A 143064-nucleotide genomic window follows, 5' to 3' on the forward strand; every position below is an offset into this window, starting at 1 on the left:
GTTTTACTTCTGCGCTTGTAATTAATAAACGTTTTTACAGCTAAACTTGTACTTTTATCTTTAAACTGTGGTAGTATTACTTCAGTAGCCTCAATTGATGTATTGAATACTTCTTCTACTCGTCTACATGCCATATATTATTCTGTAATAACATGGTGCACAGAAAGTCCCCATTCAGCCACTGTAGGAATATAATGAATACAGTGCTTCCAATGGAGATACTATTAATCATAAAATAACTCTTATATATAAATAATTAGTATATTTTATTGTGCCTCAGAGGGCTTTTCAATCGGCACAACAGACGACCTCTTCTATCCTGTGACATGTTTCTGTTTTTTTTTTTCGTGTGCAATGAGCCAAAATGGCCGCCGCCGGCGCTGTGGAGACATGTTTCCCTCCCGCTGCCGTTTGGTTTCCCTCCTTTTGCAAATTAACATATGAGGCGTTCAAGTGATCCTCAAAATAATCGAACTTTACAGGGCACGAGCAGCAAAATATGACTTTTTTTGCGCGAAATAAAGCATACATGTTATTAATGTGGTATTAAAATCCACCAAATGACGTATGTTTCTTTCTTGGATGTGTATTGTTCTTTATAAGTGGAAATTCAGCGTGTTGGAGGAGTGAAGAGGCGGAATTTGTATTTGCTTAAAAGAAAATGTGATGAAAAAAAATAAGTTTTAACATGTTTTGTAACAGCTGCATATATTATTACTTCCTGTTGAATCCAGCGCGATGTATTGTGTAAAATAATAACTCGCTTTATTAATTTTTTGGGAGGTCAGCGGGAAATGTATACATTTTCGAGGACAATTAAAAGCAGCAAACGGCTTGACCCACTTTTCACACACGCCACGGGAACGTTTCACACGCTTGGTCAAGCTCGACCGGAACGACAGAGTACACCGGAAGTGCAATAGTGTACCTTCAAAATAAAACATATAATTAAACAACTTGATACGCACAACACAAATATGTATCATACTAAGAACTTAAAACGCGTATGTAACGTATCAGTTACATCATGGGCGTTATATAAATATTATATTCATTACATTCACAGAAAAAGGCCACATTGCATTTCCGCCGACACGATGAGAACTTTATTTTCCAAGTCTCGCCCGGAAGTCGTTACGTGTTCACTCTAGCTAGCTTCACGCAGGTTTCCGCGTGTTGATACTGAAGAGAGAGGTTCGAGGAGAAACAAGTTTTCGCATCTCAGAGACCCAAATTCAGGCCGAAACCAGAGGAAAATGGACATGAAGAAGAGGGTCTCCTTAGAGCTGAGGCACCGGTCACCGACAGAAGTAAGTAGCCGCCTTTAAGTTGTTGTTTATCGGCGTAACGTTACATCTAACTTGACCTGCGGGAGAAGCAGTGATGGCGAGCACATGGCAGGACGTCTGCAGCTGCAGGGGAAAAGTGCTCAAATGTACCGTTCACTGTTCCGCGTCCGACGCAAAGCATCAACCCGATGTAAAGTTTAGAAACGGCTCTCCTCGGATACTAAAAAAACCTTTCCGTTACAACCGTAGCGTCCTCTAGTGCGTAGCAGATTACCGCCTCGTTTCCGTGTTTTACGGCCACACTTATTCATCTTATTTAACCACAAACTGCACCGAACAACGTGTATTTATCGTGCTTGAACGGCTCGTGTGGAGACGAAAGTTCCACGCGCCTCCTGCTCGCGCTCCGAAATACACACACACACACACATATCCGTGACTCCCGGGCCCGGCTAATGTCTGGAGTTGCAGTATTTGTAAACTTGTGTGTATATAAATATTTATACACATCTACACCCAAAGCGGTAGCGTCACACGTACAAATGCAACGTACTGTGTGTGTTCGCTTCGTTAACGTGAACGTAATCGTGTAAAATGAAGCTAAACAACGTTCGTACGTTTAAAAAACGACTCGTCACGATTTCTCTTTAACGCTCGTGCGACGCAGGAAATGCGTCATTGTTTTTTATTTTTTATTCCTCGCGTGTTTTTTTTATTATTCGTTTAAAAATACATCCACCATCTTAATTTAGCTTTCTAACGTGACTCTTTTAAAATAAAAAAATATATATATTTCAAAAAGAAAACAATTGCCGTTGTTGATATCGTCGCCGCTCCGGGGATTAGCCGGATCCCCCAAGGCGCGCAGCCAGCGGCGTGCCCGCGTGCTAAAGTGGCTACTTCGCCGATTCGCTTGTTGTGCTCTCGTTGCGTCCATTTATACAAAAAACAACAACACCGCGTTGCTTCCCTGCGCACTCGTTTATACGCTAATCAGTTACAATACGAAGGATTTCGTGAGTGAAAGTAGCGGAGCGGCGTCACACGTGTCGAGGGTTTATAAACAGTCTCGGCCGGGTTCCGTTCCAACATGAAGACTCCTCCGCGCTGGTGCGCGTCCACGTGGGAGGATGCGCGCGGGTTGTGCAGCTAAATAGCGTGTTGGGTTGGTGCCATTAAAATATGTATAAATACTATTATTTTATGGACCAAACACTTAATAATGAGAATTATTTGTGTTAACACTGTTACTGAAATATATATATATATATATATATATATATATATATATATATATATATATATATATATTTTTATTTATTTTATCCTATTGTTTCCATATTTAATATGGCTTTACCTGTATCTGTACATTTTGCTGCAGCGAACACATAATCTTACTTTCTTTCTTTTTAATGAGTTTGGGTCGTTTCAATATCTTAAAAATAATTATGAGAGAATGTTTTGGGGGGGAAACACATTATGGGACGACACATTAAAATTAGCATTATTGCATTATAATTCCATTAATATCTTTTTAAAGAATGAGTCATTGGGTTTTAAATGACTGTTGGCACAAACAATCATTCATATATATATATATATATATATATATATATATATATATATATATATATATATCACTATCTCTGTTTCCCCCTTCGTGTACCAACGGACGATTTAAAAAAAGTATTCGTCAATAAAACCATCTTCTTCTTCAGGTGCAGGAGCTGGTTCTGGACAACTGTCGCTCTGGCGAAGGAAAGATCGAAGGAATCACAGAAGAGTTCTCCAACCTGGAGCTGCTCAGCCTCATCAACGTCGGCCTGACCAGCGTAGCGGACATCCCCAAGCTGGACAAACTCAAAAAGGTGAGCAACACAACCACAACCTGGTGTGCACGACCGATAGAGCGCAGGCATTGTTTATTATATTAAAGATGCTTGCATCTCATCAAACCATCATTCATGTATGTGTTGTTGGGGAAACTGCTTATTTGCTTATTTATAATACTTGTTTTGAGCTTGTTTCCACGTGTGACGTAAAGATGGATTGTTGCTCGTATAAAACAAGCAATTAAAAGATTCTTGCATTAATTCAAAACTTTTCTGGCTGTATAATATTTTGACTGTTTCTATTTTATTGCTTATTTATAATACTTGTTTTGATCTGGTTTCTTCTTCACTAACTCTTGTTTGCACTATACTCCCTGTACATTTCCTCGCTGCGGACTAATAAAGGATTATTTGATCAGATTTAAACATTTTGACTGTTTTAAAGTAATTGTGGTAAAAATGGAAACTCTTTGATCCCCAGTTATTGTGACTATAAATCCCTTAAATGTGGCTGCAGCTGCCCTTTCGCTTTGATAAATTATGAATCAGCTGTTTCATCTCCTCCAGGAAGTAAAATAAGTCTCTTCTTCTTCTCCTCCTCCTCAGTTGGAGCTGAGTGACAACAGGATATCGGGTGGTCTGGAGGTCCTGGCCGAGCGGCTGGTGAACCTAACGCACCTCAACCTCAGCGGGAACAAGTTCAAAGACATCAGCACCCTGGAGCCGCTGGTGGGTCCCAAATATTGAGAACATGTTTTTGAAATGCTCTGAACTTTCACCACGGGAAACGGCCGAAAAGTTCTTATTTAAAAGAAGTTGTTTTGTGTGATATTTGAGATTCATCTTTGTTAAATTTAAGTAGAAACACTGGTTTAACGTCGCTCTCTCCCCTCCCCAGAAAAAGCTTCCCCAGCTGAAGAGCCTGGACCTGTTCAACTGCGAGGTGACCAACCTGGCCGACTACAGGGAGTCCATCTTCAAGCTCCTCCCACAGCTCACCTACCTGGACGGCTACGACATCGACGACTGCGAGGCGTCCGACTCCGACGGGGAGGGAGACGGCGTCGAGGACGAGGACGACGAGGGTCTGGGTAAAAAAACCAACGCTTCAGGGTTCTTGCGCTCGTGGAAAACCTGGAAACGGTCATTTCAAAATGGTTATTTCCAGGCCTGGAAAAGTCCTTGAAAAAAATAAAACCCCAAAAGTTTAGTACGAGTCATGTAAATGCCACACAATTGTGAAGTACAAAGAAAATTATACATGTTTAAAAAAAAAACCGGAAAAGTGCAGTGTGCAAAATTATTCAGCCCCCCTGAGTCAATACTTTGTGGAACCGCCTTTTGCTGCAAGTCTTTTGGTGTTTGTCTACCAGCTTGGTCTGAAATCTCTCTCTCTCTCTTTTGCGTTCCAGAGGGCGAGTCGGAGGACTTTGAGGAAGAAGAGGAAGAGGACGAGGAAGACGTAGTGGCCGAAGAGGAAGACGATGATGACGACAGCAACGACGAGGAGGTGAGTCCAGAGATGAAGAGTTTCAGTTTGTTTTGAACGACTCCTTCGTGATTTAAAGGGCCAGCGTGGAGGATCTAATGTATCATTATTTATATATATATATATATATATATATATATTAGTCTGGAGCCTTTTTGGCAAATATAGTTGTACAAATGTTTTTATTTTAGTCATGTAAAATATTTGCATTCGTCTTTTTCTCTTTTGTGTTTATTTGCATTAAAAAAACGCACAAGAATCAATTCAATGTGAAGAAATTAATTGTATTTCAGTGAAACGGCTCATATTTATACCTTAATAATAATCTAATTGTCTTCATGTTGAAACATCTGGATCTAATCCAAGTTTCTCGGCCCAAAAACTACATTTTTACCAGATTAAATTGAACGCATCGCTCAGTACAGGTTTTTACAGAGTCGAGCCTGAAGGCACCACGGTCAGCATCAGTGTCTGATTGAAGTCTTCTCTCTGCTCGCCGCGATACATATTTACATCGTTTAACGGCCGTGGTCTTCTCTCCGCAGGAGGGCGAGGTGAACGGAGACGTGGACAGCGAGGATGACGACGAGGAAGATGACGATGATGACGGTCAGTAACGGAGTGGCTCCTTTACTTCAGTGTCCTGTGGATTTAAAATAACTCTTTTTGAGAGGAATTTGTCTCTTTAAATACATAAAAACAGTATTATAATAATAATAATAATAACTCGGTGTTGTTTTCTCCTGCAGACGAAGACTCGTCTCCAGCTAAAGGAGAGAAGAGGAAGAGGGAGCCTGAAAACGAGGAAGAGGACGATGACGACGATGAAGATGATGATTAAGGACCCTCCCCCCCTCTGACCTCTCATCCGTTGACCCCTCCCCCAACCAACGCTCGCCCTCCTGCCCTGCCGCTCGACTCCTGGGCTGCGTTCCATTTCTGAAACCGGTCTCCTCCCACCGAGCCCTCGTCTCCTCCCGCAGACCCAAAACACATTTTTTTCTTTCTTTAATATAAATGTCGTTATCAAATATTCCAAAGACACAATTACGCCCCAGAAAACCTCCGACTGCTCTCTGGCGCGTTTCTGTGACTCTAAACTCCGCCCGGCGACCGCTCCTCGTCCCGTTGTCGGACGATTGTCGTCTATAAAATGTTTTTTCTCGGAGCAGAAAGTGATCGGATGTTTTGTTTTTCAGCACGCACACACAAAAAACTAAAGAGAATCAACAAATTCACATTTTAGAAGCAGGTACCGGTGAATTTTTCGTATTTTTGGTTTAGAGAACCGATGTATTGTTGACTTTATTATCGCAATAATTGCCCATAAGTATTCAGCCGAGGCTCCAGCGTGCACGGCCTCCTGGGACATTAACAGGTTTTTATATTATTTTTTTGATTAACTGATTTGCGATTAAAAAAAAGTTTAATTTCGCAAAAACCTCTTAAACACTTAATGTTTAAAATTGTGGATTTCGACGATCCTGTCTCTCAAAATTCCTACTCAAACGGGTAACAAGTGAATGCATCTCCGGTCGAGAAGCTTGAAAAGAGGCGGGACGACCTTCACCTTGAGTTAATTTTTTCACAAATATCTGCAAAATTCATCAATTTCATGCCGATAACATGAATACTTTTCCGTGAACACGGAGCGTAAAAAAAAACATGAGACGGTTTGAGTCTGCGGGAGGAAACTCAAAAAAACTCTTTTTGGAAACTCAAAAGCCAGAAACCAAATCCCCCTCCCCCTTTTTTTTCCAAATTCTTTTTTTCAAGCCACCCTCCTCTGACATCACAGCTCTGAGACGAAGCCAGCAGCTGTGACATCATGACGGGATCTGTGATGTCATCAATGGACAGTCAAGCGTAGTCGGAAAGTAAGCCCCGCCCCCTTCCCGCCCCCCCACCCCTTTCCAAGGCCGAGCGCTCAGGGCAAACTGTGTTCTCTCTTTTTTGCCAACAGAGCTTTTTAAAAGAAATATTTTTTCAGAGAAATTGTTTTTGTTTAATTTTGTATGGTTGTCCGGGGAATCTCTTATCTCTTATCTCTCTCTCTTCACCTCTCTCTCTCTCTCTCTCTCTCTCTCGTCTCTTTCTGCTCAGAGAGATCCAGTCGATCCTCCACACTCACACTGACTAGTTGACGTTGTTTTCTTTTCTTTCTTTTCTTTTTTACTTTCTGTAAGTTAAAGGAAAAACAAACAAAAAAAACACACACACACAAAAAGGACTTTGTAAATAAAATCTTAACATTTTGCTCCCGGCGTCTCTCCTCTGGCTTTTTGTCTGTTCGTGTTACTACTGACCGGATTTAACGATATACACATCTGTCAAATAACAAGCTGTAGAAGAGAAATATATAATTATATAAGTGTTTTATCACATTAATGACTGAATCTTCTCATTAAGGAGGACGTATCTTTAATGGGGTTTTAGAGTTTGTCATTTCTTGGGAAACGATTACAAATGAATAGATAATCATACTGTCTTTAATCAATATGTATTAATTTAAAGAAACGTGCAATACATAAAGAACAAAGACAAATAATTGTGCAGCGCTGGAGTCTTTTGGCTCTCGCCTCCATGTGCTTTAAAAGATGGACATGAGGTCACCTAACAGCTATAAAAAGTTGTCATTTACACCTTTTTAGTAACCTTTTAATTTAACGTTCTCACAACCACATTATTTATATTTGTGAATAAATGTATTCATGCCGAAGCGTTTTGAAAGACATTTCAGTGACTAATAATTTAAGAAACAAAAGATTAAGGAGCTGTTGACTCCAATAAAAAGATGTCCAACCCCCTCCGATTGGTTGGTAAAGATCTGCTGGCGCAGATGACCGTGAACGCCTCTCGAGCTCCGCAACGAGTCGAGGTTTCTACAGGAAAACATGATGTGTGGAGTCAAAAGTTTAGGACGCCGTGTTGCAGTGGCGTAGTTTGTCCACCGGATGGCGACAGGCGGCCACATGCAGACATGAGGCTCGTTCATAAGAGCTCCAGACAAGAGCAGCAGGAGGCGGAGAGCTGAGAGCTCCGTGGAGAGCTACTGCGGCACCTGACCCCGAAATCGACGGCCGCCTTGATCTCGTGAGAGTATCGTTGATCACGCGCCATGACGTCGGAGCACAAATCTACCCAGCATGCATTGCGCTCCGATCTCCGCCAATCTATTCTGCCCAGAACTGGCTCGTCTACTAATAATAACACCGACACAAATACAAGAAACAAATACAAAGAAATTTGTATATACATACAAATCAAGTGATCAAGCTCTTTATAAATGAAATATGTTTGAGCCTAACTACACTTCTAAACTACGAAACAGAAAATAAAGCAAATGAATGGAATAAAAAATTAATACGATTACGAGTCCAATGAATAACAATGAACCAAAAATAAATAGGATGGCATGTGACCTGGTTGAACGAGTAACTAACGTCGATGATTGATTATCAATTAGTTTTGATGTTTATACTTTAAATTTAGTCAAAAATGTATATGCACTGTTCAGCACTTGAGAGTTTGAGAAGCAATATGTTCTATCAATGTAAGATTATTTTATTATCTGCCTAGAAACATCAAACATGTTTATATCTGCAAAGTGTTTTTGTTTCATCTGAAGTGGAGGCGGGAGGTGAAGTCGTATGAAGCTGCTCCTCTGTGCATCTCAGCATCTTGTTGGATGGCAGTAGTTTCTTGTTGGAACACATTATGGAACATTTGTCAGTTTTATCTTTAAAAAACATTTATTCAAAGTATGTGGTTACAAAAAAGGATTTTCCACAGTTTTGTGCAATTTATTTATTTCATATTCAAATGCATTCTCAATTTCCAGCTGAAGTGACGTGAAGCACAATTTTTCCACCAAGTAAAATCCTGGAATATGGGTTTAGATTAAAATCTTGCAATCAAACAACAATTTGGCATTGGATTGAATCCATATTCTCCTTGAGGAGCACTTTGAGACACATATGTGATATTATTTAAATTGACAATTACCAGCTATATTATGATTGATTTGATTATTTACTGCAAAGCAATTTGGGAATACAAAAAATATTCAATCACAATCACAGCCCAAATGTTTAAATACATTATTAATGCATTCTCAACATTTGGCACAGAATACAACTATTGTCATGATTTAGCAACTTAAACTCCTTGGTTAAGGTTGAACATTGTCATCATAGTTACATTTTCATTAAAAAGCCACATAAAATGTATGCAGACCTTCTTCTACTGGCACAAGACATTGGCATCATCCAGTATGATGAATCAGGCAAAACAATACCCAAAATAAGTATGAACATAAAAGGTTAGAGGTTAAAGAACAAGCTGTAGAAGACAGGGACCTATTGGAGACGTTTAGGTGTTGAGTTGAAATGTAGGTTTGGGGCTCAAAAGTTGAAGGAAATTGTTTTGTTGATGTCTGGTTGGTTGTGTTGGTTTGGGGCTCAAAAGTTGAAGGAAATTGTTTTGTTGATGTCTGGTTGGTTGTGTTGGTTTGGGGCTCAGACGTTGGTGGAATGAAGGTTGTTGATGTCTGGTTGTTTGTGTTGGTTTGGGGCTCTGAAGTTGGTGGAATGAAGGTTGTTGATGTCTGGTTGTTTGTGTTGGTTTGGGGCTCAGAAGTTGGTGGAATGAAGGTTGTTGATGTCTGGTTGGTTGTGTTGGTTTGGGGCTCTGAAGTTGGTGGAATGAAGGTTGTTGATGTCTGGTTGGTTGTGTTGGTTTGGGGCTCAGACGTTGGTGGAATGAAGGTTGTTGATGTCTGGTTGGTTGTGTTGGTTTGGGGCTCTGGAGTTGCAGGAATCAAGGTCGTTGATATTTGGTTGGTTGTGTTGGTTTGGGGCTCAGAAGTTGGTGGAATGAAGGTCGTTGATGTCTGGTTGGTTGTGTTGGTTTGGGGCTCAGAAGTTGGTGGAATGAAGGTCGTTGATATTTGGTTGGTTGTGTTGGTTTGGGGCTCAGAAGTTGGTGGAATGAAGGTTGTTGATGTCTGGTTGTTTGTGTTGGTTTGGGGCTCTGAAGTTGGTGGAATGAAGGTTGTTGATGTCTGGTTGTTTGTGTTGGTTTGGGGCTCAGAAGTTGGTGGAATGAAGGTTGTTGATGTCTGGTTGGTTGTGTTGGTTTGGGGCTCTGAAGTTGGTGGAATGAAGGTTGTTGATGTCTGGTTGGTTGTGTTGGTTTGGGGCTCAGACGTTGGTGGAATGAAGGTTGTTGATGTCTGGTTGTTTGTGTTGGTTTGGGGCTCTGAAGTTGGTGGAATGAAGGTTGTTGATGTCTGGTTGGTTGTGTTGGTTTGGGGCTCAGACGTTGGTGGAATGAAGGTTGTTGATGTCTGGTTGGTTGTGTTGGTTTGGGGCTCAGAAGTTGGTGGAATGAAGGTCGTTGATGTCTGGTTGGTTGTGTTGGTTTGGGGCTCAGAAGTTGGTGGAATGAAGGTCGTTGATATTTGGTTGGTTGTGTTGGTTTGGGGCTCAGAAGTTGGTGGAATGAAGGTCGTTGATGTCTGGTTGGTTGTGTTGGTTTGGGGCTCTGAAGTTGGTGGAATGAAGGTTGTTGATGTCTGGTTGGTTGTGTTGGTTTGGGGCTCAGAAGTTGGTGGAATGAAGGTTGTTGATGTCTGGTTGTTTGTGTTGGTTTGGGGCTCTGAAGTTGGTGGAATGAAGGTTGTTGATGTCTGGTTGGTTGTGTTGGTTTGGGGCTCAAAAGTTGGTGGAATGAAGGTTGTTGATGTCTGGTTGTTTGTGTTGGTTTGGGGCTCTGAAGTTGGTGGAATGAAGGTTGTTGATGTCTGGTTGGTTGTGTTGGTTTGGGGCTCAGACGTTGGTGGAATGAAGGTTGTTGATGTCTGGTTGGTTGTGTTGGTTTGGGGCTCTGAAGTTGGTGGAATGAAGGTTGTTGATGTCTGGTTGTTTGTGTTGGTTTGGGGCTCTGAAGTTGGTGGAATGAAGGTTGTTGATGTCTGGTTGGTTGTGTTGGTTTGGGGCTCAGACGTTGGTGGAATGAAGGTTGTTGATGTCTGGTTGTTTGTGTTGGTTTGGGGCTCAGAAGTTGGTGGAATGAAGGTTGTTGATGTCTGGTTGTTTGTGTTGGTTTGGGGCTCTGAAGTTGGTGGAATGAAGGTTGTTGATGTCTGGTTGGTTGTGTTGGTTTGGGGCTGTGGAGTTGCAGGAATCAAGGTCGTTGATATTTGGTTGGTTGTGTTGGTTTGGGGCTCAGAAGTTGGTGGAATGAAGGTCGTTGATGTCTGGTTGTTTGTGTTGGTTTGGGGCTCTGAAGTTGGTGGAATGAAGGTTGTTGATGTCTGGTTGGTTGTGTTGGTTTGGGGCTCAGACGTTGGTGGAATGAAGGTTGTTGATGTCTGGTTGGTTGTGTTGGTTTGGGGCTCTGAAGTTGGTGGAATGAAGGTTGTTGATGTCTGGTTGTTTGTGTTGGTTTGGGGCTCTGAAGTTGGTGGAATGAAGGTTGTTGATGTCTGGTTGGTTGTGTTGGTTTGGGGCTCAGAAGTTGGTGGAATGAAGGTCGTTGATGTCTGGTTGGTTGTGTTGGTTTGGGGCTCTGAAGTTGGTGGAATGAAGGTTGTTGATGTCTGGTTGGTTGTGTTGGTTTGGGGCTCAGAAGTTGGTGGAATGAAGGTCGTTGATGTCTGGTTGTTTGTGTTGGTTTGGGGCTCAGAAGTTGGTGGAATCAAGGTCGTTGATGTCTGGTTGTTTGTGTTGGTTTGGGGCTCAGAAGTTGGTGGAATGAAGGTCGTTGATGTCTGGTTGGTTGTGTTGGTTTGGGGCTCTGAAGTTGGTGGAATGAAGGTTGTTGATGTCTGGTTGGTTGTGTTGGTTTGGGGCTCTGAAGTTGGTGGAATGAAGGTTGTTGATGTCTGGTTGGTTGTGTTGGTTTGGGGCTTAGACGTTGGTGGAATGAAGGTTGTTGATGTCTGGTTGGTTGTGTTGGTTTGGGGCTCTGGAGTTGCAGGAATCAAGGTCGTTGATATTTGGTTGGTTGTGTTGGTTTGGGGCTCAGAAGGTGGTGGAATGAAGGTCGTTGATGTCTGGTTGTTTGTGTTGGTTTGGGGCTCTGAAGTTGGTGGAATGAAGGTTGTTGATGTCTGGTTGGTTGTGTTGGTTTGGGGCTCTGAAGTTGGTGGAATGAAGGTCGTTGATGTCTGGTTGTTTGTGTTGGTTTGGGGCTCTGAAGTTGGTGGAATGAAGGTTGTTGATGTCTGGTTGGTTGTGTTGGTTTGGGGCTCAGACGTTGGTGGAATGAAGGTTGTTGATGTCTGGTTGGTTGTGTTGGTTTGGGGCTCTGGAGTTGCAGGAATCAAGGTCGTTGATATTTGGTTGGTTGTGTTGGTTTGGGGCTCAGAAGGTGGTGGAATGAAGGTCGTTGATGTCTGGTTGTTTGTGTTGGTTTGGGGCTCTGAAGTTGGTGGAATGAAGGTTGTTGATGTCTGGTTGGTTGTGTTGGTTTGGGGCTCTGAAGTTGGTGGAATGAAGGTCGTTGATGTCTGGTTGTTTGTGTTGGTTTGGGGCTCTGAAGTTGGTGGAATGAAGGTTGTTGATGTCTGGTTGGTTGTGTTGGTTTGGGGCTGTGGAGTTGCAGGAATCAAGGTCGTTGATATTTGGTTGGTTGTGTTGGTTTGGGGCTCAGAAGTTGGTGGAATGAAGGTTGTTGATGTCTGGTTGGTTGTGTTGGTTTGGGGCTCTGAAGTTGGTGGAATGAAGGTTGTTGATGTCTGGTTGGCTGTGTTGGTTTGGGGCTCAAAAGTTGGTGGAATGAAGGTTGTTGATGTCTGGTTGGCTGTGTTGGTTTGGGGCTCAAAAGTTGGTGGAATGATGGTCGTTGATGTCTGGTTGGTTGTGTTGGTTTGGGGCTGAGAAGTTGGTGGAATGAAGGTTGTTGATGTCTGGTTGGTTGTGTTGGTTTGGGGCTGAGAAGTTGCAGGAATGAAGGTTGTTGATATCTGGTTGGTTGTGTTGGTTTGGGGCTCTGAAGTTGGAGGAATGAAGGTCGTGGATGTCTGGTTGGTTGTGTTGGTGCCTGCTGCACCACCTCCCGCTGCACCACCTCCTGCTGCACCACCTCCCGCTGCACCACCTCCCGCTGCACCACCTCCCGCTGCACCACCTCCCGCTACACCACCTCCCGCTGCACCACCTCCTGCTGCACCACCTCCTGCTGCACCACCTCCTGCTGCACCGCCTCCTTGATTGTTTCCTCCTTGGTTATTGTTCTCATTATCTGAATCGTTCTTCTTTCTCGTGGTAGTTTTGGTGGTGGTTGTAGTAGTGGTAGTAGTAACTCTTGTAGTAGACGTAGTAGTGGTTGTAGGGACTGTGGTTGTTGGTGAAATAGTAGTTGTCTTGTCTATACTTGTATGTACAGTGGTGCTTGAGGTGGGAGTAGCAGCGGTGGTACTGGGAGGGGCAGATGTGGTTGAATCTTGCGGTGGGCATTCGCAATCTTTATCTGCTTTCATTTCAGCGTAAAACTTGGGAGCAGTTGCGTGGAGAGGACACTGTGATCCGGGAAACGTCTCAAATCTTGAGTTCACTGTGCTTAGTTGTTGATAGAGTTCAGCCAAAGTCTTTGTCTGCAGATATTTAGATTTAGGTTCTGCAACATTGTTGCCCCAGTGTGCACTTGCCAGCCACATTTTCCTTTTGTTACTGTAACAGCAGAGTGCTGACCATAAAGTGGAAGGGATATTAACCCTTCCATTTAGTTTGTTGTTGTTGCTGGGCTGCGCTCCAGTCACAACAAAGCCTTCAGCGACATTATTATTGTTGATGCAGTGCTTGTTCATGAAGCATTTGATGCATTTCTCCATGGTTTCCCAGCTGCCACCGTTGAAAGTCACTGCTTGTGGAACGGCGTTTGTCAGGGTGAATGTTGAGTTTTTATCATCCGTATCAAATGCATGAGAAGATGGAAATAAATGTCCCCTATTATAGCCTCTGTTGTTGTTTGCATAGTCACTGTTACAGGCCTGATGGCGGTATCCTTCATCCATCATGTTGTTGGTGTTTCTTTCTTCAAGCTGCAAAGGTTAGAGGGCTCAGTCAGTGAAACTCATATTTTATCTGAAAGTTTAATTTATGATAAAATAAACTTCCAGATTTGAATGATTTCAAATAACCCAAACTAATTTGATTTAATCTGAATGTTCCGATTTCTTTTATTACAGTCATTTAAAAATAAACCATTTGTAAATGGTGAAAACAACATTGAGAGGTTATCTTCGTGATCAGTATATTAACGTACAAGATGCAACGACTTCCGAAGGTCAATTGATATTTACTAATAGTCTGTTGACCATTAGATTAAAGGCACATCTCTCTTTTTAACAGAGAAAGAGACACTTTTCTTGAGACCATTCACATTTAAAAAAGGTTGTTGTCTCCCTCTTGAAGTGGGAATTTGCTGAAGAGATGAAAAAACAAACCCTAACTCCAGCCTGATGGTAATATAAATATATCTAATTAATAAATATAATTATTATAAATATAAGTAAATATATATGCAGATTAAAGTACACTGAGAGTGTACGTTGTGGTTGATTGTCATGGTCTTCAGATCTTTCAACCAATCAGATCTTTAGTTTGAGAAGCTAGGCGGATTCTTTGACGTGCAGCGCCTGCAAAATGGCGTAGACGTGTGATTGGTCAGTGGCCCAGCGTGACCATTAACATGCACTGTGATTGGTCAGTAGGGCAAATACGAAAGAAGGAGAAGAAGCTAGAATCTCGAACCTAGAACCTAGAATCTCAGGACTTGCTGGTGGATTTACTGATGACGCCTTTCGCACAGAGGGTTACGGAGGGTTATGTGCATCTGGTAAAAGAAATGCTGGTTGTTTTTTTACACCTGCAGTCGTATTTAATCATAAACAAGCCACAGCGCTGAGTTTCAGTGCTGCGGTTTTGTTGGATTGTTTTGTTATGACTAAATGTGACTTGTGCTTGATTTGGACAACATGCATTGTCCGACGCAGCAACGGCGAGGCTGGAGGCTGAGTTTCTGCTCGTCAAAGGACTCAGAAATGTCCGCTGAAAAAAGAAAGAAAAAAACTTGGGCCGTTTTGTGACTTTGCAGGTACTAATAGGGGGAAATGGTGTTTGTATATACAACATGTCTCTTCTCACAAGGGTTACGGTATAGTAGCAATTTAGATGAAGTTAAACAACCATGTGGTTGCGGAGATAATTAAAGAAACGTTTAAAAAAACGTTTCTTTTTTTTTTAGAATAAATTGCTTATACGGTTAAAATAGCTCCGCAGGTCGGTCCACACACCCAGTGTGACCTCCATGCCCGTAATAGTGCAAATAAATCGTCTGTATAGCAGAGTGACAGTCTGTATGAACGCTGTGTAGTGAGCAATACCCGCGCGGGTCGTTTTTTTTTTGTGGACACACGTCACTGAAGGCCTCGGTCTCAAACGCACGGCCCGCCACTACTTTACATCGATCATAGTTGTTTGCTGCTAAATTAATGCTCTGCATATCATATAGAGATTTTAATTCAAGGATTGTTAAGAAGTTAAAAAAAGAAAAACATACCTGTATCTCTATTCTAAACGTGGGTCTTCTGGACAGAGACTTGACTCCTCCCCCTCTGTACTTGTACGCAGAAAACACTGGGATCCTGTTCTCGGTGTCGTAGAGCGTCACAAACCGCGGCTTGTTCTTGAAAGTCTGGCAAATGGGTTTGTATCGCTTCGGGTCCAGGATGATCCCACCCTCCAATATGCCTGGGACGTGTGGCGAGTTCCCTCCCAGAAGAAACTGGTCGCAGTCGGACATCGAGTCCACCACTTCAGCTACAGTGGGAATGACGGACAGGAAGAGGAAGGCGGCGAGGGGCATGAGCGTCCATCTCTTTAGTGAAATCACCTGTGTGTTTGTTGTGCAGAGGACAGAACAAAGAATGTCAAACATTACAGTGAGCACCAGAGTTTGTGCAACCTGTTAAAACCATAGCCCTCGCAGCGGGGGTGGTGTTATGCTGCGTTCACACTTGGTATTAACTTCTTCATATGCGTTCATGATCATCTCCTGCTGCTCAGCGGAGAAAAAAAGAGGCTCTTTCTCTGGTCTTATTTGAAAATAATAGTTTTAGTGATCGACTTTTTCCCCTTTTGAACTAAGACGGGCAAACGCAATTATCCTGATGACTGACGTCTGGTTCAAGACTGTTTGAGCGCGGATCAGCCTTTGAGAAACCGAGAAAACCTGACGTCAATCATCGGGGTAATTAAAGCTGGATAGTAGGACATTTGATCGACATAGTTGAACCGGGTACGAGGAACCGGGCCCATCAGAAATGACCATTGCTTGGCTACATTCCACCCCTGGTTACCTGTATGTCTTCCACACGCTACATGAACACAGCTGATTTAGTTCAGTTTAATTTAATTTAATTCAGTTTATTTGACATATTTGGGTATCTTAATGTTCTGCCGTCCCGCGGGCGTCTTTTACTGTACATTCTAGTGTACACTGTACCCCCTATTTATAGTTCGGTACGAGTGCCATAAGTGTATGGAAACCTATGATTCTTGTGATTCCAGCTGTGTAGCCCGTTTCAAGATCAGACCACCACAGCAGCTACAAAGGAGACTTTTGTCAGACAACAACAAACAAACAAACGATAGCAAAATCCAGGCAACTCACCGATGACGCCTCATATTGATCCATAAATCCATAACATTCCAACAAAAACGGCGTTGTTACGTCGTAAAGGTCCAATAAAAATAAATCCCATAAAAGATTTAGACCAAAACATGTGATTACATCCATAAATATCCACCAACTGGCGTTGCATCATTTGATATCAGCTGGAAGATATGAAAGAAAAACGGGAAAAAAGCACCTTTGCACAGCGCACAGCTACAAACTCGGCACCAAACATGTCCGCGGAAATCTAACGTTTCTAATGAGACCCCACTTGAACCAATAGGAGCTTCATGTCCTGACTGACAAGCTACATTACCCAACCAGAAGCTACGTTGAAGTTCAGGCTCAGCCTCTATTTTCTTACGTGGCTCAAGCCTGTCACGTCATACAGCTCAGATGACAGGCGTTTCGGACAGCCAATGAAATTCCTTAAACAACGAGTAGCGGGAAGAGGGGGGGCAAATAATCCCAACAGCCTTCAATTTGATGAGAAGAGACAGTTGCTGATAAAGCTTCAGTCTGTCATTGAATTAGCATAAACATGCATTCATACTTCATTTTCTCTGTGTCAGCAATACTGGTTGTATATATGAATAGTACCTCTATAAGTTTGCAAGACTACAAGCCTTTTTAATAGGTATATAGTATGTATATCAGGAATATTTTCAGTCTTGAAATGAAAAAACGCCTAGACATTTCATTAGAAAAACATGTGTAAAATATTAATTTTCTGTGATATTGTTATCAACTTTTTACTTAGACTAGAAAAGGCTTCAGGCTATGGTCCCATTGTGTTTTCCAGTCCATAAGTCCCATTTATAGTCATCTACAGGCATCTATTTACAAAGAAATGTTCAGGCGGAAATAAAAACCTTATACTTTAGTGTGTTCAAACTCATATAACTCAGTGTCAGCAGCACTTAAAGTGATTCTGACTATTGAGGGAAAAAAGCTTCAGATTGTTACCTTTCAAAAGAGACCAAGACCATGCATTTACTCCACATAGTTCAAGTACAGCTTGCAATTTACTTTGGGTATACCTGGATAGGCGTTTTTCGTTAAATTTTACAGGAATATAAAGCTGAATTAATAACAGATTTTTTTTCGTATTCTATTGCAAATTTTCTTATTTTTTATGATGTCTTTATTCTTTTGCACTGTTTATTGTCAAATTGCTTGCATGTGCAAACGTCCTTGGTCATAAGCTGTTGCTGCAGTTTCTATTTTTTTCGGGGGGCGGATATAAAGGTTTCACCTTGTTGTTAATTATTGCCAACCCACCAGCGGTCAAGTTCTGCGGGGCTTTCCCAAGTTCACTCTACTCTGCTGTTCCTGGAAGGAAACGAAGAAGGCGTCACAAAGGAAACCAGATCGTCCTTTCCTGGAGCGACACACCTGGGAACAACTTTCTTCAAGGAAGTGCTTCTATGAATATGCCGATTCATTTAGAATGGACGCAGATATATTCGTATTTTTACAGCATCTTGAAGCAATACGTGTTGTATAGATGTATACAAATATTGTTTAGTTGCGGAAATTAAAGAAAAACACCTGCCGTACACTGATTATGTCTGTCACTGAATAATAAAAAACATGAAAAAGTAATGTTAATGGACACACACACACACGCACACATGCACACACACACATGCACACACACACACACACACATGCACACACACACACACACATGCACACACACACACACTCTGTCACTTGGGTGGATTAGTTTTAGTTTTGTTGTGATTCTAAATATACAATTGAGTCCAGCATCACAGGGCATTGGCTCAATTAGATAGTTTAATCAAAGTATTTCATGTTTAATGTCAATTTGAGCTAGAGTTGTATCTTTAATGTTATTAATCTTATTATTTGATGCATCAATCGTTCCACCTGATGAGCAGATTTTACACATTAAGAAATATATTTGGTTGTTTGTAATGTATTAAGAAGTTATACATTTTTTAGGGTTGATCCAAAGAATGGTAATTTGTTTTATTCGGATGCATGTTCACAAGCTTTGGGGTTAATACAACTCCCTTCACAAATCAAAAACTATCATAAGTTTTGAAAAGAACATATTTTAAATGATTTGAGTTGTTTTTTCATGCAAAAATGCTCCAAATCAGTTTGTTCCTGTTCCTCAAATGTGAGGATTTGATTGATGATTACGAACTAAATATCCTTTTTAGTGTTTGGTCTTTCATTTACCAAAAGAAAAGACTATTATAATAATTGTGATTTGCAGCAGCCATTGAAAATAAACCAGGAAAAACTCACCATCTTAGATCAGAGCTTCACGAAAGCTGCCAAAACAGAATCTGAGTGATAACTGAAGCTTTGAAAGAAGTTTGCCTATAAATGTCCGTGGAGGTGTGGCCTCAGCTAGATTTGTCTTTAATCTTTACATCCTGGTGCTTACCAGGTCAGACAAGTCCTGATTGCAGATGTTTACTGGAGACTTTCCCTCACTGACTTTCACAGGTGCAGCAGCAGCAAACAACCAGGGTCTCATCATATTTTTCATTGTGACTGAAATTGTATTAATGTCCCACAACTGTGTCTCACATGTACTTCATGGGAGGAAACAGCACTTTTGGGATGGAAAAGTCAGGAACCAAACCAACTGCAGTGTCCAAAGACATGCAGCTCAGGTAAATTGGAGAATCTAAAGTGGCCCGTAGGTGTGAATGTGAGCCTGAATGGTTGTCTCTATATGAGCCCTGAGATAAACTGGACATCTCTCCAGGTGAAACGTTTAGGAAGCTGTGTTGCCGGGGCGTAGTTTGTCCACCAGAGGGCGACAGGCGGCCACAGACAGGCAATTTCTGTCCTTCATCCTCCAACATCCAAAGAAAGTTTTTTTTTTTTTTACCTGCACATGAAACGTTGTATACCTGTATTCGCGAGAAATTATTATTATACATGCAAATGATTTATGAATGTCAATTAAACCCAGAACCTTTCGTTTCTGAAGATGACTTCATCAATGACTCTTTTGAACTCTGAAGGTTCCATAAAGAACCCTCTTCACCCAAATATTCCTCTCTGGGAGAAAAGAGCTCTGAGTTTGTTTGATTGTTCTCGGTAGAGCTGCCAGAACCGGGATGGGGCGACTGAGAGAAGTTATTAATCATGGTTGTAAGATATTAGAACCGAGTGAAAGAAGAGGCTCCTTCAGGTTCTTGCTCCTCAAGTCGGCTGGATGTCCTTTCAGCCTGTGGAGAGTATTAAACAGTTTAGGCTGGTGGGCTCTTTATCACTGCAGTGTTAGTCCTGCACGTTAACCGTTTATTTATTTATATATAAATAACTGAACAGTAAAATAAGTCACCAAGCAACACGAGATCCGACCGTCACCACCAAAGTATCGCTACCTCTGATCACCTAACTCGCTCAAACGCAACTCCCCAAAATGTATTATTCTGTTCCAAATTTCAACTCGGACATCCCTTAATCTGAGGGGCTGAAGCCCTGGGCGTTCTTGAACCTCCGCTCTTTCCTGTGTTACTTCTCCTTTTTTACCCTGCAGTCTTATCAGCCTCGTTTCCGCTCATCCTCTCAGTCCTCACACACACACATGGTACAAATCAACCTTTTATCATCACTTTAATACAAAGGTCATTGAAGAGTCACCATAGTTTAATTTTTCTAAATTCATATTTAACACTTGCCAAGCATTGATTATTTGTCAAGAGTATCTCCAGTGTACCGTACTCTTATGCAAAAGTGGGTCACGGTCTCACTCAGACCCGTTCTCGTCGACCCGGAGCATCACTAGATTATATCATTATAGATCATATTAAGGAAAATAAAACACGCACCCATCGTTTTTACTCTGTAAAGAGAACAAACCTTCCTGTGACCCGGAAGAACCCTCAACCTAACAGTCTAATTCATGGCCCCCTGACCCCTGAGAGGATCCGGTAGGTCAGCTTCTCAGCCGCCTGATTCACTAAAGGATCTAATCTGTTCTGCACATCTCAACGGCCTGCTTCCTCCTCCCTCTCTTGCTCCTACATCTCCTCTTCGTTAAGGAAGACAGGAGCTGTGCAATGAGAAATAAGCTAATAGGGGAAAATAATTATAATACATGTATTGGTGAAACAAAATTTAATTATAAAATAGTTATAACTTTGTGGTTCTGTTTAGGCCAGCAGTGAAGGCTTAGCTGGCCCTGACGGCCCTCCACTGGTAGAACTGGATCTAACTGGATCTTCACGGTGTAAAAATTCACATTTTGGTGTGAACGCATAAGAAAATACCACGTCTAGATGATGAGATATGAATCTATCAGATGGGCCAGTGGGGTCCGACTATCTGGGCTGAGTTCAGCACCATGGACAGAGACAGTTGACGACCACCTCAGCTACGGTATCTACTCTATATGGGTTATTCATACAGTCAATTTGTATGTTTCCAAATAAACTTTTTTCATGTAACTCAATGACGGCTTCCACATGTAACGCTTTTTACAGAATCTGATTCAAGAAAAGCTTTTATTTTGGGTGAGATTTTAAAGAAGAATTAGATGAAAAATCCAATTTATAAGCTTAGTTTTGGTTGTTTTTTTTTCATCACAGAAGCGCACTGTGTTTAAGGGCGGTCGTAAAGTTGAACGATCTAACAATAGTGGCATTGTTTGCACCATCTGGCTTTGATGAACCGCATAGTTTTGGAGATTATTTAAAGAAAACATGCTTCTCAATCCCGCCGGCGGGTTTTGGGGAACTATTTATGGAGCTTTCCACATTCTTGTAGAGGCCTCTATTGACACAATGAATAGCTTGCATTCAGTAAATATTTATTGGAAATCAATGAATTGGATATTTGTGTTTTCATACAATGTTTTGATTGAAAGACTACATTATTATACTTACCCTTTAAATAGGTTAGTGCACACAGAATGCTTTCATCATGCAACCTTCAACAGTGGTTTTGCATTGGTGACGTGAAAAAGAAATGCATCTGAAGGAACTTGATTACCACTTATAAAGCTAAATGCCAACAAATGAAACAAGACCCTGGAACATGAATGCTGAAGCGTTTATTACTGCAGTAAATGTCAGAGCTTGTGTTTGCAGGTGTAACGACCCGATAATCCAAGGACCCAAAAGCACAACTCAGGAAGGCGGAGGTACGGAATATGATTCGTTTACTAAACAGGTCACTACAGGTTACACACAAGGAATGCTGGAGAGCTAGGTTCAAGAACACAAAACAATCTGGCAGGGGACAAGTGCAAGTGAGGGGACCTAAGTAGTGAAAGACTAATGAGGGGATGTGCAACAGGTGAGACAGGGATGGGCCAGGTGCAAGAAATGAGGACTGACGAGGAGGGAGTGGCTGATGAAGGGGGCGTGCAGCAGGATCTGTGACAGAATCCCCCCTCTAAGGGACGGCTCCTGACGTCCCAAAGCGATCGCCACGCTGGCGAAGAGGATCTGAGGGAGGCCTAATACTCCTCCGACATCTCCGCCCTCTCCTCATCGGCGGGTGGATTGTCCTGGTCGGAGGACGGCTCCTCCTCGATGTCTGACTCTGCCGACGGAAGAGAGGGGGCAGAGTTCGGCTGGGTAGCCCTCGTGGGCACAGGCCCCTTGGAGGGCTGGTCAGGGTGGCTGCAGTGAAACTCTCTTATGAGAGGGGCATCCAGAATGTGTCGGGCCGGGACCCAGCATCTCTCCTCTGGGCCGTAGCCCTCCCAGTCTACCAGGTATTGTAACCCTCTCCCACGACGGCGGGAACGAAGTAAGCGACGAACCGTGTAGGTAAGACCTCCATCGATGAACCGCGGTGGCGGTGGAGGCTGTACTGCAGGGACCAGTGGACATTCCCGCACCGGCTTGACTCTGGAGATGTGGAATGACGGATGGACCCGCATGGCCCGGGGCAGCTTGAGCCTCACCGCTGCAGGATTGATGACCTTCAGGACCTCGAATGGTCCGATGAACCTGGGTGCCAACTTCTTTGCCTCCACTCGCAAGGGTAGGTCCCTGGTCGACAGCCACACCTTCTGACCAACCTGGTAGGTGGGGGCCTTGGAGCGGCGCCGATTGGCCGCTGCGGAGTACCGGTTGGCTGAGCTGAGGAGCGCAACTCTGGCCTTGGCCCAGGTACGGTGGCAGCGGCGGACGAAAGCCTGGACCGAGGGGCAGGAAACCTCCTTCTCCAAGGCCGAGAACAATGGAGGTTGAAACCCGTAGGCACACTGGAACGGGGACATTCCAGTGGCAGAGCTGGTCAAGGTGTTGTGAGCATACTCCACCCACAGGAGCTGCTGGGACCAGGATGCTGGAGTTTCGGAGACCAAGCACCGTAGAGCTGTCTCCATCTCCTGGTTCTTGCGCTCCGTCTGGCCATTAGACTGTGGGTGGAATCCCGATGACAGGCTGGCTGTGGCCCCGATTAGTGTGCAGAACTCCCTCCAGAAGACTGAAGTGAACTGAGGACCCCGGTCGGAGACTACATCCGTGGGAAGCCCGTGAAGCCGGAAGACATGCAGCAGAACCAGCTCAGCAGTCTCCTTGGCCGAGGGGAGCTTGGGCAGGGGGACAAAGTGGGCCATCTTGCTGAACCGATCTACCACCGTTAGGATGGTGGTATGCTTGTTGGACAGCGGGAGACCGGTCACAAAGTCCAGGGAGATGTGAGACCAGGGCCGATGCGGCACAGACAGAGGTTGCAGGAAACCAGCGGGAGCCTGGTGGGAAGGTTTGTGCCGGTTGCAGACAGGGCAGGCGTTGACGAATTCCCGGGTATCCTTCTCCAGAGTAGCCCACCAGAACCTCTGCTGCAAGGCATCCTTAGTACGCTGGCTCCCAGGATGGCACGTGAGCTTGGAGCTATGGGCCCACTGGAGGACCTCGGACCTCAGGGTCTGGGGAACGAACAGGCGGTCAGGGGGACAGGAGCTCGGCCCGGGCTGGACCTCCAGGGCAGCCTTGACTCGCTCCTCTACCTCCCAGGTGATAGAGGCAACCAGAACAGGGGCAGACAGGATCTTGTCAGTGCAAGGGGTGGAACCCCCCTTGTCCACAAACTGACGTGACAGGGCGTCCGGCTTGACGTTACGGGTTCCGGGCCGGTAACAGAGGGAAAAGTTAAACCGGGTAAAAAACAGAGACCATCTGGCTTGCCGAGAGTTCAGTCTCCTAGCGGACTGAATGTACTCAAGGTTCTTGTGATCAGTCCAACACAGAAATGGCAGACTGGTCCCCTCAAGCCAGTGACGCCACTCCTCAAGGGCCATCTTAACGGCAAGCAGCTCTCGGTTCCCCACGTCATAGTTGCTCTCTGCCGGTGAGAGCCGCCTGGAAAAGAAGGCGCATGGGTGGAGCTTCTGGTCGCTGGCAGACCGCTGGGACAGGATGGCCCCCACCCCTACATCGGAGGCGTCCACCTCCACCACAAACTGTCTCTCTGGGTCGGGGACTTGCAGGATGGGAGCCGACGTAAACCGGGCCTTCAGGTTCTGGAAGGCCTCCTCAGCTGAAGGTGACCACCGAAACTGCACTCTAGATGAGGTAAGTGCCGTGAGTGGGGCAGCCACAGTGCTCTAGCTGCGGATAAACCGCCGATAGAAATTGGCGAATCCCAGGAATCGTTGCAGCTGCTTACGCGAGTCAGGGATGGGCCAGGACGTCACCGCTGACACCTTGGCAGGGTCCATCTGCACAATCCCCTGTCCCACGATGTAGCCCAGAAAGGAGACAGAAGAGACGTGAAACTCGCACTTCTCTGCCTTCACAAACAGGGAATTCCTCAGGAGGCGTTGGAGGACCGATTGAACATGGTGGATGTGCTCCTCTCGGGACCTCGAGAAGATGAGAATGTCATCAAGGTAGACAAATACCTGCTTGTTCAGCATGTCTCTCAGCACATCGTTCACCAGTGCCTGGAAGACGGCTGGGGCATTAGTCAGACCGAAGGGCATCACCAGGTACTCATAATGTCCAGTGGGGGTGTTGAAAGCTGTCTTCCACTCGTCCCCCTCTCGGATCCGGACCAAATGATAGGCGTTACGTAGGTCTAACTTGGTGAAGATGGTCGCCCCTCGCAGCAACTCAAAGGCAGAAGAGATGAGTGGGAGTGGGTAGCGGTTCTTGATGGTAATGTTATTGAGGCCCCTGTAGTCAATGCATGGCCTAAGTGACTTGTCCTTCTTCCCTACGAAGAAGAACCCCGCACCTGCAGGTGAAGAAGAGGGACGGATGATCCCAGCCGCTAGGGAGGAACTGATGTACGCCTCCATGGCCTCTCTCTCAGGTGCCGATAAGGAGTAGAGACGGCCCCTGGGGGGGGTGGTGCCTGGTTGCAGGTTAATGCAGCAGTCGTAGGGACGATGTGGGGGCAGGGATGCGGCCTTGACTTTACTGAATACCTCCCGAAAGTCATGGTACTCAGTAGGAACTCCTGACAGATCCGACGCAGAGCTGGGGCCAGCTGACTGCGGAACTGCAGCAGCTTGTTTCAGGCAGATCAGATGGCATGATGCACTCCACTCCCTGATGGCCCCTGTGGCCCAGTCGATGTGGGGGTTATGGCGACGGAGCCAGGGGTGTCCCAGGTTTAGTGGATGCTGGGGTGACCGCAGGATAAGAAACCGAATGGTCTCCAGGTGGTTACCCGACAGGAGCATACGAACTGGTGCGGTCTGGTGAGTCACAGTCCCCAGTAGGTGGCCGTCCAGAGCGTTAGCAGGAACAGGGCATGGCAGCAGTACCCGCTCGATACCCAGCTGACGGACTAGGTCCTCGTCAATGAAGCTGTCATCAGCACCAGAGTCAATGAACGTAGCTAGGGTCTGTGATCCGTTCACGAGTAGCAGCTGAGCGTGGAAAAGGGGTCTTTGGTTGGGAGAGAGTCTTGTGGTTCGGCTCACCAGTACCTCCCCTGTTACGGGCTCAACCTCCACTGGTTGAGAGGCCAAGGTGAAGCTGGTGGCTGCCGGAGGAGCTCGACGCTGGTTGAAAGCGCGGCGATCTGTCTCCCCCTTGCGTCGCTCCTGTCGCCTTGCCTGGATGCGTCTGTCCACTCGGGAAGTCAATTCTATTAAGCCATCCAAACTGGCAGGCAAATCAAAAGAGATCAGTTCATCTTTAACATACTCCGCTAGCCCAGTCAAGAACACCTCGCACTGTGCTGCCTCGTTCCAGTCGCTAAGGCGTGCTCTTGTTCGAAACTCCAAGGCATAATCTACCACAGTCCGGTCTCCCTGACGCAGCTCCGCTAGTCCCCCGCTTGGATCTGGGCCCTTGGAAACTGCCCCGAAAACCTTGCGAAGCTCTGCCGAAAACAGGAACGAAGAGCAGGCCGGCGTGCGTCTCTCCCATTCAGCGGTACCCCACAGTCGCGCTCTGTCAGTCAGGTGGTTGATGGTGAAGGCTACCTTAGCCTCCTCCGAGGCGAAGGTGTGGGGCTGCAGAGAGAACAGGATGGAGCAGTTCGTGATGTATGGGTTGCAGCCCTCAGGTTCTCCAGCGTAGCGCTCCGGGGTACCCACACGAGGCTCGTGTGTTGGCACAGGCGCTGGTGAGACCGGAGGTGGAGAGGCCGGACGTGGAGAGGCAGGAGACAGCGCAGCGGCTGCCAGCTGGGTCAGGACCGTCGTCAGTTGTAGCATCTGGGCGGTCATCGCCGTCATAGCCTGCTCCTGGACTGCTGCAGACTGCCGTGTCTCCGCAGCGAAGCGGACCATCTGCGCCTCGTGCTGCTGGAGGGCATTCTCGATCCTCTCGAACCGGCTTGCTGCAGAAGGTTGTGCTGGGTCCATAATTGGCCAGATTGTAATGTAACGACCCGATAATCCAAGGACCCAAAAGCACAACTCAGGAAGGCGGAGGTACGGAATATGATTCGTTTACTAAACAGGTCACTACAGGTTACACACAAGGAATGCTGGAGAGCTAGGTTCAAGAACACAAAACAATCTGGCAGGGGACAAGTGCAAGTGAGGGGACCTAAGTAGTGAAAGACTAATGAGGGGATGTGCAACAGGTGAGACAGGGATGGGCCAGGTGCAAGAAATGAGGACTGACGAGGAGGGAGTGGCTGATGAAGGGGCGTGCAGCAGGATCCGTGACAGCAGGTTGTCATGAAGCAGACTGGTCAGCTGTTGATGTCGACACCGAAAGCAAACATCAGCTGTTGATGATCACTTTTTTTTCATGCATGCAAATTCCCTCTTCTGGAATAAATAAAACATAGATCATATATGTACATTTCCTCTTGTGAGCAGACAGATAATGGACCTCATGAAGGAACATGTATGTGTTAAAGTGATCGTTTCAACTTGATGAAAGTCACATGATCAGGAGTTGGTGCACGTTCATGATGAACGATCATCTGTGTCACAGTGAGGATGTGTGAGGGTTGTCTTGTCTTGGGTTTTTGTCTCGTAACTTCCTGTTTCATTTTGAAGCCTGACTCTCCTCTCGTTTCAGGTCACTTGCCCTTCCTCATGTGTCACCGGTCTGATCGTCTCCCCTGATCCCTGATTGGTTCCACCTGTTCCCCATTACCCTCATGCGCTTTAGTAAGTATAGTATAGTAGTAGTAAGTGTAATCCTACCTCGAAAGAGCGATTTTTGTTGTAACTTTCCTAGTCCAGCTTTTTGTTTCTTAGTACTTTGTTTAGCCTCCACCTCTTAGGAGGGTTTTTGTTTTCATTGATAAAGTCTGCTCACTGACACCTCAGCTTTTGAGTCCTGATTGGAATCCCGGCCTGGCAATCTGTGTAATCATCGCCCCAAAATTACTTTATAAGGCCAAATGTTTTATTGTTTTTTTGTTTATTAAGTATCTTCCATACTTAATAAACTTAATATTTTATGTTCATGTTCCACTCTGTTTTTGGGCAACTTTCATTCACAATAATGTCCCAACAGTAAAAAGAAGAATTTCACATCATGAAAATCGGCAAACAAATTTAGAATCAGTAGCATGATAACTTCTCTTAAATCTCCCTTAAATGTTTTCATATTCAAAACGTATATCCATATAATCCGTGTTCCCTTACCCGGATAATTTTCCTCGACGCAGCCCTCTCGTCCGAGATAATTGTCTGGTTGGTTAGGAGCCCAATTAGTGAACTTGAATTCGGTTCCATCCGTGAACTTGAACCCATCCTGAAGAACTCAAGGTGAGGATCAGTGATGACATGAGACACATTCGGCTCCATGTATCGTCCATCAGGGTCTTTGAGTTCACTGACCAATCTGTCTGATCTCTGACCACAATGAGGCGTTCAATGCTTACCCCGGATCTTTGGGCTCCAATCCAAAAAGGTATGGGAACAGGGACCGCTTGAAACAAGCTCAGACACATCGCATGGTTCTTCTCATCTTCATTGTGTATTGACAACAGTTCACTACCCAAAGAGAGGCAGTGAGCCTGAAACCAACAGAAATGTGAAAGAGTGTTAGTCTTCACCAGAACTTTATCAGAACATATAAGACAAGAAAAGGATGAATTGATCTTCTTTTTTCATGTGCATGTGTGTGTGTGTGTGTGTGTGTGTGTGTGTGTGTGTGTGTGTGTGTGTGTGTGTGTGTGAGAGTGTGTGTTCACCTGGGCCTCCTGAAAAGTTTTGGGAATCTTAAAGTATTGCATACAGTGACCCTGATTATATTTGATCCATGCAATATGATCATCACACAAATCAACACTCCGGCACAGATCCTCAAACTCATCTGTAAAAACACTAGTACTTCAATGACCAAGTTTCTTGGGTTTTAGTTTGATAATATTGTGCTGATGGTCGTGTACTTACCGGGGCTTATTGCTGTCACAGTGTTGATGATGCCCACCAACAGCAGGACAGCAGTGACCACAGATGGACGCATGACTCAGACCTCGATAACTCTTAGTGCTCCTCAGCTGGAATACGACCTGGACATGCGACAGTTTGAATGTAGAAAAGAATGAACGCTTAATGTGGTGAAGATAACATAATCACTGGATTGTATTATTATAAATCATCTCTTTAAGTAGCATTAAAGGGTTCACTCCGATGTTTAGAAGTGAGGTGGATCTTCTTCTCTCTTATACTCAACTCTCATGCCCTGTGGACATGTGTATGTTCTGCCAGTGTCGTCAAAGTTGAAGGGTGTGTGTGTGTGTGTGTGTGTCAAAAAGACCCCAGAGCACAAAGTGGTGCAATGGGGCAACTTGTCACCCCATATGCTTTCTAAAACATCTTTGATCTTGGATGTGTGATGTGTGGGGTCACGCAATGGTTACGACAACAACAAAAAACAGGTCTTTTCTCACAGGTGTTGGGTCTTTCCCATTTGAGAGAGAGACAGACAGCACCATGAGGAGGCAGAAGCGCTTTACTGCACAGGAGGCTTGTGAGCCCATTTTGAACTATGTTGTGGAAAAGAATGAGCAGGAGGACAATGCTGAGCATCATGAGGAGGAATCAACAGATGAGGAGGATTCAGGGTCAGAAGAGAAGGAAAAGAATGATGAGGTGATAGATCCAACATACAGACAACATGCTACTTCTTCTTCTTTCATGCTGGCGTGTACCGATCCAGTAAAGAAGCTACAGCTAGTTAATGGCATGCCGAGTGCTACCATGACACTCAAGATGCTTCATGAAATCTCAAGAGTGATTCGATTCGATAATAAAGACACAAGAGAAGATCGCGGTGCACAAGACAAACTTGCTCCCACTGGAGACGTTCGGGACAAGTGGGTGCCTCTCCTGCCGTGGATGTTCGATCCAGCACTGATGTGACTGTGGATGAGCAGCTGGTCCCCTTCAGAGGTCACCGCAGGGAAATATGGGATGAAGAATATGGGCAACATGCGATGCCAGGTCCAGCTTTGCTTGGAACATGCAAGTATACACCGGCAAACCTGCTGGTGCGCAGTCAGAAAACCATCAGACAGAAGGTTTCCAGGGGAAAACGATCACCTGTGACAACTTCTTCACTTCACATGCCCTCGGCCTGCAGCTGCTGAAAAGACAGCTGTACATGGTGGGGACAGTACGGAGGACTGAGCTGAGCTTCCCCCTGCACTGGTGTCCAAAAAGGACAGGCTCGGTTCTCATCCAAGTTTGCCTTCACCGAGACCCATGCTCTGGTGCCCCATCACCCCAAAAAACTGAAGTGTTCTTCTGATGATTGCCATATTGGTTCTGGAGATCCAGCAGTTCTGCTCCAGCTCTACTTCTGCTGCAGCAGCTATGCTTTATAAAGCGCCAAACCAGACGGGGTCAGTTTTGAGCGGTGTGATTATTTGCTGCCAATAAAAAAATTGCATCCTCACTAAAGTTTGACATATACCAGTCTGTGATGATCTACACACAAGACTCTGATCGTTAACTATTGTCAGAATAATTGATCATTTTATTTATTTTTAAATCAAAAACAAGGTAAAGGTTAATGTAAATGAGGTATTAATGGCCTGACATTTAAAATAGAATAAAGAAAGGCTGTGAATGTGTTTGAATGAAGTTGTTATTAAGGTGTAATCCAGAATTGGGGGAAGTTTCCACTTTAAATTCTTTAAATAACAGTCAAACCAGGCGAGGTCATTTTTGACCCCAGAGGGAAGCTGATAACATACAACACGTAGGGGTTGGGCTGGTCAGGTGCCTCAGTCAGGACGCGTCCCACCGAGAGGCGCTGCGTAGCTGTGCGTTGCTGGGCGGGGGTGTCTGCTGGTGGCTGAAGCTAGTGGGTCGGTCCACGCGCCCCGTGTGAGCGCTCCCCGAGCCCAGAATGGCGCTCCGTAAAAGCGCATTGCTGAACGGGAGCGTCTTTTTCTCTCCAAGTGGGGGAGCTGCGCGGGTCGGTCCCCCCGCCCTGTTGATGTGGACTATTTGCCGTTTTGAGCTCAGTGCAGGTGAGTGACTTCGCCTCTGTTCTAGAAACTGATCAAATATTTAAAGAACATTAAAATTCTCTCCCTTAATATATTAGGAGGACATTCAGAGCTAGAAGGCAGTTGATGATGATGAGAACCACCAAAGATAGTTTGCTTTGGCTGCACTACATATTTAAAGTTGAAGGGTGTGGATGGAAAATATGGTCCCTAAATTAACGTTTGAATGCTCCGTTGGTTCATGTCGTCTCTGGGCCGACTGGAGCAGTGTTCGTGGGTCTGGTGGACCCGCTGCATTTTTGGGGGTTTTTAATTCCAGAAAAATTATACGATTAACAGTTTTTTCAAACTCAGACTCATAGTCCTTGGCTATTTTTTGTAAAGAGCATATATCAGAACACATTTCCAATGACGTCACACTGTACACCTGTACACTGTACTGTGTGTTGAACTGTAAACATTAGTTCAATATGCCTCTTTGTTGAAGAGTGGGATAAGTTTCAAATGTTTTATTTATTTATTTCTGCTTTTGTTAATTTATCAACCTATCCTTGTGGAATAGTGGAATATGTTTTGTTAACTTCTCATCTTAAGTGGATTATTATTGTTGTATTTAACCTTTACATTATTTGTTGGACCATGGTATTAATACAAAAAAACTACAGGATAGTAAGACCTGAACTGTTGCTTCATTTATCCAATTTCCACTACTATGGAAAAAGTGGGCCGTCTTGAGCCGGAAATTCCCACTCCGGCCCTGATAGTGGGGACATTGTATGTCCTGTGTAGCTTCACTCTGTCCTCCTGTCTGGGCCTGCTCTTAGTGTGTTGATCAAGATGGCCATTACATTGTAACATTTTTACATCCATATTTCTTCACTTGCTAGCCAATGACGGGCTGTTCCTGGCGCTGGCTGGAATCTTTTGGCCATCTTGATCAATTGGGATAAGGAACCACACGGGCAAAGATATATTTATTGTGTCCTGCACCCAATCTGCAGCTGGGATGGAGTTTGAGCAAATAAAGACTGGTTCAACAAGACAGAGTAAAAGGAGCAGGAAAGTGAGAGCAGACAGGTGTCGGTGCTTTAATTTATCAACAATGGATAAAACCTTGTGCGGGAACGGCACACACACACTATAGCCGGCCGGAGGACAGAGTGAAGCTACACAGGACCTAGAATGTCCACACTATGTAATATAAATGTGTAGCGGGGTGTACAGTGTGAGGTCATTGAAAATGTGACCTGACAAGACATGACATATGATCTCACAAGGGTTTCTGTTTCTGGGCTGTTAACTATTGGTTAAACATTAAAAAAGTTTCTAGGCCCGTGGCGATGTCACTGAACCCAATACACCCTTCAACTATACATATTTAGTGTGCCCAAAGCAAACTATCTTTGGTGGTTCTCATCATCATGAACTGCCTTCTAGCTCTGAATGTCCTAATATTTTAAGGGAGTGAATTTAAATGGTCATTAAACATTTTAACAGTTTCCAGGCCAGAGGCAAAGTAACTCACCTGAAGTGAACTCGTTACAGACTTCATCGTCTTAACAGAGAGAGAGACTCTGTTAGGGACGGTATTAAAACTAAAAAGGGTCACTTCTGGGTCAGGGAGTTGGAAAAGACCCAAACTGGGCTGAGCTGAGTTTAGACTGAATTAGGTCTGAAATATACAAACAAGCAAAGAAACTAAACAAACGCATTTACATTGCTTATTTATTTTATGCTACCAGTGTAATCAGAGAATGTTGTTGCTGAAAACACACTGAAAGTGACAGTTTGGATATTTTGACATCAGTCACTGGGGATACAACAGAACCTCAACTCAGCTGAAGAGAGTTTCAGCTGAATGTTGTTCTCACGCCTTAAACAAGAGTCTGTCTCTCAGAGACATGGGAATACTTTATTACTGTTTGTTCTGATAATCACATGGTAATGATCCATTTGGGCACATTGGCAGAACATACACAGGGCATGAGAGTTGAGTATAAGAGAGAAGAAGATCCACCTGACAGTCAGACAGACGAGCAGCAGAAACCAGAACACATCTGTGGTGAGTACACTTTACAGAATACAGGAGCTGCTGGTCTGACGCTGCCTCCATCAGTCACTTAGTTTGTCACTGTTATTATTAACGGATAGAGGCAGCGGGAAACCAGCAACTCTGTGTTCTGATGGGGAGAATTACTGTTTCTGTTCTTGGAGAGCTTAGATAAGCTTAGATAGAGGGGGCGGCTGTAGCTCATGGAGAGAGTGATCGTCCCGTAACCACAAGGTAGCCGATTCCATACCCGGTCTCCCCATAGCTCGCATGCCTCAGTGTCCTTGAGCAAGACACTGAACCCAGTTGCTCCCCGGTCTCCTCACAGAGCAGCACACTGCTCCTTAATTCTATCGATCGGTTAAATGTAGAGACAAATTTACACAAGGGGATAAATATAGGATTGTTTCTTCTTGCGCTTCAGTTCCAGAGTGTGTAATGACACACTGACCAATCACAGCGCACGTTAATGGTCAAGCGGGCCCTGTGGCAAAACACATGCTAGCAGGCCTTCTCATATAGTTTAATCAGCTCTCGAGTTCATAGAGAAACAGAAGTGAAATGTGATTGGATGAGCGCTGTTAACCAGATCATTAAACAGCGGCCATGCAGGAGCTCAAGCTGAAGGCAACAGAGGACCACAGGAGCTGTGCAATGAGAAAATAAGCTAATAGGGAAAATATATTATAATACATGTAGTGCATTTTGAAAAACAATTAAACTATAAAGTAAATATTACTTTTAATTATATTAAAAAAAAGTTTTATAAAAAGTTTACATTGAAATTGAAACTTTGTGATTCTGTTTAGGCCAGCAGAGAAGGCTTAGCAGGCCCTGACAGCCCACCACTGAATTACAATAATACAATCCAGTGATTATGTTATCTTGACCACATTTTTGAAGCATTTATTCTTTTCTACATTCAAACTGTCGCATGTCCAGGTCGTATTCCAGCTGAGGAGCACTAAGAGTTATCGAGGTCTGAGTCATGCGTCCATCTGTGGTCACTGCTGTCCTGCTGTTGGTGGGCATCATCAACACTGTGACAGCAATAAGCCCCGGTAAGTACACGACCATCAGCACAATATTATCAAACTAAAACCCAAGAAACTTGGTCCTTAAAGCACTTGTGTCCCCACAGTTCCTCCCTGGGGAATGTGTGTAAAGTATGTTGCTTCGAAATGTGCCGAAGCAGGATGGTTCCGCTTTGATGGGAAGCGCTGTATGAAATACGTCGTTCTTCAAAAGACCTTCCAGGATGCACAGGTGATAAAACACACACACACACACACACACACACACACACACACACACACACACACACACACACACACAGGACGCGGGAAAGAAATAAAATAAATTCATTGTTTTTCTGTCTTATATGTTCTGATAAAGTTCTGGTGAAGACTAACACTCTTTCACATTTCTGTTGGTTTCAGGCTCACTGCCTCTCTTTGGGTAGTGAACTGTTGTCAATACACAATGAAGATGAGAAGAACCATGCGATGTGTCTGAGCTTGTTTCAAGCGGTCCCTGTTCCCATACCTTTTTGGATTGGAGCCCAAAGATCCGGGGTAAGCATTGAACGCCTCATTGTGGTCAGAGATCAGACAGATTGGTCAGTGAACTCAAAGACCCTGATGGACGATACATGGAGCCGAATGTGTCTCATGTCATCACTGATCCTCACCTTGAGTTCTTCAGGATGGGTTCAAGTTCACGGATGGAACCGAATTCAAGTTCACTAATTGGGCTCCTAACCAACCAGACAATTATCTCGGACGAGAGGGCTGCGTCGAGGAAAATTATCCGGGTAAGGGAACACGGATTATATAAAAGTAACTTTTGAAAATGAAAAACTGTCTTTAAACGTGAATAATTCAGAAGGGCTGAAGAACACCGGGCCTCAGAAAAAAAGAGGAAAACAACACAGCAGACAAACAAACATAACAAAACTAATACAGTCACCCTTTATTATCTTTTACCTGTAGATTTGCATACACAGCCCTGCATTTATACCTGAACACATACATACGAGTACTTGAGCACTCCTCCAATTTGTGTACCAGACGCCATTGTTTGACTTCTGACTGGTCATGAGCTGCACTCATCTGATTGGCTACGGATAGGTCCATATTGAAAAAAATGCATTTGCGAATACAAGCACGGCAGGGGAGTCTCAAACAAGCCCCAAACAAATGCAATGCGATCCACAAATAAATCCATACAAATCCACAAAGAAATAGAAAAATCAACGCACAAATACATACAAATGTAGAAATATATTTGTGATTTTTTTTTTTACATTTATATAAATCATTAGAATGTATTTGTAAACCCTTCTGTGTGCATTTGTAAATCAAATATATTTGTGAATCTTTCTGTGCTCGTTTGTCATTAATGAGACTGAACTGACCCCATGTTTAATTATGAGTGCTTTCAACACATCCATAAGTTGTGGCCAGCTTATCCAGTGAATTTCAGTTAGCCTGCGCTGGAGCAGGTTTACATTTTTGGGAAGTGTTGCTATGGGGATTTTTCTAAACTTGCTTTGAGGAACCGAAAAGCCTGACCTACGTGATCTTATCCTGAAAACTACCCATAATTAGCCAGGTATGAAGAATAGGGCCTAGAACCGTTCAACAATAAACACATGGGAGAGATTTAAGAGAAGTTGTCAAAATAATGATACTAAATGTGTTATGATTTATTTTCATGATGTGGAATTATGCTTCTTTTTTTTTACTGTTGGGACATTATTGTGAATGAAAGTTGGTAAAAAACTGAGTGAAACATAGAAGACAAATCATGAATAAAAACATTTGTTCTAATAAAGTCATTTTGGGGCATTGATTACACAGATGATCATTTATCATGAACGTGCACCTATTCCTGATCATGTGACTTTCATCCAGTTGAAACGATCACTTTAACACATAGTTGTTCCTTCATGAGGTCCATTATCTGTCTGCTCACAAGCATAAATGTAAATATATAATCTGTTTTCTTTCTTCCAGGCTGGGGAATGTGGAACGATAACCGCTGCTCAGAGAAGAAGACCTTTGTGTGCGCGAAGAAAAAGTGATCATCAACAGCGGATGTTTGCTTTCATGTTTTCAGTGTGTTTTTCGGTGTGGACATGGACAGCTGATCAGCTGAGCTGCAGGAGGACCAGTCTGCTTCATGACAACCTGCAAACACAAGCTCTTACATTTACTGCAGTAATAAACGCTTCAGCATTCATGTTCCAGGGTCTTGTTTCATTTGTTCAGGTTGAGCAATATGAGTTTTGAAATCTTGTCCTAGTTCTTCCACATGCATTTCTTTTCAACATAAATGTGTCTCTTCCAATCAATAATCCAATGAACACATATAATCCAACAATTACTTAATGTGTATATATATATATATATATATATATATATATATATATATATATATATATATATATATATATGTCTGTTGTATGTGTCCACACAACCACACAAGAGCTAAACATCCCACCTGTCCTCAGCATGAGTTCTCAGTTCGACCACAAGGGGGCACAACAGACTTTCAGACAGACTTTGAATACTACTGTTTATTTACTTAGTCCCTGTTATGACTGGTGAACCAAAGGGGAAAAAACACAGGACTCAAACGCACGACCCAGACAGCAGCATTAGGTGGAAGATATATACTAATATACTGTATATTGATAATGTATACATGAAAAACTTGAAAGTTCATGACCTGGAGATTGCCCCACCTCTCAGGGACAACCCTTCATATTCAGTCACATGTGACGTTGAAGACCGTTCCATAAAAATAGGAAATTACACTTCCAAGTCAAATCCACACGCAAAGAAAAAAAAAAGTCACGCAAAATTTTAAAGAGACTTCAGTTGATTTGTCCATATTGTTATAAATAATGTTTTCTAAGATGGTTTGTTTTTGCCCTTTTTGTAATTTTATTAAAAGTGTTACTTACTGTGTTAACAAAGCGAATACCTACAACTGTATTCAGGATGACAATAACTCTTCATGTGCGAACTGTATTTGTTTTATGTTTTGTCCTAACTTTTCCCGGTGGTCCTGAATGCAACACCCAAATGGGAAGTGCACTCTCAGTGAAGGAGGATCTCCACGGGGCGTCTGTCTGAGGATCCGGATCACGTTTCTGAAGTGTTCACGTCCACTCCGATGAGAAGGAAACATCCGTTCCGTGTGTTCCGGTGATGAATCCTCGCGTTTATCTGGTCGCCACTCTGCTGATTTGTTGTTCAGGTAATGCGTGTATGAGTTACTTTGTCTTTAACATGCTCAAAATAAATGTATTATTAACAGAGGTGTCAAGTAACGAAGTATAAATACTTCGTTACCTTACTTAAGTAGAAATTTTGGGTATCTATACTTTACTGGAGTATTTATTTTTCAGACGACTTTTTACTTCTACTCCTTACATTTTCACGCAAATATCTGTACTTTCTACTCCCTACATTTTAAAAATAGCCTCGTTACTATTTCATTTTGGTTTGTTTTCACTCCGGCTCGTCATCGTTCTAAAACACACACACACAAAAAACCTCTCCGCCCCGTTGCCCACAGATACGTGCGCGCGCACACAGGTGAGCGCTGAGCACACACACACACACACACACACACACACACAGGTGAGCGCTGAGCACACAGCAGCGGACAGAGAGCGTCGAACAATATGTCGCGTGAAAAGCAGACCTCTATATCTGTGTTTTAAACGCTCCCAGGGTGAAGATGCAACAGAAGCTCTCATGTGAGGAGCAACCGGAGCAGCTCTCTGAACCCAGAGCAGCTCTCTGAACCCAGAGCAGCTCTCTGAACCCAGAGCAGCTCTCTGAACCCAGAGCAGCTCTCTGAACCCGGAGCAGCTCTCTGAACCCAGAGCAGCTCTCTGAACCCAGAGCAGCTCTCTGAACCCGGAGCAGCTCTCTGAACCCAGAGCAGCTCTCTGAACCCGGAGCAGCTCTCTGAACCCGGAGCAGCTCTCCTGCTCCAGGTGAAACGAGCCACGGTGCTCGTGTCTTCTACCAACAATGAGCTGCTGGCTTCACATATTACAAAAGTACAAAGTACACGGATATAAAACTAGGTCATTAATAAATACATGGACAAATGCCTGTACTTTCGGGTAAATGTTACGGTACGCCGTTAACAGGTTACGTTGCGCATGCGCGATTTGACGCGACGCCGTGATCTCCGTGAGCTCGTCTTTTCTTGCTGTTGCGTTTCTCAAAAAAACAAAACAGATGTAAGCTCAATATTGAGCATGAATTGAGAGAAGCTACAACCCTACCAATCTACAAGCCCGTTTATAACATATGTGTCGAGGAAAGCAGCTCACTGCTCCACTAATACTGATACAACCTGATGGCTCACATATCTGCACTCATTCTGTTTTGTTTGGCAAAAAAAATAAAAGCTTATTGTTTTCCACAATGAGCTATTTAGTAGTAACTAAATATGAGTAATTTTTTGCACAGATAGAACTTACACAAAACATTGTCTGATGGGGCAATCTGATTTACTTAAAAGTGATTGCAATTTTCTTTATTCTGTTATTTATAAAAGCACAGATGAGTCACACAATTATGTTATTTACAGAAACAGTTTGAGAACCACAGCTTTAAGTGTTTGTGTCGGAGTCGACGCCTATTTTGCACTATTACAATACTTATAGGCAACTAGTTATCATGTCTTCCGCTCCATGAAACACATGTTAATGCTCAGTACACATATGGTACTTTAATGTATTTGCATTGTAATAAAATGTGATCATTTTAAATGGGCATATATGCAGCTGAAACGGGTAGCCTAGTGCATCCCACATTTTTAACATAACATTTAAAAACAGTATGGCCTTTATAAAAATGATTGTTTTGGGGAGGTGGGGTAGTGCACTATAGGTCCCTGAGACGCTTAAGAGTTTGTCCTTAATGGAAAAAAAACATTCCCTTTACATTACTTTTACTTTTATACTTTTAAGTAGTTTTTAAACCAGTACTTTTACACTTTTACTTAAGTAAAAAGCTTGAGTTGATACTTCAACTTTTACAGAAGTATTTTTAAACCCTAGTATCTATACTTCTACTTGAGTAATGAATGTGAATACTTTTGACACCTCTGATTATTAATAAGAGGCGATTAAATCAGTCGAGCAATGTACCTCAGTACTTGTACTTGAGTCTGCTGGTTGGACTAAACAAACATTGTGACGATGTCACTTTGGGCTCTGAGTGTAATGAGTAATTAATCTAATGATATTAATCTAACAATAGAATAATATGAAGGTATAACACACGTTGAGTACTCTAACTGTATTTTACTGATTACGCTCACATACTTTTACTGAAGGAACTTTTGACGGCAGCTTGAACATTTTTTACAGTGTGGCATTAGTACTTTTACTAAAGTAAAGTATCTAAATACTTCTTCCAGATATTTAAAGTCCGGAAATGAGCCTAATGAGCTCCAACATATAGTAAAGTAGTTGAAAACCTTCCATCAAAACACGTCCTTTATTTAGAAGCAGAGTTACGTAACAGGTCAGACTTGAACCCTCAATCCCTCAGAAATCAGTTTGTGTCACACTTTGGTTTTACTTTGGTTTTAAATATGCAATGTTTGAATTTAATTTACAAGTACTGTGCTTCAGTACAATTTTTAATTACCTGTACTTAACTTGATAAGCGGGCCGGATCTGTACGCTTGACACCCCTGTCTTGGAGTCAACCAGTGACCCTTTGGAGGGGCTCGACCCCTAGGTTGGGACCCACTGGACTGAAATAACTTCATATAAAGTAGTTAAAAAGGGCTCCACCTGCGGCAGCTACAACAGTATCTCTCTAACATCGATGCATCCAGATGCAACAATCTCCATTTCTGTCATTTTTCTGCAGAACAAGTGTTTTTACTTCAGATACATTAAGTATATTTCGCTACTAATACTTCTCCTGAAGTAGGATTTTACTCCCATGATTTTTACGAGTTGTATTAGTAATCCAAAATCCAAATTCCACGACTGTAAATGCCTATTCTCTGACTGCATAATACCTTTTTAATGACTTCCTGTCAAGCAGACAACTGCGGCCTCTCATGCGAAACTTGCGCAAGTTTCCAGGTTTCCAGTTGGTGGAGATTCCTCTCTTCACTCCCGATCAACTGCCTTCATGAAAAAACTTAAACCTGTTGTTTTCAGAGTCTGCAGGTCGTTACTTACCACGGGTACATTGACCAAAAGAAAACGTCTGAGTCATCATTTCTCACTTTCAGCTGCAGACCTGTTCACACAGGCGAAGGTTGAGAAACCGTTGAAGGCGCTCTCGCAATCCCGTCCGCCCGGTTCAGAGCAGGGAAAGTACTTTAAACCCAGGGAGTGTTTAGAGAGGAGGTGTGTCTTGAATAGTTGGTTGGAAACATTGAACAATAGATGTAAACCTGGAAAGCTCTCAGGAGGCTCACCGCCCTACCGTTTAATAGTGTGTGTGTGTGTGTGTGTGTGTGTGTGTGTGTGTGTGTGTGTGTGTGTGTGTGTGTGTGTGTGTGTGTGGTTACTGTAATGAATTTCTGAACCAGTGTAGTCCTGGTCCTCTATAGACCTCAGTCTAGTCCTGGTCCTCTATAGACCTCAGTCTAGTCCTGGTCCTCTATAGACCTCAGTCTAGTCCTGGTCCTCTATAGACCTCCATCAGTAAACAGACCATCAGAGAGAAGATAGTCTCTCTGATGGTTATTCTTAAAGCTCTTTATTGGAGCCAGAACCAGGACTGAGAGGGGCCCAACTGTCAGACCCTGCTGCAGTAAAATTAGAAGTGTTCTAATCTAAAGGGACCCTGGTGCTGAGAGACACTTCAATGTTAGTCCACAGGGGGTGCCAGAATCAACACAAATTAGAAGTTCCTCCGAGTAGCTTTTACAGAATATTGTTTGTCTTTTTAGCGGAGCATTTAATTTGAAAGCCTTCGATGATAAAATACCCAACGTGTAAAGTCTGTCTTAAAATGATTCATATGTTTCTAGGAGACTCCTCGGTGCATGGTCCACCAGAGACGGTCCTGGCCTTGGCAGGCGGGGATGTAACTCTGCCATGCAGCTTCAGCATCAAGGCCAGCGAGGACTTCCCGACAGTGGAGTGGTCCAAGGAAGGCCTGAAGCCCAACGTGGTCTTCCTGTACCGTGATGGCTGCGAGACGCCTGAGATGAAGAACCCGGCGTTCCAGTACAGGACGAGCCTCATCACGAAGGAACTGAAAAACGGAAACATCTCGCTGAGGATCTCCAATGTGCAGCTGTCTGATGCCGGGAGGTACCAGTGCATGATACTGTGGAGGACGGCCCCCCGGGACATCACAGCGGTGAAGCTTGTTGTGGGTGCGTCCAGTCACTTATTTAGAGAAAGTCAAAGTGTTGTAGTCGCATCGTAGTCTAAAATGTCCGCCTCAAAGTTTAGTCCGAGCCTGATCCTGACGAATCATTCATGTCTAACTTGTCTGGTTGCAGACCATAAAGCAGGGGATGCTTTAGGGCGGGGCTACAAGGTGATTGACAGGTCGACACCAGAGACGTATATGGTGTCTCTACATCCCCTCCTCCTCAGTCCAGATATGGTCTCTTCTTGTTGTGAGTGTAGTGTTCACAGTGGACTGGTTATATGGGATATTGTCAGTTTTCATTAGTCATTATTCAAAAATAGTTGCCTGTCCTTGAGTCTTTGTGGACCTGAATGGACCCCTTTGGACAAATCTGACCCGGTTTCGTTCATGAGAAGCTGTCTGTTCAGCCTAATTGCCTTGGCTTTGCATCAGTAAAAGTTTGTACCACAAACAATGATGATTATACAATGGATGTGCGCATCACAGTTATGAGCTATTTTTAGATTTGGTTACACGAAAAAAGCTCACCTCTGATTAAACGGCCAAGAGTTTCACCCAAAGGAGTCGATCGAAACCAAGACAAGACAATGTGGGCGTGGCTTGTTAAATTGATAATTACTACCTGTTTCCACCCGCTCCCTTTGAGGGAAACACTCTTTGAAGTTCTGCATTCACACTTTTTATTTTTTTTACGATTGTATGATTAAAAATGGCTTTCATTAGTGCAAATAATTTCATAAACGTTCCTGTTTAAAAAAAAAATAGGTGCCGTTTCTGACCCGAAACTCTCGGCCTCATCGGACGAGGGTGGAGGCGTGACGCTCGACTGCTCGGCCGACTGCTGGCTGCCGGAGCCCGAGGTCGACTTTCTGGACGAGCAGGGGAAGGTCATCGGTGGTGATGAGCCAAAAAGAGACCAGGACATTCGCGGATGTTACTCCGTGAGACGCAGAACGACTCTCCTGGACCGGGACGCCACCGGGAGGTTCGTTTGTACGGGGCCTCGTTTTGGCGCCCTTTTTTTTGGCAACCTTTGAACTCAAGCAGCCAGTTGTTTCATAGAGAATATATCATAATGATAACAGAGATCCATGCAGTGTGCCAACTGTCTCATCTGGAAAGGCAGGTAAAGAAACACATTCCAATCGTGTGTGCAACACACCTGTGCACACCCTGGTTCATGAGCTCCACCTCCTGTAGGGTTAGTACTGCAAGGTGTCCTCTCGTATAGTTTCTCTCATTGTTATTATTATCTATTTATTTATACTTATTTCTGTCCTTGCGCAGCACCTGTATTTGGTTAATAAAGGCTTGTGATATCTTATGACGGTTTTGATTAAACAACTGTTGTGTTTGCATCACAGGGTCACCTGCAGAGTTCACCAGGTGGAGATCAACCAGACCAGGGAGGTGGAGATTCTACTGCCAGGTACCGCTGCAGCTTTCATTCACCCTCTGAACCCAGAAAAATAAAATAATGAATAAAAAGCATCTTTTCTCTCAACAATCGCCAAAACTGATCGCAGCCAGAAGCTGTAAAAACTCGTTATGCCCGTGAGATCATCATCATCATCATGTGCGACAACCACCTCAGGCGGAAAATAAAAAAAACAAAGCAAAGCTTAACATTATAATTATTTCAGCAAAAACATTCACTGTTTGTATCACCATATTTGTCAGAATTTGTGTTTTACATATATTACAGTTGTTTTGCAATTAAAGGGTCTTTTATAATGCAAAGAAATGATGTAGCTGTACGAATACTTTCATTGCAGTAACATACTGAGATTTGCATTCAAAGCAACAAACATAATGAAGGAGACTCTAAAGACATTTAAAGAAATCTCTGAACAGACCGATGACATCATGGGGTTTATAATATTTACTCATGTCCGCATCCTGTTTATTGTCATTTTCAGTTGTTGGAAAGAAGTCCTGCATTCTAACCACCGGGATCGCTGTTGGGATCGTTTTATTTCTGGTAGCCGTATGTGTAGCAGCCGTTTCTTTGTGGAAGAGGTTTGGAAAATCTGGTACGTCATGAACATTAAGACAAAATTGTGTTTGGCAAAATTGGCACACAAATAACTGCTCTCTGTGCCGAGTATCCATTCACAGTATTCCTATAGACTATGAAAACATGCTATACTGTGATGTATGGTGTTATCAAGACGTGAAATGACCGATATCGTGATAGAAGACTTCTGACGCTGCATTTCTTCCACGCAGCGGTGGAACCGAACTCGCCCTCGTCGTTCTATCGGAGCACAACGAGCGGCTCCTGTGAAGACCAGTCGCTGCTGCCGAGTGTTCGGGTCATCGGGGCTGAAAACACGAGAAACGCCGCCATCGAGAAGCTGACGATGGAGGTGGAGGACCTCAAGCTGAAGCTCGATGAAAAAGAAGACGCCATCTTCCAGTTTCAGATCGCCCAGAAGGCCCAGGAGGCCCAGCTGGCGGCGTGCGTTTGCCAGGACGACGAGCCCGTGTTCCTTCCTGCAGCCTCAACCAAAAGCAGCTCTCTAACACCCGGCAACTTACCCCGGAGGAAGAGGCCGGGCATGTCGCGCCAGAGCAGCCATCCGGCACACGGCGCCTCTCCAACCGTCGACGGATCCAACCGCAGACACAGCACGCCGTCTCGTCTGGACTTGCCGAGGCCTTCCGGTTCCCGTATCGGCCGTTCGGTGAGCGACTCCCACGCTTTCGGGCCCGGACCGAGCGCCAAGCTTCAGCGTCCACACTCCTCCGTGTTTCCATCGTCGGCCACGTCTAACCATCACTTCACACTCTTGGCACATGTGACGGAAGACTCGGAGATGTTGATCGCATGATTCATACGTGATTGAATGCACAAGGATTGGATTTCCCACGGAACGTGTGGAAATACTAAAACCTGAGGAAATACCAAAAAAAACGCTATTTTAGTAGGATATTTGAATATAATATTTCTGGCAATCCGAAATTCTTTTTATTGGTGAGTGATTATTTTGACTTGTGATTTTAAGTCATAATGGTGAATGAAGAATAGTTTTGTATTTGTATCGCGCTCATTGCTCACTTTATTCTGCTTGTGTTGGGATTATGTTGCGATCGCTTTCCGGACCGAAACCCAGCGGTAGGGCTCAGTTCTTGTACATTTCTAGGGAACTCACATAACCTTTATTTAATACATGTATTGCATATTCTAATCATTTATGATGGCATGTCTGGGGTTTGTATACACAGGCTCTTTTATTTAAAATCTGATGGAAATTGTTTTGTCTTTGTCTCTTATGGAATAAAATGCTTTCTTTGTTTAACTTCAGCGCTCGCTTCATTAATTCTTAGAGCAATCCATGGTGAATAATTATACATTAATTTTAGCTTTATTTTATTTAATCCGTCAGCAGTCTGCTTTGAAAAAAACGTTTAAATTATAATTAATTCTAAAATATGTTATATATTTTTGTATTATATTTTCAATCAGATTGGAGATTTTTCTTTTCATTTTAATTCTCCGGTAAAAGTGGTAGAAATGTGGACACAATGCAAGAAGTTCACACTTATAGTCGAATGGAAACTAACATGCAACTCTTTAGTTTTGCCTTTTTTAAAGCCACACTAATATTATCTTTATATTATCAATGGAAACAAATTGTCTGAATGTAAGTTGTGTATTTAAAGCACCGAGCCAATGTTCAGGGAATTCAAGGTTTTCTGAGTTTTTTGGTACAACAAGAGGAAAAAGGCGTTGCAGCAGCAGCTCGTGATGCCTCCCGAGGTCCGTGAGGGTCGAGGAAGTGCAGAGACCTTTCTTCAGTCAGTCTGCGGTGAGACAGGATGCAGTTGAGACCGCTCTGCCTGGTGATGTGTGAGTGCTAACTGTTTTTATTTCTACTGAGTAGAACATTCTTACTGATTTCAGTTGTTCAGTAGTTTCTCTTTTTGCCTTATTGTCTATTATTATTCACTTTCCCGCTTTGTGTCATGATTTCTTATTTGTTCTTTCGATCATCTTTTCACCCCTCTAAAAAATATATATTCTCACCTTTCCTTTCACTTGGTACTCCTTTTTTGCATTTTCGTATCATTGTCTTCATACTTTTTGTATACTTTACATACTTCACACCTTCCTCTGCCAAACTTGTCACACTTTTTTTCTTGCGCTCTCTCGCTTCTACTTCTTACTGCCTTTGCTTTTGTTTTTTCTTTTTTTCTTTTTTCCTGTCTTATTGTCAATACTTTTACTTTCAGATTTGTCGAGTGAAATGTCATAATTCTTTCTCTCCTTCTTTCCTTTGTTTGTTTCTTTGTGTCTCTTTCTCCTCTTTCCTCAGCCTGCCTCCAGGTCGTCCCCGACAGGTCTCAGTACTTCCGGTACGACTCCGTCTCTCTGAGCTGCGAGGATCCGTTGAACTCCACCGGCTGGAAGGTGAAGAGGAGGACGCCGGGCGGCGGGGTCCGACCCTGCACCTCCGGCTGGGGCACCGCCTCCTCGGGCTCCACCTGCATCATCGGGGACACCTACCCGTCCGACACCGGGGTGTACTGGTGCGAGTCCGCCACCGGGAACCGGAGCCACAACATCACCATCACCATCACTGGTAGACTGCACGGCTAAATGCTAGCTTCAAAATGCCATCTTGAAAAGCTTGTAAAATTGCCTAAGTGACATTGTCTTTTGACCTAACCCTAAAATGGCCTACGTCACACTCTTGACATAGTTGTGGGAAATAAAGGAGTTCAAAACAAGTTTCTTTCCTTTCCAAAGACCGCACTGTGCTCCTGGACAGTCCGGCCCTCCCGGTGTCGGAGGGAGCGGCGCTGACTCTGCGCTGTCAAGCCGAGACCAACTCCCCCAACCACACCTTTAACTTCCTGAAAGATGGCCGCTTGGTCGGCAGCAGCGCCACGGGAGAGATGACCATTAACCGAACCTCCAGATCTGACACAGGACTCTACGTTTGCAGCATCCCTGGATTCGGAGAGTCGTTGGGCAGCTGGGTGAATGTTGACGGTGAGAAAAAACGTCTATTTGACTGAGGAAAGGTCCGTCGATTACACAAATATGTTGTTGCACAGCGGGGCCACATTTAAAGGCCAGATACACCTTAAATATCCCACTGGATCCCAATTGTGAAAACGTGGTCCACCGTGTTCGTCTTCCTTGTCAAAAACTTGCCACCTACGTTTCCCAAAATACAACTTGACTACCGGGTGTGTCGGTACGCTGTGACATCACTGTTGGGTGTGCTATACAAATGCAAAAGTGCACAGTTATGGATCCAATCCCAATCTCCACCCTCACAGACTCCCACCAAGCCTGTGAGGGTTTAGTTCTGTCCCACCGTCACGTCGAGTGTTCGAGTCTCTGGCAGACATTTTGAACCCTTTAGGAACCCTTTCCGTAAGTCGGCATTAGATGCAGACTTTGCCCAAGGGAATTTCCCACAATACAGTGTGTCAGCCCCACAAAGACTGAAAGTCTGGGTAGGACTCTCTGGCGCAGCACTTAACTGGTTTGAATCCTACTTGAAGGGCCGACAATACTTTGTGTCGGTAGCTAATTACACATCAGAGCTGACTAGAATGACATGTGGTGTTCCCCAAGACTCAATACTGGGGCCTCTTCTGTTCAACATCTACATGCTTCCACTGGCTCAGATTATGAAAAACAACAAAGTGTGTTATCATAATTATGCAGATGACACACAACTCTACATAACTATATCACCAGGGGATTAAAGTCCCATACAAGGGCTGGCTAAATGCATTGAAGAAATCAATAACTGGATGTGCCAGAATTTTCTTCAATTAAATCAAGATAAAACAGAAGTAATTGTTTTTGGTCCCAAAGACGAACGATTGAAAGTCAGCGCTCAGCTTCAATCACTGATGTTAAAAACCTCAAACCAAGCCAGAAATCTAGGTGTAGTTATGGATTCAGACCTCAACCTGAACAGCCATATCAAGACAATTACAGAATCAGCCTACTACTATCACCTATCACCTATCAGTAGACTTCATTAGACTGTCTGTAAAAAGTCAATCAGGAAGCTGCAGCTGATTCAGAACGCTGCAGCTCGAGTCCTCACTAAGACCAGGAAAGTGGATCACATCACTCCAGTTCTGAGGTCTTTGCACTGGCTCCCTGTCAAACAAAGAATTGACTTTAAAATCCTGCTGCTGGTTTATAAAGCACTGAATGGTTTAGGGCCTAAGTATGTTTGTGATCTGCTGCTACCTTATGAACCATCCCGGCCCCTCAGGTCATCTGGGACGGGTCTCCTTTCTGTTCCAAGAGTCAGAACTAAACATGGAGAAGCAGCGTTCAGCTTTTCTGTTCCACACATCTGGAACAAGGTCCTGAAAGCTGCAGGTCTGCTGAGACCCTCATAGACCCTCAGCTCCTTTAAGTCCACATTGAAGACTTTTCTGTTTGCTGCTGCTTTGGATTGAACCAGATTCAATTACTGCATCTCACTACTGCATTTTATTTCTTAAACTGCACTGCAACTTTTATTCAACATTCAACTTTTAATTTTTATTTTGCTTTTTCAACTTTTATTTTTTATTTTTGCTTTTTGACTGTTTTAATGTTTTCTTAACTGTTTTTTAATATGCATTATGTTTTGATGCTTTTAATGGTTTTATGTGAAGCACTTTGAATCACCTTGTTGTTGAAATGTGCTCTACAAATAAACTTGCCTTGCCTTGTGTGTACCCACTGCTTGTCTGAAGCAGGTCAATAGATTGAAACAATAGAGACTGAACCCGCAGTAAAAGACTGTATGAAGGCTGTATAAACAAAGCAAGTAGAAGCTTTGATTTCAACACACACGCTCTGATTTCAACACACACACACACACAGGGTGACTTAACTCCACTATTTACACAGTAACAAAGTTGTTTGCTGATATATTAATCATCTGAATGTTGTGCACGAGTTAACAAGGTAATCTACATAACAAGGACTTTAAATATGAAGGAGAGTTTCTTTCTTCCTTTCCCTCATTGGCTCAGTGTTTCTTCACGTTGTCGATGACCTCGGTGTCTGAGGGCTCTGGTATCTTCACAGGTTCTCTTCAACCTCCGTCTTCAGCTCCACCTGCAGCTTCCTGCTCAGCTTCGGTCTCCAGACTGATGTGTCACCTGTTGGTGGGAACGCCTTACCTGCTGTCCACCGTCTTACTGGGACTCATATACAGAGACAGGAGGAGAGGTAAGAACAATAACCCAAACCTTTTGTTTTCTAGATTTCAGGGTAAAACTTCTGTAAAACATACATTTTTAAGTCAAATCTCAGATAACATCAATATAATTCAGTGTCATCTGCATAACTGATGATTTCAGTGACTGTTTCTTTTTTATTTATCATTGATAACCACCTGTCTATATAAAGTTGTAGATACCATATGACACTACATAAACCTGGAAACTGTGAGTCACTGCGTGCCACCACACGAGCCCAAGATGTTCTCAGAGAACTTCCTGTTCTTCAAGTGGCACGAGCCCAATAACCAGACTCGGTGGCCCTTTTGTTTATTTCATTGTTTGGGATAATGACACAGGTGTTGCACTGTTGTCGCAGTTGCTAGGAGCGTTAAAAATAATGTTTTTTCTGACATTTGATCAAAGAAATCCGGCAATTCAAAAGTTCTGTCAGTCAACATGTAAAGCCGTGTTTGTCGCCATTTTTGTTGACATTTTTCTTTCTGGCTTTGTCTCACAAAGTTGATCAAACAAACGTCAAACGACATATTTTACCTGTTTGTTCTTTATTGCGTAACCAAGCGGGTCTCTTAAATGCACGCTGTTTTTTATTATTACTTATTACTTTAATATTACTTATTACTATAGACTGTATTTCTACTGCATTGTTGGTGTGTATTTGTTGTATTGTTGTTGTTGTCCTCGAGCTCATTCTAAAAAATGTTTCACTAACATGGTCATAAGTTATTGAGTCTTGGATCTCTTACAAAAGTCTTTTTAGCTCAAAACAAATGTTCTATTGGAGAAAAAACTGTGATTTTGAGGTTTGGACGTAAACTCCAATATTGCAACACAATGTGCAGGTGTGTTTTTGTTGTAATTGCACTGACGCCAGCTGCTTTTAGATGAAAAACCTTTTTTTATGTGGACGCCCAATCAGGTGTTGATGAAAGAACCGGTTAAAAAGATATAAAGATGGAAATTAAGGAACAAAAAGCTGTTCCTCTTCCTTCGCTGTTCCAATCCTTATGATGCGTTCAGGGTACCTTTGATATCTTGAAGACGGCTCGTCGTTCTTTCTCGACTCCGACGACATCAAATGTCTACGGACCTCATTTAGCTTCAACTGTGACTGGACGTCCACACAAAAGGGGGCGGAGCTTCCTTTGTTCTCACAGGAACTTGATCTCTTTCTGCTCGCAGAAGCTCGGACGCTCGCGGAGAGAAGAGGCAGCAGCAGCGTCGTCATGGAGATAGTTGTATAGCTGGTAGGAGTGGGAACTGGGTTCTGCTTCTCGTGGGACTCGGCACCCGTTGATGTCCTGGAGATCCATCGTCAGCACCAGCGGTTGTGTTATCTGAGTGTTTATCTGCCATAGAGTTAGATGGAGCTTCATTACTTTGTGCTTTACTTCGTGCAAACATAGCGAGCCGTGAGGGTCGAGTCCAGTCGTCTGTTTGTTTTGCATTTTTCTCATTTTACATTTCTTATCCGTCCAGAATTTACTTAAAAACGTCACTCAAAATGAAATAAATCTTTCACGCACAACTTAATCCATGATTCACCTTTTTTAGTGTTTTTTACTTTTTATTCATCTCACACATTCGTGTCCTGCTGTGATTTAAATGTTGCTTTGACGTTCCAAACAGAAACGGATCTTTCAGACCTTATTGTCTGATGTTCTGTTGCAGGTCAGTTGTGGTGAGGTTCCTCACACTGAAACTAGGCCAGTGTTGTTTCTCAGAAGTGGAAAGTGTTAAACCCACCCACACGCCATCGGCTGTACCCAAAACAATCAAACTGACAACGTTGTAAAATAACAGTTTTTTTTATTTGTAAGGACTGACAACGTGTAAACAATTAAGAGTGTGTTTGTTTTTGGCACATTTCATTTAATAAAAGGATCAATAACATGTTGTGTGACTAAAACACAATAAATCTGTCTTTTAAGTCAACTTCAATGTGAACAGGTCTACTGTTGTGTTGTTGTGCAGGTAAAGGTAACTTACAAACTACAGTGTGAGCATAGGTAGGTAGTACAGTACAATTATTTATGTATATTTATTATTATATTATGGTTTAGTGCTTTTCATTACTGATGGTACAAAGTGCTTGACGGATGGTTAAAACAGGGCAGCGCAGCAAGACAAAAACTAATAGTAACACAATAGTAGCACAAAGTCATAGGGAAATAAAAGCATGCAAAAGTAAGGAAGGAAGTAAAGTGAATTCATATTGCACTTATCACAGACAAAGGTCACACAGTGATGCAGAGGAGTCAAGGGAAAAAAACTTATTAAACCAGATTGATCAATAAAAGCAGATAAAAAGCAGAGCTGTTGAGTCAGGGCAAAGTACTTCAGCCACATATGAAGGAGTCTGTATGTGAGGCTTTAAAGTGGATCCTGTGCTCCAGTGAAGAGGCCTGAGAATGGGGCTGATATTTTGGATTACCTGCAACCGGTTCGCAGATTTACTGAGTAAAGTGCGTTGCTGTAATCAATACGGGAAGAGATGAAAGCGTGTATGATCATCTCGAATTCAACCGTAGATAAAAACAGATCTCACTTTGGTAATATTTCACTGGTGGAAGAAACAAGATCTAGACAGCTGCTGAACATGGGGGTCAAACCACACACACACACACACACACACACACACACACACACACACACACACGCACGCTATCCCTGAGATGGTGGATACAATCATGGCATTTATCAAAAGTCACACAAATATCAAAAAACATTTGCATTTTAAGATCAAATCACAAACTCCCATGCACACACTTCAGCAGCCGAGAGGCCGAGAGGCTGAGAGGCTGAGAGGCCTTCTTCTATCACCTTTTTCTATCACATTGATGGCCTTTTTCCTTTTTCTATCACATTGATGGCCTTTTTCTATCACAATGTTCACCTTTTTCAATCACATTATTGGCCTTCTTCTATCACATTATTGGCCATTGTTGGACATGTTGCATATTGACATGCATATTAAAACTTTACAGAAGAGAACAGTCTGCAAGTTAAGTCAAAACCATCCATCCATCCATCCATCCATCCATCCATCCATCCATCCATCCATCCATCCATCCATCCATTATCAGCCGCTTATCCGGGGTCGGGTCGCGGTGACAGCAGGTCCATCAGGCCGACCCAGGCTTCCCTCTCACCCGCAACACTTTCCAGCTCATTCTGGGGGATCCCGAGGCGTTCCAAGGCCAGCCGGGAGATATAATCCCCCAGCGTGTCCTTGGTCTTCCCCGGGGTCTCCTACCAGTTGGACGTGCCTGGAAAACCTCTAATGGGAGGCGTCCAGGAGGCATCCTGACTAGATGCCCGAACCACCTCAGCTGACTCCTTTCGACACGAAGGAGCAGCGACTCGACTCCAAGCTCCTCCTGATGTCCGAGCTCCTTACTCTATCTCTAAGGCTGAGCCCGGCCACCCTGCGGAGGAAGCTCATTTCGGCCGATTATATTAAGTCAAAACATTCATTTTAAATTATTAAAAAAATTTAACTGTACATTTGGTCTTATAAATACACTCCAGTAAAGATACATGAAATAGAAAAGATCAGTTCACAGTAAAAAATGTTAAAGACACAACATGGCACAGACATTCTTACAAGGCGCAATACGCCTCCAAGTAAATGTGCCATCAAGTGCAGTGGGCAGCAAGAAGTCATTTTGACCCTTCAGATTAAAGTGAGAAGGTCAATTCAACATTCTGGTGTTTCAGTTGCGTTTAGTGGGTGAATTGCTTTGCCGTTTTTTTAAAGCGTGTGCTGTGACTGGTACGCTGTCCCCGTTCCCTCGCAGGTCCTCCATCTCCTCTGTTGCTCTCCTTAAGGGTTCTTCCCTTCCAGCTGGAATGTTCGGCTCCCCGTTCCCTCGCAGGTCCTCCATCTCCTCTCCTGTGCCCTGATCGATCGGTGGTTCTTCTGTGAAAAGATGGCGGCGAGAGGACTTCACAAGGCAAGCAATGAATCGATTCTAAATATTTCATGAACGGGACATTTAGAGTGAGAGCAAATGGTGGAAAAGCAGGCGAATTCTGCTTCAGTTCACCGGTCAGGTATCGGTTGAGGTCAGAGAATTCTACCATGGGCTTAAAGGGGGTAATAAAGAGGAATGCATGACTTACTCTTGCGATACATCCAGATGATACCGCCGATGATACCGCCGATGCTGACGGCGATGATACCGCCGATGCTGACGGCGATGCTGACGGTGATGCTGCCTCCGATGGCGCCTGGGTCACGACCTGAAAGAATGTCGGAGAGATGCTCACGTCCGTTCTTTACTGCAGACTTGTAATATAAAGCCCATCGGATCTTTCTCTCCCAGCTGTTCACGGCTGCGGTTCGTCCCCGCACGCTTTTGGAAAGAGGCTTTATGAATCTTTATAAATTCTCTTTTGTGTGTCGGCTCCTTGAGCCGTGTGCACAGACTGGATGCTTTGCTGTGGTTACTTTAATGTGCGCTGTGGGGTGAATACAAGTTATACTTTTATTTAACCTTCTCACCGGTTAGAAATATGTTTTTATTTATAGCTTTTGATTTGCTAGCAAGTCCGTTTCACATCGTTTGCGTGCCTCAGTTCAAACCGTGTTCCTTTCAGCCTGAATTATGTGTTTAACGTCTTCATATTCAATCTGATATTACAGTTTTCTCAGAGACCTGTCCAGGTTTGTGATTGGTCACGATGCTGCAAACCCCGCCCCCCGTTGTGTGTGAACGCGCTCACAAACGTCTCTGGGTTACCTTGCTTGTCTGGAGTCCCGTCGTTGGGTGGTGTGCTGGTGGGTGGTGTGCTGGTGGGTGGTGTGCTGGTGGGTGGTGTGCTGGTGGGTGGTGTGCTGTTGGGTTGTTCCCGACCTGTGAAGAAAGAAAACAGCGACAGTGGTGCACTCATTACATCACATCAGAACCCAGCCGCATTCTTTCACATCTTAAACGTGCGTTTGTGTTATCGTGTCGTTGCCGGCGCTCTTTATCTCAGGTAGAAACAGGAAGTGCAATGAGGTCGGGGAAAGTGCAGAGTGGTATTCATGTGTTGCACATCGGGGGTTAATGTCAGGTAGCTGTGTCCAGCGGTGTGCAATACTTTATAATAACTACACACTATTTAGTATTAGTAAAGCCTGAGTAAACACTTAATTCATCATTCATAAAGCATTGTTCCTACATTAACACTCTTTAGTAACTCATTAGTATGCAATTCATTAACACAGTTATAAATGTTTTATTCTTGATTTATAAGCTTATATATTATGCGTTTCATGATTGGGTTGTCATACTTTATAGTAACTAACTGAATTAATAATGAATTTTTGTATTAAAACACGTTTATAAAGCATGTTAACATAGTCCCTAATCATTAGTGCATATCTAAATCATTATATGTATACATAAATACATGAATAAATTACATTTAAATCATTTTTTTTAAATAAATTATCTTATTAATCATCTACAAGTCCTTAATACTTCATTTACAAATGTGAATCTATCATTTATAAAGTATGAAAACACAATCATGAAACTCATAATAGTCAAGTTTATAAATCAGGAATAAAACATTTATAATTGTGTTAATGAATTGCATACTAATGAGTTACTAAAGAGTGTTCATGTTGGAGCAATGCTTTATAAATGATGAATTAAGTGTTTACTAATGCTAAATAGTGTGTAGTTATTATAAACCCAATAGTCTCATGTTTGTCACAGCTGGAGCAGTCAGTGAACATGTTAGTAAAATAATATAAACCTTTGTGTAGTAAATAATAACCTTTGTGTACTCACCAGTGGGGCTGATGGAACAATTGATTTTCTTGCGTCCAGCGCAAACCAAAAGCTTGTATGTTCCACTATGAGCATCTACTCCCTCCAGCTTGACAGAGAAGTTCCCTGAACACGGGTTTCCGGAAATAACTATTTCTTTGAACTTCTCATGCCGACTGGCATTGTCTTGCATTCCGTCACGGAACACCCACACATCTTTAAGTGCCTCATCCACCAAATGCAAAATCAAAGTTTTGCAATCATCAACTTGGGGCGTTATTGAAAACCGTAGAGTCGCGGTCCCACCAGGGGAGACTTCCACCTCTTTAAAGCATTGGAGGTCAGTCGCTGCTGGAAAGACACAACACATATTCCACATTAGTCTTTGTGCTGTTTTCAGCAAAACACACCACATGCTTTTCTTACAGGCTTTTTAAAAAATTTGTTTTACATTACATTTAGCTTTTTTATTCTACTCCAGAAGGCCCTGCATGGTCTTTGTGTTTTAGATTAGAACATTATCATAGTCACTAACATAGTTGCATAGTGATTCCTCATGTCAGACATTATGCAAATTAAATGACTGCTTTAAAAAAATATATAGATATTATTATAATTTGTATTAAAACAGGAACAGTCATGTACACGTAGATCCTCGAGAAAAATAAATCCTACTGATAGTTTTCAAAAGGTATAGAGATCGTATTCTCACAGTCCGAACTGTACAATTGTCAATCATTAGAGAAAAAGACAATTAAAAGACAATGGAGGCAGAGAAAACCCAGCAGACCAGTGGAACACACGACCTGTGGGCTCGCATGAGGACTGCTTCATATTTGCCGACGTGGCACTCAAACTATTTAATTACTTCTGTGTTTCATTTCAAAACAGGTTGCGGACTGATTTTGCAAATCATGATTAAAATACACGTGCCACTTTGATAATACAATTGTTTTAAAGTACTGTTTGTTTGTTTCATTGTACATTTTAATATTTTTTAATTATGTCTCATGTTTGTGTTCTGCACCTTTCATAGTCAAATGATTTGTATGTGTAACACACGTTGTAACGACTTTAACAGTAAAGTTATGATTATCAGGTAAAGACTTGACTTACCGGTCTTCTCTCCTTGCTCTGGCCCTGTGGGGGACACAAGCTTTATTAATTAATAAATCATCACCTCAAACTGAAGAGCCTTCGATTTCTCTCTTTTCTTCTCATTTGGGGAATTAATTACAATCTTTAATAGCCATGCAAGCACTTTGATTAAAATAATAGTAATAACAATATTACTACTACTACCAATAATATTACTAATAATAATAATAATAATAATAATAAATATTGACAGATTCAACAATAAAAACAAAATAAAGAGGCGTTTTGAAATAAAATGTATTTAAATCTTTAAAAATGACACAAAACTCAGAGACAGCCCGCAGTTGCCTGAGATAAACACCTGTCTCTTTAATTATGATTCATCATAAAATATCATATCACACACATATTTTATCACACACACACACACACACACACACACACACACACACACACACACACACACACACACACACACACACACACACATCATATCCCCGTATAGCAGTGATCAGTGACGTGTCAGAAGGGAGAGAGAAATCAATCTGAACTATAAAGGTGAGAAATGAGATGTGGGGCCCCTGAAATACAACCAGAGGCTGTAATGGAGGTCTGATCGTTACCTTCGGCCGGGATCAGAAAGACCATAAGGAATAGAACAACCGGTCCGATGAATCCAGCGCTGCCCTTCATCGCTGCTTCATCCGTCTTCTCAAGGAGCGAATACACAACAAAAGGGACGTGATCGTGTTGAAAGTCTATGAAATCAAACGTAAAATCAAACAATTCCACTGCTCTTACTTTCGTTTTTACCTGTCTCAGGTGAGGCTCCTCCCAGAGGAGAGGGCGCAGACAGGCCGCGTGGAGTCGCGGGGAACCAGGACTCCACGCGGAGGATGAAAGACGGTACACCTGGGCTTTAACATTATTATTCATAGCCTATCACAGCAGGAACAATGACGGCGCGTTCCGAGAGCGAGACCACGTGACAGAATAGCTCAACTGCCAAAAAAATAAAATTAAAGGGGTCAAGTCAGTTTAATTAATTTAATAATAAATTGCACCCTTCGGGGTGAGAACCCTAATAACATAATGGATACAACTAAATGATTCACGAGTTGATAAATCAAGTTTCTACTTATACATAAGTAAAATAAATAATTGTGTCTTAAACCAATTATTAAAAAAAACAATAATGTACAATGTAACAAGTTGCTGTAGTTTTCACAGTAATATTACCGTATACTGGCCATATTCTTTCTGTATTACAGAACTTATATACAGCATGTTGCTGTAGATCTGCAAAGCATTGGGGTCACAAGTCATTCCCAAAAATGTTGCTGTGAATCACAATAAAGTCTTTTTGAGCGTTTTTTCCTTTTTCAGCAATACACCATAATCCGTTTTAACATTATTTTCAACACAGATGATAGGTTAAGCTATCACTCAGGCAGAAGGAAACAACATTGTTAAACCTCCGTTGTGTTAAACAAAGATGACAGTAGACTATAACGTTGTTGCCGATGGACGCTTGCTTCTCTCGACACAATCTTGGAACAAGAGCTACAACATTTCTGACCAGAGTCCACTTCAACTTCAGCAACAGCAAGGTAACGAAGCTCATTATTATTCCTTCATATTTCCTTTTCGCCAGGCATTTTACAAATGTGCATTAATTACAGACAGCACAGTCTTCTCAAGGAAAGTCACCGTGTAACGCTAACTACGTGACTTTAAGAGGAAAGTAAGGACACACTTTCCTGCACTAGTAAGCTAACGTTAGTGTTACTAATATTAACAAAATATAGTATTTGCACTTTAAGTTGTGATTTAAATCATATGCTTCATATAGTTGATACATGGCATGTGTTTAGTGTAACTTGTAAATTAATTGGAATCATTTATGTGTGACGCCGTCGTTGTGTGTGTGTGTGTGTGTGTGTGTGTGTGTGTGTGTGTGTGTGTTGGTGTGCTAGTTAGATAAAGCTAGCTCTGTTTGGAGAAGTTTTGGCTCTTTTCTCTCTTGCTAGCTACCGTGCGGCACAACGTGGCACGAGTAACGTTACCGAGCACCACTGAAGGTGAACCACAACGTTGTGAGTGAACCAGAACGCCACAACAGGTCAGACTTTTACACACACAACATGGCGTGTGTCTTCTGAGCTAACGCTACATGGCAGGGCAGACTGCAACAGCTACTATAACGTTGATAAATTACTGCTATCTAAACCCTGCTGTCGTGTTCGGGTCTAATCTGACCGATTTACAACTTTAATCAATCATAAATATTGTGTTTTACATCGGATTGCCTCAAGACCTGATGATATCCTCCACACTAGACATTTAAACATATAAAATTACTGATCACATCATTATCTGTTTATTTTGTGTTGCAGGAAACTTCCACCCAGGCTGATGTTGAGGCCCAGGGCCCCATTCCTCGTACCTGCTTCAACAAAGTCGATCAAATGTCCTATTGTCCAGTTTAAATTACCGAGATGATTGACGTCAGGCTATGTCGATTTCTCTAAGGCTGAACCGCCCTCAAACGGTCTCGTTCATTCGAACCAGACGTCAGTCATCTGGATCATTGCGTGTGCACGCTCCTCTTCAAAAGGGGGAGGAGTCGAACACAGATTGCATGATCTTCAAACGCTACAATGGCAAATAAACCCAGAGAAAGAGTCTCCTATTTCTACGTGGAGGAGCCGGAGATGATCATGACTACATATGATGAATTTAAGACCATAATCAAGGCAATGTCTAATGCTGCGTTCACATCCTAAGCGTAGCGAATATTCGCAACACTTCCTGTGGAGTTTACACAACAAGTATAAAGCAGAACTGGTGGTTATTTCCATGGTGGATGGCGGAAACGGTATCCGTTTTTACGGAGATAAGCCAGACGCAGTTCCTGGAGGAGTAGGCGAAATTCACCGAGCTGTGCGGCTACGGATGATGTCATGAACCCAAACACGAGGGCGTTTCATGTAATGAATGTAATGATGAACAATTCCTTGTTTGTGTAAGCATTGCTGGCAAATAAACGGTTTCTAATTCTGATTCTGATTCTGAACTCATAGGCGCATTACCGCCACCAACTGGTGTGGATCAGGAAGTCAGGAAGTCTAGTAGTTGCATTATTATTAATAGAAATTAAAAAACAATATATATATATATCATAAATAGCTTCTACAAAACAAACCAAGAAAACCAGCCTAAAACAAACAAATATATATATATATATATATATATATATATATATATATATATATAAATAAATACATAAAACCAGTGCTCATTTTTTTGCAATAATATTTGTTATTCTTAGATACTGAAATAGTACTTAATAGCACTTACTTTAGTTATTTTGCAGAATATCTGTTATATCTAACTGTACTTTTTCCTTGCTGAGGCTTCCTCCTAGCTGTCTTCTTTCATGCTCATATTTCTATTTGTTTCCTCTTGCTCACAATAGTCACACTTGCCTGTGCCATGTTTCCCTATTTTTATAACGTACTGTTCAGGCCAGTGTGTCCACATCTAAGTCTTACATCACTGTTTCCTCTCCTGTTTCTTCCTCACGTCTCATTTCTCTCACTTCCACCTGTAGTGCCGCCGTTGGGTTTGTTTTAAAAGCACCGGTGCATATTCTCATTGCCTGATATGGTATGATATCTAATTCCTTCTCTTGTCCAAACATCAAGTATCACTAAATATGTTCAAACTAGACAGATAAGACAACAATGTCCGTCGTCTCTCAAATATGATCAGGAACAACATTTCTCATCAATAAAAACCTAAACAAGAAACCAGAACTCATGAGTTCAGGAAACTTGACTTAAACCAGCATCATCATTTGTTATTAAAGAGTATTATTCACAGGGATAGAGTGGGGGATAATGGAGGAGGCTGCATAATATTAATGAAACAATGAATGCAGTTTAGTTTTGGGGAAAGGTACACAGCTGGAATATATTTAGTGTTTCTTGTTTCATTGTTATTCAGTTGTTCAGGTTAATGATGTGGTTTCCTCGTGTCTTGTTTCACAGAAAGGGGACGAGCCCCAAACCTCTGTGACCAGTTGAGTTTCACTTTGTGATTTTCTTTCATTTGCGAAGAGCTTTCCTTTGATGCATTATGTTTCATTATTACCTGCCGTCTAGCAGGTTGGAAAAGTAAAGCAACTGTTTATAATTCAAGTCTACGTTGTTTTCACACACTGGGGATGGACTGTGTGAACTGAATTGGTTTGTCACCATTTCCTTAGAGCTCAGGATGTGGTTGACCGTCTGCTTCTTTGAAATGCATTCATCAGGTTGATGAACGTGTAAGGAGAGGAACGCAGACAGCAGCGACGCAGGATGGAGGTGGCCTCACTCTGCCTCCTACTTTGTAAGTTTACTTTTTACAATATTACATCTTATATAATAGCTTCAATAGATATACTTGTTTTCTTTCTTTATTCGAGAAGCAACATGAAATGCAGTGCAGAGATCTGACCAGAAGTAATTTACTCTGTGCAGACTATTAGGATATGAATATGCTATAATATATATAAAGGATGACCACAAGTACAAAAGGGATCACGCAGCTGAGTGAGTTATCCTGATTTGATTGTTTATGGTCTTTCTTTGGTCCTGGTTTGTTTTATGATGATCTGAAGCTGTCTTCTTGGCATCGAGCCTCCAAACCCGAGCTGTTAAAGTTCAGCCTCATCAAAGTTTCTTCTCACGATCACCTCTTGGCTCAAAACCCTCATCCTCTGATGAGAAATGTTGCTAGAATTGACTATAAGTTGATTTATCTCACAGCTAAAGAGCCGCCATGAGACCAAGCACACGATGTCATGTCCGATGTCTTTGTATCTCCTTGCCAGCGGCCACGCTGAGCATCCGTCCAGACAAGTCTCAGTTTTTCCGGTACGAGGACGTGTCTGTGACGTGCGCGTCAGCGACACACTCCAGCAACTGGACGCTGATGGGAAACAACTCCTTCAAGAGGTCCCGGCCGTGCGAGGGCGGCGCCTGCGCGCTGATGAGCGTCTTCCCGTCGGACACCGGGGTGTACTGGTGCGAGTCCAAGCGGGGCGAGTGCAGCAGCCCGGTCAACGTCTCCGTGACGGGTACGTCAGCCGCCGTGCGTCTACGTTTACACGTGAGGGTGAAGTCAATGCATGTGAGAGTCTTCGTCTGTGCTGAGGCCGTGCATATGCTCAAATCTATGCATTTCAGTTTAGTGAGCAGAAAATGCACTGATCAGAGTTTGCATGGTGTAAAGCTGCGTCGTCGTCTCTCGGTGAGAGCAGCAGCTGGAGACAAAATGGCCGCCTACTGACCTCGAAATAACTACGAATATCTGCACAAGTCTATACACAAACATTTAGAGATTAGACGTAGAGAATACAGTACGTGTAAGTACTTCTCTACACTGACACCGGGGTTTCCCGACTATATTTCAGCCGGTGTTGTGATCCTGGAGAGCCCTGCGCTGCCCGTGATGGAGGGAGATGAGGTGACCCTTCAGTGTTTCTACAAGGAGAGATTTGAAACGAATCCCACGTCGGATTTCTCTGCCGTCTTCTACAGAAACGATGTTTTCATCGGCACTGAGCCTGCAGGAAAGATGGTCCTCCAAGCGGCGTCCAGGTCTGACGAAGGCCTCTACAGGTGTAAGCACCCCACGAAGGGGGAGTCACCACAGAGCTGGCTGTCAGGTGACGGGATGTTCTGCTTCCTATTCACTGTGTATCTAGGTTAAGACATTTAGGTCATGTTATAGGCTTTTATTGTCTTCCAACCTCATTTTACGTTTTGAAATACACAGAAACTATAGCAATGAATTAATTAAATAAATATATATATTAGAGGGGATTTTGACTCATGACCTCCGTACTTCTAAAACCATGATGACGGTCCTGCTACTTGTACTTTACCGCAAAAGCATCCTAGAGGGCACTTCATCTTGTTTTCTCCACTAGAAGAGCATCTTAAAGGGCACTAATTCCTGTTTTCTCCACTGGAAGGGCATCTTAAAGGGGCACTTCATCTTGTTTTCTCCACTGGAAGGGCATCTTAGAGGGCACTTCATCTTGTTTTTCCCACTGGAAGAGTATCTTAGAGGGCACTTCATCTTGTTTTCTCCACTGGAAGAGTATCTTAGAGGGCACTTCATCTTGTTTTCCCCACTGGAAGAGTATCTTAGAGGGCACTTCATCTTGTTTTCTCCACTGGAATATTTTGAGGGCACTTCATCTTGTTTTCTCCACTAGAAGAGCATCCTAGAGGGCACTACTTCCTGCTTTCTCCACTAAAAGAGCATCTTAAAGGGCACTACTTCCTGTTTTCTTCACTGGAAGGGCATCTTAGAGGGCACTTCATCTTGTTTTCTCCACTGGAAGAGTATCTTAGAGGGCACTTCATCTTGTTTTCTCCACTGTAAGAATATTTTGAGGGCACTTCATCTTGTTTTCTCCACTAGAAGAGCATCCTAGAGGGCACTTCATCCTGTTTTCTCCACTAGAAGAGCATCTTAAAGGGCACTACTTCCTGTTTTCTCCACTAGAAGAGCATTTTAAAGGGCACTTCCTCATGTTTTCTCCAATGGATGGCACTCCATCACATTGTCTCCAATGGAAGAGCATCTCAGAGGGCACTTCATCTTGTTTCTCCAACGGAAGAGTATCTTAGAGGGCACTTCATCTTGTTTTCTCCACTCGAAGAGCATCCCAGTGGACACTTCTGCATGTTTTCTCCAATGGAAGAGCCAATGTGACCTCCACCTTGTCATTTAGACGAGTCAGATCTCTTTTGCTTTTGTCCCCTTGCTGTAACCTGTTGACAGTTTTCCTGAGGCCTTATTTAAAAAAGTTGAATTTGATTGAGGACTTGAATGAAAACAGATTCAGTGTTTAGTGTTTTAAACTCACTTTCTTCCTCCCAGTGAGACCTCAGTGTGCAGACGTCCCTCGTCCTCCTCTCATGCCTCTGCCCCGGCTGCTGTGCACCATCCTGCTGTTCGGCCTCTACACCGGCATCCTCGCTGTGTGCATATACTTGTACCGACGCATGGCTCGAGGTAAGAACACCTTACGGGGACCTGAAGGTGTGCAGGTTCTCTCACACACTTGCAAAGGACGGATGTAATCTGCAACCTCGCCACTAGATGGCACTAAATCACACACAAGCGAAAGTACTAAGACCACACTGGGAAAATACTCTATTTTAAGTAATAAATCCTGCATTCAAGACTTTACTGAAGTAAAAGTGTGCATCTGCTAAATGTACACAACGTTTTTTAAGTAGTCAAAGTACTGATGGGTCAGTAAAATGTTCTTATACATCTGATGTTTCTGGATTATGAAAGCTTGTTGTTGGTGCCTTGAGCTGGAAGCTGTTTCTTTGTTGTTCATGTGGTGCTTCACTTCCTGTTCCACTGAAATGTGAAAGTCTCTTGTGGCCGATGACACGTTTGATTCTGTGGTTTTTCGGGGGAATATTGTTCGATTAAAAATCAACGCGGTCGGAGGTACGTAGTTTCCACTGGACAGGGGCCGGTTGCCACAGCAACAACAATAGAGCCCCATTGGGTAGAAAGCAGGAAGTGAAAGAAGAAGAAGGCGATGCGCTCCCTCCTCTTCACCTTTAATCCACTTCCTCTCCTCTGGTTGTCCTGCAGCTCGAGCCGATGCTAAAAGGAGAGATCATCTCGTCCTGGAATGATGAAGAAGAGGAAGATGAAGAAGAAGACATTCTTATATTTTTATTCATCTATTTTTCTAAAAGTGTGTCTATATACATTTTGTTCTTCTTTTATCATCGCTTAGCTACTGTCTGCAGGACGGAACCTTAAAAAAACAAATAAATAATTAAAACAAATAAAGAAATAGATAAATGCTAAAGAAATAGATAACAAATGCAAAAATTGTATTTGTTTTAAGTAAATAAAAGAGCTGAATTAAAATTAATCAAATAATATATATATATATATATATTTATATATATATATATATATATATATATATTATTTATTCTGCTTCCGTCCTTCATAAACATGCCTGCATCCTTTTATTAAAAAATCCTTCTGCACGCACTCAGCCATATGATGATTTTTCTATTATTTTATTTTTCTATTTTACCTTTATATAATAACTTCTCCCATAAAGCATAAACAAGAGAAATCTGTCAGTTTGCTGTTTTTTCCTTAAAAGAATTGTTTCTAAAAAAAAAAAGCATATATATATATACATATTAGCATTATATCCTTTATTGGTGGGGTGCAATACCAAATACTGGCCAGCAGGTGTCCCTTTTACTTTACCTTTAACTATTCACAGAACTCACACGTCTCTTTGCTTTATGGGAAACACGTCGCCCTTCTAGTCTTTAAGGAGACATCTGCATCTATAGCTTCTCTAGAACTTGTGTTATGTGTGTTTTTATAACTTGTGTTATGTGTGTTTTTATAACTTGTGTTATGTGTGTTTTTATAACTTATATTATGTGTGTTTTGAGTCAGAGTTTACAGGTCGAAGTTCAGGGATTTATTTTGGAAACTTGAGCCCCTTTCATGATGTTTGAGGAGTTCCTTTAAAAGTCAGAAGCCGCATGTTCTGGAAAGTTCCAGCTTCATCCTTGATTTGAACTCAAAGTCCCTGAGTGACGCCTACTGGACATCTTGGTGGGTCATGTGATGTTGTGTTACCATAACAACCTTTCCAAGATGGCTGCTCCAGGTGGTGACAGATCTGAAGGAAGTGCTGAATTTAAAAAGCTTGTTTTTCGTTGTTAAAGGTAAGATTTAAGAATCATAATGCTTAACTAACGTGTCCTTTAATGTATTGAACCTGCTGTGAGCACATTTATTGAAGAAACTGACAAAACAAATCTGATAACAACCGTTGTGACATATATGCACAATAAGAAATATAATTATGATCTGATCAGTTAGTTTGGCTGATTCAATAATATTTAGCTAACATATTTTATATTGTTCAATCCAAAGCATATTACAACCATTTTTTTATAATTAATATACCATTAATGCCCAATGTGACATATGTAACATTTCAAATATTAGACACTATTTTGAAAACAATGTCAGAAATGTGTTCCATGTGGTCTATTAAGTCTATATTTAGTCCTATAGTCTATGATACAGTCTATAGTTGGTCTATTAAGTCTATATTTAGTCCTATAGTCTATGATACAGTCTATAGTTGGTCTATTAAGTCTATATTTAGTCCTATAGTCTATGATACAGTCTATAGTTGGTCTATTAAGTCTATATTTAGTCCTATAGTCTATGATACAGTCTATAGTTGGTCTATTAAGTCTATATTTAGTCCTATAGTCTATGATACAGTCTATAGTTGGTCTATTAAGTCTATATTTAGTCCTATAGTCTATGATACAGTCTATAGTTGGTCTATTAAGTCTATATTTAGTCCTATAGTCTATGATACAGTCTATAGTTGGTCTATTAAGTCTATATTTAGTCCTATAGTCTATGATACAGTCTATAGTTGGTCTATTAAGTCTATATTTAGTCCTATAGTCTATGATACAGTCTATAGTTGGTCTATTAAGTCTATATTTAGTCCTATAGTCTATGATACAGTCTATAGTTGGTCTATTAAGTCTATATTTAGTCCTATAGTCTATGATACAGTCTATAGTTGGTCTATTAAGTCTATATTTAGTCCTATAGTCTATGATACAGTCTATAGTTGGTCTATTAAGTCTATATTTAGTCCTATAGTCTATGATACAGTCTATAGTTGGTCTATTAAGTCTATTTTTAGTCCAATAGTCTATGACACAGTCCATAGTTGTCCCCGTCATGCTCCTTGGAGGAGAAAGGCTTCTGATTGGTTAGATTACCTCCTGACTGAAACCTGACATGTACCCAGGGACGCGTCAGCTGACCCGGGTCAGGTGTTTCCTGCTGAGGTTCTTTGGGAGGAACTCCAGTGACGCGACGTGAGGAATGAGGAAGCGCCGGTTCATTGTCCTGGAGTACTTTGTGCTGCTGTTGCCTGGAGGAATGTCCTGATCCAAAGGTTACCATCACGCATGACGCTGCTCCTTTAACATGTTTACAGAACATAAACAAACCACCTCTTTCCTTCCATTACAAGTTCTGGTTTGTTCCTTCCTGTGTTTTGTTGCTATAGAAGATTAATAGACAATAAATACATGTAAATGTGACTTCATTTTATTTTAGCAATAATCAGCAGCTGTTATTCAGTCCTAAATAGTTTATCACTTCTAAACAACAGCAACAAGAATTAAAATATGTCTTTGTCTTTAATTAAATGTTTTATGATTTAAATCATAATTTGCTTCATTTTGACTATTTATTAATTATCGGGAAGAAGATAAACTAAATGATTCTTGTGATCCATTTTGTGTAGTTTTCTCTCCTGTGTTTATGACTTAATATAATTATCGTTCTGTCGTATATGTATAATGTTCATAAATCTAAATGAATACAAATGTAAGTGACAAAACATGTATATCAATGAAGAGAAAATATGGACAAAGCCAAAAATATAACGAGACAAACATTGACGGTCATTCATAGTAATTGCTTGAGTTGCGTAACATCATATTTTGGTTTATAATTTGGCAAATAGATAAATAGTTGAGTGAAGTTATTAAATACTTCACATCCAGTCAGAATATATATTTTTAGAAGAAAGACATGCCTACAAATCTCTTTTGTTATTTACTTTATTAAATTATGGTTTCAGAATGTTTCGGTATATAATATATTAAATAATTATAGTGTGTTTCATGATCTTTTTTATTTTGACGATAATGACTTGTTTATAGTCTTCATCAGGTTTAAGACTGGTCATCATCACTAGAGATACATAATTAAGTTATATTGTATTCCTGTTTTTAGTTGTTTTTTTTACAAATCTTCACAAAATAGATGCTAAGTCATATTATTTTAATTATTTTTCACTTTGGTTTGTAAATATAATTTACGAAGGATTTTGTTCATATTTATTTTATTTTTTATTTATTTAGTGGTTTGCTCTCAGTCAATGTAAAATAACCTATAAATAATAAAATGTGAGGCGGTCTGTTTAACATGATGACAGAAGATCTGTTTATAGAAAGCATTGTGTCAACAGACACTGGGAGAAGTATTATATGTAGAAAATATATATTTACATCACATGTTATTAACAACATGGATGATAATTGGCAATCAATATTTATTCATGTGCACTATTCACAGCAACACTACCATCTGTTTATCTACTTGTACGCACATGATCATTATGTTTAATTTTAGCCTCTTTGACCTCATTGATAAAAATATCATGTGATGAATACTAATCCGCTGACTCATCGTGAGTTCAGGAGCTGAGTCACACCTTTAGGAGCCAATAAAAAAATACTGACGACTCGAGTAAAGGAAAAATATGAAACGATGGATTGTTGACTATTAGTAGTATATATATATATATATATATATATATATATATATATATATATATATATATATATATATATATATATATAGAACGAGCCTGACGCTGAAAGTATCGACGTGCGTCATTTGCGCCATGACGTCAGGTCGCGCGTGTCAGTCCCAGAACAAGAAGGAGAGGACAGCCCACAGCGGTCACTCTCACAGCGGCGCAGCGGCGCTCTACAGGCGGAAGGTTCTCGGCTCTCTCCCGGGTGTTTATGGTTCTGCTGCGCGGCTTCGAGCTGCTCTCCTCATGTCTGCTCCTGCTGGTCTTACTCACTTTACTCACGGCGCACCGGACGGAGGCTAGAGGTGAGCTTCACTCACTCATTCATTCATTCTTTCATTCATTCTCACTGGGAGCTGAACAAGTTGTTATTATGGGCTGTACTTCTATAATAATCCTGTTATATGTGTATCTATATGAGTGCAGTTAAACCAGAATTAACTTAACATTAATATCACTTAAAACTACTATACATCTCTTTTTAAATGTATTATTACAGAAACCAAACAGACATAACTCCTACATGATGATGTGGCTTCAGGTACATGTCCACGTGTCTCCACACGTGGGGACCACGTTTACACCACGTGGTCCCCCTGAGGTCTGACTCCCTGAGCCTCTGGGTGACTCAGACCTCCAGAACTTTCCAGAACCCAGAGGTCTTCATCACTTGGGCTGAGTCCCTTTGTTTAGACTTCTAGAAGGCGGCAAATTCAAATTATTTCCTGGATCCCATCCAACTCCCATTAGCCGGTTAAACCGTTATCAGGACGTAAAATCAGGCTCGTTGGAAAGCGCAGCAGCAGCAGCAGCAGGCGTTGTCAATAAACTGTGGTCGGACAGTTTTAGGCTGCCTTCAAAGTTTATTTATATTTATAAACACATATGATTCATTCATATGTGTTTATAAATATATATTTATGTAGAAATGTGTGTGTAGCTGCATCCTTTGGTCTTTTTAAATACATTACTACTGGTTTAGATATGTGTTATATAAATAAGATGTATTATCAGCCACACAATAAATGTTTTTAGATTAAATGTGAGACTAATAGTCAACAATCCAGTGTTAAGTATTACATCTACACATAAAATAAGGATTTTCTACAACACGTGGTGTTTGCTGTCAGATCTAAGAGCCAATCAGCTCTCTGATGTGGCGACAGCCAGGCGTTTCCCATCATGCACTGCGCCACGAAGTCGTTGGAGAGCTACTGCGGCGCCTGGCTCTAAAATCGGCGGCCGCCTTCCTCTCGTGAGATTATCGTTGACCACGTGTGCATGACGTCAGAGCAAGTCGGGAGCAAGTCGGACACAAATCTACCCAGCATGCATTGCGCTCCGATCGCTGCCGATCGATTCTGCGCAGAACTGGCTCATCTCCAACAAACCTATTCTCTCACTGTGCCAAAACACAATCTTTTGAAGTTTGTCCTCTCTGGGCCGCTATAGAAATGTTACATTTGAGTTTTTTGCTAATTAAATAACTTTTTGTCACAATGTTGCTCAAAGAATGATCTCATCGTCTTTTGACTTTAGTCAATAGGAATCATTCAAAGACCCAATCTCATTTTAACCCAAAACATGGAGCTTCCAGCTTCTCATCGTTTGGTTTTCTGCAGCTCCTCTTTGACTTGTGATGAGGATCGAAATATCTTTGTTTTTTTTGGACTGTTGGTCATTCATAGCAAGTTTCCTAAATGTGATGGAAATAGTTTTCCAGCTTCCCTTTTAGCTCGTGGAAGTGTCACATGTTGTTAGTCTGGCATGAGTTACAGAACAGAATCATCCATTTAAAAAAAGACTTGACTTCTTCTTCAGTCGGTTATAATTGGTCCTCTGTGTTTCCTAGAGCCACCTCTGGTGATCGGGTCAGGCGGGCCAATCAGGGCCGCTCCGGGCGATGACATCATCCTGCCGTGCCACCTGGAGCCCAAGTACAACGTGGAGGGCCTGACGGTGGAGTGGTCCAAGCCCGACCTGGAGGCCGACCCCGCGGAGCGGCTGAGCCGGGTGGAGTACGTGCACCTCTACAGGGACCGCCGCGAGGTGCCGGACATGAAGATCCGGTCGTACCTCCGGAGGACGGAGCTGTTCACGGACGACCTGAAGGACGGGAACATTTCGCTCAAAATCAAGAACGTGACGCTCGCCGACCGAGGGACATACCGATGTTTCATCCCCAAGTTAAAGAGCCCGGTGACGGCGTCCACCGTTCAGCTCGTTGTTGGTGAGTCGGTGTTCTGTCACAGAGTAGAGTCTCTTTGTGTATTGTTGTCAACACTTTTCATCCTATAATTGTTTCTTTAATCTTGTTGGGTTTTCAGCACCACAATCTAATCAATCCTTTATGGAAGACATGACGCCGCATCCCACAAAGATCCCAAATCCAGAAGAACATGAAGAGACGGATGTTGCAGGTGAGAAAACTGTCTTTGATGACGAGAGAATGGAGAATTATTAGTCTAGACGCTACACAGACCTCCGAGTTTGAGCTGCGTGTTAAAGCTGCATTCCCTCTCCTGACCACCAGGGGGTGACTCCTCTGGTTGTATAGAAGTCTATATACTTCATATATTAAAGCTGCATTCCCTCTCCTGACCACCAGGGGGTGACTCCTCTGGTTGTATAGAAGTGTATGCTTCATGTGTTAAAGCTGCATTCTCTCTCCTGACCATCAGGGGGAGACTCCTCTGGTTGTATAGAAGTATATGCTTCATATGTTATAGCTGCATTCTCTCTCCTGACCACCAGGGGGCGACTCCTCTGGTTGTATAGAAGTCTATATAAATGACTCTACTTCTCTTGATGTATTCCCTCAGTAAACATTGTAAACATGAGTTTATGTCTCAATCTCTAGTTTCAAGTCTTCTTCAATACAGCATGATGTTCATTTAGTAAGTTATGGTCATTTAGAGGTTCGGAGATCTCGTCATAATTAGTGCTTTTCATTTGACTCATATTGTTGTATTCCAGTGACTGTAGCTCAAGCCTCTCTGTTTTGCGGTCAGGTGCTCGTTTCCATCTGCTCGCTCTGATCCCGGTGGCCGTCTGCGTCTTGCTGATCCTCGTTGTTGGAGTCGCTGCATGTTTACATAAACGGAAGCCTTTAAAGCAAAATGTAAGAACACAAAGCGTCTCGTTGAGTAAATCCTGACCGACTCTCTGGGAGACAGGTTTTTTTAATATGTTGATTGTCCTCACAGTATGCCGTCGACCCAACCTCACCGCTAACGGCGTAGGCGCCTCGCTCAAAGGCGCGTTGGTGGTTAATGCAGAGCAGCACGTCCAGCCTCAAGTGGGCCGGTTTGGATCCAGTTTGGATCCAGTTTGGATCCGGTTTGGATCTTCACGATGGCTCCAGGTCGCCGTCAGACGCGATACGAGTCAGATTGGAATCTGACCCGCTGGGAGACTGTCTTTGTATCGCACGCTGGAGGATTTTGGTCTAGAAAAAGAAAAGGAGAATTTGAAACGCAACACTTGAAAAGAGGAGAAACCTCATGGGAGCGCTACGTTTAGCGGGCATTGATTTACCTCAAAGAAGGATGGAAGAAGAAGAAGAAGACTGTTTGTGTTTGTTTTGAAGACTTTCCTCTCTTGGTAGACGTCCCATCGGGGACCGTTGGTGACATCCACTGTGAAGAGTAAATTCAGACTATGGGTCTGGTCGAATAGTCAAAAAATGACCTCCTAATGTCCTTTCCTAACCACTTTTCCTTGACTGTGGAAAACGGAGGAAAGGTTGGAAGGATGAAAGAAAAGACGACAAGCTACGTAGTTATGATGTTGGTCTGCAGCGGTGAAACTACAATGTTCAGGAGATGGACTACAAAGAAGTCCTAGAAGTATCTCCTTTCCTTTGGTAAAGGAAGGTCCAGTGTTTCCTATGCTAAAGGAAGCATTGAAGCTCCTTTGCATTAAGAGAATTGGAACAGCTCCCATCATGGCGGCCACTTGGATACGTCCGGGTCATTTATCTCAGTTAGAGTATGACAGATGTTGTTTAATAATGACGCATGTGTTGAAAATGTCAATTTATGGATGTTATGCTAACTTATGAAGTCCTGCATGTCTACTTTACAGAGACATGTTTTAATGGTATGACTTGATTTTAATAAATCACTCAAGAGCTGCTGCAGAAGAATATTGAGAATGTTTTTAGTGTTATTTTTAATGTTATTTGAAGAAGTAACATTACAACCAGGGAAAGAAGAGTATTTATTGCCCCGCCTGTTAAAGCAGGTGACAGTGTTAGAAATGTGTTATCCTGAAGATGATTTAGTGAGCCTGAGTGACTCAAAGTCACCCTTCTGTTTTTTATTTTTAGTAGTTTTTCCAAATGTCTGACTGAGGCCCCAATGATGAGGCGTGCACATATTTAAGATGCAGAATTCAAACTGTTTGTTTGAAGAAGACGAGGCGCTCTCATTCCCTGACGGTGCCTTTGAGCAGGGCACCTTTTCCCCACTATACTGTTGACCTATTTAAGCACTAAAACAAAGCAAAAAAAGTGGGCTTTAACGAAGGAATATTTATGTTTCAGGGATACTATGATGTACACTCAATGTATTTAAATATGTTCACTCACATGTTACATGCTGGACCCTGTTCACCACAGTGGTAGACAAATAAACCTCATTTAAAACAGACGGCCGTGTGTTGATCTTCTTGTCTCTTTACTTGAAGGTGGAGTTCAATGTCAACAGATGCAGCTCCGGTATCCAATAAGCATCAAATAATATCAAATATCAAATATCAAAAGAGGTATCAAATAATAATATCCAATTATGATCCAATAAGCGGTTGTGTGCGTCCGTCAGTCCGTCCCACAGAATACCTCCTATACTACTCGGCCATCATCATATTTTCTGTGCTCTTCTGTGATCGTATGATCAAGGACCTCAAACGCATTTCACGAGCTGCTTTACAGTCATTGACTGCCAGTGATGCACAACAATATTTGCAATGGGAGTTGTTCATGTCTTAAATCTATGTTCCTGTTGCAAAATATCGCTGAAGTACCAGAATATTCAGATATTTGTCCGTTGTGTCGGTACTCTGTATTCCATTTTGGGGTTCTATTGGTTTTTTCTTTAATTGTTTAAACCCATCTGGATTACAATCATGTTTTAAATCACAGCAAACCTTTTGAAAAATGCTTTTTTATTCAATAACAGATGTATAGATCTCATCCCTCTCAGAGCCCCATTTACTATGTGATTAAGGAGGCGGGGCCTCTACCACCAAGGAGTGCACACAGCGATTGGGAGGAGATCTGTTTGTTTTTAAACCGGCTGAGCCATGTGTGCTCTGAGGAGTTCAACCAGTTTGTTTTCTTTCTAGGCCATGTAGTAAAGTGGGAGGGAAAAATGCAGTTGAGTAGGGGTGCCATGTAGGAAAGTGGGCGTGTAGGAATGTAAGGTGTGGTTTTAGGAAAGTCGGCTGGGTGCACCGCGTAGTAACGTAGGTTTATCACACAAGGTGTGGTCGGCATGCCGCGTAGTGAGGTGGGGTGAAATGTAGTTTAGTAGTGGTGCCGTAAAGTGGTTTTAGGGTAGTGAAGTGGGGTGCTGTGTAGTAAAGTGGGGCGCCGTGTAGTAAATGTGCCGTGTAGACTTTCTCAGAAGTTCCTTATCAGAGGAGCAACATACATAATGACGTGTGCCGTCACCATACTACTACTACTACTACTACTAACAGTAGCCATTATCTTCTGTACCCAAAACACCACAGCAACCAGTTCAATGTCCATTCTACTCCTAATCTCTCTGTGACTCCTCACTAGTTTTCAGGGCACTTGGCATTTGAAATCCATCAGCATAACAGTCTGCCGTCAAACAGGTTGCTATTAAAGATGTAGTCCTTCACCGATTTGAAGACGAATCGAATGTGGTCAGTGTCTGTGGCACAGGTGAAGTGGGAGTAGGCGATTTGTTTGTCTCTTTGGAGACGGACAAACTTATCCAAGATGAATTCTTGTGCCGCCTTGACGTCCCTCTTGGGACCTGGTGGACGAGACGGAGGGCAGAAGCGGCACATTAAAGATGCTGTAGTGTCTCCAGTAGTTATGGAAAAGATCAAAAATATAACGCTGACTCTCAATGCAATATAAAATGATGTCCTCTTTCAAAAGTCACAAACTTCAAAACTTTTTCCCAAAAGCAAACAAAAACACACCCTTGATCAATTCAATATAACAGCTGTACTGACCAGTAGCTTGTGATGGCTAATGTAAGATATCTTTACAGACTCATTTTAAAGACTCAAATGACAGCAAATAAAATGGGACCACACTTAAACTCTCGGTTTACGTCTGCTGTTTAAAAAAGTAATAATATTTGATTATTAATTCCTGAATTAAGCCAGGGTGTGTTTTATTGCTGATATATTTAACGTCTTTTCTTAAAAATAATGCATCATGTCACTCTTTAAAGAAAAGGCCATTCTAAGTCGGAGCGTTTCCTCTCACCACCATATTCAGGAAAGTAGTCGACCAAATGCGAGTGCAGGATTTTCTCCTTCAGTAAGTCTGCCTTGTTGAGGATCAATATGAATTCATGGAACCAATTGGAGGTGATGATCGCCTGGAACAAAGCCATGCTTTCCTTGAGGCGGTTCTTTGAGAAACACACAAACATCTCCGCATGAGGACATCCTGTTTGGCTGAATCTCCATAGAGCAGAGGTCTTCAACATTCAGACCCCCGACTATATATATTGTAAAACATTGTGTTTTATATTCAACTGGGCCTGGTGCCACGCATAAACATACCTTGTTATTGTGCATTCAATACAAAGCAATTCAATGAATACCGTAAAAGTCGGGTTACAAGCCGCTAGTACCTTCGGTCAGTGTCCCCGTTAGCTCCACGCTGTGGCCAGCTGGCGCTCCTGCTAGCGCTCCGCTAGGGCAGAGGGGACGTGTGCAGTAGCAGCAGCGACCTGTAGCAAGCGCTGCTACTAGCTTGCTACAGCGGGGACACTGACCAAAGGTAGGCGCGGCTCGTAACCCGATTTTTACGGTACACAGGTTCATATATTCAGGTTGTTATGTGCTAGGTCCAGTGAGCAGGGTGGCCACTGCCTGTTCATGAACACACCTTGTCTAATAATACCAATAGCAATATTGTTGGTCAATTGCAAGCTATTCAAATTCACTTTTTTATTATTTAGAGAGCGAGAGAGACCAGACAAGTGCTACAAGTCATCGTCTCCACAATGTCCCTTTTAGGAGATCAGCTTGTAATGAGTTATTTTGTAGGCATCTCACCACCCTGTCGGACTCCGCGAGCACCTGATCGTACTCGCTGGTCGCCACCAGGAACATGACGTATGAGAAGCCTTCAAAACAATGAATCCACTTTCTCCTTTCTGACCGCTGGCCGCCCACGTCCACCATCCTACAGCCACGGATGTAAATACATTGTCATATTACCACTTTAAAATTGGTTTTCTTGGTATTTAGGTCTGGGCTGTGTTGATTAATTGGATTGTTGAATATGATGAGAGTAGACATGGTGACTTGACTGTACTCACATATTTACAAAAAACAAAATACAGAAAAAAATGCCCTGCAACACTCACCTGAACCTCATATTCTCCAGCTCAAAGAAGTACTCTACAACAGTCGTTGTGGGCACCCTGACCCTCAGGATATCCTGCTCGGTTGGCAGATAAAAGGTTTCAGAAATGCGGTGGATGTTATCCAGAAAGCTGTTGACACAGGAGGAAAGAAAATGAAGTTCAGAAAAGGAAACTAGAGCGATAAGGACAGAGGAGACATTGGAGCGTCGTTGCTCTTAAGCCTTTTGTCAACAGCCTTAAATGGAATGAAGCGGTAGAACATATTTGACAACGTCCGAGGAGTTACGAGCTTCCGTTCACACTCACTAGTCAGCGGAGTCCGACAGCTGGTACTTCCTCTTCAGACCGTAGCATTCCTGAATCCCCGGGTCGCTCCACAGGCTACTGATGGCCTCCCTGTGAGAGTTCCATAATATTGTGGCCACCTTCACCACATCCACGGCGCGCACGATGCTGGCGCTGGCCTGAACGACAGAACGAGGCACTGAAATGAGCAAATGTACAGATGGATTCATGATGTCGTGTTTGTGTTCTTGTCAATTGTCCTTGGAGTGTTGTGAAAGATTAGGGACGCGTTGAAGCCCCTAAATCTTTCTTGTGATCCATTTTCTGAGTCTGTGTCTGTTGTTGTAATACTCATTTTGGCCACTAGAGGCTGAATTGTACCACTACCATGTGTTCTAAATAGAGTGCTGCAGGAAGGAGTCCTAAAACCAGAAATGAGTCAGTATTTTTACACTATTTCTTTGGCCGAAGCTGTTCGAAGGTGGTCTGAAAACTACATGTGGCCTTCATATGGATCTGACAGGATGTAAATATGTATCCAATGAAGGCTATGTATTGGAATGCTTTATTCTGACATACTAACATAGTATGCGTTTTGGAACTAGGTCTAACTTTTAAGGTATCAACCAAAGTAACCCAGCACTATAGTATCAAAACTCCTCTAGTAAACCGATACCTGCGATCAATCCTTGTTGTACTAAGATCTAGACTAAAATGTGCACGGAGTCAAGTATGATAAACAGGGAACTCTCTGACCTCCCTTTCCTCTTTTGGTCTCTTCACTTGGAACTGACTCGGGAGTACTCGTCTTCACATTCCTGCAGTGAAAGATCACGTGGGTACTTCCCAGAAGTCCATAAGCAGACAAAAGTCTCTTTGCAAAAGTAAACACCGCTGCAGATTACCAGAAGTACTTCACCCTGAAACACACTGCAGGCCCTGTCAGCGTGCTGGAGCGTAAACTCTTCTGTGTGAAGCAGCACAAGATGGACTCGCACCTTGTTGTGTTCATACTTGTAGGGGATCTGTAGCGCGTCCATGGCCTGGATCAGGGTCTGCATGGCCGTGAAGATGTTCTGGTAGATCAGCTGGATGAATCCTGTCTTGTCCTCGTCCGAGTATCCACAGCCGTGGATGATCCTCATCTGCTTTACCAAAGTGCTTTTCCCACTTTCCCCAGTTCCTATAGTCCACCAACAGAAAACCGACATCATCAGTCCAAAACAACGCTATCCAACCAGCCATGCGTGTGTGAAGTACTTTCACGTCCGCTCTTATGCAATACTTTAGAATCATAGCCTGGGTTTCATCTTGTTCTCAGGGCCCGGGCGGTCTTGTGTTTATGCTCAGAGTCAAGTTTTACGAGCAGTATTTCGTCACGTTAACGGTGTCTGCCGGTAAAAGGCTGACCTCGAAGGAGTTCCCCCCCCTGAACCTGATCAATCTGAATACATGCAAGGGGCTGAAGTTGCTAAATGGGATGATGGAAAATATAAAAGAGAGAAGATATCTACTTGAGTCGGTTGCCAGACGAGGGTTCAATGTAAACAGGAACAGTGGAATCTATCTTTGGAAGTGATGACGTCAATCTTTTTAGAGTCAAAGAGAACCCTTTAAAAAAAAGTAGATGGAACGTATATTTCTTGTTGTTTTTAGTTGGTTTGTGTATCTTATTGCAATATTTTTAAAACTAGTAGCAATACCACAATATAAAAAATACCCAATTACAAGTAAAAGCTCTTAACTAAAAGTACACAATTATTGGCAACACAAATGTACTTAGAGTATCAAACGTGGTTGTGCAAAATTCTGTTCTATTAATCATATATAAGTATATTATTAATTATGAATATGTAATGTGGAGGACAAATGCTACATTATTATAATAATAATAATATAATGTATTCTAATAATAATAAATGCTAACCTAACAACAGAATATTACATATTTAAAATGAGCTCTACTCGACCAGCAACAGCATCAACATGTAAATGGGTCAATACAAATAATTCTATAAATATGTAGTGATGTAAGTTTGTCTATAAGTACATGTATTTGCTCATAGTATACTTAAACATTCTGAATGAAGTACAGAAGACCCCCCGTTAACATAAACACAAGTATCCCAGTCTTGTGTCTTCTCACCGAGCAGCAGCAGCTTGTATTCATCTTCCTTCCTCTGGCGGAGGAGCTGCCTCCTGATGGCGGCGTTGATGGCGGCGTTGACGAGGCGAGCCTCTCTGGCCTCCGTGTCGAGGCAGCAAGCGCCTGCGCAGCTCAGAGGCATGACGCTCCTCTCCCGGGACGAGGGAGGCGAAGTAGTGGTAGTCTGCAGGGCAAAGAGGAGAGGAAGCTCTTGTGGATCCTCCTCTGGTAGACCCTCCTCTAGTACATCCTCCTCTGGTATACCCTCCTCTAGTACATCCTCCTCTGGTAGACCCTCCTCTAGTACATCCTCCTCTGGTAGACCCTCCTCTGGTAGAATCCTTCGATAGTGCCCTCCTACCAAAGCAGGAGTTATAGAGTTTACCTTTAGGAACTTCTATCTGGCTCTGCACCAGTCTCAGTGTAGTCCTGGTCCTCTATAGTCCTCAGTCTAGTCCTGGTCCTCTATAGTCCTCAGTCTAGTCCTGGTCCTCTGTATACCTCAGTGTAGTCCTGGTCCTCTATAGTCCTCAGTCTAGTCCTGGTCCTCTATAGTCCTCAGTCTAGTCCTGGTCCTCTGTATACCTCAGTGTAGTCCTGGTCCTCTATAGTCTCAGTGTAGTCCTGGTCCTCTGTAGACCTCAGTGTAGTCCTGGTCCTCTATAGACCTCAGTGTAGTCCTGGTCCTCTATAGACCTCAGTGTAGTCCTGGTCCTCTATAGACCTCTGTGTAGTCCTGGTCCTCTATAGACCTCAGTCTAGTCCTGGTCCTCTATAGTCTCAGTGTAGTCATGGTCCTATATAGACCTCAGTGTAGTCCTGGTCCTCTCTTGTCCTCTATAGACCTCAGTGTAGTCCTGGTCCTCTATAGTCTCAGTGTAGTCCTGGTCCTCTATAGACCTCAGTGTAGTCCTGGTCTTCTATAGTCTCAGTCTAGTCCTGGTCCTCTATAGACCTCAGTGTAGTCCTGGTCCTCTATAGACCTCAGTGTAGTCCTGGTCCTCTATAGACCTCAGTGTAGTCCTGGTCCTCTATAGACCTCAGTCTAGTCCTGGTCCTCTAGAGACCTCAGTGTAGTCCTGGTCCTCTGTAGACCTCAGTGTAGTCCTGGTCCTCTATAGACCTCAGTCTAGTCCTGGTCCTCTATAGACCTCAGTCTAGTCCTGGTCCTCTGTAGACCTCAGTCTAGTCCTGGTCCTCTGTAGACCTCAGTCTAGTCCTGGTCCTCTGTAGACCTCAGTGTAGAGGGGGAGAGAGAGGGAGGGAGAGAGAGAGAGAGATCCAGACTCTTCCTCTTCCTCTGTTATTGTGAGAATATTCAGATTCATAGAATATGAGTCTTTCCTCATTCAGCGTTCACCTCGATGACACATTCATTATTAATAATTCATCTATAAACCTCCAGACTTTAATATTCACGTTTAATACTCACTGTTCAAAACTCTGCACTTAATATAAATCACAAATGACCACAAACAATAACAGACATGGAGGAGGAAGAGGAGGAGGAGGAGTCCGGGTAACACGTGACGCAGCTTCGCGCGGAGCATCATGGGTCAAATAGACCGGCCAGTATGTCGTCAGCCGCTATTGCACTTCAGGCACGCGCCGTGAAAACTGCTCATGAAATCCGTGTGACCGACTCAAAGGTACTTTCTCCATACCGGAAGTGCTTTAAAGACGCTATTCTCTCCGGAACGTATTGATCCGTGAGTTATTGATCCGTGAGTTATTGATCCGTGAGTTATTGATCTCTACGGACAGTCATAATGCGACGGGATGACTAACAGGTGTGTCCTCCACCAACCTGCGGTTTATAACTTTATTCGTGTTTACGTGTAGTTTGAAGACCACGTGTGGTGTATTTATGTGTGTTATTTATTATAAATATATATTTATTTATTATTATTTTTGTCTACCCGTGAGGCCTCTCTTCGGACCACGGTAACGAGTACGTGAGCGGCCGGGTCTGAGTCGCTCGTTTCCGGGTCCTCTCTCAATCAAAGCCCCGGGCGTCTTTTCATCATGCGCATGCGCAGAACGGATTTTTTGTTTTATTTAGTCAAAAATGTTTTATTAATTGCACACATGTACAATTTCATGAATTGTCAATAGGAAATGGAAACGAATACATTTAAATAGATTAAAACGTAACAAGCCAGGGGGCAACAGCAGAGAATACAAATAGACAAAGAACATATTTCACAGGTAATGCATTGTTCTCGTGGAACGGCATTTAAGAGATTTTAAATGCATTTTAATCTCTGTAAGAAAAATGTCCTGTCATAGCTAAAGAATCCAAATATAACATGATAATGCAAAATCTGTGTAAATACCTTTTGAGACATTTTCCATAACTGACAACGCAAAAAAGGACGAGGTACAGTTTCAGGTTGAGCCGTGCAAAAGGTACAATTTATCTCTATTTATCAGTTCACAGCAGTTTGGTCAGTTTACAGCAGTTTGGTCAGTTTACAGCAGTTTGGTCAGTTTACAGCAGTTTGATCACTTTACAGCAGTTTGATCAGTTTGATCACTTTACAGCAGTTTGATCACTTTACAGCAGTTTGATCACTTTACAACAGTTTGGTCAGTTTACAGTTGACTATTAAAGTAGTATCATTATTATTATTATTATTATTATTATTATTACTACTACTATTACTACCCATCAGAGCATGACCACTCTTTCATACATGAAAGCAGCTCACAGAAATATAGCTCAACTTGTGCATTGCTCTGTGGATCAGTGCAACGCTTCCAGTGACGGTAGCTTCATTTAATGTGCAACACTACTGAGAAGTGTGGCAGTAATCGTTGTGTGTGTGTTTTGATGTTGGTATCAGTGTTTAACTTTGAACATTCATATTGTAGCGAGGACCTGCTAGTCTTAGAAGTTGAAGTTTCAGGACGTAGTGATCTTTGATCTTTGTGGAAGTCATAAAGTAATAAAAGTCTATGTTTTAAGATTTAAGTCAGTTGGCTTTCTCACTTAATTTACCTGACCAAGCTGAACCCCCAATACAATGTTGAAAAATGAAGTAATTCTCGTGTACATCGCTCAACACTACTGATATCATGGGGTGTAATGTGGCCTGAGGGGTATATTATGGGCCCATAATCTAGTCTAGGCCATAATATACCCGGGGTATAATCTAGCCTAGGCCCCTTTAACCCCGGGTATAGTCCGGACTGGGGGTATTCTATGGCCTGCTACACCTGTTGGACCAGGTTGTTTAAATCGTCTGCATGAAGCAACACTGAGAAGACGGACAAAGTATTTAAGATGATCTTTTTTGTAGTCAGAACATTGTTCTCCTTCCCATCTTTCCTTGACCCTGTGACGTTTTCCACAGCGGTCAAGGAGAAGTGGTTATGGTTAGACGCTAGGAGGTCATTACTTGACTATTCGACTGCAGCCTTGGGGTCCAGTCCTCAGGTCAGCCATGTTGTCTGCAGAACCACAGAAGAAGAAGTGTTGCAGCGACTGAAGACGGCCTGCAGGTGTCTCTGCTGAAGTGTGCCGTGTTGATGACTCTGTCCTCTGTCTCCTCACAGGGAGAAGATGCTCTGCTGCTTCCTGCTGCTCTTCACACTGACTTCCTGTGTCTCTGGTTAGTTTACAGCTTCACTTTGTTCTCCACAGACTGGACACACGTTCATCCTCACCAGCAGTAGGACCTCCACTCTACTTAGTGGTATTACGTTAAGCAGTCCGTTCTACTTGTGTTCTCCTGTTTTACGGTTAGGGAGGTAGCTAAGATATCTTTGTAAAGATTGTTTTGGGCCAGGCTCACCCTGACGCTGATGGCTACCACCATCTTAATGAATACATGTTGTGGACTGTGTCACCGCAGCCCTGGTCCTTATTTGAGAAAGGGAGACCATCGTTATGCTGCGCTCAGGCTTCCCCTAGACCGGGCGTTACAGTGAAGAAACACTCTAGTTCTTCTTCCCATCATGCACCTGTTTCATTCCTCTGTCTTTAAAGCACACGACCAGTAGACATCTCCAGGTGGAGTCTGGAGGCTCTCGTGTTCACCTCGTCTGCTCCTCCCTCTCCTCTCTGTCTCCTCAACAGGATCCCCTGTGGTGAAAGGGACACAGAGACCCTACCAGGCAGAGGAGAACCTCAACGTCACGATAGATTGGAGGTTCTCCAACAGAACAAACGGTTCCCTCAACTCCACTTCTATCTTCTGTGAACTGTCACTCGGTCTCAGTCTCTTGAACCTGTTTGATATGCACCAAGGCACCGAGGTCTCAGAGTCTCAGGATGAACGCTTTGCAGGACGAGTCCAGGTGGACAAAGACGCCCTCAGAGAAGGACGACTCAGACTCCAGATGTCCAGACTCAGGACTGATGACTCGGGTGTTTACTATTGCAAAGTGAACACAGGTTATGATGCCGGTTCTTCTAAGGAATTTAACCTCAAAGTCTCAGGTGAGTTGATTCAGTAGAAGTTCCTCATCAGGATCACTGTGGACTTCTTCAGTCGTTCCACTTCCTTCTTACAGGATCTGTGGATCAGTTGAATCTGTTGTGGACTTTTGGTTGTTCTTTAGTGAATGACTTGTTTGTTTTCTTTACAGCAGCGAGGGATCGGACCAAACCTGAGACACCAAGCACAACAAGTGGAGGAGGAGATCCTTCCCAGAGAGGAAGGGCATCACAACTAGAGAGTTGGGGACGGATCATCCTCTACTGTGTTCTGATGCTAGTAATAACTCTGCTGGGTGTTTGTTGCTGTTCACTCTTCGTCTATAGAAAAAGATCTAAGATCGCACAGTACATCCCCAAGTTTCCTGATTGTCGTTTCTTCTCTTCCGGACCCTCGAGTGACCCGATGGTTGTTTAGGGCGGCCAAAAGGAAGGCCGTCCCTTACTATTTGCGATGAGGGATGTGTCGTCCGTTCAGTCGCCTGAGGCTGATCCTTCCTTACTGTCGCTTTGAGTTATGTAGTTTAAGTTTAACCTGAAACGTTGAGCCTAAAAAATAATTCCAGTGTTGAAGAGAAACCACGATCATATTGTGGGTTATTTAATAATGATGTCACAATCAGAATTTCAAAACATACCGACGCAAATAATTAATAAATGAGACGAATTCCACCGGTAGAAATCGATCCTGTGCGTGAACGAATACCACACGCTGTGTATGAATACCACACGCTGTGTATGAATACCACACGCTGTGTATGAATACTCAATGCAGTTTGTTTAACAGACTACAGAGAAAAGGACGTCTCATGTCTCTTAAAACATACTTCCTCGTGTCCTCTCTCCTTACTTGAAATATATTATATTTTTTATATATATATATATATATATATATTGTTTGAAAACCAAAAAAAGCTAGTATGAAGTCAGTCCCATGTTATCTCAGTCCCTCTCTCATTTTGGTGAAAGGTGTGACGGACAACACTTCTACTCAAAAAAACATTAATAATAAAAAATGTGGTGTTAGATATTTATTTACATGTATCTACCATTGTATTCATATATTCCACTGCTTTTGTGAACCTAAGAGCTTTGGTCAGCCAATGTCCATCACCAAAGCCGATATACCACATGAGTAAAGCTATGTTTTCACAAGAGATGTGAAGAATTTGAGGGCCATATTATCTCTTTACACTTGTGCCTTATGACAATGGTGCCTCATTATACAGAGAGCTGAGATTGTGCAAGTGCCTGGAAAAACGTGAATTTGAGAAAATGATCTGACTTTTATATTATACTATTATTGCACTGTTTATTTATTTTATATTTGAGGTCTGGTTGTTGTTATGCCCCTTTCAGCGAGTCAAAATCCTTCCGTGTGAAGTACTTTAAATGAAAAGCTCACCGCTTGTTGACGCCTAAATGAACCGTTCGGTCCGAACCAGCAGACGCTCTGGTTTTAAAGTCGTAGCAGATCTCCCGTCTCTGACAACCATCACAACCACGTACAAACTGAACTGGCCTCATGCTGTGAAGCGGAACAGTTACTGTATCATGAAAAAGCATTCAAACGTATTATAAGCTTATAGTAGCAGCACTCTGAACTTTCTTGTGATGTCAAACTATTGACTATTAGTTGTAAAAGTATTAATACCACACAGTAAAACTCCTGCATTCAAATGTTGCTTCAGCTGAAGAAGGAAAGAGGAGTTATCAGCTCAGTACTTGAATGTTCTTCACATCTGTTCTCGGGGAGCTTTCAATTCTGATCTGATGCTGAATGGTTTATTGAAGAATGCTTTCCAGATTTGAATTGTGAGTAAAGTCTGAACGTTGCATAACGAGTAACATTTATTAATTCAGAGTTTCCCTCTGAAGTGAACGTGCACAGTGCAACGAGTCGTTGGAGTCGAGTTGCACATTTTGTTCACAAGATTAACTTTGAGTTGTGAGGACTGGGTTTGACCACGGGTGGAGAATTTATCCGGCTGCTTTTGGGAATGTGAAATATATTTGTTTATGGAGAGTTTTGTACATTTATTTTTCACTATTTGTAAATAAATGAAGTGAAAGAAAACTGTTCTCTATATCCATTAATATCCACATGAATCCCACTAATATACATTATGAATGACTGAATGTAAATACTGAAAAATTAGCATATTGTTTGTGCTGTAAGTCGTTTGAGTCTTTTGAAAGTTCTTCTGGACTCTTGAGTTATAAAACACTTCCTATTTGTACCGAAAAGGATGCGAAGCTTCGGGGCTTCGCTTTGAAGAACAGCGACATCTGGTGGCCGACTGGAGTCAAAGCAGCCTTTATCAGTGTGACCGAAGCACCAGAACACCTCAATGTTTCAATGTCACATTTCTGCAGTAAAAGTCAATTAAAACTTTGTGTTCATTCACGGATTAGATGTTGTATACAACCATCATCGATGTTTTACATTGCAATAAAACTAAATGCTGGTTAATAATGCATGGTGAATGTGGCAGTGATTTGTGCAACATTGTATTTTTCACAGATTTTTTACTAGAAATAATATTTTCTCCACTGTGCTGGGCTTCAGGCGGCTCCCTTTCTGGCTGTCAATTTCCCCATTCTTTTACATGGGACAGATGACGCAGGTATGCCAAGATATCTGGATGCCAATTTCAAAAGGTGGGGATAATTTGCCGCTCTTGTCATCCAGTATTTTAGTACATAGTCAATCTACACAACACATGACCTTTGCACTTCCACAACTGTCCAGCGAGGCCCAGAGGTTGTAGTCCTGGTGTTGACTTGAGGCTCCACACTGTCCAGCAATACAATCTTTTAACATTGTAACTAGGGCAATTGCTTTCGACCCTGCCACCCTTTTCTCCTCAGAAAGCTCCACAGTTGCGTGACTGAAAGGACGAAGAACAGCTAGACTGCCGGGTTGCCTCATACTCCTCAGCACTGAAAGGCCGTATGTCTGTGCTGAGTGAGGCCAGAGCTGCACCCAGAGGCGCTCTAGGCTCTTGAAGTCTTTCCAGCTGTGCTGTTCCATCTAGTTTCTACTTCTTGAACTGGCTTGAGTCCACTTATCCTCATACTTGACTGCATGGCACAGAGCTTTTCTTTTGCACTTGTGCTCGACTTAAAACAACCCACAATTTTGAAGGCCCGGATCTCCTCTAACTCGGGGGTTTGTGCTAAAGACTTTTTCACAACAAGGTTCAGTACATGTGCAAGACAATAAATGTGCCTGACCCCTAACTAACTAACCCCGTCCCACTCTGCCATGATGCTCCTTGTAGCATCAGCCAAGGTAGCTGCTGTGTGTGACCCTGAAAACCTCACCATTTACGGGTCCCGGTTTTGGCGTGACCGTACCCTCACTAAATCTGCTGTTTGTATATTGCGTCCCACTCCGAGCCACCACGGGGCGGAACAATGTCTACAGCGGCTCCATTTCCCTCCAACGTGTTTTTGATGGAAGCTAGTCAGCTTGCTATCACGTTAGCTAACGTGTTTGTGTTGTGTATTGTCGTTAAAGTTACGTTATGCTCCGTTACAGTTCAGTCTTGCGTTTAAAAAAACATAACGTGATGAAACGTGCCGTAACGCCCCGGTCTGGTTCAGTTCACTCGTTAACGTTAAACCGGCTCACCGGTGGTTCTGGCTGCAGGTTGTTTTTTTACTCAAAGTAGAATGAAGCAAATCACGTCGTTGGGTTTAGCCAACAACGACCAGATTACATGCAAAGTCAATGCACAGACGCGTAGGTCTGATAATCAACTGATTAATCGATATTTAAAATAATCAATAGTTGCAGCCCTACCCAGAAGTGACCCTTTTTAGTTTTAATACCGTCCCTAACAGAGTCTCTCTCTCTGTCAAGACGATGAAGTCTGTAACGAGTTCACTTCAGGTGAGTGACATCACCTCTGGCCTAGAAACAGTTCAAATATTTGAAGAACATTTGAATTCTCTCCCTTAATATATTAGGACATTCAGAGCTAGAAGGCAGTTGATGATGATGAGAACCACCAAAGATAGTTTGCTTTGGGCACACTAAATATTTAAAGTTGAAGGGTGTGGATGGAAAATAGTATTCAACAGACTAAAGTCTCTAAATTAACGTTTGAATGCTCCGTTGGTTCATGTCGTCTCTGGCCCGACTGGAGCAGTGTTCATGAGTCTGGTGGACCCGCTGCATTTTTGGCACAACCAAACAATTTTACGTTAAAATACTCAACAGATGTTTACTTCATCCCAATTATAAGCAATATAAACAGCATTTATGGTTAATATTTGCCCTTTACCTTTGTTAGATCACATTTATGAATGAATGTGTTATTTGTTTTTTAGTTTTTTTTAAATATTCATTCCTTGATTTTTCTGAGTGGCTCCTCCATCAGGCTTCCCAGTGTAGACTTGTAAATTCGAAGCATACGAGGAAGTGGCATCACAGGCAGCCAGACCTTTATGCAAGAAGAACATTCAATTTAACTATTTTTTTACATGCATATTTCTTCACTTGCTAGCTGCTGACGGGTTGGTCCTGGTGCTCTTCTTCAAAGTCACTGTCAGACTCTGAATTTTCATAAATGTGATCCTCAAGGCCCTCTGAGCAGAGAATCCTTTGGACACACACACACACACACACACACACACACACACACACACACACACACACACACACACACACACACACACACACACTCTCTCTCTCTCACAGCCGGCCCAGTCAGCAGGACAGAGTGGAGGTACACAGGACCTACAATGTCCACACTCTTATGAGTCCCGTGACCCGAACATCCTGTGTGTAATATAAATGTGTAGTGGAGTGTTTTGATATTTGTTCTTCACAGAAAATGAACCAAGGCCAATGAGTCTGAGTTTGAAAAAATAATGACTACTTCACTAAAAATGAAAACGGGTCCCACAGACCCGAACACCACACAAGGGTTAAAGCACTTGTGTTGCCACAGCTTTTCCTTGGGCAACATGATCAAAGTATGCTGATTCAGAATGTGCCATTCGTAGATGGATCCTAATGCCGTGTTCACACCGGACGCGACGCGAATTTGCGGCGCCGCGTCCACCGCGGAAGTTTACTCGCGCGAGTAGAAAGAGGGCGTTCACACCAAACGCGAATTCGCGGCGCGACCAAAGGGGCGTGGCTTAGCTCTGTTGCCTCTGTGAGAGACAAGCGACGAAGCTTTCATTTCCGCTATCGACCATGGAATAAATAACCACTAGTTCTGCTTTATACTTGTTGTGGAAGTCCCAAACATGTCGGAACATGAAACGCCCTCGTGTTTGGGTTCATAACATCATCCGTAGCCGCACACAGCTCGGTGAATTTCACCGACTCCTCCAGGAACTGCGTCTCGCGTATCTCCGTAAAACGATACCGATTATGCCATCCACCATGGAAATAACCACCAGTTCTGCTTTGTACTTTTTGTGTAAACTCCACATATGTCGGAACATCAAACTCCATGGTGTCTGGGTTCATAATATTATCTGTAGTCCCACAACAGCGTCTCAATGAAGCCGCTGTCAGCGCTGGTTCAGGCGCAGCAGCAGCAGGTTCATTCAGAAACGGGGAGACGGCGGTGGTGACGGGCGGAGCTTCTCAACGCTGATTCTCAACGCTGATTGGCTGCCGCAACTTTGCGTCACGCGATTTCTCCGCCGGAGTTGGGAGAATTCAACTCACGCGAATTCGCGCCGCGTCCTTCGCTTCGTTCGCCCCAGGTCAAACGTTCTGTTCGCGCCGCCTCCAACGCGTCTATCTCGCCGCAAATTCGCCAATTCGCGCCGCAGCGCGTCTGTGGATTGACTTTACATGTAAACTGGTCGCGCCGCAAATTCGTGTCGCGTCCGGTGTGAACACGGCATAACACACACACACACACACACACACACACACACACACACACACACACACACACACACACACACACACACACACACACACACTTCAACTATACATATTTAGTGTGCCCAAAGCAAACTATCTTTGGTGGTTCTCATCATCATGAACTGCCTTCTAGCTCTGAATGTCCTAATATATTAAGGGAGAGAATTTAAATGGTCATTAAACATTTTAACAGTTTCCAGGCCAGAGGCAAAGTAACTCACCTGAAGTGAACTCGTTACAGACTTCATCGTCTTAACAGAGAGAGAGACTCTGTTAGGGACGGTATTAAAACTAAAAAGGGTCACTTCTGGGTCAGGGAGTTGGAAAAGACCCAAACTGGGCTGAGCTGAGTTTAGACTGAATTAGGTCTGAAATAAATAAGCAAACAAGCAAAGAAACTAAACAAACGCATTTACATTACTTATTTATTTTATGCTGCCAGTGTAATCAGAGAATGTTGTTGCTGAAAACACACTGAAAGTGACAGTTTGGATATTTTGACATCAGTCACTGGGGATACAACAGAACCTCAACTCAGCTGAAGAGAGTTTCAGCTGAATGTTGTTCTCACGCCTTAAACAAGAGTCTGTCTCTCAGAGACATGGGAATACTTTATTACTGTTTGTTCTGATAATCACATGGTAATGATCCATTTGGGCACATTGGCAGAACATACACAGGGCATGAGAGTTGAGTATAAGAGAGAAGAAGATCCACCTGACAGTCAGACAGACGAGCAGCAGAAACCAGAACACATCTGTGGTGAGCTTCTTTCTCTTTGTTTTAGGATATCAGGACAGCAATCTGACAGGTGCTTGACAAGTGGATCCTCTCCCTGTTTTAAGGGATTTTGTGCTAAAGAATACCATAACATGTTAATCAGTGAGCTTTGAGATGCATGTAGGCAGAATTGTGTTAACCTTTTATACTTAAACAGAGGTTAATGACTAAATGTGTCCAGTCTACTGCTGGCAGTAGCTGCACATCTAACTCTCAGAATGTCAAACTAGTCTTTTCACAAGGACAGGGTTTTTAGGAGACAAAGATATATACATATATATATATATTATATATATATGTATATATATATATATATATATATATATATATATATATGTATTATATATATACATATATATATTATATATATTATATATATATATATATATATATATATAATACATATAGAGTTACAGTGGTAACACTATCATAATTCCACACTATTTAGAATTAGTAAAGTATGAGTAAACACTTAATTCATCATTCATAAAGCATTGTTCCAACATGAACACTCATTAGTATGCAATTCATAAACACAGTTATAAATGTTTTATTCTTGATTGATCAGCTTGAATATTCTGATTCATGATTGGGTTTTTATACTTTATAAATGATGGATTCCCCATTTGTAAATGAAGTAATGTATTTTACAAACCAATTACTAAGGGCTTATATATGATGCACTAATGGTTAACATGTACTTTATAAACTTGTTTTTATACTAAAATTCATGATTAATTCATGTCGTTAGTTAAGTATGAGTTAAGTATTTTGTGTGAGTATGTTTCATAGTTTGCTGGCACTTACACAGTATTGATAATGGCTATCTAGTCATAGCTAGCTAGCTGTGACTAGATATCTAGCAAGCTCATCACTAACTAGAGGTCCAGACAGCACGCACCACATCAGTTATGAGGAGACCAATCCAGGTGATAGCTGGTAAACTGTGTTTATGAATTACATACTAATGAGTTTCTAAAGAGTGTTCATGTTGGAACAATGCTTTATAGATTATGAATGAAGTGTTTACTCATGCTTTACTAACGCTTAATAGCATTTAGTTACTATAAAAGGTTACCGTTACAGTAACATGCATAGTGTTTGATGCTGCTCCTTCTGAATAATATTTCTTAGTTTAACGCAATCTCATACAACGGTTCGTATGATATCTTATGAAATTGTACTCACATGTATTGGGGTTTTCCGACAAAGTCCAGCAACATGTGTCAATTTCCGCTCATTAAATGCAGTCAACAGTCTGTTGAAAATAAACTTTCATCTTGACAGGAAATGTGTTTTGAGCTAAAATAACTACAGAAGTGCCAATACTTAACTAATTAAATTACGTGAAAAATAAATCAACATTGACTTCTCGTTTCACACGGGGCTCAGAAAACAGGCTCCTGGGTGAAATATTATTTTTAATTTGACCCATACACATCCCATTCTTTCCACCATGTTTGAGTTCTTGCAGTCTTTATACTTCCTCTTTCTTGATTAGATGGATTACATGCAAATATTGTAGGACGCCAACATTTGTGTTGGTATAAATACGAACGCTGCATGAGTAGAGCCTTTCTCGTGGAAGCATCCAGAGACTGAACAACAGAGGTCCAAGAATTGATCCCTGAGGGCCTCCACATACTTTATCAGCCTTTCTGGAGATAAAGTCCTCAAGAGACAAAGAGAAATAATGCTGCTTCAGTTAAGATACAAACCAAAATAGCATTGAGACACATTTCTCAAGCGTTTGAACGCTTTTATTTTACTGTTATTATCTATGTCAAACTAACAACCAATCAACACGTTATATCTTGTTTGTTTATTCCTAAAAAAATGAGGTGGGAAAACAACGTTTTGTGGTTATATGACAGTTATGACCATTTCCTTAAGTCTTGTTGTCATCATGAGCAGAGACCAGAAAATAGTCTAAACATAGTGAACACACCTAAAACAACCCCACTGAGTAGTATCAATCTTCTTATCTCACTCTCGGAGAGAAAGCAAATAAGCATATTTTCCAAAAAAATATCTTCATTTTAGAGGTGAACTACAGTAATAAAATCCACATTAAGCGTTCATTCTTTTCTACATTCAAACTGTCGCATGTCCAGGTCGTATTCCAGCTGAGGAGCACTAAGAGTTATCGAGGTCTGAGTCATGCGTCCATCTGTGGTCACTGCTGTCCTGCTGTTGGTGGGCATCATCAACACTGTGACAGCAATAAGCCCCGGTAAGTACACGACCATCAGCACAATATTATCAAACTAAAACCCAAGAAACTTGGTCATTAAAGCACTTGTGTTTTCACAGATGAGCGTTGGAAATTATGTTCAGTGCATGTTGCTAAGTACTGTGATTATAAAAATCTATGGATCAGCTTTGATGGGACTCGCTGTGTGAAATGGATGAGGGATGAAAAAACGTTCAAGGATGCAGAGGTGATAAAACACACACACACACACACACAGGATGCAGGGAAAAGAAGATGAATTCATCCTTTTCATGTCTTATATGTTCTGATAAAGTTCTGGTGAAGACTAACACTCTTTCACATTTCTGTTGGTTTCAGGCTCACTGCCAGTCTTTGGATAGTGAATCAATACAATCAATGAAGATGAGATGAACACGCTGTGGCATCACAAGGGGACAGGTAGTGGATGGGCGCTACAAAATGGCCGCTAGGGCAAGAACTACATCTCCCAGCCTGCCTCACCGCTCACCCAGCTGCAGCTGCTTAAGGCACCTGGTTGAGGCAGGGCTGGAGGACTTAAGAGAGAGCACCTGGGAAGGAGAACGGACAGGCGGAAGGTGAACCCACAAGCCCCGGGAAGAGGACGACAAAGGAGAGGACCTCGTAGCCTGGATTCACCAGTGTTGAGTTTTGTTTTGTTGATTACCCATTGTCTCCTCCGGGATGTGTTATGTTTTCGAACTGGACCTTTTTTCTTGATACTTTGTTGTTTGGACAATACCTTGCTGGTGGGATGGGAAAATAAACCTTTACTTTTTGTTAAACACCCTCTGACGTGCCTGTGTCCAGCTCTCCTTTAGCACTGCCCCAGGCTAGCCTGTCGCTAGGACAGGCTAGCCTGTCAGGCTAGCCTGTCCTAGCGACAGCCCGTGACACTACAACGAGAAATGTGTGAGATTGCATATTCAACTTGACTCTCCCCGACCTTTTTGGATTGGAGCCCAAAGATCCGGGGTAAGCATTGAACGCCTCATTGTGGTCAGAGATCAGACAGATTGGTCAGTGAACTCAAAGACCCTGATGGACGATACATGGAGCAGAATGTGTCTCATGTCATCACTGATCCTCACCTTCTGTTCTTCAGGATGGGTTCAAGTTCACGGATGGAACCGAATTCAAGTTCACTAATTGGGCTCCTAACCAACCAGACAATGATGGAGGACGAGAGGGCTGCGTGGAGGAAAATGCTCTGGGTAAGGGAACATGATTACATAAAAGTAACTTTTTAATATGAAAAACTGTCTTTAAACAAGACACACAAACGGATCAGTTCTTAAATAACACTGAGAGATTTAAGAGAAGTTGTCAAAATATTTAAACAAAATGTGTTATGTGTTTGCTGATTTTCATGATGTGGAATTCTACTTTTTTTTTTTTTTTTTTTTTTTAACACTATTGGGACATTATTGTGAAGGAAAGTAGCCCAAAAACTGTTTATTAAGTGTGGTCATGTCATAGAAGACAAATCATGAATAAATTACTTAAAACATTTGTTCTTATAAAGTAATTTTGGGGCATTGATGACACGGATCACTTATCGTGCACCGACTCCTGATCATGTGACTTTCATCCAGTTGAAACGATCACTTTAACACATACATGTTCCTTCATGAGGTCCATTATCTGTCTGCTCACAAGCATAAATGTAAATATATAATCTGTTTTCTTTCTTCCAGGCTGGGGAATGTGGAACGATCACCGCTGCTCAGAGAAGAAGACCTTTGTGTGCGCGAAGAAAAAGTGATCATCAACAGCGGATGTTTGCTTTCATGTTTTCAATCGGTGTGGACATGGACAGCTGAGCTGCAGGAGGACCAGTCTGCTTCATGACAACCTGCAAACACAAGCTCTTACATTTACTGCAGTAATAAACGCTTCAGCATTCATGTTCAGGTCTTGTTTCATTTGCTCTGCTGCTTCCTGCGGTTCTCTTTACACTGACTTCCTGTGTCTCTGGTTAGTTTACAGCTTCACTTTGTTCTCCAGACTGGACACACGTTCATCCTCACCAGCAGTAGGACCTCCACTCTACAACGTCAGAGAGGAAACTCTCGTTCTTCTTCCCATCAGCTGGTCTGCTCCTCCCTCTCCTCTCTGTCTCCTCAACAGGATCCTTTGTAGTGAATGTGACACAGAGATCCTACCAGGCAGAGGAGAACCACGACGTCACTCTGGAATGGAGGTTCCCCATCAGAACAGATGGTTCCCTCAGCTCCATTTACGTCGTCTGTAAACTGTTAACAGTTCTAAGACCCTTGGTCCTGTTTCATCTTCGTGAAGTCGTCGAGGTCTCAGAGTCTCAGGATGAACGCTTTGCAGGACGAGTCCAGGTGGACAAAGACGCCCTGAGAAGAGGACGACTCAGACTCCAGGTGTCCAGACTCAGGACTGATGACTCGGGTGCTTACCTGTGTAGAGTGAACGCCGGTGATGATTTCGGTTCTAAGGAATGTCACCTCAAAGTCACAGGTGAGAAGTTTGGCATCAGGATCGTTTCATCAGATTTCCTGGAGAACAAATAATGTGATCACTGGACTTCAGTCGTTATATTCCCTTCTTACAGGATCCGTGAAACGTGGTTCAGTTGAGTCTGTTGTGGACTTTTAGTTGTTCTTTAGTGAATGACTTGTTTGTTCTCTTTACAGCAGCGAGGGATCGGACCAAACCTGAGACACCAAGCACAACAAGTGGAGGAGGAGATCCTTCCCAGAGAGGAAGGGCATCACAACTAGAGAGTTGGGGACGGATCATCCTCTACTGTGTTCTGATGCTAGTAATAACTCTGCTGGGTGTTTGTGATGGTTTATATTGCTGTCCTCGTAGAACAGTAGATATACAGTTTGTTCTGATTGCTTAGGCACTATCTTTGAAACTATAGGCTATTGTTGCAGAACTCTACACACTAACCTTACACCAAACCAGCAAAACATTATATATCTCTTGCAAAAGCAAACAATTCTTGCAAAACTCTTCAAACTCTTTGAAAAACATTTGTTTTTGCGTCAATACAAACATCATTTGAATAAGCACACAAAGCACCAACTACGCACTGATGGTATAAATGAAGAACACTTGTGGCTTTTGCTTTTTCTGTGTAGTAAACACACACACAGGTATCCAAATGCATACAAATGAGAAAAGTTTAATTTTTGTTCCTAACACTCAAACAACAAACAAAAGCGCAGTAGAAGAAAACAATAACATTTGTGTTAGAAAATAAAAGAGCAGAAAAAATTAGGCAAAATCTCGCCTTCTTTGTGGGTCTGGCCAAAAGACTTCATCCACAGTCGCTCTGATCTCATCAGTTATTGTGTTCCTGACTCCTCTTCCCCGTCCTCTTATCCTTCACCTCCTCCTCCTTCTCCTCTTACTTCTTCTCGTCCTCCTCTAATTCTCACCCCTCTTGCTCTCTGTCCAATATTGGCCTCCATTGTTGTCCAAACCAAATGTTTACCTGTGGCCTATTTCTAATGCTCAAGCTCTGATTTGTAAGTGAACTCATGATCTAAAAGTGTTTCCACATGTGTCAATGTGGAAAAGCAATTGGCAAAATAGTGTAGCAATGTAGAGACCAATGTTTACAGTTTTGCTAGAAGTGTGTTATAAAATGATAAACTGTAAAGCAGAGAAGGTGCATTCAGTTTGGCTCACTTGGTAAATGCATTGGCTAAAAGTGTTAATGGTTTCAGAAGTCGTGCTTCAAGAATCACTGTTAGTGTTGAAGCATTCAGAAAAAACTGTAAAGATTCCCTCTATATACGAACAGATTAAACGTGTGTCTCATAGGTCAGCGGCCCAAAGGAGCGTCTGATGTTGTGGTTGTGAGGACCTGATGTGTGAATGAGCTGCTCAGCCTCAGCTGGTCGTAGCGTGACAGAGGTTATCTACGGGTTTCATTGAAACACCAATGTGAAGCATGAATGTCTCGTACACTCTCAACTTTGATCTTTTAGTAAATTTTTGTCTGTTCCAGCGAGCAATTTTTTACTGTCATTGTTTCTTTGTACATGTGTTTTACAAAGAAAAGCTCACCACTTGGTAATTCCTACTAAATGAACCGTTATATTGATTTAACCCTCAAACTGTTTAGTTTTAAACTCGTAGCAGCTCTCATATCTCTGACAACCATTACAACTCGTTTAGTTTCCTGGATAAACTGAACTCATGTTGTGAATCTGAACGGTTACTTTGTCCCTCAGATGAAGACGAGCAGCTTCATCACAGCTGACGTTGTTTAACAAGTCCTTCTTCTCCGACCGGTAAATGGTTTGGACGTCTGAATATAAATACATATACACGATTTATTTAATTCAATTAGGGGGGTTTCTCACTGAGAAGCTATTTATTTATGTATGGTGGTGGTTACAGAAATAACCCTGGTACAACGCTCTTCAGCTAATTGTTTTTGACCTCAATAAAGGTTTTGATCAAGAACAAAAAAAAGATTGTCTCGAAGTGTTTTTAAAGAGAACTGGTTGCATCTCCATTCCACAATTTGTTGTTTAACATTTAAAAGCGCAAAACAAAATACAGTTTAGCTTTAAGTTCATTAATAGTTCATAATTAATAATACTCTCATTCTAAAAACAGGTTTAATCTGATGAAAGCGTTTGATTGTATTAAACCCATCAACTGTACAAAGAAGTCATCAAGTTGTTGCCTTTCTTCTCCACTAGGTGACGCTAACAGCCTGTTGGTTTTAAGGTGGAGATGTTCTGTGTTCAGACTGAAAGAACTCGGTTTACTTTTAAACTTAAACTAGAGTTGTGTGATGACGACACAAACGACTCTTACAACTTAATTAGTCATTGAAGTAATCGATGCATTGCGTCATTGTTTCACACGAACAGTAAAGGAAACTTCGTGTTGCTGTTTAAGCATCAAAACACCAAAACTGACATTAAACCACATTAAATGGGTTTATTGATGAGTATTGATCAGGAACATAATGGTCCAAAGCTTTCACCTTTGTTTGCACACACTGACGTCATCATTTATAGAGAAACTGCAGTGATGAATATTGTTAACGTAACAATATTTTAATTGTGCATATAAGCCAGTGGGTTAGGGAGTGTAAACACAAACAGGACCTTTTGGTCCTTAAAGGTTTGTAGATACTCAAGTGATTTGTCTCCCTCAGAATTCTCTGGCCTCAGATCAGCTTTGGCTGAACTATAGTTATGCATATTGTCCCAGCTGATGTTGCTTTTCAGGTCAGGACAAGAAACCTTACGTGACCTTAAATCTGATTGGCCTCCTCACTCTTCCTAGACTGTGATTGGCTCATGCACGCTCAGAGGCGGGACCTAAGCTTTAACCAACTGTAAGTTGTGATTATTACTCGCAGCTGCTTGAAACCCCAATAGTTCTCAACACTCCGGTCCCGTGGATACTGCCTTGAGTCTTGGATTAAATCTTTCAAGTCCTTCTTTCTACAAGTTAATGTACGAGTATAATCACATCCATCCCTGCCTTCATGTGTTCTTTCTGCCCAAACAGCAGCACTGAAGGGAAAACAGAGCAAATAAAAGAGTTCTTCAAAGGTGAAATAGCCTTTAAATATTTAGTAGCAACAGTTCATGGGGCCTCTTCTAGTCAGCTCATGTGTCGCTGCCTCATTGGCTGATATGATGTAGTTGAATGTAAATGATGGGTTGTCTTTTAAGCATGAAAATTATGGCCTCTTACCTAATTTAAATGATGTTAGTATTGTGGTTCATGAGCACCCCGATGACGTGTTGGTCTAAAAATACAGTCTTCTTCAATACAGCATGATGTTCATTTAGTAAATGATGGTCATTTAGAGTCAAACAGACCATAAAGCAGGGGACGCTTTAGGGGCGGGGCTACAAGGTGATTGACAGGTCGACACCATGGCCGCAGTCCAAATATGGTCACTTCCGTTCACTGGTTGCAAAAACACAAGATGGCGACGGCTGAAAGGCCAAACTTGAGGCTTCAAAACCTCAGTTCACAAACCAACGGTTGACGTAATGACAACCTATGTCCACTTCCAAAACAAATGAGGGCTTGTCTGTAGGACTGAATTTGAAGTGGCGGAGACGACGGCCGACTCGTATATTTGTTTGTTTGTTTGTTAGTTGTTGTTAATGTTCTCTTTAAGGAAACTCTATTTAACAGGGCAAGCTGCTGTGGTCCTGAAAAACATCTTTTTTGGATCCACCTCTCCTGGAAATGATGTGAACATTGAAATATGAAGAATGTGTCATCACAGACTTGCTGCAGCTCCGTTTGCTGAGGCGGTAGAGATGGGAATGTGTCGTCATCCCCAGCAGCGAGTTGAGACATGAACGAAGTTTATTCGAGGAAACAGAACAGTTTACTTGATCACTTCTAGACTCTGTAGACGAGCTGCACTGGCTTGCCTCGGGTTATCCACTTTCCAATGAATCTTTTTTTTTTCAATCGTTTGTCTTTAAATCACGTCTCGTCTACGTCAGAGATAGGCGTCGCTTCAGTGTCAGTATAAATTCAGTTTCCTCCTTCCGGTCTGTCTTTAAACGTGGTGAATCATCCGGTGAGTTGCTAAGCTCAAGCTTTCACTTACACAACCCCTACTGACACAACACCTAAAGTACAGCTCCAGCTGTACTTTAGGTGTTGTGTTTAGGGGTTAAGCCGGTTAGCCGCCGCGTGAAGCCGCTAGCAGGACTATTCGACTTGTTGAGGCATAATATTTGAGGAATGTAGTTTGGGCTTTTTACCAGAAAAGGGAGAAGGAAGGAGAGCAGAGGAATTAGTCTTTCCTGTATCCCTGCTGTTGATTCAGCTCATGTTAGCATGACATATTAGCACGTAGCATGTTAGCTCCTCATGTCGCTGTGAGCCGCCTCGTGTCACTATCAGGTCTGCACGGTTGGGATGGTGATTTGCTAGCCCAATGACATTAGGAGTTTAGCTTCTTTAGAAGCAGTCAGTAGGATCTGTCGGTTGCGATGTGAAAGACAATATTAAAAGTCAACCCCTCCTCCACGGTGCTTGCCAGCGAGATAAAGATTCACTGTCTTCTTGGTAAAAGCTTGAAAGAAAGCATGTGAAGCCAGGCTTCTGTTTTTTTATTCGTGAAGAAAGAAACTCTGTGAGCTTTTGTCTGATGTCTGTTTCCTCTGACAGGGAGAAGATGAACCTCAGCATCCAGCTCCTCTTCGTTCTGATCTGCTGTGTCTCTGGTTAGTTTACAGCTTCACTTTGGCATCCACAGAAACAAAAGATGAAATAACAACAAATGACAAGCCTCATGTTGCATAACATTAGCTAACTAACATTAACATACAGTGGTAGAAGTGCTTAGATCAGATACTCAAAGGAACAGTGTGAAGCATTTACGGGGAAATAGACAGTAAATAGAATGTTGATAACTGTTTTCTTTAGTGTTTAATCACTGGGAAATCAAATTGTTGTGATTTTGTTACCTTTAAATGAGCCAACAAAAGGAATCGACCCAGACAAACAAAATCAACCTGCTTTGGCTTCTCAACCCTGGTCTGAAAACACAAGGGAACACCATGGTTTTGGTCTCCAGGGCCGTATAACTGCCCTCTGTTGGTCTTCAGGAGCTGCAGCATTTTTTTTTAACTCTTCTGCTCTGTTGCCAACTCACCCACCCTCTTGCTTCTGCACTCCCTTCCCACTACACACACACTGGCTCTGCTATTCTCTAATATCCTCTAGTACTCTTTCAACAACTGGCTGTGGGCTGGGCCAGAACAAACTGGACCTTTAAGTGAAAGTAACAATACAGTGTAAAGTTCTGCATGCAAAATATTGTTCAGTATTAGCACCACAATATTCTTAAAAGTAAAAGTATAGAGAATAGTATATATTATAATCGTTGATACACTTCATTTATTCAACAAGTGAAAAGTGTACACGGCAAAATCGGAAGGGTTAAAATCAACACTATGCGAGTGTTTATATAATCCACTCGGGTTCAGAGTTCAATTTACACTTTGGATAGTGATAAATATCTAACACTCACAGTGTTGTCCTATGACACATGAAAGTGTATTTTTAACACTAAATTGTGTATTCGTGTTAACATTAGTTTAAGGGTGTTAACCCTAAAGACGTATCAGTGAACTACAACAAAACATTGAAACACATTTTTCCATTTATTCAGACAATACATTCCAAGCACCATGGCACAACTTAACTACATACATATACAGCGGATAAAATAAGTATTGAACACATCACCATTTTTCTCATAAATATATTTCTAAAGGTGCTATTGACATGACATAACAACCCAAGTAATCCATGCATACAAAGAAAACCAAACAAATACGTTCAGAAATTAAGTTACGTGTAATAAAATGGAATGGCATGTGAAAAGTATTGAACAAAAATAATTTATTTAATACTCCTTTGTTGGTAACAACGGCTTCAAGACGTCACCTGTATGAGAAACTAGTCTCATGCATTGGGGAACGTAAGCTTCAAGATTTGAAGACTGTTTGTGTGGAATAATGAGCCAAAATCACAGCTGAGCAATGCATGAGACTAGTTTCTCATACTGGAGGCGTCTTGAACCAACAAAGACTTTGGTATCAAGTATTAAATACATTTCAGTCAACTTTTTCCCTGTGTCATTCCATTTTATTACACAACTTACATTTCTGAACGCATTTGTTTGGTTTTCTTTGTATGTATGAATTACTTGGGTTGTTTGTATCAGACAATATTTTCACGGACCGGCCTTCACGGTGTGGCATAATAAACATGATGTAATAAAATGATACGACCGGCATAAAAAGCCCGCAGCTCTGGTCGTGGTGGTGGACTAGCCATCATGCACCGGGCTGAACTAAAACTGTCCCCTCTGCCAATGCCTGATCTTTCTCCTATGGAATGCATTGCCTTCAAATGCAAATCTCCTTGCTCCATGACAGTGCTTCTCATATACCGTCCTCCAAAACCAAACCCATCTTTTCTACCTGAGATAAGTGATCTCATCACCTCACTCTGCACTATGTCAACTAATATTGCCATTGTTGGTGATTTAAATATCCATGTCGACAACCCCTCCTGCCAGTTTGCAGCAGATTTCCTGGGTGTGCTTGAGGGTCTTGGCCTGCAGCAGCATGTTGAGGTTCCTACGCACACCAAGGGGCCACTCTGGATCTGGTTATCACTGACTCTGCTTCCATCAGTAACCTACAGGTTTAGGATCTAGGTGTGTCCGACCACAATGTGGTCTCAGTGGCCATGACTTTCATGCTACCTACCATTAGTCCTAAGCGTCAAATGTCTTTTCGGAACTGGAAAAACATTGACCCAGACACTATGACCATGGATCTCCAGCTCATCACCTGCCCAGCCTCTGCATCAATGGATGAATAAGTGGAGCACTATTATACATCCTTGAGCAGTGTTTTTGATTTCCATGCCCCTGTCAAGTCACATGAGGTCAACTTCTCACGCTCCGCTCCCTGGTTCACACATGAGCTGCGGAAAATAAAAACAGCTGGGCGTGCCCTAGAACGACGCTGCAGACACTCTGGGCTCACTGTCCATAAACTGGCCTTCCGTGAGCATCAAAGGGCATCAAAGGGCCTACTCCAACTCCCTTAAGGATGCTCGCTCACGGTTCTATTCCAGCGTAATCAATAAAAATCATGGCAACTCTAAACAGCTTTTTTCTACAATAAATCATCTCCTGAAGCCACAACAATCCTCTTCAACTGAGGCTACAGAGGAGCAATGCAACAGCTTCATTGACTTCTTCAGAACAAAGGTCAACAACATCCGCTCTACGATGTCCAGCTCTCCATCTCTGCTTCCCTCTGACACCAACACCTTGTCTGCGAGTGTGCTGTCTCCTCTAGATCTCACTGAGGTTCAGGAGAGCCATGTTGAGAAAATCCTCAGAAATATGAAATCCTGTACCTGTACCCTGGACCCCATTCCCACTGCTCTGCTGAAGTCACATATCCCCACTCTCAGTCCTTTCATCACCAAAGTTGTGAACCTTTCCCTTCGCTCTGGCTGTGTCCCACCTGCTCTCAAGGTTGCTGTCATCCGTCCCCTTCTGAAAAAGCCCACCCTGGACCCGGAGGTTCTAGCCAACTACAGGCCTATCTCCAACCTTGCCTTCCTGTCCAAGGTGTTAGAGAAGGTAGTTGCTTCTCAACTTCAAGACCATCTCAAAAACAACAACTTATTTGAAAAATTCCAGTCAGGATTTCGTTCAGCCCACAGCGCTGAAACAGCTTTGCTAAAGGTGACAAATGACCTGCTGATGTCAGTCGATGCAGGATCACCCTCACTCCTCATCCTCTTGGACCTGACAGCTGCATTTGATACCATGGATCACACCATCCTCCTAGAGCGCCTCCACACCACCATTGGACTATCAGACTCTGCATTCCAGTGGTTCCAGTCCTACCTTTCTGGCAGAACTGAATATGTTTCACTGGGATGCAAGTCCAGACGGCTCCCAGTCTCCTGTGGTGTTCCACAAGGGTCGGTGCTCGGACCAATCCTCTTCATCATCTACATGCTCCCCCTCGGCCGTGTCGTCAGCAGACATAGGATGTCCTTCCATTGTTATGCTGATGACACACAGCTTTACATCAAAGCTGCCCCAAGCCCCTCTGCAGCCATGTCATGTGTCACCGCCTGTCTTGGGGAGATAAAGGTGTGGATGAGCAACAACTTCATCCAGCTAAACAGCAGCAAAACTGAAGCCCTCCTTGTTGGCACTCCACACCAGGTTCAGACATCCTCCATAACGCAGCTCACTTTTGACAGAGATAGGCGTCGCTTCAGTGTCAGTATAAATTCAGCTTCCTACGACACTGAACTCTTTTAAGACTGGCCTAAAAACCTTTTCATTCAGGAAGGCATTTTTTACCTTGAGTTAATTTATTGGCAGCTATTACATTCTTTTTTTATTTTTTTATTTTTATGGGTTGCTTTATCTATGTTTTAAATCGGTTTTATTTGTTTTTTACTATGTGTGGCACTCTGGGATGCTTTGAAGGAAGAGTGCGATAAAAATTAAATGCATTATTATTATTATTAAAAACAATTATAACGTGCTTAAAAATAGAGATGGGACGGGGTGATGGGAGACACCCGACGTGTGTTCTTTATAGCCGGTCTACTCCGTTACTTGGACCTTTATGCCTCTTGACATGTGTCAAGACGGCTCAGATGCAAAGACGGATGTATCTGGTCATGTTTCAAAATAAAACATCTTCTTAACTTTATTTCATCAAGAGAACGTCTTTGATCAGATGCAGGCAAATAATTAATTGTTAGTTTATCTGATTCATTGTGAATAAAGAAGTCATGAGAGCACGTTATAATTGTTTTTATGCCGGTCGTATCATTTTATTACGTCATATTTATTATGCCACACCGTGAAGGCCGGTCCGTGAAAATATTGTCTGATACAAAACTGGTCCGTGGTGCAAGGAAGGTTGGTTCACACTGCTCTAGAGGCTCTCATGTTCACCTCGTCTGCTCCTCCCTCTCCTCTCTGTCTCCTCAACAGGATCCCCTGTGGTGAAAGGGACACAGAGATCCTACCAGGCAGAGGAGAACCTCAACGTCACGATAGATTGGAGGTTCTCCAACAGAACAAACAGTTCCCTCAACTCCATTAATGTCTTGTGTGAGATGTTTCATTATGAAACGCACTTGGTCATGTTCGATCTTCAACAAGGCGTTGAGGTCTCAGGGCATCAAAATAAACGGTTTGAAAAACGAGTCCAGGTGGACAAAGACGCCCTGAGAGAAAGACGACTCAGACTCCTGATTTTCAGACTCAGGACTGATGACTCAGGGGTTTACGTGTGTACAGTGAACAGTGAAAAACCTTGGAAGTTTCAGCTCAATGTCTCAGGTGAGTTGATTCAGTAGACGTTTCTCATCAGATTCCCTGGAGAACAAATGATGTGATCACTGTGGACTTGTTCCACTTCCTTCTTACAGGATCTGTGAAACATGTTGCAGTTGAATCTGTTGTGGACTTTTAGTTTTTCTTGTTTAGTGAGATGTTTTTTCTTCTCATGAATGACTTGTTTGTTCTCTTTACAGCAGCGAGGGATCGGACCAAACCTGAGACACCAAGCACAACAAGTGGAGGAGGAGATCCTTCCCAGAGAGGAAGGGCATCACAACTAGAGAGTCAGGGACGGTACGGACTCTACTGTGTTCTGGGAATGATAATATTAGGAAGTCTGTTGGGTGTTTGTTGCTGTTCACTCTTCGTCTATAGAAAAAGATCTAAGATCGCACAGTACATCCCCAAGTTTCCTGATTGTCGTTTCTTCTCTTCCGGACCCTCGAGTGACCCGATGGTTGTTTAGGGCGGCCAAAAGGAAGGCCGTCCCTTACTATTAGCGATGAGTGATGTGCCGTCCGTTCAGTCGCCTGAGGCTGATCCTTCCTTACTGTCGCTTTGAGTTATGTAGTTTAAGTTTAACCTGAAACGTTGAGCCTAAAAAATAATTCCAGTGTTGAAGAGAAACCACGATCATATTGTGGGTTATTTAATAATGATGTCACAATCAGAATTTCAAAACATACCGACGCAAATAATTAATAAATGAGACGAATTCCACCGGTAGAAATCGATCCTGTCCATCACAACCAAAGAGTCGGGGACGGATCAAACTCTATTGTGTTCGGGGAGCAGGAATTCTGTTGGTTGTTTGTTTGGGTTTATGTTACTTTCTGATTTAAAGATTCCCTCTATATACGAACAGATTAAACGTGTGTCTCATGGGTCAGCGGCCCAAAGGAGCGTCTGATGTTGTGGTTGTGAGGACCTGATGTGTGAATGAGCTGCTCAGCCTCAGCTGGTCGTAGCGGCGTGACAGAGGTTATCTACGGGTTTCCTTGAAACACCAATGTGAAGCATGAATGTCTCGTACACTCTCAACTTTTATTTTTAATATATTTTGTCTGTTCAGGGAGCTGTTTTTTTACTGCAATTGTTTCTTTGTATATGTGTTTTCAAGAAAAGCAGAACAGTTACTTTCTCTCGTGAAATTTCAAAAACTCAGAACTTTCTTGTGATGTCAAGCTAATTACGATTAGTTGTAAGAGTATTTGCATTTGTGCACTCTCCTATTGTTTGTTGTTTTTATTTTTATTTACACCTTAATATGCACATACATACTTGCACTTCTACTGTTTAAGTTAAGTTCATTTAATTTAATTCCTAAATTAATACTCTGTTATTCTTTCTTTCATCCAGCTATTTTCTTGTTGTTATTTTTATCTTTATTCTACTAGTATTGTTATTGCATATATCTTTCATCCCTGTTGTTTTTATATCTTATCTTATTTTCGGTGTAAATGGCTGCTAATCGACACAAAATTTCCCCTTGGGGATTAATAAAGTATATATTCATTCATTCATTCAAATGTTACTTCAGGTGAAGAAGGAAAGAGGAGTTATCAGCTCAGTGTACTTGAATGTTCTTCACATCTGTTCACGGTGGAGCTTTCAATTCTGATCTGATGCTGAATGGTTTAATGAAGAATAATGCATTTGATATTTTAATTATGTGTGTGAGTGAAGTCTGAATGTCCCATAGCAGTTGTTTAATTTAAGTCGTTGGAGTCGAGTTGGACATTTTGTATTTATATGATTGTGTTAATAAGATAAATATTGATTTATGAAGAAGTTTGTGGTTTGACCACATATGTGGGGAATTTATCTGGCTGCTTTTTGGAAATGTCAAATATGTTTTTTATGAGAATTTGTTAATGGACCATTTTTTATATTTACTTTTCACTGTATTTTAATGTAGAATGGACATTATCTCCAACACAAAAAAGTATGCTGAAGCAAAAAGGATGTGCATGATGGATATATTCAACAATTCCTTTCCTTGAGTCTTTTCTTCTTGTGTTTAGTTGTATAAAATGACATTTTGCTGAGTCTTCCTAATCCCAGTGTGAGTGTTGGTGGCACCCTCTCCTGTACCGGTAGACAGAATGTAATAAAGCCTTTATAATCACACCAATGTAGGTGTCACTTGTTTCCTTCTTAGTATTTCCTGTGGCGCTGTTGGCTGTACGAGACCGTAACACAAGACCAAGGTAAACAAGCTACTGTATATAGATTTTTAATTACATGAAGTCAGATTATGTCATACAGTAGAATCAAAAAAGTATACACAAGGAAACAGAGGCCATTCCTCAAATGTCACAGGAACAACTCAACACAGCCGAGTCCTTAATGAAGCTCCGTGTTGTGAGCTGTGGCTCGTTCTGCTTCTGTTAGCTGACGCCGCTCTCTCAAACATTCACAAGTCTCTCGGTCCAGAGGACTTGACGTCCGGCTGGGAGGAAACGGAGGCGGATCCAACAGACGGGGAGGCAAAAAATGTGTTAAAAGAATGCGTCCATCACTTTTTCTACACCGTCCAACGTGTGCAGCAGTTCGTGGTGTTGAACGCAGCTTCAGTTCAAGCTTTTAGGAATACTGGGATCTTGATTGGATGAACAAAGGTGATTGGTGGATGAGTGGACTACAGCTGGTGTGATTGGTCCAATCCACTCCATCCGATTGGTGCAAGAACCACCACACTATATTCTCCATGTTGTAGATCTGACAAGTTACTGCCAAAGCACAGTGAAGAACGGCAGGTTTCCACAGACCAGGATGGCCGCCAACGCATGCCGTGGGGACAGTGGAGGCAGCCGATTGGTCAGCTGATCAGTTTGGGGGCGGGGCATCGCCCTCCAGAGCGTCTGAGATCATCAGGCTGAGCTGAGGGAACGACGGACGATCGTCAGGCCTCTGAAACGGAGAGAACACAAGGCTGTCTGATTACTGATTACTGAAAATTAGTCATTTCAGGCCAAATTTAAGGACAGAGTATTTTTTTTTAATGTAAAAAGTCCAAACATATTGTTCCTCACCTCCTGCCAGCTGAGCTGCATGATGTCATAGATGGTGGGCGGGGCCATTTTGGGCCTGTATAGGCGGTGGCCCTTGGTCACCAAGATAACCACCTCGTGGTTCTGATTCTGCTCAAACGGTATGCGACCCTCGGTGAAAACCTCCCACATCAACACACCTGGATGCACACCAACGACGAGGTTAATTGAGAGTTGGAAGCTCTGGTTAAAACACACTGGTTGAGATGTTTACTGGTTTCCTGCTGTGAGAGTGGACGTACCGTAGGACCAGACGTCTGACTTGCTGCTGTATTTGCAGAAGTTAAAGACTTCAGGGGGCGACCACTTCACTGGGAACTTGGCACCCAAGGAGCTGGTGTACTGGTCGTCTAACACGTATCTACCAAACGCACATTTAAATGTGACGGGAATTAGCCACGGTGCAATGTTTCTACCACATTTTAGAGGGACTCGGGATACAAATATATGAGACGACGGATGAAAGTCCTACCTGGTCATGCCAAAGTCGGACACCTTCACCACCAGAGAGTCGTTCACCAGACAGTTTCTGGAAGCCTGCAGAAATGGAGAAGGGAGCAGAGGCAGAATGTTTGCTTTGTTTGTTCATTGTCAACCATTTGATTCAGACATTCATGTTCCCCTGATGATGAATCCTCATGACAAGTCCAGAGTCCAAGATGAAAAGGTCAGACCCAGACCGGAGCATCGGAGGAACCTGCATTTACCAGATCTCTGTGGATGAAGCCGTTGGCCTCCAGGTGCTCCATGCCCTCGCTGATGTCCAGGCAGATGCTCAGCAAGGACCCCAGACTGAAGCTGCCCCGCCGCTGCCGGAGGAAGTTCAGCAGGCAGCCGTGCTCCATGAACTCTGTGACGATGTAAATGGGATTCTGCTGGCTGCAAACTCCGTACAGCTGCACCAGTTTAGGGTGGAACAGTCTCCTGGAGAAAAGAGACACTTTATAGACTGGGCTGCAATGGACAAGTAGAAGAATTCTTAGCTTTCACGGCAACTGGAGACACAGAAAGGCAATGTTCAAATGAACAATGTCGGCTATAGAAGAGGTTGATTGTATCCGAACTGGAGAGCAAAGAACGACACTCACAGGCGCTTCTCTCCCAACTGTCTTCAGTAAGAGTTTAAGTGGCAGACGGGGTTGCAAAAATGTGCATTTGCTTCATCACGAGAAGCAAATGTGTGACTGTGTAGTCAAGTACAGCTGCACAGAGACCAAGTCATGACCAAGACTTTGAACAAGGCAGGGCTAGACCGAGTCAAGACCAAGACCGAGTCCGACACGCTTACGATAAATGTGGATTCATGCAATTTTATGTGTGGGATTGTTTTCAATGAACAATCGCAGTGATTGACGTGAACAAATGAATCAGTCGATGCACAGGAAGTTTAGTGATAACCCCGCACTCGTGCAGACAGAGACGAGACTGAGACCTTCAAGAAGTGGTCCTAAGACCAAGACCGATCAACACTGGCCCACCGGGAAAATTACTTTGACACAAGTGTAACTGGGATTTCTGTCAATTACAGGCCACCATCAATTGGAGGACAGGAAGATCCTGTAACTACTAGTACTACTGTTCCTAGTACTATCCACTAGAGGGCAGAAGAGGTCAAAGGTAATCACAGGGTCATTGTCTTTTAATGCAGAGACTAAAGCTTTGTTTATCCTCGCTCTTGGGCTCATATCTCACATTCATGGATTACTTTATTGCTTTTTATACAAACCTGTAAACACTTTGATTTGGCTGCTTCAATACGCCGGCTAAAACTAAATAAATCTGTGCATATGCGTGTACAACTTTCCTTTTGTGAGCCTCTTCCTTTATGATCTTCATCTTAACACCATAAACTGGATCTTTTCCAAGCAGCACCCCTTAAACCTCTTCTCACATCATGACTTTGGCCTCCTCGATGAAGTCCTCCTCGTACATGGCTCCCTCTCTGATGGCCTTGATGGCCACTCGGTGCTGAGCCCGCCACTTGCCGAGCCTCACCACGCCAAACTGGCCGCTGCCCAGCTCCTTCATGAAGGTCAGCTCACTGGGGTTGATCTCCCACTTCTCTGGAGGCAGGGAACAGGAAAGAAAAGACAAAGAGGTGAGTTCATGGACGAACAAATGTTTAAAAAACTGAACCAGAGGTCTGTCAGGACTCACCGTAGCTGAAGCCGGCGGTGGACGGAGCAGACTTGTCCTGTTTCCCGACAGGATACCTGAGCCTGGTAACAAGACCTGCGGTATGAAGACGACGGTTAAGTAACGGCCGACGCGAACGGTTGCGAACTGTTACCGTGAAACGGCATAAAAACCTGTTTGGACAGTCATGTTTGCTTCAGGATTAATTGTCATGACCAGGTAAACATTACAATTAGCTTTTGGACTAAATACTTAGAGAAGTAATGGCGTTCCCATCAGCCTCAGCCGAACTTTGTATTTATTGCCAATTAGTCAATATTTTGTCTCCAACTACCGATTTGTTTTCTGGATGAAATGATTCATTATTTTAGTGGATGAAATGAGAAAATGGTAATCACAATTTCTTTGTTGGACAAAACAAGCAACCTTAAGACATTGGACATTTTAGAAATCATAAAGGATGCATTAAATATTCAGATTTGAGAAGACGGAACCAGCAAATATTTGTCATGTTGGCTTAAAAACATAAACGCTTAAATCTTGGTTGATCGATTAATCGCTTTTGAAGCTTCTACTTTGGCATTTTGTGGCCGTCGCCATCTTGGATTTGAGGGTTCAAGAACAGGGGATGTCATATTCTCTACTGATTGTAAAGCTCTTTGAGGGCTAAATGTATTGTTTTTTTTGTACTTGCTATTTTATTTTCGGCCATCGCCATCATGGATTTTGTCCGGCGCAATCTCTATTTTTGCCAATCATCATCTAGGCCTTTGGTCGTCCCCACCTTGTTTTTTTTGCCCTCTTTTGTTCGTCACGATCTTGTTTTTTACAACACCCAGACTGGACATCGCCGTAGTAGAGACATGTCCTAAAGCGTCCCCTGCTTTATGGTCTGTTTGACTCTAAATGATCATAATTTACTAAATGAACATCATGCTGTATTGAAGAAGACTTGAAACTAGAGATTGAGACATAAACTCATGTTTACAATGTTTACTGAGGGAATACATCAAGAGAAGTAGAGTCATTTATATAGACTTCTATACAACCATAGGAGTCACCCCCTGGTGGTCAGTAGAGAGAATGCAGCTTTAACACATGAAGCATAGACTTCTATACAACCAACTTGGTTCAGCCTCACAGAGCTGCTAGCATGGCAGATAATCCTCTTGTTAATGTAAACATAGCAGGTCTGGATGGACGGTGACGTGTTGTTCACCTGCTGCGTTGTGTTTGTGGTACTCGATCAGGTCGGGGATGGAGCTGAACAGGTGTTTCTCAGCCAGGTAGAACTGTAGAGGCGAGCCTTTTGTCTCCTTGATGTGGTAATGTTTTATAACTCCACCTCCCTCCCTGCAAACACACAGCAATAACATACCATCAAGAAGAGACAGAAAAATGCTTATTTCATAAGAGAATCTTAAAATACCACAATGCATGGTTTCGCTAATTTATTACATATTTTGGCAAATCGTATCGCTGCTTATTTATTTTCAGTTCCAGGCAGCCATTGAGTCATTCCTTTATGCACAGTAAACACTCGGCTGAGTTTTGTAATCCAGCTCAGGGAATATCAGGTCTGCATACACAGCTGCATTAATATTCAAGAAGAATTTAACAGGCAAGTTTCAAGAATTTACTAAAACATATAAGGAAAAGAAATATATATATATATATTTAAAAAAAAAAGAATTTAAAGATAAGCGACGAAGATAAATCACTTGTGGCTGCTTGTTTTAGTTTATCCAAGTTGGTTAAAGATAGCCAATCAAGTAAGTTCTGTTTGTGCATCCTCGATTCCTTTCCTTGTCTCCTCTCCTCAGACTTCCGTGCTTCGGAGCCGTCATTTCGAAGCGACGCCGATTAAATATGCATCTTTTATACGTCACGGGTGCCCAAAAAGACTTCCTCAGAGGAAGCTCCTTCAGCAAGACTCCTCCCTCCTCCAGAATTGAATTCAAGATGGAGGAGTGAGGAGACGAGGAGGCACAGAGTAGACGCGAGGAGAGCGGACAGTGTCCTCACCCCACAGACTTGGCATAGAGGGACACGGTGTAGGTTCCCGGAGTGCTGGAGTCTCTGACGATGAAGGCGCCTTCTTTGTCCTGCAGGGGGCGACAGAGACAAACACAGACCGGCAATGAATACATTTAGGTTTTTTTATGTGATTAAAAGAAACCTGGTTCATAAATAGACATGCTTTTTTTTAACATAAATATTAATTTCCTTTTAAGCTTGATGCAAGTATTAAAAACGTAAAGAAAGTGTCGAAGAAGTCATTCTACATGGAGGGAGGAAACAGGGATACAATCGCTCACCTCTTTCTTCAGCAGCTCCTCTGCCTTGTTCCTGTTGACTTGTTTGCTGAACCAACTACAACAAACAAACAAACAAACAAACATCCCACTAATGATCACATCTTAACGAGCCAGATCTCCTTTTGCTGTCACGAGACATTTACAGGACGGAGATCCGGCCGTGCAAAGTTATAAAGTGGATGAATCCAGAGTGACAACCCAAAAATAGCAGAATGCTCGTCTTTCAATGAAAATGCTGTAAAAACAATCCAAAGAGTTTGTAACTTATTGGTAGTTTGACTGCTGGATTCATCCCATAATGCACTGTTTATTATATGAATGAATGATGACTAAACTCACAGAAACTGCACCAGGTTTCCAGACGTCTTCTCCGTTACGTAGTTACTTGGGATGTAGCCTTCCTCACTGTGCAACACAAACACAAGGGAACCGTGTCTTTAACACATGAAGCATAGACTTCTATACAACCGGAGGAGTCGCCCCCTGGTGGTCCGTAGAGAGAGAATGCTGCTTTAACACATGAAGCACAGACTTCTATACAACCAGAAGAGTCGCCCCCTGGTGGTCAGGAGAGAGAATGCAGCTTTAACACATGAAGCATAGACTTCTATACAACCAGAGGAGTCGGACCCTGGTGGTCAGGAGAGAGAATGCAGCTTTAACACATGAAGCATAGACTTCTATACAACCAGAGGAGTCGGACCCTGGTGGTCAGGAGAGAGAATGCAGCTTTAACACATGAAGCATAGACTTCTATACAACCAGAGGAGTCGGACCCTGGTGGTCAGGAGACAGAATGCAGCTTTAACACATGAAGCATAGACTTCTATACAACCAGAGGAGTCGGACCCTGGTGGTCAGGAGAGAGAATGCAGCTTTAAGACAGACTGGCTTCACTCCACCTCGTCAGAATAAAGATTTAAACACTCACCCGAACTTGTTTCGCGCTTTGTACCAGTTGACGTCACACTTGTCCAGGATGACGTACTCGCCTCCGTGGACCAGACTCAGGTCGTGCGGCTCGGTCCCCGGGAAGTCGTACAGCGCCACCACCACCTCCTCCTCCGCCTCTTCCTCCTCAACGTCGTCATCGTCGTCATAATCTCCGTCATCGTCACCCTCTGGAGGTAAAGGAGGAGGGGGCCGCCGCTGCTGGAGGAAGAACGACAAGATGCTTGTGGGTTGTGATCGATTATATTTATTGTGTGTGATCGTTTGTGTGTGTGTGATTGTGTGTGTGTGTGTGTGTGTGTGTGTGTGTGTGTGTGTGTGTGCGTGCGCGGTTACCATCTTGTTGCGTCGCTCCTCTCCAGGAATCGGGGGTAAAGGTTTTCTGGAAACTAGAAAAGAGGAACAGAAACCAAGCAGAGTGTTTCAACTGTGGTATTTATTTGTCATCAAACATCGCTGTTTCTGTACATTTACTCAAAAATGTAATATTACTGCTGACTACAAAGTACCCAAATACTAAAGTACTGCAAGTAAAGTAAAAACTGCACTAAAGCATAAGATGGGTTTATTTAGGTGCTGTTGCTCATCACAACCAGGACACCTAAAATAACTCTTTAAATGTAAATTAGAGGCACAACATGTTATTTCACGGCAACAAAATGACTGAAAGTACTTTGAAATAAGTATCAAAAGTACTTAAAGTGCTTATGACTCTTATATAGACTCATCAAAGTGTCGATAACCAAAACTATGAGCTGAAAAAGGCTAAATAAATGTGTATTTAGTGGTATTTTTTACAGTATTATGCTGTATTATTACACAGTTTTTTATGAAGTAAAACAGTCAACTACTAGTACAACAGCTGAGTTTCTTACTGTCTCCAAACAGGTTGTACTCCTCGCAGCCCAGAGCCAGTTTTTCCACCTGGCGGCAGCAGAGCCACGCCCCTTCCTGCCAGAACTGAGGGTGAAACTTCGTGGCGACCACAGCGTTGTCTTTGATCTCTACAGACGGAAGGTTTCTGTGATCAACCTCACGTATGAACTGGAATCATAGTTTCATCAGGTTTGTGTGGCTGATGTGAACAAACACTGGAATATGTATACTTAAACCGTCCAGTCCTATTGTGCACCATACTAAACAATATATGCAAAAATATTTAACAAAGAATATATATTTCTTTGTACTTTTTACAAAATTCAGTAATATTGTATTCCTTTAAAACCAAATATGATGTGTGTTTAGATAAGCAAGTACCAACCTATAATATATTGAAATGAATCATAAGTGAAAAGTGAAGTCTATGCTTCATGTGTTAAAGCTGCATTCTCTCTCCTGACCACCAGGGGCCGACTCCTCTGGTTGTATAGAAGTCTATGCTTCATGTGTTAAAGCTGCATTCTCTCTCCTGACCACCAGGGGCCGACTCCTCTGATTGTATAGAAGTATATGCTTCATATGTTAAAGCTGCATTCTCTCTCCTGACCACCAGGGGGTGACTCCTCTGGTTGTATAGAAGTATATGCTTCATGTGTTAAAGTTCCTTTCTCTCTCCTGACCACCAGGGGTGACTCCTCTGGTTGTATAGAAGTATGTGCTTCATGTGTTAAAGATATATTCTCTCTCCTGACGACCAGGGGGTGACTCCTCTGGTTGTATAGAAGTCTATACTTCATGTGTTAATTAAAGGGGAACCAGAGAAACCAAACCAATGAGCTGCAGGACAATGTCAAGATAATGCAATGTGTTCCCATACAGCATTTGAGTGACGTACAATGCATTTTTCTTTTGTTATTTTTGTTTGTATTTTGGCAAATTGCACCATTAAAAGTATGTTCAATTATGTATTAGCACCTCCGATTTGCAGAGTAGCAACGTATGAACCCACAACTATCACTGGATCCATTTGATACTGAAGAGAAGTTCTGAAACCTTTTCTAAGCAAAGTTAAAGTCCACTTCCAACTCTTGTCAATCATCAATTTTGCTTAAAGTGTAATGTTCTAACCACTGGTACAAGACTAGATTTAATAAATGATCTAGTGGGCTCCATTCTTGCTCAATGTCCTAAATCTACTTCAAAGCAGCACCTGACCTCGTTTCGCTCGTCTGATCGCCGGTAAAACATCGCATACACAAACAGGAGGAGGAAACAGTGGAGGGGGGGGGGGGGGGGGGGTGCTGGAAACTTTGCCCCCAGTGTGTGAAAACCAGTTTCAGACGTGTGGTTTCAAAAGTGTGAAAACGGCTGTGCAGCAGTGTCTGAGAAGCGCTCCACATGCACGCCATGTATACGCTGCTCTGAGGGAGGATAGAGGGGAGACTGACCCTCCTTGAGGCTCTGGACCCAGAGGCTCCGGCTGTCGTTGCTCGGGGCGAATATGTAGAGCGTGTTGGAGTCGTGCACCACCTGGACACAAAGAGGCCGGTTAGGAAACACTGCAGGCAATGTGCAGGACATTGGCGACATGTTACAGTTCAACACTACATTTCCCATCATTTTCTGCCTGCCGAAAGGGGGTGGGGTCAATGTCTGTATTGTTATGTTGAGCTTGGACCTAGAATGTCTTTTTAAAAAGGAGCAAAACGACTGGAAATCCGAGAAAAAGAAGGTTTCAGAACTTGCACGAGAATAAGCAAATTTTTAGGTTTATTCAGTATCAAAGTAATCCACTGATTTTGTCTGTACACACATTAGTTCACTGCAAACCGGAGCTGCTTATTGCTGATTCGGCATGGTTTTAAATGTCAATTCACTAAAGCATCTTTGGAAATGTAGTTCCAAAATGTAGAGCATGATTATCCTTTAAAGGGACAGTGTGTAGGGCTTTGGCGGCATCATGGTTGCAGATTGGAACCAACCGAATATTACTTTCAACGACTGTGGTAACGTCAGCCGCCGAGTGGCCTTCAGGGAATGTAAAATAAACGACCACTAAAAGCTTTTTCTAGAGTCCGTGTTTGGTCTGTTTGTTCTTGCCTACTTTATAAACATGGCGGACCCCGCCTCTTCTTCGCTTCCAATGTAGATATGAAGGACTCAAGCTAACGAAAACCCAACGATTCTTAAGTTTCAGGTGATTATACACAAATTGAAACATAGTTATGAATATGATATTCCATTTCTTCTAACCTCTTAACATTCCTGTAAAATTTGACGAAAAACGCCTATCCAGGTATACCCAAAGTAAATTGCAAGCTGTACTTGAACTATGTGGAGTAAATGCATGGTCTTGGTCTCTTTTGAAAGGTAACAATCTGAAGCTTTTTTCCCTCAATAGTCAGAATCACTTTAAGTGCTGCTGACACTGAGTTATATAAGTTTGAACACACTAAAGTATAAGGTTTTTATTTCCATCTGAACATTTCTTTGTAAATAGATGCCTGTAGATGACTATAAATGTGACTTATGGACTGGAAAACACAATGGGACCATAGCCTGAAGCCTTTTCTAGTCTAAGTAAAAAGTTGATAACAATATCACAGAAAATTAATATTTTACACATGTTTTTCTAATGAAATGTCTAGGCGTTTTTTCATTTTGAGACTGAAAATATTCCTGATATATATACTATATACCTATTTAAAAGGCTTATAGTCTTGCAAACTTATAGAGGTACTATTCATATATACTACCAGTATTGCTGACACAGAGAAAATGAAGCATAAATGCATTTTTATGCTAATTTACACTTCAGACTGAAGCTTTATCAGCAGCTGTCTCTTCTCATCAAATTGAAGGCTGTTGGGATTATTTGCCCCCCCTCTTCCCGCCTATCTTTGTTTAGGCAATTTCATTGGCTGTCCGAAACGCCTGTCATCTGACCTGTACGACCCAGCCGACGTGAGCCACGTAAGAACATAGAGGCTGAGCCTGAACTTCAACGTAGCTTCTGGTTGGGTAATGTAGCTTGTCAGTCAGGACATGAAGCTCCTATTGGTTCAAGTGGGGTCTCATTGGAAACGCTAGATTTCGGCGGACATGTTGATAGCGAGTTTCTAGCTGTGCTTCCATGCAAACATAACTTTCTGCTAAAAACAACACTACTTTCGTTCATAACTTTCAGCTGCAATGGAATTATGCAACGCCAGTTGGTGGATATTTATGGATGTAATCTCGTGTTTTGGACTAAATCTTTTATGGGATTTATTTTTATTGGACCTTTACAACGTAACAACGCCATTTTTGTTGGAATATTATGGATTTATGGATCAATATGAGGCGTCATCGGTGAGTTGTCTTGATTTTCAAATCGCTTGTTTGTTTGTTGTTGTCTGACAAAAGTATTGATTGTAGCTGCTGTGGTGGTCTGATCTTGAAACGGAGTGGACAGCTGGAATCACAAGAATCGTAGGTTTCCAGAAACATATGGCACTCGTACCGAACTATAAATAGATGTACAGCGTACAACGGAATGTACAACGGAATGTACAGTGTATAGTTGAAATGTGCGCCCGCGCGACAGCAGAACGTTAAGAGGCTAATAGATGGAAATGCGGCACACTGGCCCTTTAAGTAGACGTAAGAGCCGTAGTAATAATAATAACTGGAAAAGAGTGGAGGACTTTTAAAACCTCTATTCCACATAATCTAAACCACTTTTATTTTGAAGTGAGCACACCTGAAAAGTAAGTTGACTTTAAAGCAGGAAATGGGGTTTGTAAACGGCGATGCGTGTTGCGTAATAATGTGGCAGTTAAATCTTTGATTTCTATTCCAAAAAACTTTGTCTGACTTTGAGCTTTGTGACCCACCTGACTTCTCTTTACGTATTTATTATTGAGCAAAAGTATGAACGAACCAGAATGATGCTTTAAAGTACCACACGGAGCAGGTTAAATATAATAATAACATAGATATGGTGTGTTTGTACCTGAAAGGGGTATTTGTTCTGGCAGGGGATGATCCCTCCGTCGTTCTTGACGATCTCGGCACATCTGATGTGGCTCAGCTCGATTGAGCCTCTCCTGAACTTCTTCTGTTGATGGAAAGATAAAAAAAGCTTTTTACAATTTCATGTCATTTTCTACCACAGATTAAATGAAAATGCAATGTGAAAACTGTAATAATTTAAAACCAGACGGAAATCTCTGGTTCTGACAAGTGAAGTCTATGCTTCATGTGTTAAAGCTGCATTCTCTCTCCTGACCACCAGGGAGAGACTCCTCTGGTTGTATAGAAGTCTATGCTTCATGTGTTAAAGCTGCATTATCTCTCCTGACCACCAGGGGTGACTCCTCTGGTTGTATAGAAGTATATGATTCATGTGTTAAAGCTGCATTCTCTCGACTGACCACCAGGGGGAACTCCTCTGGTTGTATAGAAGTATATGATTCATGTGTTAAAGCTGCATTCTCTCTCCTGACCACCAGGGGGCGACTCCTCTGGGTGTATAGAAGTCTATGCTTCATGTGTTAAAGCTGCATTCTCTCTCCTGACCACCAGGGGGCGACTCCTCTGGTTGTATAGAAGTCTATGCTTCATGTGTTAAAGCTACATTCTCTCTCCTGACCACCAGGGGGCGACTCCTCTGGTTGTATAGAAGTCTATATAAATGACTCTACTTCTCTTGATGTATTCCCTCATTAAACATTGTAAACATGAGTTTATGTCTCAATCTCTAGTTTCAAGTCTTCTTCAATACAGCATGATGTTCATTTAGTAAATTATGGTCATTTAGAGTCAAACAGACCATAAAGCAGGGGACGCTTTAGGGCGGGCTTAAAGGTGATTGACAGGTCGCTGCCACACAGTTATCCAATCTTGGAGTTTCCCGTGTTTTCGTCTTCCAACTCTAACTCTCTCAGTGTGTTTTCACTTAAGGAAAGTTCATTGCGTCACTCCTGGTTGCAACAACACAAGATGGCGACGGCCAAAAACCAAGATGGCGTCCCGTCAAGATGTTTCATACATAATAACTAATCCTGAAGTGAAAGTGAAGTGACCTCTCTTCTGCCGTCGTAGTAGGTCAGCTGGCCCTGGGTGAGCACAAACAGCCTCTCCTTGTAGTTCAGCGGCGACGTCCTCTTCTTCTGCTGCGAACGCTTGATGAGCATCTCCTCCAATAGCAGCTGGGCACTCATCCTGGCCCCGCCCCCGCCCTCAACCCATTGGTGGATGTCGTCAGAGCGCAGCGGGCCGGAGCTGAGCTGAAGAGAAACACAGCTGTGACTTAAGTGAAGTAAAAAAGTACAATATGTACCTCTAATGTGTGGTGCAGTAAAAAGTACAATAGTTACCTCTAAGATGTAGTACAGTAAAAAGTACAACAGTTAAGTACAAGTACCTTAAATTAAAATGTGTAGCATTTTGACAATATTCCTCTGCATTTATCTTCTGGTAATAAATGTAACAAAACCATCTATAAAAAGCAGAGTACTATTTACAAATATGTATACTACTAAATTATATAATATATTTTACATTTCTGTATAGAATATAAAAGTTCAGTATCGATGCTGAAACATGTACATTTTATTTCATAATCGTAATATATAAACATGTTGACAACTACCAAACTACTCCATACAGAGTGTTATATAAATATTATATATATATATATATATATATATATATATATATATATATATATATATATATATATATATATATATATAATAAATGTAACCTATAAAGCTTCCAGAGTGCGATCAGGAAATATGTGATCAAAGAACAAGTAAACAAATTAACACGAAAAAAAAAATCAAATCTGAGTTATGAATGTTTTCTGATGCAGTTCAAGATATTTGTACATTTTTTACTCAAGTACACATCTGAGGTACTTTACTTGAGTATGTCCATGTTACGCTGCTTTATACTCAAAACATTATATTTATGAAACCGCTTTTAGTTACTCTGCATTCCGTTGACGCATCAATAATTATAACCGATTAATATAAAATGTATGCTGAAATGAGCCTTTACTTTTGGTACTTAAAGTATATGTTGAAGTACTTTTACTGAAGAGGTATTTGGAATACAGTATTTAGAACACAGTATTTAGAACACAGTATTTAGAATACAGTATTTATAATACAGTATTTAGAACACAGTATTTATAATACAGTCTTTAGAAGACAGTATTTAGAATACAGTATTTATAATACAGTATTTAGAAGACAGTATTTAGAATACAGTATTTAGAAGACAGTATTTATAATACAGTATTTAGAATACAGTATTTAGAATACAGTATTTATAATACAGTATTTAGAATACAGTATTTATAATACAGTATTTACAACACAGTATTTAGAACACAGTATTTAGAATACAGTAATTAGAATACAGTATTTAGAACACAGTATTTAGAATACAGTATTTATAATACAGTATTTAGAATACAGTATTTAGAAGACAGTAATTAGAATACAGTATTTAGAACACAGTATTTATAATACAGTATTTAGAACACAGTATTGCTGTACTTCCACTGATTTGTTTGGGCATGTTTAACTTGTTCTCTGTGTTTTCCGACAGCACCTGAACGCAACAGGAGAGAGAGAGAGAGAGAGAGAGAGAGAGAGAGAGAGAGAGAGAGAGAGGCGCATGCGCTCTCGGTGCACTGCGGACCCCGTCGGCTGCACCTGCTCAGGTGCTTCACGGGCATTTCAGGTGGAATATTAACAATAAAGTCATGTTCATGACGTCACCACAACCGAAGCCTTATTGAATACTTCCAATAGTTTCCTGATAATTTGACGCGTATTCATGTTATTAATATCATACGCCACGGCGGGTGTTGGTGTTATAAGTAGTTAATAACAGCAGTTAATAACAGCAGTTAATGACTGTAGTTAATAACAGCAGTTAATGACTGTAGTTAATCACAGCAGTTAATGACTAGTTAATAACAGTAGTTAATGACTGTAGTTAATAACAGCAGTTAATGACTGTAGTTAATAACAGTAGTTAATGACTGTAGTTAATCACAGTAGTTAATGACTGTAGTTAATAACAGTAGTTAATGACTGTAGTTAATAACAGTAGTTAATGACTGTAGTTAATCACAGTAGTTAATGACTGTAGTTAATAACAGTAGTTAATGACTGTAGTTAATAACAGTAGTTAATGACTGTAGTTAATCACAGTAGTTAATGACTAGTTAATAACAGTAGTTAATGACTGTAGTTAATCACAGTAGTTAATGACTAGTTAATAACAGCAGTTAATGACTGTAGTTAATCACAGTAGTTAATGACTAGTTAATAACAGCAGTTAATGACTGTAGTTAATCACAGTAGTTAATGACTAGTTAATAACAGTAGTTAATGACTAGTTAATAACAGCAGTTAATGACTGTAGTTAATCACAGTAGTTAATGACTAGTTAATAACAGTAGTTAATGACTAGTTAATAACAGCAGTTAATGACTGTAGTTAATCACAGTAGTTAATGACTAGTTAATAACAGTAGTTAATGACTGTAGTTAATCACAGTAGTTAATGACTAGTTAATAACAGTAGTTAATGACTAGTTAATAACAGTAGTTAATGACTGTAGTTAATAACAGTAGTTAATGACTAGTTAATAACAGTAGTTAATGACTGTAGTTAATCACAGTAGTTAATGACTAGTTAATAACAGCAGTTAATGACTGTAGTTAATCACAGTAGTTAATGACTAGTTAATAACAGCAGTTAATGACTGTAGTTAATCACAGTAGTTAATGACTAGTTAATAACAGTAGTTAATGACTAGTTAATAACAGCAGTTAATGACTGTAGTTAATCACAGTAGTTAATGACTAGTTAATAACAGTAGTTAATGACTAGTTAATAACAGCAGTTAATGACTGTAGTTAATCACAGTAGTTAATGACTAGTTAATAACAGTAGTTAATGACTGTAGTTAATCACAGTAGTTAATGACTAGTTAATAACAGTAGTTAATGACTAGTTAATAACAGCAGTTAATGACTGTAGTTAATCACAGTAGTTAATGACTAGTTAATAACAGTAGTTAATGACTAGTTAATAACAGCAGTTAATGACTGTAGTTAATCACAGTAGTTAATGACTAGTTAATAACAGTAGTTAATGACTGTAGTTAATCACAGTAGTTAATGACTGTAGTTAATAACAGTAGTTAATGACTGTAGTTAATCACAGTAGTTAATGACTAGTTAATAACAGCAGTTAATGACTGTAGTTAATCACAGTAGTTAATGACTAGTTAATAACAGCAGCACGGTCCCTGAAGGTAAACGTGCTGCTCGCGGTCAGACGCACAAACTGCGCCGTAAATAAAAAAAGGTGCTTTATTTTCTTTCTTTCTTTCTTTCATTCTTTCTTTCTTTCTTTCTTTCTTTCTTTCCTTCTTTCTCTCTTTCTTTCTTTCTTTCTTTCTTACCTTCTCTCTGCATGTTGTTCGCCGGTGAGCGCTCGCTTCCTACGTCGCTGTGAAGCGGAGGAGCGGGATGCAGGAAATGAAGAGAGGGGGGCGGACACACAAACTACACGCGCACACACACACACGCACTCACACACTGCGGTTAGATCATGAGGAAGTGTGTGTGCGTGTGTGTGTGTGTGTGTGTGTGTGTGTGTGTGTGTGTGTGTGTGTGTGTGCGTGTGTGTGTGTGTGTGTGTGTGTGTGTGTGTGTGTGTGTGTGTGTGTGTGTGTGTGTGCGTGTGTGTGTGTGTCAGAGAGATCATCTGACTTCTTGAGTCGTTAGAAAGCAGAGTGGAAAAATAAGAAACTGAGGAACAAATAAAGTTTATTTATTTATTCGGACATCTTTGTAAAAGGAAGAATTTCCTGGAATTTGATCATATATAATATAATAATATATAAACATATATATATTGAAGACAATATATATATACATATATATATATATATTTATATATACATATATTTGTATTAATTTATATATATATATATATATATGTATATATATTTGTATATAACTGAAACTGAAAGCTTTGAGTGTAATCATAAACCTTCAAGACGCAGCTGAACATTGAGGATTGTAGCTCAATATTCAGCTGCATCTGTCATATTTTTAATGTGTGAAAACTACAAAACAACTCAACTTTGCATCATTTATATTTCTAACACACATCACGTGTTTTAAGATCTGCACCAGCTGGTTTCAGTTATTTTATTTTGAAAATCAGGTCGCAGAGACGTGACACTTCCTGTGTGTATACAGTTCATCACTGTCCTGCTCTTGTTATCATTACGATACGTTGCCTCGTGATGCGTTCACGGACGCTCAGACGTCTGAGGTTTAGTAATCGGTTGCTGAGCGACAGGTTAATAAACCAAATGTCATTTGTTTCTTGTGTGGTTTTAAACATCTGGCAACAAACTGGAGATATTGTGGTAAATATGAGTGATATCTTTAATAAACCACTTGTATGGAACCAAGAGGCATGTTCAAGATATCCATCAAGTCCCAACAAAATAATATATATTATCAAAAAGCTTGTAAATAAGTCAGATGTCACATTATCTGGCCGACTATATAATAATAATATCTCAAAATTGTCCTCTTTGATACTTCCTCATAGTTCTTCATGTGCTTTGGCGTTCTGGTGATAAATACTTCAAACATAACTGAAGAAGAAGTTACCGTGACACGGTGGTTTCCCCCTAAATTCGTATAAGCACCAAGCCCCCGCGCCTGTTCTCGGACAACAGTTTTTTTTAAACGTTCCCTTAATTATCTCCACAACCACAGGGTTCTTTAACTACATTTAAATTGCTACAATACCGTATCCCTTGTGAGAAGAAGGTTAAAATAACTGTTAAGTTTAAGTACTTATGTAAACTCCGTAAACTTGCCGCGGCGACCGTAAGGTTTCACTAAATCCTTGATAAGTATCCCTTACAACAACGGATTTCACTAACAGACACATCTACGTAACCATATGGGCTTGTGGGAGTTTAACAAAGCAATGCCAGTCCTTATAAACCTCCTATTAGTACCTGTAAAGTCACAAAAAGAGTTTTCTTTTTTCTTTTTCCGGCGCACATTTCTGAGTCTTGAAGCCTTCCTGGGGCCTATTCTTCGTACCTAGCTTACTGAGTTAGCGGGCTAATTGTCAGGATAAGATGACGTAGGTCAGGCTTTTTGGTTCCTCGAAGCAAGTTTAGAAAAATCATCATAGTAACACAGCCAAAAATGTAAACCTGCTCCCGGGCAGGCTTACTGAAATTCACTGGATAAGCTGGCCACTCCTACCGGACAAAAAAGGGCAGCTCCCTTCCTCATTGATGAAGGAGCGATATTAGTTATATTAGTTTTATAGGGAGAGAGTTCTTTCAGATCACCAGGATCCATCCTTTACATCATCATGACTTCATGTACGAGCGCTATTGATTCTGCCGACAAGGAATCACTTATTTACGAGAGCTCATCGAGCCGTACATTGATCACCACACGGCCATTGCCCGTCTCACAACCATATACTATCACCCGCTGCATGGCGTGCTGGTCGTAACATTTATTTAGCGCTTCAGAAACTTATGGATGTGTTGAAAGCACTCATAATTATATGACAGTGCTATTAGTACACCATACATATCATTATTGTAGAACATGATTAAGGTGATTGTGATAAGAATACAGAGAATCACATACAATTTCTTCTCACTAGTTCAATTTATTTAATTTCTGATTATGAATAATACATACATACTGATCCGCCCATACACATATTCAAACTCCTAGTTATATGGTAATCTACACATGCATGTAAAAACACATATATAGTACATGATACATACACGCATACAGTACATATATCCTCATAAGTATATATTTATACATATACTACTGCCAGCAGTGATATTTAAATAAATATAATCTGATTGATTTGGGTGATGACGCACTTAAAATTAGCCGATAGATTTTTCCAACACTGACTCATTTAACTTGTCTGATATATTTGCGACGCTTATGTCTCCCAGCGGGGGCGCTGTTAAGCTGCGTTCACACCAACAACGTTGCAAAAACGTTGCGAATCGTTTGCTGTGAATGCAGTGTTAGACTTTGCCGTGATTGAGGTCTTGAATTCCTCATATACCTTCATGATCATCTCCTGCTTCTCATTAGAGAAATAAAAAGAGGTTCCTCTGAGTTTATTTGCCATTGTACTGTTAGAACATCATGGTGTCAGTGCTTAATTATTATCCCTTCTGAAGAGTAGCGGGCACGCGCATTTATCCAGATGACTGATGTCTGGTTAGAATTAACGAAACCGAGTTAGCCTGATGTCAATCATCTCGCTCATTTAAGCTGGATAATAGGACATTTGCTCGACTTTGTTGAACCAGGTACGAAGAATACCCCCCTGGTCCGCCCATATTTTTAAAACCGCGTCATGCAGCACATGCGGAAGTTGCTGAGTATTTCGATACCCAGCATGCCTGAATTGGACACTCTTTTGTCATAAAATAAGTAATTTTTCCATTTTTGAACGGAATGACACAGTTTTCCTTCCTAACATGCCAATGCTTTGTGATTTCTGTTGCAGATTTCGATTCTTTAGATCCTAATCTTTCCAGAAAGGTTTCGTATTAGTATGTGGGCTGTTGCTAAGGCTCTGTACCATACAGTTTGAAAAACCCGGGGACTGCTCGAGGAGGCATTTTTGGGCAATCTTGCTCATATCACGTGTGCATTTATGATCAAAATATGGTATAAAAGTTTGTTTTAAATATACATTTCATTCCCAAAAAAATTATGAATAAATTCATATAAGATAACACAAGTATTAGAACTCATTTGGGTTTCCTACGACTACTGGAACACAGGGGGAAAGAGGTGCAGACTCCCATGGGGGTCTATCGAGCTGATTTGGTTAAATCACATCGCAGTTTTTGAGAGAAGCTGCTGCAAACTAAGAAATCCTGGGCCGCTATGATCACAATAAAAACCTGGAGGGGCTACTGTAGATGATATAACTGTATGAAAAGTATATAACTGTATGTGTACATGATATAACTGTATGAAGATGATTTAACTTTATATGCAGATGATACAACTGTATATGCAGATGATACAACTGTAGATGCAATTGATATAACTTTATACGCAGAAAATATTACCTGCTCTATTTCATTTGTTTTATCTAAAAATATCAAATCCAACCTTCTATGCTCTAACGTATAGCCGGATGATTAGTTACAGTGAAACGTATTCTTCATTCATTTAAAGCAAGTAGCCTCTGATCCGTCCAGTTGTTGTCTTTACTCATTGCTTTAACAGCATATGAGCAGTTTTCCTGCTCTGTGTAGGAACAGCATTGGTAAAACCAAACTGCTGGGCAGACCAAACCAGAATCCAGATATCAGCACCAAACACCCGGCGCTGTTGCTCAGCAGCTTTGAGTTGCCTAGAGCGAGACAGACGAGGAACCCTGTGAACCACAACCACAGAACTGCCATGATGGCATTGATCGTATGGAACGCTCTCTGCTTTGATCGATCGACTCGCTCTCTTTCCCCGCCCATTTCCCCCGGCCTTGGACGAATCAGAACACAGAGAACACAAATGCTGCAGAAAGTTATGACAATTAAAGAGAAGATCAATAAACAGAACATTGGGATGATGGGAAGATCAGGAAGGAACAGAACTGATAAACCACTCCATCCAAAGCACAGCAGCCAAACACATACAATGACGATGTTTCGTATCTTGACCCCGCCTGACTGTCTCAGCCCCAGATACATGACGGGATGAACAACAGCCAGGTATCGTTCCACACAGGTCAGGATGTGAAAGCACATCTGACCCGGGATAGTGATAGAAGACACACAAATCCCCACGGTGATCACCTCGTAGAGACCAGTAAAGAAGCCACAAAAGGTGATTGCAGTCCCAAACGCATAGATGAGCTCCATAGCAGCCGCGTGGAAGGTGATGACGTCAGAGTGCCTCGTCGTTGCAGAAGAGCTCTGCCGCCGCCATTGTTGGTAACCCAGGTAGAGGATGAGGATGGAGAGCGGGAGGAAGAGCACTATCCTTGTGGCGTTGAAGGCAATGCTGATGAAGACTACATCTTCAACGTTGAAGCAGCGGATAGGGAGGAAGACGGCAGAAGAGTTGACAGACATATCGATTCTTATGGTTTTGCTTTTATGACAAAAAGGGAAAAAAGAAAATGAGAAACTAATTAATGAGACAATGAGACAGCAATCATCTTCTATTCAAAGATGATTAAAGGGATTTAAAACATTCTTTGTACAGCTATTTTGTATATGAAGCAGCATATATATTTTATAATATTGTAGATGTTCTACTGTGTGCAGATTTAATAACAACAGATTTAAAATGTGCTCAGGAAAACCTTCAATAACAGTCAAACAACTAGCAATGTGCCTCATGGCATGAAAATGGAAGTTATTAAAACATACAGATTTTTAAAATAGCAAGAAAAGTATTTGTTTTTTAAGTAGATTTGTTCTGCAGGATCAGAAAAATAATGTGCTCAAACGATTTGTTGTTATAACTTGAAGATTTTTTTTTTTAAATGTATAATTTGGTTATGAAGATGTGTTATAATAACTAATAATTAAGGTACGGAACAACGTGAATGAGTTTCTAAAGTTTCATGCAAGAAACTTTATGGACATCATTGTAGCTAAATAAAAAAAGATGAAATACTTAACAATAATATGTAAAAATCATGGGATCCTGCCTCAAAATGTTGCTGTTTTGGGACACATTTTGGTTTAGGATCTCATAATTTGGATTTAAATGTCAATTTTTTTACTTAGATTGAATTCATCACATGTGTTTATTCTGTCATTCATAGTTACTTTCCTCTACTTGTTTTACTTTTGGAGCCAGACATGGGCTTCTGTAAAATATTGCTAATGATATATGAGTCAATACAAAGCATCTTTTTAAAGGAAATATCTTAAATTAATGATTCATAAAAATGTAATTTAATATTCATATCAGATGTTACAGAGTTTAACAAGTAAATAAACATGGCATTCAACAATATCAACTGAAATGGTTGCTTCATAAAGGACACCCACCTTGTCAGCTGCTTGTTTCTGATCGTCCAAACCCTCCGTCTGCTCTCCTCTAGTCCCGATATACATGCATATGAATATGAGTACACATATTAATCAATGCTCCTGTATGCGAGTGTCTTCATGGCAACAGCAGAACTGACAGCTGTTGTTGTTGTTGTTATTTTGCATATTGTCAAAGAAATGATGGATTTGATGTCAATCTTAAGTAAACTATGGCAGGCAAATGTTCTCTTTCAGCTGCTGATTAGCATCACTGGCGGTGACCTCGTGTCTCGGGATATTAAGTTAGTTTAACATGGAATATCCAGTTAGATTGATAGGTTTTTGTTTAATGCAGGATGTGTAAATTATCTTTTTATTTGTATTCATTTTGAAGCTTCAAACACAAATCATTTGAATCAGATATTTCCTATTATTCATTTCATCTGTCCGTCAGGTTTGACAGGATTCAAATGACGTGCAAAGCAAAGTGTTTATTCTAATGATACAGCATGCAGACTGGAAGCCACTGTGTGAGCACAGACAGCTGTTTCATAACAACACAAACAAACAAAACAAACTATTGTTTTCTGGGAATAAAACTAATAAAACTAGCATTATAATTCCAGTTAGTGTGACCACGGTCAGGTCTGGCTCATTTAACCTCTATTAGTTAAATGAGTCACTACAGAACTGCACCTGCAACCCAAGTTGTGGGTTTAAGCAGTGATTATTTGTCTAGGTTAGTTGTTGGCTACTGCAGCTATTTGCTATACGTTTTATTTGCACTTTGCGATGCCTGTTATATTGAAAGAATCACAAGTGCAAAGCCACAGCGTCCATGTTTCAAGCAAGCCAACGTGAAGGACTTCGTTACATGACAGTCAGACATTAAAGGGACCTCGTGCACTCTTTCTTCAAAGGTAATGTCTATATTCAGGGAGTCTTGCCAAAATGCCTGGTGTGTTCCATTGAGGCCTTTAATTACACTTAACAAGTACGCCTTGGCAACCTGTTGAAATGTTCACGTTTGCGATCAGCAGAATTGTGAAAAAGTAGGTAAAGGATTGTCCTGAAGCCTTCCTGGTCCGCCCACATTTCTAAAACCGCATCATACAGCAAGTGCGGAAGCTGATGAACATTTCGGTACCCAGCATGCCCAAATCGGACAATGTTTTGCCCTAAAATAAGTAATTTTTTGATTCGACACAGTTCTTTGACTGAAACTCCTTCCTAACATGCCAATGCTTTGTTTTATTGTGATTCTGATTTTTTAGGTCCTAATCTTTCCAGAAAGTGTCTTATTAGTACGTAGGTTGTTGTTAAGGCCCTGAACCCAGTGGTGGGCCGTCAGGGCCAGCCAAGTCTTCTCTGCTGGCCTAAACAGATTCACAAAGTTAGAGCTATTTTTATAATTTAATTGTTTTTCATAAATACACTACATGTATTATAATTATTTTTACCTATCAGCTTATTTTCTCATTGCATAGCTCCTGTCTTCCTCTGTTGCTCTGCTTCAGTCCGCAACACTTTAGCTGATTTGAAGGAGAAGCTGTCATCCAATCAGATGTTCTCTCCTGTGTCTCTAAGGCAGCAAAGCAGTTTAAGCCTTAGCAGATTAAAGTACACTGAGAGCGGACGTTGTGGTTGATTGTCATGATCTTCAACAAATCAGATCTTTAGTTTGACAAGCTCGGCGGATTCTTTGACGTCCAGCGCCTGAGAAATGGCGTGGATGTAAATGATTGGTCAGTGGCCCAGCGTGACCATTAACATGCGCTGTGATTGGTCAGTGGGGCACAAACCTTCTAGAAACTTCTATCTGCTACCTAGAACCAAAAAGCTACCTTGCTGGTGGATTAACTGATGACTTGCTTGTGTACTGATGACGCCTTTCACACAAAGGATTACGGGCAAGTGGTAAGTGAAATGCTGGCTGTGTAACTTTTTTATTTGTATTTAATTCAATTCAGTTTATTTTATATGGCCCAACATCACAAATACAAGTTTGCCTCGGAGGGCTTTACAATCTGTAACATAACATCCTGTCCCGGGACCTCACATCGGATCAGGAAAAACTCCCCCAATAAAGATAGTAAAAACCCTTTCACAGGGAAAACAGGAAGAACCCTTCAGAAGAGCAACAGAGGAGGATCCCTCTCCCCGGATGGACAGAAGCAATAGATGTCATGTGACCAGAATTAAAAACGTAACATAGTTACAGCACATTACATGAATATGACAGAAATTATTCATTTAATGAGTAGTCGGCATGGTCCATAATCCAGATAGCCACGATCCATTAAGCAGAAGTAGGTAGAGAGGAGGGGCATCAGCAGGGCCATGGCAGCAGGCAGGACTGGGGAATCTGGTTTATATCATGCTGGATGTTCATGGATATGATCAAAATATGGTATAAAAGTGATTTTCTTTTTGAAAATATACATTTTATTCCCAAGAAAATTCTGAAAAAAATCTTAGAACTCATTTGGGGTTCCTACGACTACTGGAACACGGGGGAAAGAGGTGCGGACCCCCATGGGGGTCTGTCGAGCTAATTTGGTTTCCTCCACCTTATACTCATGCTCCTGAAATGATCCACACAAATGCATCACATGCATGTCAGTATTGATCCATGAAGAGTCAGAGGGCGATCACCTGACTTTTCCCCTCAAGCTCCACTATGAGATCCACCTTTTAGTTTTTGGTTGATTGGACGGATCGCAATGTTGGACTCTTTGCCTCAGGATGAATTTTAGTAACTTTAGTGATCAGGACAATGTTTTTAATTGATGACCAAATACCTGCAGCACGATGTAATGACATTACTCTCAGTTTGTGTGTGTGTGTGTGTGTGTGTGTGTGTGTGTGTGTGTGTGTGTGTGTGTGTGTGTGTGTGTGTGTGTGTGTGTGTGTGTGTGTGTGTGTATGTGTGTATGTTTGTGTGTGTGTGTGTTTTCTTCTTGGAGTTACTCAGAGAGACGGATGCTTTGTGGTTTCATTCACGTCATTCTTTCACTTCCTCTCTATCTCTTCATCTCTATGCCTCCCTTTCTCTCTCTCTCTCTCTCTCTCTCTCTCTCGCTCTCTCACTCTCCATATGAAAGATTATCTTTTGAATCAAACTTTATCGGTGTGGTTGAGGCAGACAATGAATGATAACTTGTTTCTCCTCATGTCGTCTCTCTTTTGTTTTCTCTTCTCTACTTCCTCCACCCACCTCACTCCCTCTCTCTCTCCCTCCCTCTCTCTCTCCCTCTCTCTCTCCCTCTCTCTCTCTCTCTCTCTCTCTCCCACCTGAGTGGCATCACACTTCGACCCCGTTGATGAAACCGATCGGACAGATAAAGCGACGCTGACCTTGGAGAAGAAAGAGCTGGAGCTGAAGGACGGACAGAGGTCGATCATGATTCACTCAAGTAAGCATCTTTATGTATCTGCAGAGTAAACAATAATAATAAACGTGCAGCAGAGACTTTAACAAACACAGACTTTAAGTCTGAGAAGAAACTTTCAAAACAACAAACGAAAACTAAACCCAAACTTAATTAAAATCGCGTCGAGTAGAAAGTGAGAGAAGAAACGCGATGTTTCGTCTTTGTCTAAACTAAAACAGTAAGACGAGGAAATGTCTTACGTTTGTGTTATATATGTAAATATAAATACATTTAAATGAACAAAGTAAACAGCAGTTAACTCGGTGAAGGCTCGTTCGGATCCTCAGAAACGTTGACAGTAAAAACAAAACTTTCACGAAATGTTTTCTGATATTCACATATTCTGAACTCGGCGACCGAATCTGCCGAAGAGACGAGAGATCAAAGTAAAAGCGACGGTTCGGTTCGAGTCGTCGTCTCAACAACGACGACTCTGTTGTGGTTCTTTCTGCTCTTTTAAAGAGATTTCAACGCCGAGCGTCTGCAAGGCAACGCCTCCGATGCTGAGAGGACGTTCGTTTGCGTTCGCACAAACAGAAGACGTCTGAAGAAGCTTCTAGACGGCGGCTTTGTGTTTTGTCTCTCGTGGTTTCATCGTTACGAAGGAAGCCTCTAAAATACGTCTCTGAAAGTCTTTGAACGCCACACTAGCCGCTCTGGGAGGTTGTATTGCAGCCCTGAATGCTAAATGCTAATGCTACATGGCAACATGCTAATGCTAAGTGTGTTTATTATGTCCACCATGTTGTTTTAGCCGGTTAGCATGCTAACATTTGCAAACTAAACTCAAGCTGAGGCTGATGGGAAATGTCTTCAGGTATTTGGTCATAAACCACATTATTGGACACATTTTGACCTGCGGGTGGCGCTAGAGGAAAAGTCAGAGATTCACCAAAGTTGGCAGGATTCATCCTGAAGGGAACATGAATATCTGGACCAAAGTTCAGTCCATTGCATCTCATTTCTGCTGAGATATCGCCAGAGAGCCAAACTGCTAGTAAACCAAATTTGACTGTGGAGTCCTGTTTGAGTTCTATGTTCTTCAAACTGAGACTCGTAACTCATACACAGAGTTTTAGATTCACTGTGACTTACACTTATGATGATGTCATTAAATCTGATGTCTGTTATGAGTAAAAGTCCAAATTTCTTATGGCTGCAGAACTTTGTTTTCTTCTTCAAAGTAAAAGTGCTACACGTTAAATACAAGTATTATGTGCTAAAAGCATCAAAACTGCTTCTTTAATGTCTGAGCAGCATTTTCTGCTGTTTAACAAAAACCTGATAATATAAACTCATTTCTGTCTTTAATTGAGATCTTAATGTGCCTTGTTTTGCAGCGCAGAGAGATTATTACAACCGTTTTTATTTAAGTGTTCCACAGCAAAACAAAGCAAAATGAGAGGAACACGGTTATTTAAGAAACGGGTTTATTTGCATTGAAAACGCAGTTTTTCATGAGAAAACCAGATTTCTGGACCTGAGTTCTATAGAATGAACTGATGAGAACAATCATCATCATAAACTGTATGTTTTAAGTGAAATATATCTTCTGAAAGGTAGTGCAGTTGCATAAATACTCAAATAAAATATCCTAAAAACTGTGCTTACTGCAGTACTTGAGCAAATGTACTTTCCACTGGAAATAAATCTCCTCCCAAGTTAAAAAGAAACCCAGAAACTTACTACAAAAAAAAGGTTTGTCTTCATTTATCCCCCCAAAAGCCCAAATATGACGTGTTCAGTCAGGAACGTCTGGTCAGCGTTTATGGGATGTTGGTTCCCCACAAACCAGCAGAGGAGTTCCTCTCTCCCGAGGCCATGGACTGGACTTTTATTTTGGGGGCTTTTATTTTGGGGGCTTTTATTTTGGGGGCTTTTGTTTTGGGGGCTTTTATTTTGGGGGCTTTTATTTTGGCGGTTAATCACATGACGACCATCGGTCTGCAGTTGTGTGTTCGCCTTAAACAAAGTTGAACTCACTTCAGCTGAAACAGGAAGACGTGTCACACAAACGCTGAGAAAATGACCCACACACACACACACACACACACACACACACACACACACACACACACACACTCGCCCACAGAAACACTTGCAGAGGAAGACAGAAGTGTGTTAGTTCTGTAGAAAAGGAAACTCTACTTCCTGACAAAGACCTCCTACTCAAAACCACAACGAGCTCAACACCAACAAAACCAACTATTCAGCCTTATATATTTATACACTAACAGTATTTTATTTCATTATTTTATTATATTCAAGTTGTAGAATCTTGTTCTGTTTATTTTTATTGTATTTTTCTGTTTAATTGTTATTTTATTAATCACTTATGTGTAATTTAATATTATTTAATTTTATCTACATTTCAAACTGTTTTACCTACTTTCATTATAGCTTTATATTATATATATATATAATAATTATATTTAATGACATTTTATTATTTTATTGTCTCTAATGGTTACATTTGGAAAAATAAATAAAGTTTGATTTATTTATTTAAAACTGAGAAAAATGAGAATGTAATATGTAAAACCACACAAGGAGCCTTTGATTGAACTATTATTATTATTTATTTGTTAGTGATGACGCTTTAATGACCCTTTAATCCACACAAAATCATAAACTTCTAGTTTGATTTCAGTAAAACCTGAAAAGAGTTTCTTTTTGTACTTTTTTGTTGTTGCACTTAATCAAATCTCTTCTTCTTTAGGCGTCTAATTCCTCACATGAAACCTGGCAGAGTTCATTGATGAGTGTGTTTATGTTTTCTTTAGAGATTATTATATTTGACACTTCTCACAGTGTGCAGTACATGTATTCATTGTTAAGGTTCTTCTCTGTGTATGAAATGACCTTTTCCTCCTGCAGATCAGTCCATCCACTCCGTGTTCTGCTGCTGCTGCTCCATGCAGACCAGGTACACAACACAACACAACACAACACAACACCTGACCTACACAACACAACACAACACCTGACCTACACAACACAACACAACACCTGACCTACACAACACAACACCTGACCTACACAACACAACACCTGACCCTACACAACACAACACAACACCTGACCTACACAACACAACACCTGACCCTACACAACACAATACCTGACCTACACAACACAACACCTGACCCTACACAACACAACACAACACCTACACAACACAACACAACACCTGACCTACACAACACAACACCTGACCTACACAACACAACACAACACCTGACCTACACAACACAACACCTGACCTACACAACACCTGACCTATACAACACAACACCTGACCTACACAACACAACACAACACCTGACCTACACAACACAACACAACACCTGACCTACACAACACAACACAACACCTGACCTCAGCCCTGCAGCGCTTACCTCTTGTTTTAGTCCCAATCAGCTGGTATTTCGTGCACAGTGTGTAGCATCAGTCCCACATCTCAGCCACTGAATGTGTCTTTGAATGCATCTGTTCAGTTTTTCCAATATTCAAACATTTGCTTTGATCATTTACTCAACCGGAGCACTTTGACATGAAAGCTAACTTCAGCTCCAAAGACACTGAACAAATCCATTTCAACCTGTTTGTTATTTGATGCAAATTTAAAATGCAAAATGAAGGTTGAGTAAATATTGATGGTTCATTTTGGAAATGCTCACCACTAATGTAATGCTGGGAGTGTGGGTCCATTATTATTGGGTTATTTTTTCAGGTTTTTATTTCATTCTGTAGCTTCCCATTAGCTTCCCTTATTATTGAAATACAAACATTCACGATTTTGTTGAAAATGTAGCTTCAAAATGCCTTTCCCGCCCCAAAACCTGTCTAAAAAACGTGTTTCTACGTGACATGAGGCAGGTCTGTTAGATATGTAATGTTCTACTGTGACTGTATTTCGGATCCAAAAGCCACTCAATAACACACACAAAACTCCCATCTTCTGCGAGGTAAAATGAGTGAGAGAAAGCCGTTTAATCGCCCTCCTTAAAGCCACCAGACTCCTTTGACAGAAACAAAAAACGTAATTTTACCTCTCAGAACACGGGAGAAGACATTCAACCCCATTTAAAAGAATCAGAACCAACCCTTTCAGTTGTATCCAAACTTTGACGTTGACTCGTTGACTAGTTTTCAGGTTATTGATAACCTTATTGATTAGATTACTTCAGTGTCCTGTGGCAGTGCTTTTTTTGGGTACTTTAAGCTGTTTGTAGCAAATAAAGCAAAACCCTTTTAACATCTAAGAGTATCTTGTGGCTGAGTTTTCCAACTAAATATTCTCCCTCTGGATGTTGAGCCTTTTAAACAGGTAGAAAAACTAAAATAAATGTAAAAATATATATATTTTGATTGGTTGTTTCCAGTGAGATCAGCACCCGCATGGAACCGGAGGGAAGAACCTCTCTGTGTTTCCAGAGCAGACGACACCCAGGGCACGGCCGCCGGGTGAGAGAGAGAGAGAGAGTGTGTGTGTGTGTGTGTGTGGTGGGGTTTGTGTGTGTGTGTGTGTGTTAACGTCCGTCCTCTCCGTGTCTCTCAGGTCGACCGGTCGAGGAAGAAGCTCCCTCTCCCGCCTCCCGACGACCAGAATAGTGAAGCCTGGCTGCTCATTGTCGTCGCCATGTACGACTTCACCGCCAAGGAGGACACCGACCTCACACTCAAACAGGTACGCACACACACACACACACGCCTACACACACACACACAGCTACACACCCGGTGTGATGATGCGGTGTGTTGCGTCCACAGGGAGAGGAGTACGTCATCCTCCACAAGCAGGACCAGCTGTGGTGGAGAGCGCAGGACAAACACGGGTAAATCCACTACATGTTTTCACTTGAATATTAAAATATCACGGCTTGGTCGGACTGAAGCATCTCAACAACTATTACATGGATTGTGATGAAATTTGGATCAGACGTTCATGGTCCCCAGAGGATGAAATGTGATACATTTGGTGGCTCTTCTGGCTGCGTCCTGTGAGGAGCACGTCTTTGAGTTGAGGTTGAGCCGCTTCATGTTTCAGGAACAAAGGCTTCATCCCGAGCAACTACGTGGCGGAGAAACACAGAATCGAGGCAAACTCGTGAGTTGTATGATACAATTCATATTCCTTCATGTTTGTTTGTGAAACAAAAAGTTGTTGTTGTTGTTGTAAATCAAACTGCATTGACATTGTAAAAAAACTGTTATTTTTATTGCTCAAAAGGCAACAGTTAAACTTCAGCTTGTTTCCTTCCTGCAGGTGGTACTGCAAGAACATCACCAGGACAAAAGCTGAGCAGCTGCTGAGACAAGAGGTATGTTACCTGTTGATCCACCTGTCCATCTACCTGTTGACCCACCTGTCCATCCACCCGTCTATGTACCTGTCTATCTACCCGTCTATATATCGGTCGTCATGGTCTACCTGTTGATCCACCTGTCATTATGATCCACCTGTTGATCAACCTGTTCATCCACCTGTTCATCTACCTGTCTATCTACCTGTTGTCATGGTCTACCTGTCCATCCACCTGCCCTACACCTGTCCATCTACCTGCCTATCGACCTGTCCATCTACCTAGTTCAGTATTTGTCTGTTCATAGATTCCGGGCTGTAGGTATCTGACTTCTGATAATCGTTCGAGTAATTTTTCAAGCGAAAATGCCAAAATATGAGCTTCTGAAATGTGTTGATTCACTGCTTGTATTCATCATATGTGACTGTAAACATTATCTTGTGGTTTGTGACAGTTAGAGGAACAAAACAAGAACATAAAGACGTCACCTTGAGCCTCAATCTCTACAATGGACAGATTAATGCATAATGAAAGTAACCGTTAGCTGCAGAGTTCATTGTGTTTGTTTCCAGGACAAAGAGGGTGGTTTCGTGGTGCGTGAGTCCAGCCAGAAGGGCGTCTACACCGTCTCCCTGTACACCAAAACATCAAGGTGATGCACCCGGGAGGTTACAATCATACGATCGGCTCAGAAATCTACATTTATGCCGTTAATCTTCACGGTTCCTCTGTGTGTGCATGTGCAGCGCTAACGGGGACATCCGGCATTACCAGATCAAAACCACTGACTCGGGACAGTTCTACCTGGCTGAGAAACACACCTTCACCTCCATCCCGGAGGTCATCCACTACCACGAGCACAACGCGGCAGGTTCATACGCCCGCTCTCTGTTCTGAGCTCCCACAATGCTTCACTTCACAGTCTGGTCCCAGTTCACAGTCTGGTCCGTGTGTTTAGGTCTCGTGACCCGGCTGCGGTATGCAGTGGGTCCCATGGGGAGGTGTGTTCCCGCCACAGCAGGATTCAGCTCCGGTAAACACAAACATTTAATACATGTTTATAACACATTATAATGTATTCATGTGTCAACAAATATAACTCTCAAATAAAGGTGCTAACTAGAACTATACAGGTGCTTTGGCTTATTAGAGGAGAATCCTTTATTTGTTCCTGTTAGAACCTTTTAGGTTCCACCTGGAACACTTTAAGAGGGTTCTACCAAGAACTCAACTTAAAGGGTTATACCTTCTTCTTCTTCTTCTTCTTCTTCTTCTTCTTCTTCTTCTTCTTCTTCTTCTTCTTCTTCTTCTTCTTCTTCTTCTTTGTCGTGTTCTTTTTTTTGTCGTCTTCATCTACTTTGGCTTCTTCTTCTTCGTCTTCTTCTTCTTCTTCGTCTTCTTCTTCGGCTTCTTTGTCTTCTTCGTCTTCTTCTTTGGCTTCTTCGTCTTCTTCTTTGGCTTCTTCTTCTTCTTCTTCTTCGTCGTCTTCTTCTTCATCTTCTTCTTCATCTTCTCCTCTTCCTCCTCTTCCTCCTCCTCCCCTCCTGTTCCCTTCCTCCAGAGAAGTGGGAGATCAACCCCAGTGAGCTGACCTTCATGAAGGAGCTGGGCAGCGGCCAGTTTGGCGTGGTGAGGCTCGGCAAGTGGCGGGCTCAGCACCGAGTGGCCATCAAGGCCATCAGAGAGGGAGCCATGTACGAGGAGGACTTCATCGAGGAGGCCAAAGTCATGATGTGAGAAGGGGAGGAGCCGAGGAGCAGTTCCCTCTTCGTGCTCGATGCCAGGAAGTGAACCGGTGTGTGTTTGTCTCCAGGAGGCTGTGCCACCCCAAACTGGTGCAGCTGTACGGCGTGTGCCTGCAGCAGCGCCCGCTGCTCATCGTGGCCGAGTTCATGGAGAACGGCTGCCTGCTGAACTTCCTGCGGCAGAGGAGGCGGACGCTGTCGGAGGCGTGGCTTCTGTCCATGTGCCAGGACGTCTGCGAGGGCATGGAGTACCTGGAGGCCCAGAGCTTCCTGCACCGAGACCTGGTGAGCCACTGGGTTTGTTGGGCCATTAGCAATGAACCTATGGGGACAAATGGGAAGTGGAGGAAGAAGTATTCAGATCCTTTACCAAAGTAAAAGTCCTGCATTGGAAACCTTACTTTTGTATGATATTATAAGCAAAATGTACTCAAAGTAAAAGTGTTCCCTGTCAGTGTTTATCAAATCTCATGTTTCTGGATGAATACTGTAAAAGTCGGGTTACAAGCCGCTACTACCTTCGGTGAGTGTCCCCGCTGTAGCTAGCTAGCGCTGCTGCTGCTGCTGCTACTGCGTCCCCTCTGCCCGAGTCCGGTGTTGACCCGGGGCTGGTCCCGCTACCTTCGCTGGTTGTCGGGGAACTAGCGGGAGTTAAAAAGATTAACGTGTGGCGTCTCCTCTCCCGCCACCTGGTGGTCAAAATGATCATGTGCGTATTTGAGCTGTCAGGTTATTATGTTTCTCTCCTCCAGGCAGCCAGGAACTGTCTGGTTAACGACCACAAGGTCGTGAAGGTCAGCGACTTTGGAATGACCAGGTTCGCTGCCTCTTTGTTCCCACTGTCAACGGAAAAAAGTTGGTCGCCTAAAAATGGAAATGTTATTGTTCTGACTGTGTTCATGCTTGCAGGTACGTTCTGGACAACCAGTACACCAGTTCAAATGGTGCCAAGTTCCCAGTGAAGTGGTCTCCTCCGGAGGTTCTCCACTACAGCAAATACAGCAGCAAGTCTGATGTCTGGTCCTTTGGTGAGGAACCACAGAACCACTTCATAGAACTTCTGCATCTCACATGCTAGCTGGAGGCAAAACACAGGAACAGTGGAGGCAAACAGTCGCTTCAGAGTACTGGGAGGAAGTGGGATGAAGTAGGATGAAGTGGGATGAAGTGGTAGAAAGTGGTAGGAAGTGGTCGAAGATGTCATCTCGCTGTGGTGCCAGGGGCCAGAATTGATATGGCATACATTTGAGATGACGAACTTTGATTTTAGGTTCTATCCGAGGTTCTATTTGAGGTTCTATCTGAGGTTCTATTTGAGGTTCTATCTGAGGTTCTATTTGAGGTTATGACTGAGGTTCTATTTGAGTATTTGAGGTTCTATTTGAGGTTATATCTGAGGTTCTATCTGAGGTTATATTTAAGGTTCTATTTGAGTATTTGAGGTTATACCTGAGGTTCTATTTGAGTATTTGAGGTTATAACTGAGGTTCTATTTGAGTATTTGAGGTTCTATTTGAGGTTCTATCTGAGGTTATATTTGAGGTTATATTTGAGGTTCTATTTCAATTAGAGATTCTATCTATGGTTCTATCTGATGTTCTTTTTGAGGTTATATCTGAGATTATATATGAGGGTCTATCTGGGGTTCTATTTGATGTTCTATTTGAGGTTCTATTTCTATTTGAGGTTCTATTGAGGTTCTATCTGAGGTTCTATCTGAGGTTCTATCTCTCCTATCTAATTCTATCATGCTTTCATGAGACACTGGTTCCAGGACATGAGCCCAACATCTTACTGGTTCCAGTGGCTCTGGTCCGTTCTCTTTCTTCATTTTTATGAAACATTTAATTTCCACATCAGTAGTTAATCTACATTTCTACTCTTTTTCAAAGTACAGGCAGAAATTACATTTTTCCAGCTCAGTTCAAAGTAAAAAGTACACGTTCTAAGCGGCAGCGTCATGTTCATGTGCCCACGGTGTGCGTGTGCAGGTGTGGTGATGTGGGAGATCTACTCGGAGGGCAGAACCCCGTTTGAGAACCGCTCCAACCTGGACGTGGTGAACGACATCACCAGAGGAGTCCGTCTGTACCGGCCGGCCCGAGCCTCGCAGCCGCTGTTCTCCATCGTGTACCGCTGCTGGAACGAGGTGCTCACTCATTCATTCACGTATTCACTCACTCATTCACTTGTTCACTCATTCACTCACTCACACATTCATCCATTCACATGTTCACGTATCCACTCATTCACTCACTCGCTCACTCACTCATTCACTCATTTACTCATTCACTCACTCACTTGTTCCCTTATTCACTCACACATTCATTTACTTATTCATTCATTAATTGACTCACTAATTTACTTATTTACATATCCATTCATTCATTCACTCACTCACTCATTTACTCATTCATTCACCCGTTCACTCATTCACTCACTCATTCATTATGTCAACAATAAAATATCAGGGATGTAACGGTTTCTCATCACTTTCTTCTTCTTCTTCTTCTTCTTCTTCTTCTTCTTCTTCTTCTTCTTCTTCTTCTTCTTCTTCGGTGGTGCAGAAGCCTGAGGGTCGGCCATCTTTCTCAGAGCTACTGGAGGAAATCACAAAACTGGCCGAAAATCCGGATTAACACAGTTTGTGTTGTAAATAACTGTTTTTATTTGTATTTGTTACTCCTCTCACGGTGATGTCATTGTAAATAACTGTTTTTATTTGTATTTGTTACTCCTCTCACGGTGATGTCATTGTAAATAACTGTTTTTATTTGTATTTGTTACTCCTCTCACGGTGATGTCATTGTAAATAAATGTTTTTCTTCATTAAAAGCCTTTTCACGTAACCTTCTTTTTTTCACCTTAAACACAGAAAACACACATCACTTGTAACTTTGTCTCTTTGAATGCATTTTGCACATTAAAGCTTGCAATCAAACACAATAATGGACTTTTAGTTATAGAAAATGAATTGTACTATTGGTCATATCTGGTAATAACAAAATGTTGGGAAAAAGACTTATTTTGCATTCGTATTAAATAAATGTTTGTGTACGGGTGAGTATTGGTATTTTGTGCATTTCTCAATCAAATTAGGACAAAATAATGAAAATAAACGTATGATAGGATTTACTGCGTTATACTTTATTAGTTTTAAATATAAACTACTGCTGCATGCCAGCAGGTGGCGCTGGAGAGCCTCTGTGGAAAGTTGTTCTGCTCTGGCATTATTCTCTCAAAACACCTTGAGTTCCTGATTTATTTACTCCCCTTTGTTTTTTTAAGGATCATTTTATTTATTTTGATGTGCACATAAAATAATAAAATAAAAACGCGTGTTGTTGTGTAGAAACATATTAAAAACCACGTGATCAGGTCGGCGCGGCTCTCTGAGTGTAAACCGAGCACGGTGACGTCACGTTCCGTCGCTCTGCGTGGGAGACGTTACCGTGGCAACGTGATGCGTGACTCACACACACGCGCGCGCGCATGCACGTTCACAAACAAAACGTTCCTCCGGTGTTGATGACGGAAGTTCACCGCGGAGATTCAACCGATAACGGGATTCACCTGCACGGTTAGTGCGTGCGTGTGTGTGTGTGTGTGTGTGTGTGTGTGTGTGTGCGTGTGTGTGTGTGCGTGTGTGTGCGACGTTTACTGCTTAATACATGAAGTACGGTTAGTGCTGGAGGAAGCAAAAGTACCGCCAGCCTCCACGTTGTGAAAAAACCCTAAAAGTCCTGTTTTTAAAATGTTCTTTCAGTAAAAGTATTTAAGTCTAATCATTAAAAATGATGTGAAAGTATTGGGTCGGTTTGTTTTTTCTCATTAGGCAAAATAAAAATATTCCAAAGTTGATCAATAGATCAATAGATTGATTGATAGTAAGCTAATAAATGATCTACTGTATATTACAGCAGTAACACTGATTTAACACGTGGAAAAAAGGCTACTTAAAGATCAAATAATTAGCAGGTTTGTATTTATTAGTGATGATTATTGATGATTTTACATGATCAATCATCCAAATAGTTACTAAAGTAATTATAATATAATTCTCATGGTCATGACATTTGTTTCCGATTTAATTTAATGCCTTGTTGTTAATCGGGACTAAAATAAGTTATCAATACTTATCTCTGAATGCGGTTATAGTTGTTTTACTTATAAGTACATTTTGTCGATTACATTTTATTTGCTTATGGACTTTTATTTGTGAAGGAATATATAATATAATAGAATTATAGTGGAATTATCATATAGTATATTCATATATTACACATTATTATATATATATGATATATAATTAATCTCTTACACACTATTTGCATGTTTTCCCTTACTTTTAGTTCATTGTTCGTTTTTTATAACTTTGTGTAATTTGTGTTAATTTATCTTTTGTGATTTAAAGAAAACATTCCTGTTACTTGTTCTGTCTCTTTCTGAATTCAGTTTACTTCCTCCAAGCCGTGAGTTAGTCTGGTTGCTCAATAGTGAACCTCCAGCAGTAATCGATCAGTAACCGATCGGTAACCGATCAGTGAAACGTGTTTCTGAGTGATGCATTAACGAGTCGTTGCTCCGGCAGCGTCGGATGGAGCGCTACGAGTCTCTGGGTATGGTCGGCGAGGGAAGTTACGGCACCGTGCTGAAGTGCCGCCACCGAGACTCCGGCCGCCTCGTCGCCATCAAGAAGTTCGTGGACTCGGACGACGACAAGGCGGTGAAGAAGATCGCCCTGAGGGAGATCAAGCTGCTGAGGGTGACTGTCAATCGATCCGTCAATGAGTCTGCGTGAGACGGAAAACCAGAAAGACGCAAACCAAATTTAAAACGACTCGGGAGTCGTATTCTTGACGCGACAGGAAACATCAGAAGTGTTTCTTGTTGCTCTGAGATCAACAAAATGACGCTTGATTCTGGAAGATTCACCGTGAAAACTAGCTTTTCCATTGGCATATTTTTAAATTTAAGGAAATAATTCATTATTTTACTGTAACATGTTGCGTATTTACCAATAACATCCAGACTATGAGACTAAAACCATTCAAATCAGCGAGGCACACGTAGAAAGTGGCTTCATCCCGACTAGGCGGAGGCCAATTGGCACTTATATGAGACGATGTATCATCTTCAGAAATGTTATTGTGTAAATGCACCAATACCGAGGTATTTGGTCAAAAAGTACCGTGATATATTAGATTTTCTCCCAAACATTCCAGCCCTGTGCTCTAATGTAAAGCTAATTTCTCCGCTCTCATCCTTCTAACCGCCAAGCAACTGCGTCACGACAACCTGGTGAACCTTCTGGAGGTGTGGAAGCGCCGGCGCCGCTGGTACCTGGTGTTCGAGTTCGTGGACCGAACCCTTCTGGACGACCTGGAGCAGAACCCGAGCGGCCTGGACCTGAACACCAGCCGGCAGCACCTCTACCAGATCCTGAGGGCCGTGGCCTTCTGCCACCAGCAAAACGTGAGGACGAAACCTCTCAAAGTCTGAAGTCGTCCGATGCGGCTACTTGTATATATTTTCAACCGTCTATTTCCTTCCTAGATCATCCACCGGGACATCAAACCGGAGAACATACTCATCTCTCAGGGCGGCGTGGTCAAGATGTGCGACTTCGGCTTCGCCCGCACCATGGCCTCGCCCGCTGAGGGCGGCGTCTACACGGACTATGTGGCCACTCGCTGGTACCGAGCGCCAGAACTCCTGGTGGGAGACACCAAGTACGGCAAGTAGGTGTCAGAGTGTGCGCCTGAGCATTTGTTTAGTTGTCTGTCTGACGCAGGTGTTCACAGTTTGTGTGTCTGTGTGCAGACCGGTAGACGTGTGGGCTGTTGGTTGTCTGTTATTGGAGATGTTAACGGGTCAGCCCCTGTTTCCTGGAGACTCCGACCTCGACCAAATATACCACATCGTCAAGTGCTTCGGTGAGCACACAAGTCAAATAAAAAAACAATACACAAAATCTCCTCTTTTAGCTCTTTCAACACTCTTGGACTCTTTTTGGGGGGTTCTCCTAGGTAACCTGACGGCTCATCACCAGGAGTTGTTCTACAGGAATCCTGTCTTCTCCGGAGTCAGACTGCCTGAATATTCTTGCAGAGTCCGACTGGAGCAGCGCTTCCCTGCAATCGCACCCGCCGCCCTGGACCTGGCTCAGGTACAGTTTGGACTTTGACTTAGATATCACAATTCAAAGTACCCTTCACTACACAATCAATGTACAGTATACTTTCTACATCACCTCTATGTTGTTGTGGACACCCTTGGGGTAAAAAAGTGCAAGCACAGAAAGAGGGCAGGTAGCAAACACTGGATACGTCATATCATCAATCACATCTTCAACAGAAGAAATAGTCTCGGTACAGACATGGAGTCACGTGACTTTCAATGGAAGGAGCCATTTGATGACTTTAGACTTGACTTGACAAAATCTTGCAACTCGACTTGGACACCAATGACTCGAGACTTCACTCATTATCCAAACAATAATTCCTAAAATTCCCTCAAGACAAACACTAAATGAAGGGAAATCATCTAATGACATATATATATATATATATATATATATATATATATATATATATATATATATATAGCTTATAGAATCTTTGCAACATTCAGCCGCTATTAGAGGACTACTATTAGAGGACTGCTGCAGTAATGCTTTTGTGTTGTCTCTGTCAGAGTTGTCTCCAGATGGATCCGGAAAGACGAGCTCAGTGTTCAGAACTGCAAGAAAATCCTCTTTTCACGCAAGACTCTTTCCACATCAGGTATCTTTGTAGTTTTACAAGTGGGTTTACTTTGACAAAAGTACTACTAATGCATCCACCAGAGCTTCTTGTATCTAAAAAGATACTGTGTCTTTGTGTCGACAAAGGCATGTTTTGGGATTTTCCGTACGTTTGTCCGGTCTTGTGAATGTGACAGCTAAAGAAATTCACTCAAGGAATTTCTTTAAATTTGGCACATTCACGCTCTCGGACTCAAGGATGAACTGATTTTAATTTGTTGGTCAGAGGTGAAAGGAGAAGGTCACTGTGACCTCACAAAACATTTTTGCTAATTATGACAATTTCACACAAATAGTTGATAGATGAAATAATGACATTTTGGACAGACATAATGTAAATTGGAACTTGGGTGGTTGGCCTGGAATAGCTGGTACACCTTTAAATCTGACAGATCAATAGTGATACCAGGAGTCAAACCACCGACATTTTGATTCTTGAGTCGCCTCCAAATTTGAGTTACTGACCTTGATCTTTCTTTGTCTCTATACAGATTTTTGGACGAGCTGAAGGCCAAGATCCAAAAAGACCACAGAGAAAACTCCACCTTCCCCAAAATAACAAAAACACCAAGACGAGAAAGGAACGAAGGGGACGACAAGAGACAACGAAGCAAAGACAAGAAGCCACCTGAAGGTGTGGATGAAAAAGTCAACAAAGAAACAAAAGGAAAGCAACCTTTGAAGCTTTCTAAAACTATTCGGAACACCTCAGAACCGTTGATGTCCACCAAACAAGCCAAAACATTAGGCGCAAAGATGATCAATAATGCAGCAAAGACGACTATGGCCATGAAAGGTAAACCGGGAAAAGCCACTGGAGCAGAGCTGAGAAAGGAACCACAGCTTTTTAAATCAACTAAAACACTTACCTCTGATTCATTGGAGGTTGCCAAGACTGCAACTGATCTGGAAGACGCTGACACAGTGGCAGCTG

General features: G+C 42.1%; 9 protein-coding genes and 2 long non-coding RNA genes across 11 annotated transcripts in view; 8 read left to right on the forward strand and 3 right to left on the reverse strand.

Moving 5' to 3' along the window:
• Nucleotides 1-1193: 1193 nt before the first annotated feature.
• LOC306734738 (acidic leucine-rich nuclear phosphoprotein 32 family member D-like) lies at nt 1194-6867 on the forward strand. The gene is made up of 7 exons (XM_079216124.1): nt 1194-1310; nt 3008-3157; nt 3728-3850; nt 4020-4212; nt 4534-4631; nt 5156-5219; nt 5360-6867. Exons 1-7 carry the CDS (start codon nt 1257-1259, stop codon nt 5449-5451), a joined length of 774 nt encoding a protein of 257 aa, XP_079072250.1. The 5' UTR covers nt 1194-1256; the 3' UTR covers nt 5452-6867.
• A 25268-nt stretch (nt 6868-32135) lies between these two features.
• Nucleotides 32136-35420, forward strand: LOC306733602 (C-type isolectin Sp-CL4-like). Its single transcript, XM_079214871.1, has 6 exons — nt 32136-32193; nt 33124-33242; nt 33323-33447; nt 33621-33755; nt 33886-33994; nt 35199-35420. The coding sequence occupies exons 2-6, from the start codon at nt 33170-33172 to the stop codon at nt 35264-35266; spliced, it is 510 nt and encodes a 169-aa protein (XP_079070997.1). The 5' UTR covers nt 32136-32193; nt 33124-33169; the 3' UTR covers nt 35267-35420.
• Nucleotides 35421-36374: 954 nt separating this feature from the next.
• LOC306734587 (butyrophilin-like protein 1) lies at nt 36375-43875 on the forward strand. The gene is made up of 6 exons (XM_079215948.1): nt 36375-36447; nt 40216-40566; nt 41334-41553; nt 41933-41997; nt 42488-42601; nt 42798-43875. Exons 1-6 carry the CDS (start codon nt 36399-36401, stop codon nt 43400-43402), a joined length of 1404 nt encoding a protein of 467 aa, XP_079072074.1. The 5' UTR covers nt 36375-36398; the 3' UTR covers nt 43403-43875.
• Nucleotides 43876-44319: 444 nt separating this feature from the next.
• On the forward strand, nt 44320-49027 carry LOC306734498 (high affinity immunoglobulin gamma Fc receptor I-like; the record flags this gene model as incomplete). Its single annotated transcript, XM_079215855.1, has 5 exons — nt 44320-44380; nt 44888-45154; nt 45322-45567; nt 47653-47772; nt 48966-49027. The coding sequence occupies 5 exons, from the start codon at nt 44320-44322 to the stop codon at nt 49025-49027; spliced, it is 756 nt and encodes a 251-aa protein (XP_079071981.1).
• A 2929-nt stretch (nt 49028-51956) lies between these two features.
• Nucleotides 51957-53615, reverse strand: LOC306734189. The gene is made up of 3 exons (XR_013770966.1): nt 53566-53615; nt 52529-52593; nt 51957-52028 (listed from the first exon to the last, which is right to left on the reverse strand). It is a non-coding gene; the product is annotated as an uncharacterized lncRNA (long non-coding RNA).
• A 12695-nt stretch (nt 53616-66310) lies between these two features.
• On the forward strand, nt 66311-71939 carry LOC306733561 (myelin-oligodendrocyte glycoprotein-like). Its single transcript, XM_079214829.1, has 5 exons — nt 66311-66445; nt 67993-68370; nt 68468-68560; nt 69152-69261; nt 69347-71939. The coding sequence occupies exons 1-5, from the start codon at nt 66352-66354 to the stop codon at nt 69380-69382; spliced, it is 711 nt and encodes a 236-aa protein (XP_079070955.1). The 5' UTR covers nt 66311-66351; the 3' UTR covers nt 69383-71939.
• Nucleotides 71940-71957: 18 nt separating this feature from the next.
• On the reverse strand, nt 71958-76299 carry LOC306734499 (guanine nucleotide-binding protein G(q) subunit alpha-like; the record flags this gene model as incomplete). The annotated part of the gene is made up of 7 exons (XM_079215856.1): nt 71958-72148; nt 72613-72760; nt 73413-73542; nt 73727-73855; nt 74033-74190; nt 75010-75194; nt 76158-76299. The coding sequence occupies 7 exons, from the start codon at nt 76297-76299 to the stop codon at nt 71958-71960; spliced, it is 1083 nt and encodes a 360-aa protein (XP_079071982.1).
• Nucleotides 76300-87236: 10937 nt separating this feature from the next.
• LOC306734096 lies at nt 87237-90293 on the forward strand. Its single transcript, XR_013770962.1, has 4 exons — nt 87237-87259; nt 89392-89510; nt 89591-89718; nt 89850-90293. It is a non-coding gene; the product is annotated as an uncharacterized lncRNA (long non-coding RNA).
• Nucleotides 90294-103715: 13422 nt separating this feature from the next.
• On the reverse strand, nt 103716-119280 carry tec (tec protein tyrosine kinase). Its single transcript, XM_079214833.1, has 18 exons — nt 119213-119280; nt 115807-116010; nt 114735-114839; nt 112189-112270; nt 110737-110865; nt 110198-110250; nt 109842-110062; nt 109250-109315; nt 108911-108965; nt 108618-108697; nt 107812-107945; nt 106614-106688; nt 106348-106519; nt 105164-105380; nt 104929-104993; nt 104699-104817; nt 104439-104596; nt 103716-104316 (listed from the first exon to the last, which is right to left on the reverse strand). Exons 2-18 carry the CDS (start codon nt 115942-115944, stop codon nt 104233-104235), a joined length of 1953 nt encoding a protein of 650 aa, XP_079070959.1. The 5' UTR covers nt 115945-116010; nt 119213-119280; the 3' UTR covers nt 103716-104232.
• An 8963-nt stretch (nt 119281-128243) lies between these two features.
• On the forward strand, nt 128244-138062 carry txk (TXK tyrosine kinase; the record flags this gene model as incomplete). Its single annotated transcript, XM_079216344.1, has 16 exons — nt 128244-128256; nt 131152-131200; nt 132660-132741; nt 132836-132964; nt 133048-133112; nt 133325-133384; nt 133544-133598; nt 134153-134232; nt 134327-134451; nt 134539-134613; nt 135142-135313; nt 135394-135610; nt 136078-136142; nt 136235-136353; nt 137317-137474; nt 137893-138062. 16 exons carry the CDS (start codon nt 128244-128246, stop codon nt 137962-137964), a joined length of 1536 nt encoding a protein of 511 aa, XP_079072470.1. The 3' UTR covers nt 137965-138062.
• A 1860-nt stretch (nt 138063-139922) lies between these two features.
• LOC306734500 (cyclin-dependent kinase-like 2) overlaps nt 139923-143064 on the forward strand; it is a gene marked incomplete at both ends in the record, with an annotated part of 8191 nt that continues 5049 nt past the window's right edge. The window contains 7 exons of the mRNA XM_079215857.1: nt 139923-140090; nt 140606-140800; nt 140882-141066; nt 141149-141261; nt 141355-141494; nt 142022-142110; nt 142622-143064. The exon at nt 142622-143064 is cut by the window's right edge and continues 37 nt beyond it. Of these exons, the coding sequence (XP_079071983.1) occupies nt 139923-140090; nt 140606-140800; nt 140882-141066; nt 141149-141261; nt 141355-141494; nt 142022-142110; nt 142622-143064 (1333 nt within the window). The remainder of the gene's footprint in view (nt 140091-140605; nt 140801-140881; nt 141067-141148; nt 141262-141354; nt 141495-142021; nt 142111-142621) is intronic.

The sequence above is a fragment of the Taurulus bubalis genome, assembly GCF_910589615.1.
Source record: "Taurulus bubalis genome assembly, chromosome: 3".
NCBI lineage: Eukaryota > Metazoa > Chordata > Actinopteri > Perciformes > Cottidae > Taurulus > Taurulus bubalis.

What these genes read in the sequence shown, in the direction of transcription:
- LOC306733561 (XM_079214829.1), top strand. Translation starts at nt 66,352, where the DNA reads ATGGTTCTGCTGCGCGGCTTCGAGCTGCTCTCCTCATGTCTGCTCCTG. An exon ending in GCACCGGACGGAGGCTAGAG is followed by an intron (nt 66,446 to 67,992) that starts GTGAGCTTCACT and finishes TGTGTTTCCTAG; the next exon opens with AGCCACCTCTGGTGATCGGG. An exon ending in CACCGTTCAGCTCGTTGTTG is followed by an intron (nt 68,371 to 68,467) that starts GTGAGTCGGTGT and finishes TTGGGTTTTCAG; the next exon opens with CACCACAATCTAATCAATCC.
- LOC306734587 (XM_079215948.1), top strand. Translation starts at nt 36,399, where the DNA reads ATGAATCCTCGCGTTTATCTGGTCGCCACTCTGCTGATTTGTTGTTCA. An exon ending in GACCGGGACGCCACCGGGAG is followed by an intron (nt 41,554 to 41,932) that starts GTTCGTTTGTAC and finishes TTTGCATCACAG; the next exon opens with GGTCACCTGCAGAGTTCACC. An exon ending in GAAGAGGTTTGGAAAATCTG is followed by an intron (nt 42,602 to 42,797) that starts GTACGTCATGAA and finishes TCTTCCACGCAG; the next exon opens with CGGTGGAACCGAACTCGCCC.
- LOC306733602 (XM_079214871.1), top strand. Translation starts at nt 33,170, where the DNA reads ATGCGTCCATCTGTGGTCACTGCTGTCCTGCTGTTGGTGGGCATCATC. An exon ending in TGTGACAGCAATAAGCCCCG is followed by an intron (nt 33,243 to 33,322) that starts GTAAGTACACGA and finishes GTGTCCCCACAG; the next exon opens with TTCCTCCCTGGGGAATGTGT. An exon ending in CGTCGAGGAAAATTATCCGG is followed by an intron (nt 33,995 to 35,198) that starts GTAAGGGAACAC and finishes TCTTTCTTCCAG; the next exon opens with GCTGGGGAATGTGGAACGAT.
- LOC306734738 (XM_079216124.1), top strand. Translation starts at nt 1,257, where the DNA reads ATGGACATGAAGAAGAGGGTCTCCTTAGAGCTGAGGCACCGGTCACCG. An exon ending in GGCACCGGTCACCGACAGAA is followed by an intron (nt 1,311 to 3,007) that starts GTAAGTAGCCGC and finishes CTTCTTCTTCAG; the next exon opens with GTGCAGGAGCTGGTTCTGGA. An exon ending in CGAGGACGACGAGGGTCTGG is followed by an intron (nt 4,213 to 4,533) that starts GTAAAAAAACCA and finishes TTTGCGTTCCAG; the next exon opens with AGGGCGAGTCGGAGGACTTT.
- tec (XM_079214833.1), bottom strand. Translation starts at nt 115,944, where the DNA reads ATGAGTGCCCAGCTGCTATTGGAGGAGATGCTCATCAAGCGTTCGCAG. An exon ending in GTACAACCTGTTTGGAGACA is followed by an intron (nt 110,251 to 110,736) that starts GTAAGAAACTCA and finishes CCTCTTTTCTAG; the next exon opens with TTTCCAGAAAACCTTTACCC. An exon ending in GGAAACCTGGTGCAGTTTCT is followed by an intron (nt 108,966 to 109,249) that starts GTGAGTTTAGTC and finishes TGTTTGTTGTAG; the next exon opens with TTGGTTCAGCAAACAAGTCA.